The sequence below is a fragment of the Dioscorea cayenensis genome, chromosome 16, assembly GCF_009730915.1.
Source record: "Dioscorea cayenensis subsp. rotundata cultivar TDr96_F1 chromosome 16, TDr96_F1_v2_PseudoChromosome.rev07_lg8_w22 25.fasta, whole genome shotgun sequence".
NCBI classification, from domain to species: domain Eukaryota; kingdom Viridiplantae; phylum Streptophyta; class Magnoliopsida; order Dioscoreales; family Dioscoreaceae; genus Dioscorea; species Dioscorea cayenensis.
The window spans coordinates 23,337,778-23,464,203 of record NC_052486.1 but is presented as its reverse complement, the minus strand read 5'-3'; the positions used below and the strand labels follow the sequence as shown (position 1 = coordinate 23,464,203).

Genomic DNA, 126,426 nt, shown 5'->3' with positions numbered 1-126,426 from the left:
TATTTATTTATTTATTAGCAAACTTTCATTCTTTGTGTTTATTATAAGTGGAAATTACCAGCGCTTTAAGTTTGTAAAATTACAAAAACAAGATTAGTTTTGCAGATCCCAAAAACCCCCTCGTAAAAGTCTGTGTTTTTGAACACGACCTGTAGCGGATGTGAGCAGAGTGAGTTTCAAATTTTTGGACGAAAATGCCCTTGCATGAGGAGTGAGTGGGCTATGACCGTCGGCGATTTGAGGAGGAAGTGGGGGTTTTTCAGTGAGGGTATACAGAGGCAATTTATTGGGTAGTTTAATTCTTTTCTCGACTCACGTCTTGACTTTTTCCAGTTTCGAAGCTGTCTCGAAGTTATCTCTCGTGAAAGCCTCTGTAATTAGCGTTTCATCGACTTTTTCCACTTTCACGGTATCTCGAGAGAGAAGTCCCATGTGACTAGTTGGCATTCATCGATTCTGATCTAAGGTATTGAGTATGGTTTTATGTTAGCTACATTCATTCTGAAAGAAAGATTTTCGGTTTTGTTTTGTGCTCCTGTTTTTTGTTGGAAGATATTGAAGTCTGCTGAGGGATTTCTCATTTGGGGGTTTTGTTAGTCTGCGAGGGAGATTTCTCGGCTAGGGTTTTTGTTTTGTTTTGCGTTTTTCATTATGTATACACTACTCGAAAATAGTTTTTCGATTATTATGATTTAGTAGTAATATTTATAATGTACATTTCCGTTTCGTTTGATATAGTTATGCGATTTCTGAAATGAGGGTTGACGTTTAAGAAATGAGATATTCTGAGTTTAACATTTGTTGTCTACATTTTAAGTATTATCGTCTCTGTTTAACAAAAATGGGTCTCTGTTTAACATTTTATATCTACGTTTTAATAAGCGAGAGTTCTAGTTTTAAAACCTTATATTTCATAGCTAAAACTTTTGTATCGTCTGCGAGGCTTGTGATTATGGCGAGTCGACCTAGTTAATGGGCGTTGCTATTTGACACGGGTTGTGGAGACCTTAGGTGAATTGAAAGTTAACGTGACCCCTCGACATTGGGAGATTATTGAAGGACACGTTTACGCAGTTATTTGGGCTGGAAGCCGTATACCAAGAGAGGGCCCTTCTTGATTCTCTTTTTGCGAAAGATGCGATGGTGGCGACAATAAATTCGAGGATCGGGGAAAGCTGCTGAGTTTGAGACCTCGAGATGTGGCCCTCGTTCTTGGTGCGCGTTGCGATGAGCGAGCGGTGGTCTTTCGAAGAAGAAGAAAACCCGGTCGGTCGAAGGGCGGTATCTATCGAAGACCTCACGAGAGCGGAGACTCCATGAAGCACTACGGTGCGACTTGTTCGACGGAGAGGAGAAGAAGATAATTTTGTCAAACCCCCGATGGTGTACCTCGTGGGGGACGATCCTCTTCCCAAATACATCATGCTCGGTTCGAGCTGGATCGTTGATTACGTCGATGATCTACCGAGCCGTGGGAGGCGTCTGGCGTGAGGCGCGAGCTGACGCCTGCAGAGTGGCTTATGGAGGATATTCCGCGGCGGCCGCGAGTGCAAGATAGATCTGCGGGAAGAGACCAACCGCAGGGTACATTAAGGGGTTGCTCGGTCGCGCTAACGTGCTGGTTTCTGGTGGCCGGAGCGGGGAAGAAAGTCCGTTTCGGCGAGATCCCAAGGATCTTTGTGCTACGGTGAAAGCTACTAGGGAAGCAAGCGATGGTAGAAAGCGAGCTTGTCGTCGCTCGATGGAAAAGAGGTAATAAATCATGGACGATGTCTAACATAAGTCTTTAATGTTTAAACATTTTATTTAGCGTTTAACTTTAGTATTTAGCGTTTTAACTATTATTCATAACTAGTTTAAATATTTTGTTCTCCGTTTAATTATATTCTATAACGTTTAAATATATAGTTTTTATAGTTTAAAATGAATGATCTCGTTGAAATTGTTTGGTTTACATATGTTAGTTTCTGAGCTGGTTCCGCGAATCTTTGAAGAAGAAATATTTGTTAGGCGCCCTAACCGACGGATGGATGCCATTGCTCCCGAACCACTTGCTCGAGGCGGGGATGAGAGAGGCAGCCTCATCGTGCCTTGCTGGGCCTGCGTTCTCCTCACTTCCGAGCCCACCACGCGCACGCGATTCCTCGGCCGCAGGAGAAGCCTCCCCTACCCCGGCAGATTGCAACAACCCCCTACCACGACAGCGAGCGGTCCCCGACCATGGTAGCCCCTCCGTGGTGAGCGTACCCAGGTGACATTAGGGCGAAAGATGTCACCGCGACTCTTATGCAGGACGTGCGGATATTGATGATCGAGGTTTCCTCGACTTGTCGCTCGTGTGGAGGCGCTGGAAGGACGTTCATGACCGACTGCGCCAGTCCCTCGAAAGAATCAAGCACCGGGACTGACAGGCGGCGGGAATTTGGCGACGACGACATCATCGGGAAGGTCGTTCCAAAGGCGGCCACATTCGAAGAGACTTGCGAAAAAGAGGAGAACAATCGCCTCTGTCTCCATGGGGTGACGATGAAACAATATGACACCATCGGTCGATGATCATTTATCGAGTCTATCGCCGTTGATGACATGGCCATGGCCGAGTGGAGGACATCGTAGATGATGTGGTCAGTCTGCGTGATTGAGAAGGTCGTTGACTCTCTTCTCGATGAAATCGTCGACCGGGTGGAACCGCTGCCGAGATAGCGGCGTCAAAGATGGACACAATCCACGAAGGTCGAGAACAAGTTAAGGGTGTGTCTCCCAATGATCTTTCGTTGTCATGGCCACGGTTGAGAAGATCGTCGAATCCGCTTTGCGTGGCCGTGGCCGACGATCTAGCATGACCCAGCAGGGACACGATCCCACCACAACAAGAACCATGTAAGGGAAGTATCTGCGGTTGATCTGTCGCCGTCGCTCCGCGTCGAGCCGGACACAATCCCACAACAAGAACAACAATGTAAGGATGTGTCTGCAGTTGATCTTGTCGCCATCGTCCCGCGATCGAAGGAAGATCTCGATGAAGACCCCGGACCCAAAGCAGCGAGAGAGATGATCGAGGCGATCAAAAATTGGACGAGACGGCTCGGAAAGCTTTTTATTCGAAGAAGAAGAAATGGGTTGGCTTTCGAGTCGTCTTAACAAATACGAGCGAGGAGTTGATGAGGATCTTCCTCAACTGCTCTATGGACGGGTAAGTGTAACGCTTTTTATGATATTGTTTAAAGGGTTTCTTATAGTGTTTAACTATTACCTAATAGTGTTTAATACCATTATGTTATCATTTAAGTTTTTCGCCTTTACCGTTTTAATTATATATAATATCATGTAACAATTGATAATATCATTTAAATATTTACTATATGGTCTTCTAATATCTCATTATCGTTTAACCTCGAAAGACCGTCGTGTGGAAGAATGACGCCGCTGTCACCTACACGCCAGGTTATACACGCCCTGAGGGGAAGGAGATGGTCATCGATGATGTGATGGGCGCTTTTCGATGTCATAATACAAAAAGTCGCTGAGCAAAGAGCCATATCCTTACAAGAAGCGCCTCCATCATCGGACGCTATACGCTGTTTATGTCAAAGCGGGTGACGACGCACATGACACAATTATGGCTATGATCGGGGATGCATCGCAACTCGCATGAAGTTCAAATTGTCATCCTCCCGATAATCATGAATGGCCACTTCCATGTCGTCGTCACCGACAATGATAAACAAGAATACAGGGCATTATTCTTCATGTCCGGGGTACAATAAGGACGCGTTGGACATGGTAAGTTCTTTAATTATGTCCGATTAATATCCGTTTGGTATTTAAATCGGTATTCTAATCTCGACTTGCATATCTCGACGGTGAATCTATTCGACCTTTGTGTCGATATGGAGTTAAGCGAGTCGGCGGCTAACAAAGTACCCTCTCGTGCACGACCACGCAAAACCCCACGCCAAAAACAAGGAAGCGTCGATTGCTGCCGCCTACGTCATGCGGTTTATCGAGCAATTCGTGGGGTGAGAAGTTACTGACTCACCGCAGACGAGGCGTTCCTTACCTCGGATTCACGGTATGTTACCCGCGATACTTAAGGAGGGAGGCGATGGCGTCCATGATAAAGGGGTCGTCACGGCAGGGTTAAATTCATTTTTGAATAACATGTCTTGTATATCCGATCGTCAATTTTGTTTTCAAAATGTAAATCGGACAAAATTCAATTCATTGTTTTCGTGTTCGAAGAACATGACTTGTATATCTTAATGTAAATTTTGTTTGTTTTTGAATTGTAGAAGCGGGTTAAATTCCATTCGGTTTTATTTCATTGTTTTAATTTACGTTGTAATTGTGTACATTTCACTTTCATTGTTTAAATATAGTATATATCGTTTAAAACATCAGTTTTAAATATTTCAAATTACAGTGTACTCGTTTAAAAATAACACTTTCTCCTGTTTAAATAAATGCACTTATTGTTTAACTAAATATGGAAAGTTGCCCATCAATACACAATTCAATTCATTGTTTTTGTTTTCGAAGAACATGACTTGTATATCTCAATGTAAATTTTGTTTGTTTTCAATTGTAAGGCAGGTTAAATTTCATTCGGGTTTCATTTCATTGTTTAATTTACGTTGTAGTTGTGTACATTTCCGTTTCATTGTTTAAATATACCATATATCGTTTAAACATCGATGAAATATTTCAAATTACGAGTGTATCCGTTTAAAAATAACAATGTCTCCGTGTAAATACATTCAATTCGTTGTAAATACACAATGTTTCCCTGTCATCGTCGGTTTATTAACAATGCCTAGTCGGCGACAGTTTCATTGTGACCGGATCCTCTTTCGACTACAGCTCATTTGAAGATGAAGTGTACTTGACCAATCCGATGGAAATCAATTTCATTTTTCGTTCGAGAAACCGATTTATATATTTTCGGGTATGATAATGAGGGAGAACAACAAGATGTAATGCAACTCCCTTGGCATTGTCTATCGTAAAACCAAAGCGAAAAGTCCCTTCAAAAGGTTGAACATGATGTGATTTGGCGCTTTCCTTTCCCACCATTTTCGGGGCCAAAAATGGGATTTCACAACATGGGACCCATTTGAAGTGAGCAGTAGGGGGTAAAAGGGAAGTTAAACACTAACTGGAAGGGTCATCGTGGTGTGTAAAAAGTAGGAGGGGGTTTTTGGGAAGTTTTGAAAATTACGAGGGGTGAACAGTAATTTTCCGGGAAATTGCCAAAAAAACCCTTTAAGTTTGTAAAATTGCCAAAAACACCCCGTTAGTGGGTGAACAGTAATTTTCCCTTATTATAATTATATCTCTAAATTTTTTTTTTTAAACTCGGGGATGATTATGTGATCTTTTTCATATTGGGTGTATCTTATTCTTATTGTTATTATTATTATCATTATCATTATTTTGAGAATGATTTAAGTTAATGATTTAAATTAAATATTCAAAAATTTTAGGGACGTATATGCAAAAAAAAAAACCCAATTATTTAATGTTTTAATACTTAAAATGTTCAAAATTATAATAATAATAATTTATTTTGAAAAGAAGAGCACGAATCGTAAAGCACCGCACGTGTTTGAGCACCGCCAAAGCCCTATATAAATGTCTCCCCTGAAACCCTGCTTCTCATGACTCTCCAGTTCTCTCTCCCAACGCCGGCTTCCATCGGCCGGGAAACGATCGCCGACGATCGCCGGAGATGAGTCTTGATGGGATCGATGAATGGGATGAGAACTTCTTGGATGAAGCCATCCGCGTCGAGCTCGAGGCCATCTCCTCCCGTAACCTCCCGTCCTCCGATCCTCTCCGAAACCCTACCACGCCGTTTCGACCAAACCCTCAACCATTCACTTCGTTAGGTTTCGATGGCGTTGGTGAAAGTGTGGATCTATGTTTCTCGCCGCCCAGGGAGCTCTCTCAGAGGTTCGTGGAGAAACCCCAACCCAGTGTTCTGGTTGAGGATTGCGAGATCGTGGAGCATTGGGTGGGGTTGAGGAATGGCGCGTGCGATGGTGGTCGAATCAAGAAGGATGGAGAAGCCAAAGAAGTTGAGAAACTGAAGGTTAGGGTTTTGTTATATGACTTTCTATTGTTTTGTTTCTCTAGATTCTTTTGAGCAACGAGTAACGATTCCCCCTTATGGCGATGTGTATTGGGAGAGAACAAGTTCGGCAATGCGATCGCTTGTATCAATTGTAAAGTGTTATTGGTCTTGATTCTTTTTATGGGTTTTCAATAATCATTATCTTCTTGTTTTGTTGTTTGCTTGTTGTCTTGATTGGTTGAGGTTTTTTTTTCAGCTTTAGGGTTTTTGAAAGATTTGGAATCTTCTTGTTTGGTTGTTTGTCTTGATTGATTGTATTTCCTTTGAGTTTTTCAAGAATTGTCATCTTCTTTTTGGGGTCTCCCATCAATGTAGATAAGAAAGTTGGGCTCTAAATAATTCGGAGGAACTAATTGATGATAATTTCACTATTCTGTGTTCCTATATTTGATTTTCTTGATCATACGGGATTTTTGTGGCATTTACTTGTTAAACTTAGAAGTACATGATTTCATGAATAGTAGTCTTATTGTTTTCTTGAAATAGATAATCTTATGGTTATGTTTTAATACTGATTTGCAGAGAGAATTGGGGCGTCTATCCAAGCAGCTTAATCATATGGTACACATTTTTGGCCTCCCTGTTGAAACATAGTTGAATTTTCAATTTTGAATGTTTTATGATTGCCAAGTAAAAGTCGCTGATTCAATAGTTTTCGGTTTGTAGGAACATGAATGTGCAGAACTCCAGAAGGACAGATCAAAGAAGGATGAGCAACTTAAGTCTGCTTTTTCACAAATTGAGGCTAAAGATGCTGAAATCAATCGATTGAGTAAATCCAATATGTGAGCTACATGGCCTTTCTTACTCAAAATTTTTTAATTATAAGGTTGGCTTTTGTTGTTACATGTTCCTTGTCAAGGGCATTAGCTCCATGGCTTTTCAACAATCACATGCTTTTGTTTGCTGTTATATAGTAGTGCTTTAGTGGATTGTAGCATAAGTTAAGTCCTCCTCCATCAAACATAACTTGTATACAGATACCTGATACTCAAGTCTCTGTGTCTTTTATTGTGCTTATCATTTTACTTCATTTTGGTAATATGCCACAGGATAGGCAAAAGGATCATTCAGCCGTGGTTTAAACTGCATATTACAAAATTTTAGATTAATATGACTGAAATTGATCATTGTCTTTCTTTGCGTGTGTGTGTGTATAGCAAGGCAATTTCACAGGCTGAGCAGAGAAAAAATACTAGATCTTCTGTGAAGGTCAATAAAACTGTTGAGCCTACAGGAGAAGCCATTCAGGCTGATGGAACATCTTTAGTCTCTGAACTGAAGCGACGTGTGGTAATTGATGCAGGTATATGGCATGCTAATTTTTGTTTCCACCTACAGCATACAAGATGATCCGGTCCATTTACTGTGGCCTATATTGTTGGAAAGGTTTTTACACTAACAACCATGTCCTTTGAAGCATTGTGACTTCTTAATTATGGATCTAGGTGCCACTTCATAAATATGAAACTGAGTAGGAAAACTTAAGATTTTCTAGTGAGATGAAAATTCATGAAGTTGATACTTATTCATGTTTTAAGCCATGCAAATTAGATTAATGTCTTGGATTATTGATTTGGAAGCGTTTGCATGTATTGACCGGTGGAAGCAAAAAAATTTATTTGTTCTTAGGATACCTTAAACCTACTTTTATATTTGTGGTTTGCATACATTGACTGGTGGCTTCTTAATTATGGATCTAGTTGTCGTTTCCTACGTATGAAACTGAGTAGGAATGCATAAAATTTGATAATATGAGATGAAAATGCAGGAAATTGATATTTATACGTGTTATAAACTAAATGCAATATTAGATGAATTGTCTGGATTATTGATTTGTTTGTCCTTAGGATACTTGAAGCTCTCTCGCATATATGTATATGTTTATTATTTTTCTTATATTCATTGACAATTTGCTTGTGAATTTGATATTTTCTAGGTTTGACCACATCAACTGGACTCCCTTTACAGGTAGTTTTGCAGAACTGGTGTCCCCGCATTGTTTCATGTGAATTTAGAAGTTATTAATATTGTCTGACTGTGTGTGCAGGAGAATTCTTTTCATGAGAATACTGTTCAAACGAAGTCTAGTAAGGAAATAGGAGTCCAAACAGACACTGTTCAGCATTGTGGTCTTACTGCATTGAAGGATGAAAAAATTGGAGCACATGGTGTCTCTAGCAAGCTGTGTGCAATCTGGGGTACTGGAGATCCTGAAATGTCTGGACAGAGTTTGGTCTCAAAGTTGTTTATAACATGTTCGCTAGAATTTTCTGTACTCTTCAGGTGCATGAGTACAGAATCTCAAAATACTCTGGACACTCTGCCAGACAAACCTTCTTCTAATGTATTATCAAATGATGGAAAGAACTTGAATCAGCCAGCTGAGATTACCAAGGTTTCTTGCCTATATGCAGTACTAATGAAGGTGTGCCGTCTGTTTTGATTCTTTTGACATTCAGTTAATCACAACTTTTACTGATTCATAAATTTGACCACAATTCTGGTTTTGTGATCTCATGCTGTTTTTCTTCTTTATTATCTATAATGATTTCATTCTCTATCTCATGAATTGCATGGAGGAACATGGGATTTTGGATTTTCTTTCTCATTTAGTACTTTTCTTTTTTGATCTGCTGCTCTTAGAGCACCTCAATATTCATTTGTTTGGGGTTAATCAATGGAAGTTACGTGTTGAAGTTGCATTTTTCATCATTGATCTTCATTTACCAAATATGGTAGTGAACATAATCTTAAAATTTTAAATTTATTGGAAGAAAATAATTTTGGACGAGGAAATTTGTTTGACCTTTTTCTTTATATGTATCTGCAAATGTAATTACTTCCAATTATTTGATAAATGCTGTACATATAACTTATGGATTTTTTTATTTTGCAACTAACAATATTATGGGATTCCTTTTTTATATATATATATATATATATATTCACAGATTCATAAGGGCGTAGTTCAGCTGGATGCTCTAGTCAGCATTCTACTTGACCTTTGTGACCTTGAAAATGTGGGTATTGTAACTTATAATGAAATAGCTTGCTATCTTCACTTAAAAGTCTTTGTTGTTCTGTGTGGTGATATTTATAGTTTACCTGCAAGCAATGGGAAATGGATCTTACAAAGTAATAGCTTTCTGTAACTGTATTTTATGATATATCTTTCCCATGAGATGATAGTTGTATCTTGTCTCTGAGCGAGTACTTGGTATACAATTTACGAATACTTCAATTAGATTGTATTGTTTACTTTTCTCCAGCATTATATGACAAATCTTTCCAAATGATAGTTGTATCTTTGTCTCTAAGAGAGTACTTGGTATACAATCTATCAATACTTCAATCAGGCTGTATTGTTTACTTTTCTTCAGCATGATAAGTATTTTTGTATGAAAATTTTCTTTTGAAGGAAATCCAATGATCCTTAGGATGCTATTTTTTTTTTCTGTTATAATTTTTTGTGCTTTGTTGCATTAACTTGTTTGTTTATGTGCAGGCTGTTTTTGTCCATTGTTCTCTGCATATTTTGTATGTCGTTTTGCAACACGTTTTGTCCTGCAATGCCAGATATGACATAAGGTAGATATTATCAATCATGGTTCAATTTTCTGGAATATGTTTCTTATGACATCTGTACTTATTTCATGGTCATAGTTCAAGTTTCAAGGGTATGTTTATTATCACATCTGTATTTATTTCGTAGTCATAATTTAATTTTCAGTGATATGTATCATGTCTGTATTTATTTCGTAGTTTTTGCTTTTGTATGTCTTTAATCTCAGATATATTTCTCATTGGTACCAAAAACCACCCAATACCATATTAGTATACTTCATTAGGATGTGTATCAAGAAATTTAATGATATTTAGTTTGAAATCACCCTATTTATGCTTACCATACATTCATCATTTCCCTAAAATTAATCTCATGGAAAGAGATTTTGTTTTTCACTGTTCCAGTCCACATGATGTCTTCTGTGGATTTGTCATTGCCTTGGTAGCATCTCTTGTGATTATTTTGTTGTTATTCCTGGCCCTTTTTGTTTAAAAAACTATGATTTGTCTCACCAATGCCTTCATAGTTCTAAAATTGCAATTTACATTTTGGTAGATTTTTATGTGTTTTTTTTTTATTCCTCATATGCTTATATACTTAATATGATCTTTCCAGTGTACTCTGGTCAGGGACAATATCTGTATGGAACAGTGTTCCAGTAGCAGCACTCATATGGAGAAAACCATGAAGCAGAAAATTCAACTTATAAACTTTGATGAATTTGGAAGTGTGCACATTGGAAAAATGGCATCTGGAATTCCACTGCACACAGAAGATTTTGATTTGGGATATTTATGTAAGACTAGAGGTGGGACTGGGAGTCCCAATAAAGGCATGATTCTTTCTTCTGGAAAATTGGATTTCATTGTTTGAGAAAATGCAACAAATTGCTTCTGGGAAAGTAGAACAGAAAGCTCAGATTTTGGCATTTTCTATCATGAATCTTATCTGGTCTCAAAGTGAGCCTAATGTGGTGAGGGAGAAGTAAGTTATTCATGAAAATTAGCTTGTCTGGGTCATTATTTGTTCTTTGTATGATTTTTGTAATTCTAATGAGATTTTGCTTTTTGTAGGACTGGTCTATTGCCATTGTTGGAATGCATGTCACAGCTATTACAGAAGGATGCAGGCTTGCTTGTACAAATGCATGCTGTTCGTCTTCTGTTTTCTGTCTTAAACTGTACATCTTCATTCTTATCTATTTCTACCTGTAGGTAATTCCATGGGGTGGTTTAAGAAATTTACTTTGTTGTTCTTTTATATTGCAGGTCCAAAGGTATTGCTGATGTTAAATTGCGGGACTTCACAGGATATCTCAGCATTGGAGGGTGTGATTTCCTGTGTTCTTGAAGGATTGGCACGAACTTTAGTTCAAGCCAGAACTGGTCCTCAGGTTTGTCTGCTTGGAGTCCTCTGTGGTAGTTAATATGCCTGCTTTAGTATTTAGATAAATGCACCACAAAGTCCTCCATATTTCACTTGACCTAATAATCCTTTGGCGAAAACGTATATTTCAAATTCTTGTACTTTTTAATCTTTTTTAATTTAAATTTAATTATATCTTTTTTTAAATTTACTTAATTACCCTTATTTTTCTTCACCACCACCCCCTCACTCACCAGCAAACTTGCCCCTGCAACCTCATATGTGCGCTCCGGCGAGCTTACCCTAGGACCACAGGCAAGATTCCGTGTGCAAGGAATAGCTCGTCGGGGCTGGGGTGAGGTTGGGGCCAGCCGTGTTTGCCTCAGAACTGGCTTGCTGTGGCTGGGCCGAGCATGTCCCATGAGTTCACCAAACCTTGGTGAGCTTGTTGGAGGAGATGGAATATAGGGAAAGACAAAAATACAAAGGGTAAAAAAGTTAATTTTGCATGAATGAGGATGTTAAAGGTATGGATTTTAGAAGCAAGGAGCCTTTGGCCTTATTGGTTATCTTGAAATCTTCAGGGACTTGAATTCCATTGTAAATTTCCCAAGGTTATTTTCCCTAATATTTATTACACCTTATGTTTGTCTGTTTGGAATCCTGCTGTAGTTAATGTATCATTTTTTAAAAGTCATGTTTTTAAATTTATTCTATCAAATCTTCTGGGCTATACCCTACAGCGCTCCCTCTCAAACACTCCTATATTGCCTGTGGGTATCTATGTCATCTGGCTGTAGACCTTTTGGAATTCATTCTGTTTGTAATAATTTCATTCAATTCTTATTGTCTGTGTGTATATTTGGCATGCCTAGTTTACTCTAGCCATGGGATACCTGGTGCCAATAGACCTGAGCCAATGGACTTGAGGGTTATTTTCATAGATTTATTTAAATGATCAAATCTATGAAATATGGCTGATAGGGTAATCTTGTAGTGTTCTTGGGGGCAACTTCGGGTAACCCCACAACCAATTATAGCATTTGATGTTTATCTAACGTATCTTTCCCCTTGTGTTTACGGCAATTAGAGGAAACTAAGTAGTAAGGATTTGTTCCAACTTTTGGTAGGCCAAAAGGGTTGAATGTTTGGTATTAGTATGTCTCTAGTTTTTTTTGTTGGTGGTTATTGTATTTAACATGTGGATAAATAAATCTAAAAGATAAATGCGATTGAAAACGTTTGAATGAATTTTTAGATATTATTTTGAGACAGTTTTTTGCATTGGAAGATTTTAGTCTTGTTTCTTATTTATTTTGCACATGGATACATTAAAATAACATGGATGTATGTAGGATGGCAAAACTTTTGGTATATATTATTTTACTATTTCTTTGTTTTCTGGTCTCTACCCTTACTGCATCCACTTTTTAGAGAGCCTTTCCATTTTAATTCTTTTTTGCAAGTTATTGTTTGTCAACCATATGATAGAGCAGAAGGATTATTGCAGGATGTGAAATATCAGAAGCAGGTGATCATTTTGCTGGCATTCATAGCATCATCTGGCAAATCTGGTTTTGATGTCCTTATTAGTTCAGGCAGAAATAAGGGAGTGAATTTCCTTGAGTTGATAATGCAAGTATTATCATCTGGTATGAATACTGCTGAAATAGCTGATAGTGTGAACTTTGAAGACCTAGACCTCCACAAACTAAGGTAATTTTTTTTTCTTTCTATTTTGTATGGTTTTTGTGGAAGTATAAAAATTTTTCCTTTTTTGTATTTGTTTGTAGAAGTTCACTAGTGAGAGAAGCGCTTATTCTCCTGAACCGGTTGGCCTCGCACCCGGCCCTTTCCAAGTTCACATTGGAAGCTCTTACCTGCAGCAACACAGTTACTAGTTTGACAGTAGATGTTGTAACTAGGCTGTGCAGGAAAAACAAACCTGGCAGTAAGAATGCTGGTGCTGGCAGAATAACTAATTTTGCGCACACAGATGCTGAGATTATTGAGCTTGCACGGTTGTTCAGGACCAGATTTTTTGCTTTCCTCGGGTGCAACCTGATTGCCAGTGGTAAGCTTTTAACTGCCCTCTTTAATTAAGTGAAAAGATTTTGAGATTTTGGGATGATACCACAATATATGTTGTATCTGATGTGATATTGTGTACAACAGTTATGCATGGTAGGGTAGAGCATGGTTTACTTGGTTGTGGTTGTAGGAAATAACTGACCTGAAAAAATCACCCAATAAAAGCTTATATGAAAATGCCACTCACAAACCATACTAGACAATACAATAAAAACCCAGGATGAAAAGGATCTTCAAGTTTAAAAAATAAAAATGAGGATAATAGAAGTAATAATAAAATAAAGTCTAACAAAAGACCGAGCGGATTCGGATGAAAGCCTCATGTTACCTGAAAGCCTCATGGTCACCACGTCCAGATGACATTCTATGACCGACCGTTTTGGTCTGAATGGCTCAATAAATAAAATCATTTTAACAGCCCAGTAAGGGGGGCGCAGAAAGGGACATTGAGAAGACCCGTTCGCAGCCTCGCACAATGGCTCATGGGACGGTCTACTGGTGGCCAATTAACGCGGTCTCGTTACCCACGAAATCACTAAAAATTAATTTTCGATTACCTCGAATGTGGCAGAAGAAAACGGGGAAAAAAGAAACTGCGAAAATCGTTACGCAAAATAATAAATGGCGGCGCTAAAACGTAAAAAGGCGGCGCAAAACGCAAAATGACGGCGCAAAAATGAAAAAGGCGGCGATAATTTTGAAATGACGGCGCAAAACACAAAAATGGCGGCGCTAAAATAGAAAAAGACGGCGCAAAAAAACATAAGAAGACGGCGCTATAATAGCAAGTCTACTCATTTACAGATTATATTATGATGGGCTGGTGGGCCGTTGCGACCATTATTAAGGCCCATGAAGTGTGGGACCACCAAGCGGCGTGGATGAAATTTTACGTTTCTCGTTGTTTTGTTTATTCTTAAGGTGGATAATAACAGGCCATCAAGCTTCAAAGAAAGGGTTACATTACATATATAATATATATAAGGACGAAAGTTTTTATTTCGACATGGGTTTCCTTTTAATATATTTTATTCGATTGTACAATTCACTGAGTCGAAACTCCTCCTTGCTGCAAACAAAATAAATATCACGCTAGAGATTCAGTAAAGATCGAAGCCAGTGCAAAATGTATTCTACTTGGGAAGAAGTCAGCTTCGAGGAAATTTGTAAAAATTTCTTCTCACGGCATAATTAGTCAATCAATAAAGATAGACTCAAATACTCTGCAGAAACAACAGAGAACCATTATTGGATGAAAAGTAATTTCTTTCTAAAAAGCAAAGGAGAAAATTATCAAAACCTGCTTAGAAATACCTTCTAGTGATCCAATTGAAGTTTCAATTCGTTGCTTCTGAAAATGCTCCTCTGTAGACAACCAAAGACATAAGCAATTGGCAGTTTTAGGTGTGACTATAGATAGCTCCTGTGATTGATGATGATGCTTCTAGAGTTCATTTGAGCAAAAATTGCTTGTCTTGCAATTATGAAAGCGCAACAAAGACGCAAACAATTCATTCTAAGATGCGTGCCCGTCTCATAAGATGCCAACAAAACATTGTGCTTTGGTAAAAAGAAAACAAGTTGCCAGAGCGAGAACGATGACATCGACGAGGAAGCGCTATGACATGCTTTTCAAATTAACAAGAAGACCATTTCCAAAGTGTTTCCACCTTCCATGGCATATTTCAAGATGTTTCCAATGACCAACTTCAAAGGATGGTTCTAGAGTACTTTGTTTTTCTTTCACAGTAACCTCAGCCTAAGTATATACAGTGCGACGAACAAAAGCAAATTCAGCACCGAGATGTCATTTTATTTAATAATCATGCGACTAAGCGAGGTTCCAAACTCCTGAAGGCAATGATATAGTAATAGTGAAGAAAGTCAAGAATGCTGAAAGAGCAAAACTACCTTTACATACACATGTTTTCACAGGTTATTGAATTCTAACAACCATGACATTCAAGTGAAATGTGTTAAGACATTTAATTTTACATTACAGCTTGTGAAGGGGATATTTAAGTGAATAGAATTCACATAAAATCATTTTTTTAATCAATTTTTAAAATGCTTTGTAAATATGTATTCAAAAGTTTCCATTTCTAATGTGATGAAATGAGAAACAGGTGCTGACTAACATACTTACCCGCTTAGCATGCTGCAATGCGGCCATCAACATTGATTGGTGGCACTTCATTGATCAATTCCATTGTTCTGCATTTATTCAAGCAGTGATCAAAACCTTTTAGACTTAAAAAAAAACATTATGTGGCCGTATGTTTTTTGGTCACAGAATCACTCAAGGAATCATTGCACATAAATTATATGTTTCGATCATGTGCTCGAACTTAAGGACAATGACAAAACAACACTATATCAATTTTAGACAAACTGAAGATGTTGAGCAAGTAATCCTAGAACATATATCAAACTGACGTCATACTGAAATTTTATACAAAAACAAAATGTTTAACAAATAATATTTGATAACACCAGTGATATAATATAACAGAAAACACTCAGAAAGAAGCGCACTCCCAAGTAATACTATTCTTAGACGTATGGAACATTAAGTTATAACAACTTCCTGATCCCAAACCTCATCTTGTTTCTTTCACATTGCGACAAACACTACATACATACTGTCCGATGACCATAACACCCAGCCATAAACTTCCCTAAAAGTGGTCCACACAAAAATAAAAGGCAATTATGAATCTTTCATGGCGAAGAACTCTAATATTCCAACACACCCAACCTATTCCAACTGTATAAACAACAAAATCGAGAACTAAGATCCAAAATTAAAGACCCTAGAAATGAACTTCAGGGTTGTTCCACAAGAAGAGGGAGATAATGGGTTGAATTTTTCCCTTTGTATGGAAAGTTTTTATCATTATTTTCATTGTCATTATTTTTTTCTTAATTTTTTCCTAATGAAAAATTAATAACAAAATTTGCCTGAGTTTATAGCTTGCACTTTGCAAGGAATCCTCAAATGATAACAAAGGGATCATTTATCAATCATCTGGTCAATGTATTTTGCCATCCATGCCCTAGAAAATCTAAGGAGTAAAGGACTCAACAAATTGGCGTTAACAATTTGTTAACGCCAATTTGTTGAAAAGGACTCAACCGTTAGTATCTAAGATTCAAAAGCATATGACAATAACTGCATGAATCGAGAAATAGAGCAAATAGAAGACGAAACTATAACAATCGAAGAAACCCTTGAATAACACCAAGAAGGTTAGAAGAAGATCAAGAGAAAGGGATGATGATGGCTATACCTGCATCCATTTGGATGAGTGTTCATAGATGAGCTAAGATTCACGAAGTGTCTGCAACGAATCTGATACACTAAAACAACGATTTAATGCTAGAACAATAATCAATTTTCGGAAAAGATCAAACAGAGAACGAAGGTATAAAACCATAAAAACACATCTCACATCGGAGAAACCCTAAAATAAAAACCCATACAAAGATCTAAAAACCCCTAAAATAACATCAAGAACTCAAAAAGAAGAGCAAGAGAAGGGCGTTTGATGGGGGTACCTTCATCCATTTGGCAGTAGGTACCAAGATTCAACAGCATAGCAACGAATCCAACGCCCCCAGACAAGGATCTAATGCTGGAACAACCGCCAATCCATAAACAGAATAAACAAAGAACGAGGCTATCAGCGAGCTAACGATCGGAGAAACCCTAAAATATAGCATCAAGAACGCAAGAAGAAGAGCAAGACAAGGGCATTTGGTGCTGATACCTTGATATGTGCTCGCTGAAGAGGGTGTTGATGGCCCTGAGCTTGTGATCGGAGAGGCAGGGATCTAGGGTTTCCACGAGATCTGATCGCCATTATCGGCATTCCAAGCTCCGCTCCTGCTCCGACAACACTCGCAGCTGGAGAAACAAGAATGTAGTTCGCCTACCATGAATATATATATAGGCCTTATTAACGGGTCGGATCTCATAATAATTTCCAGACCCGAATCCGATAAGTTTTTCTTTATGAATTTTTGTTTTTTTAACTTTAATCAAATTAATTATGTTTATTAGTAACATCAGAGATAACATTTAACTAGTTATCTTCACTTTAAAACATTATTTTTAGTTATTTTATTTAAATAAATAAAATTAGGTGACAATGCACTGATAATTCGCATATTATTATATAAGAATACGTACTTTGATTAATTGGAATTTTTGTTGTTTTTGAGCTGAAACATGACTTAGAAATTTAGGTGAACATATATATATCTCACAAAATTCACGGTAATAATATATTTCTATAGTACACAATATCAGATATCAAATATTACCGTAAACCAAACGATCCAAAAGTGCAAACATTCATCAAGTTTTAATTTGTTATGAAAGCCCATAATACATTCAGTGTCAAAACAAATATCAATGCAAATAAATACAAGTACTAATTCAAGGGGTAAAACACAAACTTTGCTGATGATGACTAGCATAATTTGCTCTTAAGAAATATAATATACGTCTAAAATTGTGGTATCATTTAGTGTCGGTAGACAAAGCTCAAAAAATTTCTTTTAGAGCCAACCAAAAAAAGAAAGAAAGAAAATACATTAAATCATCATAAGGCCATAATAATAGACCTTATAATCATTAATAATCAATCACTCTTCATCATCAGAATTAGCAAAGGTGATTTTTGTGGATTTGGGAGCATCAGCCTTGATCTCTTTAAAATGAGATCCATATAGTTTGGATTCCTGTATGATGATATGTGAGATGTGAGGTTAATAAAAAGCAGTATTATTCATAAAAAAGAGAAGTTGATAACAGCATGACATGTGATAACATTTGAAAGTAATATGAATTCTAGTATTTTGTTCAACAGTGCTCTCACACTAGGCATATTAATAAGCTGAAGAATTATACTCAAAATTGCACCCACTTGAATTTTCATTCCAATCCAAGTCCCAAGCAAGAGCCTTGCTGCTCCCACCAAATTTGTACTCAGTGGGCCCAATGCCATTCATAAAGGACTACAAATGCATTTGGAAATCAAGACCAGCAATAATTTAGGCCTCAATAATTATTTTTAATGTGCAGTTTTCCCTTGACACTATTTTCCTACACTACAAGCATCAAACTACTCGAGTTTTGTCACCGACATAGATGATCATATTGACCAATATTGCAAAATTTATATTTGTAACAATGTATGAAGCATATAAGGCATAGAGGCAACAGCATTACCTTTTTCTTCACATGGGTTCCAAATTTAGTGAGAGCTTCTGGAACAACCTGCCCAGCTTCTCGAAGAACATTCACCAGTTCCCCCGCAAGGGCCTATATATTTCAAAAGAAAGGAAATTTAAACAGCTTACAAGGCAAAGGAGTCCAAGTATAATAGAAATAAGATACCCTGACAGCATTGCTACTTGTGCTACCTTATTTTCCTGTGTGAAGAAAGTATGTGCGACTCCTTTCTTTCCAGCACGTCCAGTCCTCCCTATTCTATGGACATAATCTTCAGTGGTTAGCGGAAAGCTATAGTTGATCACAACTTCAACATCAGGAATGTCTAATCCCCGAGAAGCTACATCAGTAGCAATCTGTAAGAGATGCAAAAGACAAAACAAACATATTGATGTTAAACTAATTCTAATTGAAGCCAACCGACATTTCTCACAATTCAGGTAATTACTGCTCTTCTGCCATTAGTAATATGAAATCAATGGAAAAGATACACATATGATTTACCATTAAAGGGCATTTCCCCTCCTTAAATAATGCCAATGCTTTAGTTCGATCATGTTGAGATTTGTCACCATGGACAGAAACAGCCTTCCAGCCTCTTTTAAGACGAGAAAACATTATTTCAAAAGATTGTTCTGATTTTCAATTAAATAAATCAATAAACTATTTGCAAATGTTAGTATATAAATGACCACTTGGTCCATTCAGTCAATGTTTATAAATAATCTAGTCTCTTGTCTCATAAAATTTAACAATTCATACCTTCGTTGGAGCATGGTCTCAACTCGAGCAGCTTCCTTCTTGTACAAGACAAAAACCAAAACTCTGTTTCTGATAAAAAGTCACAGTAATCATCATAAGTCATTAGGTAGCAGTCAATATAGCAAAGTAAAGATGGAGTGAAAAATCATATTGGTTAATTTTGTTAATTCACATTACAGAAAATACAGAATATTATGATTGAAACATATAAACAGCAAGCAGAGAAATGAAGTATATTCGTCATTCTTTTTCCTGGCAAAATCCCTTTCAGGAATCTCTCCATGCACACTTTTTCCAAGGTGAGGTGTCAGATTCAAAAACCCGATTTGCAGGTCCTACAACTATTTAGAATCTCAGACCGTAAATGCTGTTCTTCCTATTTCAACAGTGCTTTTTCACTTCCATAAAAATGGGCAGTTCTTTTCTCGCATAAAAATGGCAATTGCTATTGCACCCTAATTAAAAATCATATGTACTTATATACCCCTAATAAACTGTTATTATTTTTGGGGGTGGGCTGCAGGGTCAAGAATAAACCTGTTTCAACACAAGATTTTTAAGGTGACCTTTAACCAATGGGTCTATAAGCATAAAGAGGTATTTTGTGGGCATATAAACAAATATGACTTTTACAAGGGTGTATTAGCAACATTCCGCATTTATAGAGCCATACGAGCAATTTTATCTTTTATGGAAAAACTTGATGGTATAAGGATCCTACAGGTTTCAGAATCAAAAGGAAGCTATCCACAAAATCAGGGTTTTCATAACAATGCCCTCAAATTTAGCCACACACACACAAACACAAAAGGAGAAGGGTACCTCTGCGACTGATGGTACTTTTCTAATAATGCAACTAAGCGTGCATCTCGCGATCGATCATCCAAGACCTACACATAAGAAAGGTACATTAGAAAGCATACCTAGCTGATTTGAGGGGGGAAAAGCATACCTCAACAATCTGCATTACATCATGATTTGCTGCCAGGTCCTCCGACCCAATGACCACCTGAATTCATTGCTCAAAAATAAGCTAAAAAATGTGGATACAATAAGCTAAAAAAATGTTAATAAAATGAAAACACACCTTCACCGGATCCGGATCCATAAACTCTTGTGCTAACTGGTGAACAGCGAGAGGCCATGTTGCACTGAACATTACCATCTGACGGGCTGCACCAACAACAGATAGCATAATTCAGGCCCAACATTACCATTTATCTAACTATTTTCCACTACCATATCTAGGGTGTGAGATGAGGTTTGATGCCAGACTAATCTATTAACAATGACTTCTTAAAAAATGATTAACACAAGTATTATCTTTGCCAGAAAAATTCATCATCAAATGGCGATCATTGGCTTGAGTAAGTTAACATAGTTTAGGAGCGAACTATGAAATAAACATGATTCTCAGCAGTCACAGACCAGAGGATGTTTGACTAAGTATGGAGCGAACTTCTGGTTCAAATCCCATGTCAAGCATGCGATCGGCCTCATCAAGAACCTACAAGCCACAAATTTGATTAGCCATAGTACAACAGCTGGCATTAAGTTAAATGCCAATTATGAGAAATTCCTTGATGGCAAACATCACCCCATTCACTTACCACAAAAGACACATCTCCTAAATTGCAAATACCCATTTCAATTAGATCCTTCATTCGACCAGGGGTACCAATAACGATGTCCTGTCAAGTATTGTAAAAAGAGCTCAAAAGAATTAAATGGGAAGAGAAAATAGAAATTGCAAATATGAAATTTCCCAAAAATATAAGATCATGACATACATCACATCCTTCGAATCATGAGATATTTGATTTTTGTTGGAAATGGCAAATTTTACATATATATAAGCCTTAGGGATATAAATAAAAGAAACAGAAATTTACTCTCACGGAAGAAAATTAAAAATAATAAAAAAATACATTAAAAACAATAACCAAAGATAATATTTATTCCAAACAGAATGGCAAATCAGACATGGGCCAATACCAAAAACATATAAAGTGCAGAGGCAGCAAGTATCCTCTGATAAAACAATTAATAAAAGCTATGCATAAATGGAAGAAATCACTAGAAATGTGTAGGTTCCTTACAACTCCAGACTTTAGAGAGGAAATCTGTGGTCCTTTGGAAGTTCCACCATACAAACAAACTGTTTCAAGTCCACAAGGAGAACCCAGCATCACATAAAACATCTGCAATCTACAGCCAAATTGGAAGTTTGATGTAAGAAAAACTCAGGTGTAAGAAATTCAGATGAATTACATGCATATACATAAAGAAGTTTAAGGAAGTTTAAGGCACACAGAACAAACCAACATTCACAAGGCACATGACTAAGATTTTCAAGTTTAAACTTTTAATTTATAAAAAACTCTTGAACTGCTTATTGTAAGAAAATCTATCATAAAAGATGACAGACTTAAGATGCAGACATAAATTACTCAGAAAATAAGGCCAAGTCTAACAAATAGGACTTACTTGCTGAGCGAGTTCCCTCGTAGGTGAGAGGACAAGGCAGCGAGGAACCACCTTAGTTGATGTTTTCTTTTTCTTCTTCTGTAAGATATGCATAAGGGCTGGTACACCAAATGCCACAGTTTTACCTGAAATTTGTGAGCATACACTATGACTACCATTGGCATACACTGAAGTTTGTCAAAGAGGATAGGAAAGAAAGATGCCTGAATTGGAGCCCATTGTATAATAGCCTATTAAAACACTAACTGCTACAAGTTCTGATTTCCAGTCACAAATAACTCGCTAAAAAACAAAGACTAGATTCAAAAATCATACCATGCAAATATATACATAACTGGAACAAACAAACTAGCCATAAAAGCTAAGCTAAAAGTTTAGGAAACACATTAAAAGAAAAGGACATGAATAAAGGAATGCCAACTGGAAATCATCCACCACATGTTTTTATGGTGATGATGATACCTTCACAATGCTATCAACGATAAGCTTAGTATATCAACATTGACAAACTGGGAATGGCCATTAATGCGAACCCTCAAGTTAAAGAAGCAAACTTTGGCATGTAGTCTGAAAATCAGTACATTCCAAGCATCTTAACTGAAAGAAGTTTAAAAAAAAAAAAAACTAAATAAAATGATCAAGTACCGGAGCCAGTGGCAGCAATCCCAATGAAATCTCTGCCATCCAAGAGGAAAGGCCAAGCATGAGACTGAATCGGCGATGGCTTGCTGAAGCTTTTGCAGCAATCAAGAACCTCCGCAGGGAGCCCAGACTCCGCGAACGAATTCAAAGCCTTATACTTCGAATCCTTGGTCTTATTCCCGGTAACAACCACTCCACCCTCAACCTTCTCCCCTTCTCCCGCCTCCTTTAACTCATTCACACCATCCTTCTTCTTCTTCTTCCCCTCCTTCTCGCGTTCTTTTAAGATTTTCCCATCGGATTGCTCACTTGAATCCTTATGCTTTCGCTTCGTCTTGCTCTTGGATTTCGAATCATCCCCGTTCTCGGATTCGCAGAGGTTGTTGCCCTTGTCCTTCTTCTTCTTCTTCTTGATCTTGTTCTCTGGATCATCGAAGCCATTGACATTTGCCACTTCTAGGGCTTCTTCTCCGGCGGTGGATTCGAGCTTCCTCCCCATCTCGGCGGAAGCGAGCGAACCACGACATGGTGATCCTTTCTAGGGTTTATGAAGGGGTTTCAATTTCTAAAAAGCCATCGATGTTTGAAAAAATTACGATTTTTTTACCACGTGATATTGGTTTCCAGGCTTCAGAAATTTAGGCCCAAAAGGCCATTGTTAACAAAAACAGAATGGGCCAGACCCAATAAAGAACGAATGATAATAACTAATTGTAATAAGGGAGATGGTTCATGGAACTGATTCTGTGTGATAGTTACTATAAAACCGAGATATGATTCGACTCACTAGTTGGATTGGCTTGATTTAATAATTTATAAAGTAAAGAGCATGGATCTTTTTAAGTAATTATCAATCTATTTTTATATTATATAATAAAAACAACAAAGAATAAGCCGTGTCTTGGTTTCGTGGTAGTACCATGAAACCGAATTCACAGGATCAAAATTCTTGAAATTAAAAATAAATTATAATTATTTTTAAATTTTTTAATATATATATATATATATACATTAATATGCACATTTGTGAGAATGTGAATAATATTTGTGTGTGGGCATCTATGTGTGCATGAAATCCGCCCACATTTACTCCGCCAAGATTTGAGCGCATTCTTGCTTTCCTTAGTTAGCGGCCTAGTCATTTATATTAGCAAAACAATCTACTTCTTAACTGATTACAAAATACAAATTACAATTTTCAAAAAATAATTTAAAAAAAGACATAAAAAGTTATACAAAATTTAGTGAAAACGAAGCAACGCATGCATCCACAGGAGATACACGCCTTTTCCAGGATCAAAGAAAACGCATCTTTTGATGAAATCCTCGCCGTCAAAACAGTACTTTGAATTCAAAATAATCGCACCCGGGACATCGAATAGAGTAAACAAAGCCAAACAGAAACTCAAATTAAACATTAGTCATAGTTATCTTACACTCACCTCCCAACCATCACAACGTGGACTTGGTTCCCGTCACCACCCCAAGCAAAAACTTTTGCCTACTTAATCTCAACGTATCAATTACTAGTAACTTTGAAAAAGATGGTGAGAGTTTTCCCAAGATTGGGAAGCAGCAGCAACAACAACAACAAAGAAAACAAACAGATGGGAAGCTCCAATGTAAGTATTCCACTTCACTTTCTCTTCATTGATGAGTTATCTTATTAAAATACTAAGGTTTTAAACTAAAATAGTAGTACTAGTGTCGATGACTTCTTTTCGTATTTTTATCGATAAGGACCAAAGAGAAGCATCAGCAGCAGGCAATCCTCCTCCTGAAGGAGCTGCAATGGAGTTCAGGCCAATTGAACACCCAAGTGAACCTCCACAACATGATAAACCAATCACATGTCCTCAACCAGAACCTCCAATCTTATATGTAAGAGCTTTTGATCTTAATAATTTTGTATTTCTATTACTAAATGAGATTTCACTTACTCAGGATGGAAGAAGACTTTGGAAGAAGCTGAAGTGAATGCATTGTATTTCTTTTTCTAAGTTTTTCATTTCATGTACCTGTTGTTAGTATTCAATCAATTTAGAGTTCATTACTTATCAGAAGTTGAGTGAATTGGGAATTTTATAATCAAAACAAAATCCCCCTGGAATGGGGTTACAAGTTAAAATAAATTAAAGAAGAAAAAAACCCCATCAAAATAAAAATGAGGAGCAGATACTCACCTGCTTAGTGAACAGTTCAATAAATATTATTAGAATTCAGATATGAGGTTCAATGAGGAATATCATGCACCTTCCTCTGCATCAGCAAGCTTTCTCCTCTGCTGATGTTCTGCAACTTTGTAATCCACCACTTCTCGGAACAAACTCGGAGTGAGTTCACAGTCCTTGCTTCCGTAAACGGCAGCCTGTACACTAGCGAGCAATTTGGCGATTTCTCGGCCAGAGAAACCTTCTGTCTTAGCAGCTGCCTCCCGGATTATATCGTCTGTGACGCCTTTGATCTCTATTTTCTGCGGTTGTTGCCTGAAGAAGCTGAGAAAACCAGGTTTTCGCTCTCCTGCCCTTGCTATGTATTTGTCAAGATAGAGTTTTAGCAGTTTGAATCGCTCCTCTTCACCCGGTAGTGGGAATTCAAGTACTTCGTCAATACGGTCAGCGACAGCAGAATCGAGATCACCAGGTCTATTTGTCGCAAGAGCCAGCACAATGTCTTTTGACTGATCACCTGTGCGGAAAAGGAGAGCATTGAGAGCACTCCGTTGGGCTTCACTCATGTATGTCTTGTTGCGCCTATAAAATAAAAGATAGTTCAGTGTGGCCTCACATTTCTCACATACTATTAATGCCATGACAAATGCATCCTTGGAAATCAGTTCACTTCTAAACATAAGTGAACATCTAAAGATTCTTAACTAAGAAATTCTGAACATAGTCTACGAAATCAGATCCTGTTGGTTATAAGATATCTCAATGTTTATTTGGTATGAACAGAACACAATGATATTGCAAATCACTTGAGAATGAATAGCACTAAATATAGCAGGTTCTTAATGGCCTAGCTTTGAGAAAGTAAACTTTAAATAATAAAAGCATGAATGAAATAACTTACTCGCACAAAAAGGCATCCGCTTCATCAATGAAAAGCAACAAGCCCCGGCGAGATTTCTTAGCCCAGTCAAATAGTTGATGTATCTTGGTCACTGCCTGTGGACCTAATGGTGCAACATCCCCACCAGTCATCAGTGCGTAGTCTAGTCCCTGGAATCATAATAACAATCAGATATGATGCAATGACAGTTAGAAAGCTATTGATTAGCTGCAGTTTTCTTTAATCACATACTGATTTCCGAGCCAGTTCTCGAGCAGCCATAGTTTTTCCTGTCCCAGGAGGCCCATAGAAAAGCATGTTACGAAATGGTGCCTGATGGGCTTTTGTATTTGCAGTTGCACCAGCTAGCTGTTGAATTCTCTTTTGCAAGGATGGATTTAAAATCACATCACCAAAACCATTCCCCTTCTTCCCCAGACCATTAGTTTCGGTTTTCTTCTTAAGTACTGAACTCGTGGCACGAGATAGAAACCCTGACCATGGGTACTTTCCTCTGGATGACTCTCTGATAAGAGATGGCTGGCCTAGTATCCGGTCAACGTATCCCCAGACCACTTTAGCGCCTTCTCTGTATATAAAGGACACAGAAGATATTACATAATTGCCACAATTTACCTAGATGTCAGCAAACAAATGCAATGTACAGTAAGATAACTGTTTTTCTTATGTTTTTTTAATCATGCAAAACATTAGAGAACCATTACTCCCCTGGGAAAGAGATAAAATTTGTCCCACATGCGATATGCTCAATGGATATTTACTTTATATCACCTGTAATCAATCATGATCATCAATTAAATTTTATTTTCTTTTCAATTCTTAGAGTTCAATGTCAACAACAAGACATCTATAAACAGTCAACGATAAAAAGGATAAAAGATCCGCGTAAGTCACTGACCCACTTCTAATCAATATATGAAGTTATGCTTATCTGTACCGATCAGATGCTAAGATTTTCTGAAAAAAAAATCTATCTAACAACACTTGAATATAATTTTGGTAAATATTTGCTGTTGCGGTTCAAACCAAACTCAAAAGTACCAGCAGTAAACTAGATTGGCTAATTGATATATACTTATATATTGCAGTTAGTGATGAAACCACTAAGCATCCGTGACCGGAGACAACCTCACAACCTACCGCAATAAACTGAGCAATAATTGAATCACATAACAGATTAGTAAAATGCATGTACATCCCTACCATTATGATACTTTAATTGTTTTGTTCTCCATAATCATTCTTCCCAAGTTCAAGAACATAATCACCCAGCTATGGAAATGCACCACAATCATATATTTATGTAGTAACACTATAAATATTGCTATCTAATGCTCAATAACATATATGCACAATACAATAACACTTATAGAAGTTTTCATTTCTTAAAAAAAAAAATCCTCTTTGGTTGCCAAATCAATTGTACTTCCTTAATACTGTAATCTAAAGCTCTTAGGCTGCTGTGTGGTAATGGCCAGCACCCAAACACATTCCCAAAAGCAGACCTGATTGCCAATAGGTTAGTTAGGCATAAAAAGGTGTCTAAATAAGATCAACACTGATTTTCATTGACCTCAGAGTTGAGTGGCAACATAAGCTTCACATGCATGAAAGGAGAATGGACAAAGCATGCATGTTTTAAGTGGGTCATTGACATACATATATTCCACGTAAAGCATCCATTCAATGATAGCATGCGATAAGAAAGAAGAAATTAATAAAAAGAGTGGACAAGTGAAAGCGAGATTAATGTTCCACCACTACCTAGTAGTATAAATCCCTGCAGCGAGAGCCGTCAAACCCCCAACTGCCACAACCAACTTATTCTGATCAGTTAATATTGCTCGCAATCCCCCTGCAGTGGAGAGAACAAAAAGGCATAAGCTATCAAAATGAACCCAAATAATCGATGCATAGGAGAACTTATTGAAAGTTTCAGGTAAGACAACCAATTTCTGAACAATCAATTACAAAAGTTAACCAGTACAAATGTGTGGCATAATCTACCTCCCACATGCTCAAAAGTTGTATTTATTGCTGAAATCCATTTTTCTCTCTCTGCATTGGCACGTTCTATTAACATCCTTCTATTTACATCTTCAGCTAATTTTGCTTCATGGGCACGCCCTTCTGCTTCAGCCAAAGCCTTCACTCTAATAGTTTCACGCTCAATCTCCGCCTTTTCCCTCTCTGTCTGTCTCCGCTGAGCCTGAATCTGCTCTTCAGTAGCTCGGCGAGTTTGTTCCTGCCTGATGGCAGACTCTTCTTGCATTTTCACCAGCTCTTGATTCCTTGCTCTTTGACTTTCATGGTCTGCCTGAAAGAGGAAAATAAAAACTTATAAAACAAATTAAAGGACAACATATCTTAAAAACCAAAGTAGATCAGAGGCATGCCTGCATCCTCTTTCTGGCCAGTTCATCCTCATAGCGAGCCATTTGGGACTTAGTTTGTGCCTGTTGTTGAACGAGTTTTTTCTGCTCGTCATAAATAACACGTTGTCTCTCCTGTAAAACATTAAAACATAAACCATGTATGAGCCATATGATAGTGATGCAACTCCAAAACTATTTAAGCGATTTCCCTGGTCTTCATAATAGATAGGCGTGTTATACCCAGATCCGAGCTAGCGAATGGGCCATACCCCAAAAAAACAGAAACATGTCACGACAAGAGATCGCTGAAGATCAGTTAATTGCAGAAGATCACAAACAGCAACAATCTTGCAAGAAATATTTGCAAAGGCTTTGCCTCATATGGGGCTATTCTAAAAGAAAATTACACTCTGCCTATCATGATTAACATTTTCACTCACATCTCAAGAAACGTTCCTGAGAGCTTTGTCAGATAGAAGGATAGTTTGGAAGCAACACTACGCTCTCGATAAGAAATGTAACATTTTTTTCCCCTGAATTGTATTGATTTCAGCGCTTATAGCTTGTATTTTGCCAAATATAACCACAGATCCAACTATCACTTGAAGACGCAAAGAGCTTTTTGACAGATGCCCTAAGCTCCATTGAGACAGAAAATGCTAACAACATTCACTTAACACTAGTATTTTTTAAAGACAAGCAATCCAAATTCCATAAAGACAAGCAATCCAAACTGAAAGCTATTTCTAACTTCAATGCAACAAAATTTATCATTAAGAGAGAATTACTTGGATCTGAAAGCAGAAATGAAATCTTCAGCACTGAAATAGATTAGAATAATAAAAACATCTAGACATCCAAAATGAATTATAAAATAACAAGTTTTTTTTTAAAAAAAATAAACCTAAAACAATGAAAAACAAACTTACAGTCTCATTCTGCGATCTCATCGCCTCGAACTCAGACTTCTTAGCCGCTAACTCAGTCTGCCTGGTTTGCTCCTGCTTCATCATCAGCTCAAAAACCTACCCAAAAGAATCCAAAAACTGATCTTCAACAAAAAAAAGGCACCAAATTTAGCAATTCAAACAAAAAACCAAACCTTTTTGGCATTATGGGACTTATCAATCTCTCTCACAGCCTCAGCCCCGCGCACCAAAGCTTCAGGATCGAATCCAGCAGCAGTGGTCCTTGGATTGTCGTTTCGCACCCGAGGCGGCTCCTCCGCTTTCGGACGAGGATCTCCCGCCGGAGGTACTTCCGGAGCAGCAGCTGCTGCTGGAGAGGAAGCCGAGGAGGGTGACGAAAAGAGGGGGAAGTGGAAGGGGCCATCAGCGTAAGCACGATCCATAGCCATCACCGCAGCGGCCAGCGTCGAGGCTGCCGCCGCCGTGCAAGCCCTAGCCATGAATGCCTCGGAGAATGGATTCCGGCGGTGGCGATGAGGGTTTGTAGGGTTTTGAAGGAGGAGGGAAAGGAAGCTTTGTAGGGTTTTAGAAGCCCTTTTTATGGGGGGAAGTGGTGGGAAGTCGGTGTGGGTTTTTATTTTTTTTATATATATTTATGACGTGTAAATTTATGAACCGTTGATTTGAAATCAGAGCAGATATCATCCGTTGGATGTATCTTGGGGTTCAAGGCAGGATGTCGATGGGTAAGAGTCATTGGTTTTATAGCGGATTCGGGTTTGAGGGTAGTGGATCTGGCCGTAGATTAGCGGATGGTATATGAAACCCGATTGTTTATTGGATCGGGTATTAAGTTTGATATTTTATATATAGACTTATATATAGTTTCCACAATATATTAAAAAATATCAAAAATATGTTTGGCAAATTTATATGGATCCGGTAGTAGATTAGCGGATGTTAAGTGAAACCCGATTGTTTATTGGATTGGTTTTATAGCGGATTCGGGTTTGAGGGTAGTGGATCTGGTAGTAGATTAGCAGATGGTATATGAAACCCAATTGTTTATTGGATCGGGTATTAAGTTTTATATTTTATATATAGACTTGTATATAGTTTCCACAATATATTAAAAAATATCAAAAATATTTGCCAAGTTTATATGGGTTGTTTTACTTTCATCGTAAGTCTTGCATGGACTTATCTTAATCTGATTTAATGAAACAATGTTTTAATTATTTTAGTTAATTTTTTTTTATAACTATTTAGTGAAACTTAAACTCGATATTTTTAAACTTTCTCAATACCTTATACAGTGAGACTAATATCATTGGGCCATAAAATGTTTAACTTCAAATTGTTTTTTTTTAACAATTATATTATGATGAAAGATATTTTTTTAACAAATATAATAATGATATAAAATGTTTAATGCGCATTGCTTGTCTACACATGCTTTCATTATTAAAATTGCTCATTTGTTTTTGTCTTGATTATCTTTCAGCTGGGGAGGGTTCCAGAGTCAAATTGAAGGATTCCATCATTACTATTTACCGGAGCCTTGACTTTTTAGGTCCGCATGTTGAGGAGACAATAGGTGTTTTTGCCTTCTGATGTGTCTCAGGAGCAGCGCATGGGCTAGTTTTCAGGGAGTTTTCGGTTTGTGGGCGCCTTTGTGGTGTCGCTGGTCGGTTGTTTCTTTGCTGTCTGTGTTCCGTTTGGGTTGTTCCCATGTTTTACCACTTTTTGTGGTATGTTATTATTGTTGTTTTGTTTGTGTCTCTTCACGGAGGGTTGTGATAGTTTGTTGTTTTATTTTAATTAAAGTGGTTTATCCATCTTTTAAAAATAAAAAATAAAAAAATAAAATACAGATACATAAAGAGTTAAAGTACATTGACAAAAATATAATAGCATAAATATTTTTTTAAAGATAAAATTGGAGTCACATAATAAAAATTTCTGTAGAACATTTTCAAACATAAAAATCAAAATGTGAAAACTAATTAAATATTTCAATGAAACAAGTGAGTCACGGAGGGAGCCATAGTTTTCTTTTCATCATAGAACCAGAAAAAAAGAAAAAAAGAATAAAAAGAAAATTTTAATTTGTCAATTTAGTTTGTTCAAATGAAAGAAGGTCAAAACCAACCCACTTAAAAAGCCACCGTTTTTTCATGTTTGGTGCGCGGGTGCAGTTGGAACATCGAACTCATATTCATGGCTGACTAAATTCTAAGTTATACAGTTCTATAAAATTAAATAACAAAGTTCCATGTTATTTATTAATAATAATAATAATATTTGAATAAAAATTATTTTTCATCTTTATTTTTTCTCACTCGGAATTTTATTGAAATTTTGTTGATGTAAGATGATATATATATATGATGAAAGAGACAAATATTGTTAGTCAAAAGACATCAAAAGTGCATTAATTAGGTGATTTATAGAACTCTTGATTTTTGAAGATAAATCTTCCTATCATATACTCCTCTTTTTTTATTAATCGTGAATAACCGAATCTCAAATACCAAGAAAGTTGGTTATTTCACATAATTTAATAAAAAATTAGTTATATTTTTAAAATTATCTCTAATTTATATCTTCACATTTATCTTTTATATTATATTTCAAAAAGAGAATTGAATAGAGTGTTAAGATAACTTTATAAAAATAAATAAATATTTTTTAATGTTAAAAAATAACAAATAAAAAAAGATCGAAAAGAGTAATTATGAAGAAGAGTGAAAATGCTGTTTATACAAACTGTTCATTTTCAGAGATGAGGGAAAAAAAATGCTCCTCAAACAAGATTTTCAAAGAAAGATCACAAATATTAGAGATATGGTACGATTTTTTATTATATTATTATATCCAACGTTGCTATTTATTTTTTCAATTGAATTATATTTAATTTTACATTTGAAGTTAATTAAAGGCAATGGTTGGTGGAAGGCAGGTTGGCGGAGAAAGTTTGGTGGTGAATTCACCGGTGGTGTTCAGAGCATTCAGACTCTCTCCACCTACCATCAATGGTAAATATTATATTTAACATTGATAAGAAGCACTCTAATTTTTAAAATCTACGCCCATGTCTACTCTTATGCTCGTTTCAAGATTCCGAAATGAAAGGTAGTATTTTGTAAAATCAGGAGTGAATTCAGTGATACTGCAGTAAAATAGAGTTTTTGTTTTCACTTTTCCCAAGGGATTTTTTTGCGTAGCAGAAAGGTTGAATTTTGATGGGCCTGGCTATTTAAACGAATGGTTTCCGTGTAAAAATCTCGATCTTTGGTGTTGGAGGAGTCTAAGGCATCGAAAAATCTCAAGGTATGAGCTTTCCTTGATTCAAGATTTATGTTTTTCTTCCCCGAAACTGTGTGATCTGGTGTTGTTTGGTGTACCTCTCTGTGTCTTTGATGCAAAGTTTTATTTGGAGTAGGATCAAAAGTTTGCTTAGAATTGTTTAAACGATTGTGTTTTTCATGATAAAGTTTTGATCTTGCGTGCTTTAGGGAGCGAATTGATGAGTTAGTCCTTAAAGATCGAATTTTGGTGAAGGGATGTGTGATTCAGTAGGAATGGAATTTTTTCTTTTCTTTTTTCTGTTGATTTATCACCTTTTTCATGTTTTCAGTTGGTATTTAAGGGATCTCCTTTCTTTTGGTGTGGTTGATTCTTTTGGAATTCCTTGTGTACATGGATCTGATATAATACTTGTTTTTTTCCCCCATTGATTGCATAGAAGGGATTCAGATTTTCATTGAAGGATCAGATGCATGCTAGTTTGCTAATGCAGTCTTTGTGTATTTAGAGTTTCTGACTTTCTGATTTTCTTTTGTTCAAGGCATTTGTTTCTTCTTGTTAGGATCTGTTGAAGAAGAAAGCTACTTTTATCATGTGAAAATTGTAATTTGTCTGTTATTCCATGGATTTTGCCTCAGGTGATAGTCTTGTGAACTAGTGTGTTTGGGGGTTGTATGAAAATGAAAATTATGACTCATCACAGTTGGGCGAAAAATCTTGTGTGAATGATTTGTCTACTTCCAGAAGCAGCTTCCCCTTCCATGGATTCTGGGATGCTGCATATTACTCTTTGATCTGATGTTCACTTCTTCACTTTGCAAAGCAGGCATTCAGGATCACTAGATTGTGCTTTATACTGGCTTAATCTGTGTGATTGTTTATTTTATGTTTGAATGTTGTAAACTTCAGTTGGTGATTGCATTTTCTTTAGAAAATCCTTTTTTTAGCCTTTTTATTATTCACGGTGGTAAAACCGGCCAGCTTAGCTCTTTGTTTTTCATATTTGTGATGTTCTTATTGTTTCTCATGGACATGTGGCTTTTGTCAATAGAGCAATTGAATAAGTTTGGATCATTTTTTGGTGCTATCTGTTCTGTTCTCCTATATCATTGGTATAAAAATCTAGTTCTTCATATTCAAAAAAGTCCAGTATTCATTTGTTTAGTGTAACTATCATTCTGCATGTATCTGTGCTTCTGTCATGTTGCTATCCGGGAAATTTGCCATTAGTTCTTGCATTTTTCTTTTCAGTAGATTTGATTTGCGGACTGCATAAATTTGTACTCGAACTTGACAATTCAGTACTCATACCACAGGGGAAAAGATGGTTCTAACACGGATTGGTCTTGCTGGCCTTGCTGTCATGGGTCAAAACCTCGCACTCAACATTGCGGAGAAAGGCTTCCCGATTTCTGTGTACAACCGTACCACCTCTAAGGTCGATGAAACTGTGGAGCGTGCCAAACAAGAAGGCGATCTCCCAGTGTATGGCTTCCATGATCCGGCTGCCTTCATTAATTCAATCCAGAAGCCACGAGTTGTTATTATGCTTGTGAAGGCAGGAGCACCAGTGGACCAAACCATTCAGACACTGTCTGCTTACATGGAGAAGGGTGACTGCATTATTGACGGCGGCAATGAATGGTACGAGAACACCGAGAGGAGAGAAAAAGCAGTGACTGAACAAGGCCTTCTTTATCTTGGAATGGGAGTTTCCGGTGGTGAAGAGGGTGCACGCCACGGGCCTTCTTTGATGCCCGGAGGGTCGTTTGAGGCCTACAAGTACATTGAAGACATTCTTCTGAAGGTGGCCGCGCAGGTTCCAGACAGCGGCCCTTGTGTTACCTACATTGGCAAAGGAGGCTCAGGCAACTTTGTGAAAATGGTACACAATGGGATTGAGTACGGTGATATGCAGCTTATTGCTGAAGCTTATGATGTTTTGAAATCTGTCGGGAAGCTATCCAATGATGAGTTGCAACAAGTTTTTTCTGAGTGGAACAAAGGTGAACTTCTCAGCTTCCTGATTGAGATCACAGCAGACATTTTTGGAATCAAGGATGACAAGGGAGACGGTTACCTTGTTGACAAAGTCCTTGACAAGACTGGAATGAAAGGTACTGGCAAGTGGACTGTCCAACAAGCTGCCGATCTATCAGTGGCCGCGCCAACAATTGCAGCCTCTTTGGATTCAAGGTTCCTTAGTGGATTAAAGGAAGAAAGAGTAGAAGCTGCTAAAGTTTTCAAGGCTGGTGGTTTCAGTGACATTTTGGGCAACCAATCAGTTGACAAGGCAAAATTGATCGATGATGTTAGACAAGCTCTTTATGCATCGAAGATTTGTAGCTATGCACAAGGGATGAACTTGATAAGAGCTAAGAGCACGGAGAAAGGATGGGGTCTCAAGTTGGGTGAGCTTGCAAGGATTTGGAAAGGCGGGTGCATCATTCGCGCCATATTCTTGGATCGCATCAAGCAAGCATATGACAGGAATTCTGATCTGGCAAACCTACTTGTTGATCCAGAGTTTGCGAAAGAGATATTAGATCGTCAAGCAGCTTGGCGCAGAGTGATTTGCCTCGCCATCAACTCTGGTGTTAGTACTCCGGGGATGTCAACCAGTTTGGCTTACTTTGACACTTACAGGCGGGAAAGGCTTCCAGCGAACTTGGTTCAAGCTCAGAGGGATTACTTCGGAGCTCATACCTATGAGAGGGTCGACATGCCAGGATCGTTCCACACCGAGTGGTTCAAGATCGCCCAACAGTCGAAGATGTGATTAGTCTTTGGCAAGCTAGCAATTTTCTGTGTCAGTAACTGAGGTAATAATAAATTTCTTCTATGGAAACTTTCATAGAGTATGATTCAGCCCCATATTTGAACTTGATGGCTGGTTGAACTGGTTGAACTAGTTGAATATGTTTTTCTGTTTGGATTTGAGTGCTTCTCTAGTTTCTGTACCATGATTCTGAATTCTATATTGTTAAGAGGGAATTTTGATCTTCATTAGATCAAGTGTGTTTTTCATCATGCATTCAGCTTGCAATTGTTTTCATGAGATGGTTCAAAACAGAGGACAATTAATAGGATATGCATGTGACTAAAACTCGAAACAAAATTTTACCGCCTTTCTTCCGTATACCAAATGCAAGCTACTTAAATCATTCTGTTGAAAGGTATCAAAGGTACAAACAAAGTTTCACAATCCGAATGCCAAAAATACATCTTGGCTTGTTTATTAAGTATAATAAATGCAAGCCACATAATCACAAATTCAGTTATATAAGACAGCAATGGCGACTAGTTCATCTGATTAACTCACTTCTAAACATAAAAGTGGTGAGATTTGATTCCAGTATTACATGTCCTGCTATAGCTTTTGACCATAAAAAGATTGGTCAAGACCATTGCACAGGAATCATGTCTGGAGTTGGTCAGTATTGACATCTCGACTACCTATTAATAACAATCGACGGCAAGAAATTCTACAAATTTTCATATCAAAGATATGCCAATGGTTTAGTCAGCGGGTGTGACCGGCTCAGTGACTGCCCTGGTCTAGATCTTCTTGTGTTGGCCGAGCGTCAGAATCTGAGTTTTTCCTATGATCGTCTTCACCTGCATGTTGGTCATTATCGTCAGGTCTTGAATCTCCAGTTCCTCTTGGTTGTTCTCCGAGTTTTTCCTGCAGATTTGCAGGACGGTTTAACACGGGCAGTAACAACTGACAAGCAAAATAATCAACCAGGAAAATCTCCCACCTTTAGAGAGGCATTCTGTGCAAGTAGTTGTTCATACTCCTTCCTAATCTGGTTTACTTCTGCTCTAAGTGAATTGTTCTCGTCCTTCAATGACTCGACCCGCTGAGCTAACTCTTCACACTCGGCCTAAAGCATGAGGCGAATAATTCCTTTTTTGAGTATAAAATTATACAATAACAATATTGTAGAATGTACTGAGAATATATGCTTGATACCTGCTTGCGCAACCTGGATCGACGTGCAGATTCCCTGTTTGATTGTTTTCTCCTCTGCCTTTTAAGTTCTCTTTCATCCTGCTAGCAGGGAGGGAATGCATATAAACTTGGAACTATCAGCAAGGGCAATGATGCAGGAAAATATTCATTTAATCAGAAAGAAATTTAAAAACTTGATTTAAGTTTTAAAGAATAAAATCAAAATAATTAACATTGAGAATGAGATTAACAGGTCATTCATGATCACTAGCATTGCTTTTGGGATCTTGCCAAGTGGTTCATGATGGCACAAACTCACAGCAGATGTATGCTTTCCATAAAGACAGGTTCTCTTGCCAAGGTTGGCCAAGTTTATGGTCAGATCGGACCTTTCATAGATGTTTCAAGTAACTACCCAAATCAATATAGAAATTATTCAAATATTACTGAAAAGACAACCACAATCCTTGTGAATAAACTAACAGTCAAATATTAAGTTTGACTTGATACCAACACCACTCTGGGAGACAATTTTTCCCTATAAGACCAGCTAGGGTCCTGGTCAAATTAACAGTCACGACCTATAAATAGAGTCTAAGATGATGACACCAGGCTCCGGTCATATGACAATTTCTCAAAATGACAGACATTGACACCATCACATATATTGCCAAAGAAAGCTGTACAGCATAAAATGATAATTAAAAATAAATTACGTAATAACAGCATAAATGATGTTAAAGTAGATGAGACACATAAGCAGAAATTGAGAATTAAAGATTAGTGGCAATTTAAAGAAAAACCTGGAGCCACATCTCTGTGGGAACATTTTCACGAGATCCGACAAACCCACCCGGAACCACAGCACCTGGAACTGTGGTAGCAGGTACCTTTCCACGAATCGGAGAAATGGCCGCTGCAGGTGCACCCCAGTAATCCATTCCTATATTTAAGTTTGTAGTAGGGCCAGCAACACCTCCAGACGTACCAGCTGCTGCTGGCACGGGTATGATGGGCAGAGTCTGGTTCAAAGCAGACTGGGATGATGCACGCGAGACTCCATTCTGAGGATCTCGTGCAGCAGTGCCTTCTTGGGATGTTTCAGCTGTAAGATACCATCAAGTGTTAGGCCCGTAGCACAGATATACTAATTACCTAAAAGAAAATTACTTTTATACACACACCTTCAAAGGACTCATGCCCACCACCAGCCTTTGGTTGTGAATCCTGCACAATCAACAGTATGATCCACAACGGGTGAGTATGTGTCTAAACAACCACCTTGAAAACAATTCTTCGCTCTACAATTTTTTAAAATATTCATGATCTATGACGCAAAAGCAGGGAACTTTCTACTCTCACAACTACCAACAGACACTTCACTTAAAACAAATTCCAAGAAGCATGCTAAAGAAAGGTTTTAGTCAAATGACTGATGGGCCTATTAATAGACTGTAGGAATAACTGCAAGTTTTGTTCCCATATATCCAAGAAAGCAACAGATTTGTACCCAACGTTGTGGCGTATATCTGAAGCACCATGTGTGAAACCTATATAAACCATGTAAAATCACCAATAATTATGACACCACATTGACTGAATGCTGGCAAGAATGCAAGACTCCTATCATAATAAATAGCAAAACGTTTGGGAGATGAGTTGCATGTTAGGCAGCATGGATTTGAGAATATTAAGCATGGGCAAAAAAGGAATAACAGCTTCAACATGCTAAAGGAGTGACTTGATGAATCTTGTAAATTATGGAAATTAATGGCCAAAGCATATGCCTAAGTACTTTGTGCCCCATGCTGAAAAACTAAACAAGTGATCATTAACATCATAAAGTCACATGCCAACGGAATACGATGTCATAAAAAGAAATGAAATATAGAAACCAGTGAAGCTAGAAAGACACTTCATTCTAAAAACAGAAAGCAATCATGAATAAGACACTAGTCAGATGATATTCCCTTAATGAATTATTGTATCGATAAAATAACTTGCAGTCAGAAAAAATAAAATAAACATATAAAACCACTTGAAATGTACTCACATTCTGAGAATTAGCATCACTTCCTTCACTTGAAGCTTCACTTCCACTTTCTCCACTGCAGAACAGAGGCAAAGAAGAAACAGCACTTCCTTCAGTAACCACAAGGAACAGGCATCGATGCATTGGCAAAAGTATAATCAGAGTAATCACATTTAATATAAGTCTAAATACTCTGTACCTTTGAGAGAAAACCCCATTGGCTAATGGACCTGATGTTTTAGCTGGCTCATTGTTGTTCTTTCCAGTAATCATGTTCAAACTTCCCAAACTCCCTCTTGTTCTCTTGAGGTGGCTTTTTTCCTTACCTTCAGGTGACTTACCATCCACTTCTGCTCCACTAGTCACAGCACCCTGTGAAATAAATCACATGTTAACCTTGACTTCATTAACCATTTGCAAATCTGTAGATGACAAACACATGGGTGTGGGAACATAAACATGATAATGAAATATTTTAGCAGCAAACTCACTGAAACTTCAACGTTTCCATTTGGGGAAGGCATGGCATAAGGACTAAAGGGATGTGACCCCTGTTAATGTAATGCCAACAATAAGGTAAACTTTAATATGGAAAAAAAAAACATGGATCACATACAACTTATGAACTATGAGGCTATTCAATCAAAACTTACTGGTGGCATGGATGGATGAGCATATAAGCCTCCAGGAGGATACATGACATATGGATGTGGCGGGGTCCCATATGGAGCCATAATGTGCTGCATAGAAAACAAAATCGTTTAATAAAATGCCTGCAAACCTAAACTGCTGGCATGCCTCAATAATTCTCATCTATCATGTTCCTAATTATGAATATCCCCTCGTTTTCTCTAAATTGTTGTTTATGGAGGTGAATAAGACAAATCCCCAACCCTTTATACAAGTGAAGATATATAAAAATATTAAATTTACAACAAAAGCATGACACCAAAATACCAAGATAGAAGCAACTAGGTGCTTTCATTGATGATAAGCATCAAGCTCTAAAGCAGATTTTTGTTACACATCTGACCCATAGATGATAGCCAGCTTTACCATAAATCAGTAACCAAATCATCATTAATTAACCTTTTCTTTTTGTTTATTTTAATCATCTCCAACATCCCTGTGCTTTTAGAGATTATAATTAAAACAGTCCAGTTCTTCAGAATAGACAGACTATTGAATTGCATATAGACACAACACCAGGTTGAAATCATCAGTAACCAAGTCATGATCCCAAATGCCCATGTGTCAAATAAAACAACCTATATCTTGATTTTTGTATGGAGTCAACTATGACTTAACTTGAATGCAAAGTAGCTCTTTGTCTAGTTCTTTAAGGCGATTATAACAAAGTAGACTTTTTAATCAGATGAGGAACATGAACTACAAAAACTAGTGTCCAGAACTAAATTCATGAAGTGATACCCACAACTAAAACATCAACAGTGATACATAATTCATGACAAAAATAGTTTAAACGAATTTCTTTAAACAACAGTACAAATTTCAAATAACGATAAAAGCACCTGAGTTCCCCACATATAAGGGTGAGCTTGAGGACTCGAAGCAACCGGAGAAGGGAAGAACCCATGTGGCGGAATCGGTGAATATGCCTATCATAATCCAGCCAAAAAAATAAAATAAAATAATAATAATAATAATAATAATAATAATAATCTTCTATAGAAAAGCATTCATTTACTCAAATCATAGAATTTTCTCACAGTTCACACAAGAATTTAACTCAGATCACCTGAAATCCGGACCAATCCGGGTAGCCCGGAGGCGTGGCGCTAGAGTTGGTGGCTGCTGGCTGCTCCTGAACAAACAACCATAGCCTTTTTTTCAACTTTCATTAAACTAAAACCATCAAAACGACCAATAATCAATACCAAATCCTGCACCTGCGCTGCCGAGGTCTTGCCAGCCTTAGCTTGTGTCTCCGCATCACTGCTCCCCATGATCCAACAACTCCTCGGCCAACTACTTCCCAAATTTCCTCTTCAAGCCATAATTCATCACAATAACCCCCAAATCACGCGCTCAAATTCAAAGATCTACACTCCAAACAGCTCCAATTCGTCAACCAACCAATCAAACTCCAAACCCTAACCACACAAATTAAAAACTTTTTTTCAAAAACCAAGAAGTAAAACAGTGTGGATTAACAAAATAAAACAGCTCCTTTGTTCCAAGAAATTCAAATTCGTCAAATTTAAACGATAAACTGGATCTATAGACTAGAAAATAGATACACACTTGAGAGCGGAACGAATTCAAGATGAATCCGCGATGGAGAGTCGCGTTCAAAGCGGAAATTAGGGGTGGAAATAGAGATGAGATTGAGATCCGTGAGAACGAATGGGAGGGACGATAGAAGGGGAATAAGGGGGAAAGTTGAAATACTCGCTCATATACGGTATAAGATATTCCAGATAAGAGCCCGGGTTAAGTTAACCAGGGTTAAAACTTAACCCTTTTTGACTTGATTGCCCATCGGCGCCTATCAACCTGACACGTGTTACTTAATCAAGTAACATACTTGCCTTGAGATTCACATATATCGCGATCATCTTGTTTCTGATCTCGAGGCAAACGCACGGCCCATACTCATTAAGGACCTTGATAACTTGTAAGCGATGCTCGTCGCTACCACCGTCTCGCCGCCATGGACTCTCCGGTGTCCGACGCTGACGCCGGCGCCGGAGCCGGAGTCGGTGCCGGAAGTGAAGTGGAAGATGAGGCTCTGCTGCTGAAATCACAAGCGGAAGATCTCTACGGCGCTAAATCCTTCAAGTCCGCCCACAAGCACGCGCGGCGAGCACGCCGGCTTAAGCCGGACCTCGCCGGGATCGACGCCATGGTCGCCGCCTTGAAGACTCTCCGAGCTCCCGTCGCCGACCCTTACGCCGCCCTTCACCTCCCACCTCTCTCATCCTCGGCCACTGCCCGATCCCAGTTCGAATCTCTCTCCCTATTGTTCTCCGGTGACGCCTTCGCTGGTGCCGCAGAAGCTATGGATCGAATCTCTGCCGCTTTTGACGTTCTATCTGATCGGCCTCGCAAACGCGCGCTTGACCTCCGTCTCCGTGAAGCAATCGCAAGTGCCGCCCCGCTAGAGGAGGCGACGTTCTGGACTGCCTGCGCGGCTTGCCGCCTTCTTCACGAGTTTGATCGTCGCCATCTTGGCCAGCGCCTCTTGTGCCCCCGTTGCCTCAAGCCTTTCCTCGCCCTTGAGGTACCCCCTTCTCAATCTATATCTTCCAATACTCCAAGTTCTAACCCCGGGGTTGGAGTTCGCGCTCCCCGATCGAAATCCAGCTCCAGACCTAGAATTCCTATCAATTGGCCTGCGACCAATCTAAGAAAGCGAAAAACAAACGCTTCCAATCCTCCGAGCCCTAAAAACCCCAAGAGAAGGATCGAGAAAACGCTTGCCGAGATCCAATTGGAGCTCAGCAAAACATTAAGAAAGAAGAATGCGGAGAAGAAGAGGAAGGAGAAGGAGATGGAGAACAGCATTGTGGCAGTCAAGGAAGAAATTGAAGACGGGGACTTGAGCTTGATGGCAGTTGAGGATTCTGATTTCTATGATTTTGATAAGGACAGGAGTGAAAGATGCTTCAAAAAAGGGCAAGTTTGGGCCATCTATGATGACGATGATGGAATGCCAAGGCATTATGGATTGATTGATGAGGCTGTGAGTTCAAATCCTTTCAGAGTGAAGATGAGCTGGTTGGATGTTCAGAGTGATGGAGATGAGGCCATAATGCTGTTTGAGAAATCTGGACATCATGTTTCTTGTGGAAGGTTCAAGGTTGGGAGGAAGGTTGACATTGATTCAGTGAACATGTTCTCGCATTTGGTGGACTGTGAGCGGGCGGCCAAGGAGGTTTACAGGGTTTATCCGAGGAAGGGTTCAGTATGGGCATTGTATGGTGAGGAGAATTTGGGAAGTGAGGGAGAGAGGAGATATGACATTGTTGTATTCCTGACGAGTTATAGTGAGATGCATGGGTTGAGCATGGGGTATCTCGAGAAGGTGGAGGGATTCAAGACGATCTTCAAGAGGCGGGAGATCGGTTGCCATGCTGTGAAGTGGCTTGAGAAGGACAATGTTAGGCTGTTCTCGCATCAAATTCCCGCTCGAAAGCTTACAGATATGGAGGGAGTGGACTTGCCGGGGGAGTGTTGGGAGCTAGATCCTGCATCACTTCCCGCTGATTTGCTTCGCCTAGGTCAGTGTAGATGAACCAAGCCTGCCTTTTTTGTCCGTTGGAATGTGAAAAGAACTGTTTTTTGCAGGCTGTAGTTTAAATCTCATGATTTGTGCTTTACTTGGTTGTTCTATTAATAGACATTTGACATTATTTTCACTATTTCTACTTATTCGAGTTTTAACTTCAAGATATGTTCTTCTCTTGTTTGTTCATTTTAATTGTGTTATATCATAGCATATTGGAGATCATGTTCTGTTGTTCAGGCTATTCATCATGAAATTTATCAACATGTCATCATACCAACATTACACGTGAACATTTTTGCTAATTGTGCGGAGAGCTTATGTTTTCAGTGACCGTATTATTAAGCATATAATGGACGTTTGTTGAATGTCAGAACTTACACCAATTCCATTGACAAGCTTATTGCCGTAGTGCCTTTCCTTACTCTGTGTGCTTCATGGAATAATTCAAAGTGTTGCCTTTGGTCATGGTAACTCAGATCCCAATAAGTTTTAAGTAGTAATGTGAATTTGCTATATGTTATATGGAAGGCTTGCTACATTTGATGTGTAACTGAGCAATTCCACTTCAAGTTGGCTTTGTTATCTATTTCCTGTAACATTTTGATAAGATGTGTGTGTGTGTGTGTGTGTGTTTTTAATTCATGGTGTATAAAATTTGTAGGTTGAATTTAGCCAATGCAAGGGTTCCTCGAGTCCTTAAAATTATTTATTTCCTTAAACATCACGTCTAATAACTTGTTTGATGATGTGAGATCGTATACGAATAAATTCTTTATTTATAGCAAGAAACAAGTTTTGTTTCCATTGCTGTGAGTCTGTGGCCGATATTAGGAAAGAGCTGGCACGTTGCATGACTGCTGGTGAGTAACTGACGTTTACATCATACACATTGTCGTATTTTTGTTTTCTCAATGCATAATTATTTGTCCTTGAAATTCATTGATGCCGATCTATGTGATTGAGTAATCCATATTTAGGAAAATGCTGGCACGTGGCGTGGCAGCTGGTGAGACAAGTTGTTTTAGGAAAATGTCTGCTACTTCATATGACAGCAGGTCAGTCAGTAAATACCGTTAATTGCAGTGAGAAACAAGCTTTTTTTTTATTGTAGGTAAGGGGCTGGCATGTGGCATGGCAGCAGGTCAGTAAATATATTTACTTGACACAGATGAGGGTATCTTTTTGGTTGATAATTTCTCTTGATTTTTTTATTACAACTAAGGCTTTAAATCATGGCAAGGATGTTTATAATTGGCAGTGTTCGGCAGATAGTGCCCCTCTGTGATTGCCATCCCACAGATGGGCTGTTAGTTAGCTGTCAGTTTTATCTTCTCTTCCATGGATCAATTTGTTGCAAGACATACTTCTCCTGAATGTCCTCATGCAATTCCCAATTCCTAGATTATCAGGTTCTAATCCGTTGATTTGGTCTTTGAGTTATACTCATTTGAGAACTCAGACTTCAAAATATTTGATGAGATTTTCAATTGTGATGCTTCACCAAAATAATGTAGCATCCCTTTATTGACACAAAGGTCTGCAGATTGCCTGGATTGATTGATAGATATGTAGTTTGGTTAGACAAATATGTGCTATGATGCTCTGTGGGGTTGTGAATTGAATTTTTTTTTTGTTTTTGTTTTTCAAAGTATTGAATCTTCTGAGATTTACCTGTTTGATCAAGCCATTGATATCATCCACTGTGATTTAATTGATTTGCTGGCGCAGATCCTCACTCGAAAAGATCAATCTGACAAAGGAGGTATCCGCTCTTCTATAAGCTCAAAGGCTATTTAATGTACTGCCTATGTGGGACTAAACTTGGTTGTGGACGGGTGACAGGCTCTTCCGCCCAAATATCTTATGCTTTTGTTAGTGGTTACAGTCGAGCCACAACCAAGTTTATCCTCGCTCGCATCTTCTGCGTGTTGGTTGGTTTTTGAGCTTAGAAGAGGCAAATATCTCACCTCGATTGAGGGCCCGTGCCTCGACGATAAGTGATTGAAAAAAACTAGTGTTCTCAAATATCTGAGCTTGAATTGAACATCAATGTTTAATACAATGATATGCTTGTACGTAACTGATACCCTTCGTTCATTTTTTGAAGGATTGGGATTGTTACAACTTACAACTGTGATTGTGATCTTTTCTTGTTTTTTTTTTTGGTATTGAAGATCAAAGTTTAGGAAGTAATGGCATTGAGTTCTGATGACAAAGCAGGGTGATAGCCACTAAGACAAATGTGGCTCAAAGTTTAGCCATGTGTCCTACTTTTGCTCCTCATTCTCTACCAACCAGCATTTGAGTCATAACATCAAAGCACTTACCATTCATGCGCCCTGTTCTCATTCTTTGTCCCTTGTTTGCAAATTTGATTTCTTTCAATTGTGAACTAGTATCATGTGTCACCTACCTAAATCCCTGTCTTCTTGTTGGTCTAGTCTTTTTTATTGTTATTAGTATTATTTTAATATATTCTTCATAATTACATTTTATGAGTTTATATCAATAAACATATGTTTGAAAGGACTTTAAACTGTTTTGTAAGTACCCTAGAATGAGTACCTTAAGCTTACTTTCCAAACTAGATGGTGTGTTACCCTATAATGCTATGCCTCATGGAAAATGTTTGATTTTGATTGTCTGGTTGGAAAATTAGTTACTTTATTTTCCTTTCTCTCTTTTTTTTTTTCAATTGAAAATATGTCATTTTGTTCTTTGACTTATATATATATATATATAATATTTTAGTCCTTAAATTGCAACAAATATATCAGTTTTCAATTTTTTAACTAACTTTGCTAATTGTGTAATTTTATTCTTTTAATTAAAAGATTGCTTTGACTTTACTTCATTGGGTTGAGGGCTTTTATTATGCACATGTCAAGGGATCCGAGGGTACTCAAACACAATTCCCCACTTATAAGTTATTATGACTACGGTGTGTATTTATATATATATATATATAGGATCAATAATTTAGGTGTGTATTTATATATGTAGGATCAATAATTTATGATGTACTTAGATTTGAAATGTATGGATGTCCACAAGTCGATAATTATGATTATCATAAACAGTACCAAAACGTGTTCTATAGTATCGTAATCATAAACGATAAAAAAAATGTACAGTATTTATATAACAAACAATCATTGAATAATGATCCAATGACCGTGATTAAATGTTCCTAGAGAGAACATTAATTATGGAATGTACATAGGCTACCATTTCACACACACATATATATATATATATATATATATCATTTTAATCCCAAAAATAAATATATATTTACAAAAATATATAAAAAATTGAAAACCAAAAGCAACAATTTTGCTATAATTTAATAAACAATTATTTGCTTTCCTCTCAAATCATATATAACACAATCCCAAAATAGTAAAGGTTTATATGTTAATGTGAAGATGTGATGGTTTGTCTGCTAATTAGTACAATATGTAAATTTTATTTCACAGCTAATTATTTTTTGCCAATATATATATATATGTGATTAATAAAATTATTTATATAATTTTTATAAGAATTTAACACAATATATAACACAATACCAACCAGCGATGGTTGGTGTGTCCAGAGTATGAAAGTGTGATGGTAAGTTCGCTAATTAATAAAATTATTTTTCTATCAATATATTTATATATGATTGATAAATCTATTTATACTATTCCCATCATAACTCATAACACACATGTACTACCCTTCTTTATTATCACGTTAAATGCATAATTTTAATAAATAAAAAGAAAAATAAAAAAAAACAGATAAAATAAAAAAAATTATGAAGTATTAAAATTTAATTTAATTTTTATATTTAATATATTTTTATAACTTCTAATAAATTATACACAATTACCCATCTTATTAAATTATATTTTAAATAAAATTAATATAAATTTTTTTTTTTTTAATAGTGAAACCCAGATATATAATATATATAAAGTACAAAAAATAATATAAAAATTCCAGATAAACAATCCTACAAAAAGAGGAATTTGAACCCATGATCTATTTCTTTACACTCGGGTGTCATATCATTAGATTATTCAATGATTAACATATAATTTATAATTTTTTTTTATAAATTTTAAATTATCAATTAATTTTATCTAATTTTCTTAATCTATATAAATTAATTAAAATAAACAAATAAAAAACATCGAAAGAGTGTGTGTGTGTGTCTGTTTACCACCTTTCCGTCCAAGTGTCAAGCAGTCCTATACCTACTTCCTCTTCACACCTTCCCTTCTCTCTCTTTCTTTCTATTTATTTATTCCCAACTCCTCCTCCACCTCCATCTCATCACCATCACCACCACCACAATGATTACCATTTCCCAAGAGATTTCACCCACGGTCGTCTCCTCTCCGCCGGAAACATCACCTCCGGCGAGCTCACCTGAAACCATCATCTTCTGTTCAAGACTCCCTGACATTCCTATCCCCAACCACCTCCCTCTCCACACTTACTGTTTTGAAAACCTCTCCTCCTTCTCCGATTATCCCCTGTCTCATCTCCGGCGTCTCCGGTAAAACCTACACCTTCTCTGAAACCCACCTCATCTGCCGCAAAACCGCCGCCGCCTTCTCGAGTATTGGGATCAAACAAGGCGATGTCATTCTCATCCTCCTCCAAAACTCCCCTGAGTTTCTCTTCACTTTCATGGCTGCTTCCTTTCTCGGCGCCACCACCACCACCGCCAACCCTTTCTACACCCCTTCCGAAATCTCCAAACAATTCAATGCCTCCAACGCCAAGCTCATCGTCACTCAATCCCTCTACACCGACAAACTCCAAGATCTCAACACCACCATCATCATCACCGACGACGACAACAACAACATCAACACCAACAATCAACAATGCTTCAATTTCAATTCAATAATCCAAGACGCCGATGAGAATTCAATCCCGGAAATCACAATCAATCCAAACGACCCAGTTGCTCTACCATTCTCCTCCGGAACAACAGGGTTACCAAAAGGAGTGATCCTCACACACAAAAGTTTGATCTCAAGTGTCGCCCAGCAAGTGGATGGTGAAAACCCTAACTTCCATTTGAAGGGGAAGGAGGATGTGGTGCTGTGTGTGTTGCCAATGTTTCACATATTCTCTTTGAACTCAGTGTTGCTTTGCTCATTGAGGGCCGGAGCAGGGGTGTTAATAATGCCCAAATTTGAGATAGGATTGATGTTAGAATTGATAGAGAGGCATAGAGTGACGGTGGCGGCGGTGGTGCCGCCATTGGTGCTGGCGCTGGCGAAGAGTACGATGGTGGAGAAGTATGATTTGAGTTCAATAAGGATAGTGTTGTCCGGGGCAGCGCCGCTGGGGAAAGAACTGGAGCAGGCACTTCACCGGAGACTGCCTCATGCTGTTTTTGGCCAGGTGATGTTTATTTTCTTTGATTACTTGTGTTTGTCTTGGTTGTTAGGTTTGTTTGTTGGTGGGTGCTGGTTTTTACTTTTTACAACTTGTGTGTGTGTTTTGAATTCTTCGGTTTGGATACGTAACAAAATATATAGATATATATATATATTGTTTTTAAAATATTTTTTTTTATTAAAAAAAGAAATGTTGTGAATTATATAGGAATTATATGGTTGATTTCGTGAGCTCAGCTTGTTATTTTCTCTTTTTTTTCATTATTGTTTTTTTTTCTAGCTCTGTTTACTGTTATTCTCATTTTTGGTGAGGATACCAGCTTCTTTTATTGTTGTTTGTCAGTTCGGTTTATTTTTTTTCTGTACTTGGTTCTTTTTGTTTTTTTTTTTTTTAATAAATTTGTGATTTATTTTATTTATTTAAAAAAAATTATATGGGAAAAACCAGGTGGAGAGGATTTCGGTTTGTTGGGTTAATTAAGTTAATTTTTTTTTTAAAAAAATAATGTAGATAAGTCATAGTTGCATTAAAAAAGAGTTGAATTTTTAGTTTTTCAACTTCTCCTGTGGGACGATTCTTTTCTTTTGCAGGTGATAATTTTTATTTTTTTTTATGTGAATAAACTGTCAAGTATATATTTTATTATGAAATTTTATAAAAATTAAGTATCTTAACTGCTCAATTATTATTCTTTTAGTACAGTTCAAATTTTTGTTTATAAAAAAAACACATGTTACTACAAATATTTTTTTTTATACTTTCGAACTCTAGTCTAAAACTCACGGGCGAAAAAAATATCAAAAACCAAAATTATTATCATTATTATTATTATTATTATTATTATGTTTTGGGATATTTAGGTACAAAAGATTTTTGTTTAAATAAAAGGTGATGGATTTAGGAATTGAGATATCACTTGGTTTTTTCATGGGTTCTTGTTTTTTTTTTTTTTAATGCTTTAGTTCTTTCCACATTAGAATGAATGATTTAAATTATTTACATGCTCTTTGCCTTCGAGTGCTACATGTTTAAAATCTTTTAAATTTTTCCAATGTTGTCGGAACATGTGAACTATGTGCATTGATTTTTCTTGTTTTATTTTTTAAAAAATTTATAACCAAATATTATGAAAAAAAATTATTTTACTCTTTACAAATAGAAACAACTATTTTAGTTTATTAACATCATGTTTCATGCATAACGTGTTTGTGTCAAAACATATCAGGGTAGTTAAACCACGTTTGTACACATTTTTTATACTTTATTTGTCTAAGTTGCATATTTTTTTTTAAAAAAAATATTATTGATATTTTTTAAATATATATATATATCTAGGAGAATTATTTGTCAACAATAATATATGTATATATATATACATAAAGATCAGGATTAGTTCCATATTCTTGACCTAATTATCATCTCTATAATTCTATTTATGATTTTCAAATTTCTTTTAAAAATGTCAATAAGTTGTTACAGATCCAATAAATGTTTTCTCTGTCTATCATTCATTGCGCTATTGAAATTATTTATTCAGCCTGAAAAGTCGATGTTCTTTGCGAATTAGGTACGCAAACTCTTGAGAACCATTTAAATTTTTTCATCTATAATTATCTTTTTTATTTTTTTCCTAAAATTACATTCTGAAAATAATATATATATATATATATTTTTTTAATAGTTGCGATAGTTTATAAGTTTGTCAATTTTTTATATATATATAGCTTCAATCTTCTGTGGGCGTTCACATAAGTGAAAAGCGGGATGTACAGTGTTTTAATCTGAATCATCCAATCAATCTCAGCACAGTAATTGAAACAATCTCAGACGTTCAACCCTAAAGCTACAGTAAATTAATAAAAAATCAAACCAACCCTAATCAACCCAGTTAACCATTGATTACACCTCATTGTAGCACAGTAATAAACACTGTGCTCACCTACCACAGATGATTTATTGCCATATATATATATATATATATAATTTTTGAATGAAATGTCTGACCCTAAAAATTTAATGACAATAATGAACCAACTAACACCAGTAGTTGCCATACCAAGAACATTTAATAAAAACAGTCCTGGATGCTTTCTGGTTTCTTGGTTTCTCATGTGAATGAATTTCATTAATAAGTGTCAGGGTTGCCAACCAACCAAGCCTTTCATGAGTTACCATTAAATAAAAAAAAAACTTGGTTGTTAAACAACCGAGCTAATATCGGGTCGGGTTTAACTTTCGAGTTCTTTCAAGCTCGAATGATAATCGAGCCAAATTCGAACATCATATCATTTGTCTCATTAAAATTCACGAGCTTACTAATTAAATATTATAGTAAAAAATATTTTTAAATTTTATTTTGATTTGCATTGAATAAATTTTATTACTATATTGATTTTATATTGAGTTCGAGCTAAGCTCATTTTTATTTTATTTTTTTAAACATATGAACGATGTTTCGGTGTAGGGTTATGGTATGACAGAAGCTGGGCCAGTGTTGTCAATGTGTTCAGCTTTTGCTAAGCAACCGGTGCCGGCCAAGTCCGGCTCATGTGGCACGGTGGTGAGGAATGCTGAGTTGAAGATCATCGACCCGGAGACGGGCTTCTCTTTGGGCCGGAACAAGCCCGGTGAGATATGCATCCGTGGGCCTCAAATCATGAAAGGTGAACCGCATTCCAATCCCGGCCCATAAGCCCCATATATATACATACATATTAAATTTTATTATTTTAATAATTAAATTTATGTTTTTTTTTTAATCAAAATTTATCTGAATTTATTTGAACTAGAATTAATGAAAGAACATTGCAGGGTATTTGAATGATCCAGAGGCAACAGCATCCACTATTGATGTGGAAGGATGGTTGCACACTGGTGACATTGGTTACATTGATGATGATGATGAGGTCTTCATTGTAGATAGAGTGAAGGAACTCATCAAGTTCAAGGGTTTTCAAGTAATCCCCTCTCTCTCTCTCTCTCTCTCTCTCTCTCTCTCTCTCTCTCTCTCTCTCTCTCCATATATATATATATATATTTTAATAGAGTGGATGAACAAGTGATTTATTGAAAACATCTTTTCTTTAAAATTTAGATAATAGTTCCATATCGGTTAATTAATTAAATAGAATCAATAATATATAAACATATAAATTTGAATCTCAGGTGCCACCGGCTGAGCTCGAGGCTCTTCTAATAAGTCACCCGGCCATTGCCGATGCGGCTGTTGTACCGTAAGCAATATCTAACTATATATTTTCAATCCACGAAAGAAATACGAGAATTTTAATTATAAAATTATTATTTGAGAATGTTAATATAAATTTTTGTTTTACAAAAAAATGTTAGTCAAAAAGACGAGGTGGCCGGGGAAGTTCCGGTGGCTTTCATTGTTAGAGCTAAAGATTCCGACCTCACTGAAGAAGTTGTCAAGGAGTTCATAGCCAAACAGGTAATCTTCTAAGACTATATAATGAAGTATAAAAGCTGAATATTTTAGAACCAATAATTCTCACTGATATATTTCTACAAAAAATAATGAATTTTTTGGCTTAGAATTTATCATATGCAAGTGAAAAAGAAATATTTTCATTGAAAAGCTGAATTATTTATTTTTTTTTATTTTCTATGGATTTTTTAGGTGGTGTTTTACAAGAGATTGCAAACAGTGTATTTCATCCATGCTATCCCAAAATCTCCATCTGGGAAAATATTGAGGAAAGATTTAAGGGCTAAGTTAGCCAATTCTTCTTCCTAAATTTGGGCTTGATGTTTATCTATGTACTATGCCATCAATCCAATTGAGATTAAAATTATGTTATTGTTGTTATGAAGTTTGTTTTATGTACCAATTGGTTCAATTGAGTTAGTGTTATTATGTAATAATTTGTTTTGTTGTGTTACATTATTTCTTATTCTGCTAATAAAATTAGGGTTTAACTGAGCCAAGCCTGGCTATGAAAAACTCGGCTTGGCACTATTAAACTCGGCTCATTAAGAAAGTGCCAATATCATGCTTGAGCTTCTGTTAACTAAACTACAGTGATATATATATATATATATATATATATATATATATATATATATAAATAAATGAGGACCCATCATCTAGGGATGTAAACCGCGTTCTACAGTGTTATACAGTGATCATAAACAGTAAAAAGATGTACATTATTTATATAAACAATCAATCATTGGATGATGATCCAACGGTTTAGATTTAAAACGTCCCTAGATTTCAAATCTGGGGACTTACCTATATGATCTTTTTCCTAAATATAATAATTATTTAAATTAATATAGCTACAGTAGTTTACCACAAGTACAGTATAGTGATTTAAAAAAAAAACATTTAAATTGTTACAAATTTAAATGATCTGTGCAGTTTGAGGCTCTAGTTCGACTCGATTAATTATTCAAATTTGGAAATCAAACTCAAACTTTGATTATTTATTTTCTTAGTCAATGAGTTTTTCTCAAATTAGTAGCTAAACTTTGCTTATTTACTTGATCAACGAGTTTTTTTAAAATTAAATACTGAACAGCTCACAAGTGACTTGGTTCATTTACCGACCTAATTGAAACTATTTTGTTGTAGATTTAGCAATGCTTTAAAGAGCGATGAAATAAGAATTTCAGGCCAATATACTTTTGTAAGTCACCAGTGTTTGATCAAAAGCCGGTAAAAATCTGACCAAGAAAATAAAAAAATAAAATAAGAAACAATCACATAAAACTAATCTCATAAACACTAAGGAATTCTGCAGCAATAACTACATTGATTTGATTAAATTAAATATGAATACACGAAACATTTATATGCAATAATGTAAACAATATTATCCTTTTCAATAAACTCTTAGGCAAAGAAATAGAGAAAAACAACAACAAATTGAATGGTGAGTCCCAAAACTAAAACTTAAGATTAAACTTTCTTCTACTTTCCACATAACAAGCAGCAGCAGCAGCAGCAGCAGCAGCAGCAGCAAATTTCAGAAAGCATGCAACAAAATGAATCACTTTTTGAATCCATCTCCAAAAGAGCACAATTCAAAATCTGGAGACTCTCTTGGAATAAAATCCATGCATGCAGCAGTCAAAAAAAAGGAATGAGAATCAGGGGAATGTGAAGGAACCTCCAATCTGTGAATTTGAGCTTGGAGGATTAATGGCCACCCAGAGAAGAGATATGGTGATGGCGATGAGCCCGGACCACACAAAGACGATGGTTGGAGTCCTCCCTCGCCGTCCCATCAGACCTTTGGCGAACGGGTAAAGATGGGCAAGCACCCAGAAGCTGAAGAACACTCCGCCGATAAGCTTGCTCCATTGTGGCACCACACTGTATATTGTTCTGCTGAATCCAACAGCAATGCCAATAAGATTCACCATCATGATTGTGATTGGAGGAATCATAAGTGACGACCATTTCACGAGGTATAGGTCTGCAAACTCATCATCGGCATCGTCACCAGCTGACTTTGAAGTGAGGGTGAATGAGATTTCAATGCCAGCAATGACTTTCAGCAGACCTTGGAGCACAGCGGCAAGGTGGGCACTGGTTCCACCGATGAGCCAGAACTGTTCGTTTCGCCACCATTCTTCTAGCTCTATACCTGACCATTTCACCTCAAGCACAGCCAGCATGCAGAGTGTGATGGTGATGACGAGAAGGTATGTCAGGAAAGTCACATTGAGTGTCTGGACAATGAACTGGCCGGAGAAGAGTGAGAGTGCAGGGAGGAAACAGTAGACGATTAGGAAGATGGAGGTGAATGGGTAGATGCCAACATTAAGGTAAGCAATTCTCTGGAGGATCTTCATCTTGGTGCTGGCAAGGAGTGCGTTGTTACGGGAGAAGAAGATCTCTACTGACCCGGTTGCCCACCGAAGGACCTGGTGGAGACGGTCTGTAAGGTTGATTGGAGCAGTGCCCCGGAAAGCATCACGCTTGGTCACACAGTAAACTGACCTCCAACCTCTGTTGTGCATCCGGTAGCCAGTGACGACATCCTCAGTCACTGACCCGTAAATCCATCCAACACGCTCACCCCATTCTGTTTTATCCTCGTACCAACATGAGATGACACTTATGGCTTCAGCAACAGTGGAGGCATCGAGGAGATCACGAGGGATGGTGAGGGCACCTGGCGGGCGGCCGTTCTTCACAGCAGGGTGGTCAGCAAGAGGCCGGCCTTGGAACTCAGCCACTGGTATAGAATCAATGAGGAAGCTTGAGTTACCAAACTTCTTAGGGAATGTAGAGAGATCCATCTCCTCTTCATCAGAGTCTCCCATACGAAGAGCTCGAGTCTCCTCAGATGCAACAGATGCTCCACTCTTGCTCTTATGCTTCCTTGGGAAACAGCAGCTGCAGAAACCGGGGTGGCGCTCTTTCGAACGAGGGGGGTCAAATCCATAAAGAGCAATACGGCGAAAGAGGCAGCCTGTTCCCACATAAACTGGACCCTGTAGGCCATCAAGCGCACGCATATTCCCATCAAAGAAAACGGTGTTATGATTTGCATAACGATCTGACGGGTCAATGCCTTCAAATCGTTGAGGGAACTGCACATAACATATGCGATCACCTCCTCGGTCCATCATGAAGCACATTCCCTCACGGAGTGCCTGGGAGTTGTAGATATAGTGGTCGCAGTCCAAGTTGAGAATGAAAGGGCCATTGGACATGATGGCCGAGGCACGAACAAGGGCGTTCATGGCACCAGCCTTCTTGTTATGGTCATAGCCCGGGCGTTTCTCACGAGAGACGTAAACAAGCAAGGGGAGGCGGATGTCTACATCTGTGAAGTCAAGAGGGCTTTTATCGTCATTCTTGCCCAGTAATGGCTCATCACTTGGGGGCTTAAGCATCACCTGCACACAAGAAGAGCAAAAGGATTGAATGAGTTTCTTTCTTCTCACCTATGTATGCATGGAAGAACTGAACCAACTTTCGGTTATGAACATTTAATTCATCAAATGCATATTGTTCCAAAGAAAGTTGGATGAGGTGGTATTATAAATCAATAAGTACCTGTATTATTCCGGCGTGATCGCCCCGAGAGTGCTCTGTAGAGGAATCCATCCAAGTGCCAGGCCAATGAGTGCCATCAGCCATCCACGTTGCTTTGCGAATCTTAACAGGCTCCAGAGAATCTTCACCAGTGTTTTCCCTCTGCAACCGCATAGCCTTGATCTCCTCACGAGCATGATAGGCATCTGAACGCCGGCGAATAGAATCCGGCAACCCATTAATACGAACCTTAAATTCATCATACTCCCTCTTCACCCTTCTCCTGTCCTTCACAAAATCAGACCGTACTTTGTTCTTGTAAGGATCCCTTTTTAAGTTAAAATAGCTCTCTGGATTTCTTGGCTCAATGTCATGTTTACGACAGAAAGGGACCCAAATGTCTGCAAAGCTGGCAGCTTCGGCCATAGCTTCAAATGTAAGAAGTGCACCACCATCATCAGACACATAGCAGGACAGCTTCTCAACAGGGTAATTCGCAGCAAGGATCGATAGTATAGTGTTTGCAGTGACTAGTGGAGGCTCCTTTTCAGGGTCAGCAGTGGATACAAACACATCAACTCCAGGAAGATCAGATTTCCCGGTAGGGTTGCTAGGGCTTGGTGTCTCAAACTTCTCTTTTAGAACAGCCAGATCTGTGGAGCGGTTGACCGGGCAGAGCTTAGGGAGCTGGTCAAGAAGCCATGAAAAAGCGAACCAAAGCTCACAAACAACAGACATTCCCCAGAGCCATATGGCATCCTCATTCTTGTGCTTTACACGCCATGTGAGAAACAGACATAGAACAGCCAACCGCACAAAGATAAGGAGCCTACAAGGACAAGGCACAACTACTGTTAGAACCGAATCACACAAGGAAATTATGATTAAGATAATCAGAAATATGATTCTCGAGGTTCTAATAATTACCTTAGGGTAATAATTATGTACTCATGGAAGAAAAAAAAATCACCTTGAGCACAGAACAAAATGGGAAACAGCAAAGGAAAAATCCAACAGTAAACAAGATTTGTTATTTCCCGATTGATAATGAATGAACTTGGCATTAAAATGCAAAGAAGGATCCTTTACATAAGTGTGTGATTAGGCTTACATCTGAAGAGATAACCATGTTGTAAAAATTAAATATCCTCTAGTTGAGAAGTAATAAACATAGAATTTGATGAACTGATACAATCAAGAATAATCTAATACAAAGAGCAAAAACAACTGCAGAACATTTGAAGAACAGAGGAGATCAACTAAGACAATTGATGCACTCCAAATAAAATAAATGGAAGATCAAATATTCCACGAATGCAATCAGTTTGCTAAGCAGGAAAACCCTTTATTAGTTGGCAGAAAGGATAATTCTCTTCAGCAATGGATATTGGTAGATCTATCATCAATCAAAATGGACAAACAACAACACACTGAAACAACAAATACCAACTTATTAAACAAAACAATCAATCAAGACATATCATACACAATACTCAAGGGAGATAATTCAAAAGTAGTATAGCGAACATGCAGCATTATACCTATATGGGCTGAGGACGGCAGCAGGGATCTTCAACTTGCGGGTAAGCGGTCTCCAAGGTTTATTAGTAAGCTCAGCAGGCTGTCCATCCGAACCTCCTCCAGTGCTCCCATCACCGACATTCTCCTTTGGCCATATTGCATTCCCATATCCATAAGTCCCCTTAGTCTCAAACAACCACCTATTGTGATCAAAGTCACCGGTTTGTGTCATACTCCGAGTAAGCTGCTTGCTCGACCTCATAAGCGACAACCTCCGCTCCATCTTTGATTGTCCCTGCGCCGGAGGAGCAGGCAATGACAATGGCATCACCTCTTCAAGCTCAGTAGCCTTGTAAGGCTCCTTGCATCCAGGACAAATCCCTCCTCCAGTCTTCACAGCATCATTGAAACATTCAACACAGATCTTGAAATCACACTCGCAGGGGAGGATGTCCTGCCCACGGCCATCACTCATGACATTGGAATCACAGCCAGGGACGGCGCAAGATGAGCCCTTTGCGCCAGCCATCTGAGGATGCTGCCGCCCGGGCTCATTGTCGATCACTCGGTTCATGAGGTGAGCGCGAGTGACGCTGTTGAACCCACCGGTGAACAGGGAGCTGGAGACGTATTGCTCCTCGACCCGAGCGGAGATGGACGGATCCAAGGTGCTCGGCTGGTTGTCCGGCGTCGCCGGGATGTGGACGTGATAATTGGTGTAGTCCACGCTGCCAAGCTCGCTGTCGAGATCATCACGTGAGTAGCTGATGTACCGCCCGGAGTTCGTGCGCCGGCCGAAAGTCACCGTCGGCGGTGGAGGCATGCCGGGGGGCTTCCCTTCCGGCGGGTCGGATGCATACCGAGCCGATCGGGTGCCTCGCAGAGCTCCGCTGTTGCTCGTCATCATCTCCTTTCTTCTCAAATCCTAAAATCCACACAAAAGATCCAAACTTTTTGGTACTAGATCCAAAACAAAGATCAAAACAAGCATAAAAACCCAAAAAAACAAAAATCAAGAAAAAAAAAAGCTAAGAAACAAGAGAAATGGCAAAGATCTACTGACCTTTAAGCTACCCCGCCAATCAAATTCAAATACTTTTGCGCTTCCAGAACTATAATCTCAGATCAAAACCAGAAACTTTCCGATCTAAAATCAAACCCATTTGCTCCTCATCTTCCCAGATGTTTCACAATAACATCCCATAAACCCCATCAACCAAAAAGAACAGCAAAAAAACACCAAAAAGCTTTTTCACTCCAAACTTCTCGCTTGATCTTAGATTCAGAGAATGGAGGCCATTTCCGAAGAATAAACTAGGGTTACAGACAAAGAGAGAGAGAAATCTCAGAGAAGAAGAAGGTTTATAGGGAAGTATGGAAGCAGAGGCGTTGCTTCAAGTGTTGAACCGGAGCTGGATTTGGGCTGGAGCCGCGTGACGCGCCGAGATGGTAGGGGCGAGATTCCGGTAATACCCCTAGATTTTCGATGGAATTGCGGGGCATACTTGTCTTAAAACTATCTTATAAATTTACATGAATACCCCCACCAAAATCATTTCTATATTTGAATAATGGTATATTTATTAATTTGATATGGTTATTAATTTTAAAAATATTCAAAATAATAAACTTGTTTTGATTCCACTATAAATGGCGCTTGGAAATATTAAATACAAATTATAGATGAATATTGATATCTTAATTTGGTTTATAATGCCATTTATTATATGTTTCTTGATTTATAATTATAATAATAAATGGTTATATTATATCATTTTCATGAAACAATTGACTTGTAATTTGATATATATATAAACAATATCTAAAACTTTGAATTTGTTCTGAAAACGAGTTATTGGGGTTGTTTTATTTTTATTAGTTTTTTAAAGTATCTAATAAAAATCAGCTTCAACGATTTAAATTCATAAGTATTTTTTACTATTGCATAAATGTTTATATCAACGAATACTATTGTAAAAATTATAGAATTTTCAACCGTTGAATTTAAATCCAACGATTGAAAAAAATATTCATCAAAAATACAGGCTCATGTATATATATTTCCTTGACGTTCTATCCTTTTTATAGTGTGACAACTGACAAGGGTGTAGATATAGGCATAAACTAAAAAAATTAATAAAATAATTATTCATACAATTAGCTCAAAACAATCCACTAGTTTGAAAGTGAAAATAAACAAATAAATAATCTTTTAATTTTTCAGATGAAAAACTGGCACCCACTACACTCTTACTTGCACGAAACCTTTATTAAAAAATAATAGCATGATGATGATGATGATGAATTGATGACATCTAACTCAAAAACATTTCATAAAAGACATGTTGGTCAAAAATATAAGTTGAATGGCAGGGCCATAATAAACAGAACCAAAAGAGGGCAATTAGGTAAAAAGGGCAAAAAGGTGAGGATTGAGAGTGGGCATCGTCGTGCGGGCAACGACAATGTCTAGAGGGTACACACACGGTCTCGTTTACACACAAAAATTGATTTATTTCATATATCACCCCCGTCCTTCTCGTTGTGGGACCCACCAATCGCATGCATTGGTGCATATCTTCAAAAGCAAAACATTTTTTAAAAAAAAATGATAAATAAAGTATCAATTTCTAGATATAGATTACCTTATTTACAAATTTCCATATATATTACCTTATTTTTTTTAAGGAAAGAAATCACTCCAAACAAAAAAGAGATGGTGGTTATTGGTATAATAAACTTATGTAATGTGTTCGTATATTTATTAAAAAAAATATGTGTAAATTTTAGTTTATATAGAGTGAAAATTTAAATAAAATTAGATATTAATTTTATGTCTGTGCCCGTTTATAAGACATAATTTATTTAAATTTTTTTATTAAAAAAATTGGCGTTACCTAGAATGCAAAGATACTTTGCATTTATAAAGGGTATATATGTCAAGTTTTTTTAAGGGAATTTAGAAAATACACAAAGGAATGAGACAAGAAAGCAGAAGGAAGAACAAAAGTAGATTAATTATATTCATTCATAAAAAAGAGAAGAAAACCAGGCCCACACTTGAAACATGATTAAATAACACCTAACGTTGCCTAACATATATAACATGATCAATAGACGTGCGACTTCAATCATTCCAGCAAATAAAAGATGTTCATCCACATTACTCTCATAATAATAATAATAATAATAATAATTTCAATGTAGCAAAATGCAGAAAGATCTTGAATTGATGCAAAAGGAATGCAAAGTTGCCAATCCGGCAACCTACAAATACTTTGTCTGATTGTTTATTTATATTCTTTCCGTATCATTATAAAAAATAGAAAAACAAACATTTTGAATTAAAAATTTCATAAAAGTTCGGTTTACCATTCTTATTTTCTCAAATTTGACTTTGTTTGTGCTTTGTGGTTGATGTGCTTATTGGGGAACATTTGGTTTAAGTTTTCTAGTATTCTTCCTGGGTTTGTTTTCCATCATTAATTTGTTAAACTAAGTTTGATCAGATCTCTACCATGCATGCATGAACCGTTCATCCATATGATTTAGAACCCTTTAGAATTCACAAAAATTATGATTATCTATTTGGCGTAATCAAATGTGACAACCTAATTCTTCCAGTGTTAAAGGTTGTTAATTGCAAAGTTATAAATAAAATAGATCCAAAGTCTAAACTCATGATAAACAAAACAAAGCACAAGAGAGAATGGGTCTTTACTTACTACTGCGTGTTATATATTTCAACGCTCAAACTGGAGCCAGTTCAAGATAATGACAACCTTAATTGACGTCATATTGCTATGATTTATTCAATGAGACATACTTCTATTCTATGCATGATAATTCAGTCTGAACTTTTCTAATGGTATCCATCAAAGGTTGTTGCTCAGTTCTATGCTTTTGATATAACATCAACTTTGACACTATTTGGGATAGTTATTAGTTGATATGAGTTGACCATAGGAATTAGGATACCTATCAAACCAATCTGATTACAAAGCTTCATATAGGCAAATGGCACAACAACACATTGGCATCATGATGAACATATGAAGAATTTTCTTGCTAAAGAATAGATGTCATCATAGTCCCTCCATTCTAATCAATCTATAATTCACATATATAGTCATCCCACCAAAAAAAAAAGTTTGTAAATGATTTCAAGAAAAAACAAAAAAGATGGCATACATTAGAGAATTTGGCATTATTAATGAGAGAAAACCAAATGCTATATAGCTCAGCAAATCTAGTAGGAGTGCAATTAACATTCCAACATGATTAATATCAGGCAACAGAGATAAAGCAATGAGATTACAGTGTCAATAGGATTGATTGGCATTGAGCCTTAAGCCAATGTAAGTAAAAACTAATTAGTAAATCAAAACACATTCTCTACTAAAAATAAAATAGTTAAAATAACAGAAAAATCAAAATAAATCGACACTCGATCAACATAGAAGCCAGTAGGATGTCAACAAGGGCACACACAATGAAAGAAAAACCAGTGCTGAATAGACAAAGAACAACACAAATCAAAGATACCAAATGAATCAGGGTCCAAGTGAACTGCAAGAGGAGCAAGGTGCACAGATCAAGCATCCAAAGGTGCTAGAATTCGAGAGGGAGAAGAAGGTTTTGATGAACGGTGAACAATAATAGATAAACAAGCAAATTATCATGTAATAATACTCATAAAGACGGGGGAAAACCATTTGGTACTAATAAATTCCATGCATTTTTGTAAAGGCATAAAATGGGCTGCAAAGAGTTCCAATCGCTATACGGAATTAGAAGAAACACAACGAGGCCTGATAAGTGTGTGGGTGCCTTCCTAAGTGAAAGTGAAAGTGAAAGTGAAAGTGAAAGTAGATTATGTTACATTAAAACCTACAAACCTACACTATTGCAATGAAATTTACAAAACAAAATGAAAAATACAAGTGAAAATAGTGATGTACAATAGCTTTTTGTGGGAATTATTGATGGAGAGAACTGGAACAGCTTCAAAACGGCAAGAACCTGCTCCAGAATTGATGATATAACATCAATACAAATGAGAGCCTCTGATCAAATGATAAATTGCTGCATATTGAATTGAACCTCAAAAAAGGAAAGAAAAATGCAATAGAATGCTCTGTCGACTTGGCACTTTTTTCCGTTCTGCCACGTACAAAACTGGCGAAAGGCTGGAATCACCTGCAAGAGACGGATGAACATTTGCATAATAATGAGATGCCAACTATTAAACTGGAGTGAAACTTTGTACTCATGAAAATTGTACAGCACAATGTATGTTTATTTAAACAATAGTTTGATAAGCAGACAATATCGTACCACAATAACTACTGCAACAATATCCCCCCGTAGATATCATACAGTTTGGCTCTGAAAACCTGACAAACTACATTCCAGTATAAATTAAATTCACAAATAACAGCTTAATCAAAATATTACTTTAAATAAAAAGGGTATTAGTTTAGAAAATATTTGTTGCCGAGCAAAATTTTAATGCGCAGAACTTTCACAATGTATCATTTGCATCTTTTTATACTCAGGCCACGTAAGCACCTACTGTAAAAGAATAATTTCTAATAAACAGGAACAAGATCATTGACATTATCATCATCATAATATTGTGCTGATAATCTAATTGGAAAAGCAGATAGCAAATAAATACTACGCGCCAAACAGAGAATCTCCTTGCAGTCTAGCGTGGCTTCTAAAGTATGGGAATGGATGTGTTTTTACGCAGCTATTATCAGTGAAAAAGAAGCTGGTCAATTAATAAGAAAATATATTTTAAACAACAGAAATTGATAATATGTAACTGATCTGCAAATATAGCACTGAATCTATAATTAGCAAACACCTTATTCAAGGCTTATAAAAATTTTGCAAAGTCATTTGACCAACTGTAGCATATTTATGCAGAACCAGATGTCATTGGAAAAACTATGATTTTGAAAGTATTTTGAACTACAGAAAAACCAGGTAAATTTAAAGTGAAAAATAATAACAAAGTCTTGCACAAATCATAAAAAAACAACCTCACAAACTGAATGATCATTGAAAAGGTTGAGAAAGAGCAATCATCAAATTTGATGCATTTAGTCCTTTATGTCCATATATAGCAGATTTGAGAGTGTCATACTGCTCCAACACCGAATCATACAAAGCCTGTGAAAAAGCATCCTTGGCCTGTGAAAAACAGGTTATCACATTAGAGATAACACCTAAAATGGCTGTATAACCACTCGCAAACCTTCAAGACATATCAAAAGCTAAGATTGATCACTTATGACAAAGGGCAGATCACCAATAAGTGGACCAAAGCACTTACAAGGTCCAAGGAATTGCAACATAAGTAAATAAATGGTTTAGTAACTAAAAAGGGTGCAATATTTGAACTAAGAGTGTCAATGGCATATGGCAAAACAAGAGCAAACAGCATATGCAAAAGAAACCTTTTCAGGATTCACACAGCCAGCTGTAATTTCATTGAAGGACATTTCTGGAGCCACAGATAAACCAACCCCACCGTAAGCAATTGTTCTCCGCTCACCAATTGCCTTTTCAACCTAAGAATAGTAGACAAAGAAAACTATAAGAATCAGAAATGCTAGCACCTAATATTAATAGAGGCATGGAAGAAAGAGTAGTAAGAAACCTGACGTGGAGGTGGCATAATTTCATAACATAGCAATGCTAGGGAATATATATGCCCTGGAACACGAGAATGTTCCAGAAGTCTTCTCATATTGTCCACCGAAGAGGAATCAAAGGATGCCTAGCGCCATGCAAAACCAAAAGCAATCATATGCTAAAGAACTATAACTGCAGATGGTCAGATTTATAAATGATTTAACTAAAGGTTAATCCACTTAAACAGCCTGGCCTTCAAAAACCAGTTGTCTGTTAAAAATTGACTCAACCAAAGAGTCATCCATTAGTACCAAATCTGCCTCCATCTCAAATTAGCAGCTTTTTTTTCCAGCTTCATTGACTGCACGCACAAGCTTAATTCATAACCAGTTCTTGAAAATTTTAAAATCAAATTTTCTGGTTTAAGGGAATTTCAATTTGGTTTATCATAATTATAGCAACCATGTGCACTGAAATCAAATTGGTTGGATCTCATAATGTAATAAGGTTTGTTTTCACTATGATTGAGGCTTGTAGAGATAAAAAATTTCCCTTCGAAATTATGTTTTGCTTATTATGCTCTTTCAAAAGAAGCGAAACAAAGAACCACAAAATCCTAATTATCAAGATAGTACTGAACCTCAGTTTGTTGGTAATAAACATCTGCATATAAACAGTAGACTGTCATATTTATGGAAGAGGCCATCATATTAATAGAAGAGAGGCAATGTGAATAGCTCATTCACTGTCACGCATATAAGGTTTTTTCAGTTCCATTCTTATGATCACATGTACAATCATACACGTGCGGGTCAAATTTTGAAATCTACGGTGTCTGCATGCTATCATTAGAAGTACAAAAGACCTTATACAAGGCTTAGAGTTGCAATGATATGATAATGAACAGTAACACAATGTGCTATATCCTCGGGAAACAAAACAGGATCCAGCAATTATGACACCAATCAAAGATTTAAAGGATTTTGCTATTCTTTGTGGCAAAGGAAAGTAGTTTACAGGCAAGAAACCTTACAGGATACCACTCTCCTGTGACTGGATCAGGACGGTCCCTACCACCGCTTGGTGCAATCCATATTATATTAGATCCAGTTCTATATGCAAAGAAAATCCATGTTAGATGGAAAAAAAAGGAAAAGAAGAGATAAAGAATAAACATTAATAACAATCAAAATACAAGAAATCACCCAAAGCAAGAGTCCTGGCCTAATTAAGCTATATATTGATATATTTATGTAATAGATTTCTGGAATAGCTTTTTTGAATGATGTGGATACTAACTTTCTCTCTCCTAAATTTTCTCTCTTTCTCCAAAAACCTAAAAAACCTTGTACCTCTTCGTCCTCTTTTGGTTTAGGATTCAGAGTTTAGAGCATTTAGGGATAGAGGTTTAGGGTTTTGAGTTTAGGGTTTTGTAATGTTTGATATGGTTTAGGGTTTTATACAGTTTAGGGTTTAGGGGAGAGAATAACGTGGATGCTAACATGGATGCCAAGGAAAGCTATTCAAGAAGCCTATTACGTAAATATAGCATTACTCATTACTGGAACATTAACGAATCAGTAACATTCTAAAGGAATAAGAGTGAATATTTTTTTCTATAAGCTTTATAGAAAATTGGCATATATTAGAATATACAGTGCAAGAAAACTAAACTTAAATTTTAGGAAATTCTTCACAAAATTGCAAGCATCTACAACAACTAATGGCAATACCAATTCCAAATTGATGTTGTGATAGCAAGAAGGAAATCAATTCACAAGCACTTCAACTCAACATCAAAGTTGCAAAAGCAGCAACATGTTCAAGGTGGGCATGGACAATAACAAAGTCCGTGGCTAACTTAATGAGTTCGGTTTGGAGCATGAGAGAAACATTGTATATTGAATTGCAAAGGAAAAGAAAGAAAATGGAAAATGTCTGACATAAGGAGAGTGCATTAAACTTTGAAGGTGACGAATCATCAGGTACTAAATATTGGTTAGATGGGACAAAAGTGAAATTCAACACTTCGCCAAGTCTAAACAAATGACACCCATTTGTTTGCTATGAAAGGACACAAAGCATACCTAAGGAGCATGGCCAATTCCTTAAGGCTTTTTGTATTTGCTATTCTTTTCATCTCTGCAAGCTCGGGATCATCGAACATGTGCTTCTTTGAGTATACACACAGAAGATTCCTGGAAAAAAAAAGAATCCAATAAGAATTCGCAAAACTATTACAACCAAAGAGGGAAATGTTCTCACACAATTGACAAAGCATCAAGAGCACCTTCCCATGCTGAAAGGCTTGCAAAGTGGATCAATCAGAACTCTATCCCCAGCAACAAATATCTGGGCGCGACATATAATTTTTAGTCAAAGGCACAAAAGAAAACACAGTTAAGAGCTGTGATAAATATGGAAAAGCAAAGAGAGACAACCACCATTTTCTCTGCAAGATGTGGAAAGTTTCTTTCAAGCAACAGTGCAATGATTGCTGGATCTGCTTCTGTCTGATGGTTGGACATCAGAACAATATTATGACCCTACAAGGAAACAATATGTAAAATTAACAAAATGATAAAAAGAGACAATTATAAAAATACAAGATAATTGATATGTATGTCCCAATTTTTCTAGTGCATCAATCAGATGATTTAACTAGTTGCTCTCACAATATAGAGCCATAGTTATCGCAAAGTGAACTTCAAAAACTTCATCGAGTTTCTTGCAATAAGAACAATGTAGGTTTATATTATTGATAGGTGGTTACTATCAACACTCTAGCTCACACATATATTAACTATGGGACAAAGGATGAGATTTCATCAGCGTACAATAATACAACATAGTACCACACAACAATTCTGGTTTCAGAGGGCACAAATTTTGATCCCACCAAAACTTCATCACATACATCAAAGATATAGCTCCAGTGCAATATTGTGATCTCAAGAAATTATAAAATACACACATAATCATTGTACTTAACCACCTGCCGAAGAATCTCTTCCATGTCATAGAAAATGGAGATGTTGCCAACATATGATCTACTGAAGAAAGAAAAAAGAGACAAAAGGTTACAAGCACGTCACGGATAAAAAAAAAATTAATAAAATCTTGATGTGAAACACTATAAAGATGACACCATTGTACTATGACACTTCACTCCTATAAAGGCACTACAACTGTGACTGTGTGAGGCATAAGTGCATAAGCAATAAACAAATATAACACTGCTGATTATGTCACATGATTATACAAAGTTCAAACTGCAGTTGAAAGCCGGCTAAAGTGTTGCAAAAGACACAAGAATCAAGGGCAATAATGAGTTCAAAAGGAAAGTAGATTTTTGGACAACCTGAAGTCTACCAATGGGCGGATGTAGTTTTGCCCAAACATATAGTAGTCAAAAGGTTCTCTAATTGCTTTGTGGTAAGGAGAAAACACAAAAGGATCCTGCAATAAATATGCTGTTCTGTTATGTGCACAAATAAAAAAAAACACAAATAAGTCATAACTGCATGCTGAAAAGATCAACCAAACAGCTAATCAAGGGTAACAGCAAAACCTCCACGTCCAACAAAATACGATCAAATGCTGCAGACATGTTGGATAGGATGATCTCACTTGCTTTTGGATCTCCACTTTGTAAAACCTAACAAATTGCAAGTAAGTTCTATCAATGAGCAAGATAAGCATGCACCAATATATTCATGGATAAAAAAATGAACATTCATATGACATGAATGACATGTTCAATACATGATATACAACAAACCAAACTACTTAAGTAACCAGCCTTCACTGTAACATCAAACTAAGAAATAGGCCTGCAAGAATTTCTGATCAAATACTATAGACTTCTAGGTCCCACTTAATATAAGAAAAAATAATAACACACCACAAAGAAACCTGATACGTCATCCTTAAATCTAAAAGAAGGTTTGAAAGACACATTGGCAGACTTGCCGATATGATGACTGTTTCTGTTGATTGGAATCACTCATAAATCTTAAATCAAGACATGGTTTAAGAGCCAAAACTACCATTATGTTTAATTCCTTTATGTCTCTATCACATTATAATTTGCGGCAAATTTCAAAAGTAATAGAGAAAGAATGAAAGAGTCAATAACCTACATCCAGAAGGTCAATGCCAAGTCTGTCATCATGAAACTTATAATGAGAACATAACCATGGATACAAACCTGACAATCAAACAGAGATCTCTGAAAATTTGCATATTATTCCCAAGATAAATGATTTACCGCATTCCGGTAATTATTGTATAGCTCCTCCAGCCCAGAAGCAATATTTGAAGGAAGTCTTCCGGCTTCTGCTTCCATTCTGATACAAGCAAGCAGATCTGTGGAAAAAGATCAATAACCATAGAAGAACCAAATATGTCACATGAAGTATGACAATATTCAGAGTCATGTTCACTAAAAAAAAGAAAAAAAAGGGCAAATGTACGTTCACATACATTCATAAATTCCATGATAGTCTTCAGGGTAAACCATTTATAAAAAAAAATACTCTGTAGGAGAAATTAATCCATTTATAAAGAAATTCCAACCAAAACCAAAACGACAAAAGAAGGGAAAGGAGAATTGCAAGGAAAATTAGAAACTGACTGAAACAAGGAAAAACAAGCAAGATAGTTGTTAAATATAGTTGTTAAATAGAATAGCTATGGTCATCAAAACAACACTACCGAGAGTTTCCCTTTGAAAAAAAGTGTCTTCAACACTCAACAATTGTAGAATCTCCAAGCATCCATTCAATCCTAATTTTTAAACGACAACACTTTTAGCATGTCTTTGAATCTCAGGTAAGAAATGACTGTTATGCAAGTGTAGGATCTTTTTAACATTCATTTGATCCTAACTTATAAATGACAACACCAAGAGTTTCTCTTCAAACCAAGAGCGACATATGGCTGTTCTACAAGGATATAATCACTGAACCTTCATCAAGTCCTCATTCGCAAATGACAACACCGAAAGTTATATATTGCAGCAAGAACAGCATATGGCTGCCCTGCAAGCATATGTTCTCCAAATCTTCACCAGACCCAGCTTCGTAAAACAAAAACACCAAGAGTTTCCCATTGAAGAACAAATGACACATGGATGTTCTACAAGCTATGATCTCCAAACATGCATCCAATCTTAATTCTTGCACCCCAACTTCTTGGAGTGAAATTATCCCAACACCAGACAAATGAAACAGGCAACGCAATGGAATGGCATAGCCCAGGGATACAATGTTAAACTAGTAATCCAATTCCAATCCTATCTAACAACTCCATCATGAATGAATCAGTCCAAAGAACAGTATAAAACACAACAAGAAAACAAAGATTTTCTTCCAATCATAAACACCTAAGGAGATTCAAAGGCATTCAGAAAAGCACCACTCAAATCCATCAACTGACAAAAAAGAAGCAAATAAAGCAGGAAAACAAGAACCATTACCCAAAAGAATAACACAACCGACCTTCTTCCGCCCGAACACTGAGGAAACTTCTCGACCGAGTGAGCTCCGCCTCTTCTCCTGTATCCGAAGCAAGCACCGCCGCCCTCCTCCCCATCCGCCGGTCCTCAACCGGCTCCGCCGCCATCCAATTCCTCACACCATAGATCCCACAAAAGCAAAGCTTCCGCCCCCAAACACCTTCCCGAGATACAGAACGCCCCAAAACCCTAGCCCCAGGGAAAGAACTCGAGAAACAAGACGATGCCGAGAGCCCCAACATCCCATTCCAAGCTTGGTAGCAAACCACGAAGGAACTCATCTGAATCCCTAGAAAACGAACAGCATCAAGCTCTCAACCCTAGCTCCAGCGACGCGAACGAAGAACCCTTGATCTCACTCCTCTTCGCGTCTTCGTCCTCGAAGGAGTAGAGTGAGTTCTTGAAATTTTAGATTTTTACCGTTTCTATTTATTGGGAGGGAAAGGATGAGGCATAGGTGAACGCGCCCCCGTTTTAGTGGGCCCTGATTGAATAGAATGCTGACACGTGGAAAAACATCATTAGATACCGTGACTCTCGCTTCCAACACCTCTCACGTGCTTGATGCGTGAGGGCTTAAACTGCCATTAACCTCCTAATTATCCATGTCTTTATTCATAACTACAAATTTTACTAAATTATAACAAAATCCAAACTCTAAATCATAGAGTCATTGTAAGTGTTTCTACAGAAAAACATTTGTTCAAGAAAGAGAGGGTATTACATTAAATAATAAATTACATGTTTACTGGGTTTGAAACTAGGAATATTTCACAGGAAACATGAAGGTGATGCAGTGTTAACACACTGAATATTTAGCTTGTGTTTCTCTTGGACTGCTCCATGAGGTACCTGCTTGATAAATATGGCATTGCTTGAGTACATGACCAGAGAGATTAATTGATTGACATATTATGTGTACATGCTAGTTTACAAAATAGACTTTCCAACACATTAATCATTCAAAGGCATCTTGAATGGCAATAATTGAGTTGGAAAACCTATTTGGTAAATCTAGTCGGTAAAAATAGCATTATTCTAATTGATTAAGTTTACTTGCCTGCCTGTGTGGAATCCGGCAGCGTACCATGCATTCAGAACAACAGTGAGATCAGTCTCTGGATTTGCATTTTTCGACAGTTTACCTTCAAAGGCATCAGAAGTGTCATCTTTCTTTCCCTTCTCTTTGTCTGCAAACATTAAAAGTAAAGCATGATATGAGAATACTAATAAGATGCTTTGTGTGCAGTGTGATAACAAGAATGCTTCTGCTTTGACACTAGTTGTATTGGCATTTGCCTGCAATGTTTGGAAAGTGAAAAATGTACAAAAAACTCCAATAAATCCAAAGCAACCTCTAGTGCTGCTTGCCAAAAGACAGTCTCATCACTAGAGGCAAACTTAGATAATGTTTAATTATCAGAGGATGATTCACTGTTCACTTCCGCATAACTTTCCATTCAACCTAAATTTTCATCATGGATCAGAGATTTCTAAAGACTTGCTTCTGCAGTTAGTCATGAAAAATAGCTAGCAGAACCATAAAAACACAAGCATGAATTCAAAGATAAATCACACTCTTCCAAGCATAGATGTGATCATGCTAAGTGGTACTGACATTCATATTAAAATAATAAAATTAAAACAGCAAATGAAAGCAAGTAGGTGGATCAACAGCATCAGACAATGAAATTAGTAGGCTAAGGTGCCATGAAGTCCACATTCAAAGGCCAAGTCTATGTTTAAATCTTTCACAATGATTGTCCAGTTTTGGTTATAGCTACGCAATTGAAGAATCAAAGGCCAGGCCTGAGTCAATCCATATTCATCTGTCATGCTAGTTTATTTTACTGTTTTTACCACCCATGCAGATACTACAAAGAAGATGCATCTCTTGGGCATAAAAGATTGAGGAAAACTCTAAACCATCATACTATATTATCCTGGCGACACGAGTTGATATAAGTAATAGTTCAAATTTATTTATGTTAGAAATTAATCAGAGGGCTTTAGTAACCAGGGTATTGTTGGTAGCAGCATAAAGATTCTGTTTACCTTCAGAAACATTGAAAGCTGCAGGTGTGTTCATCGTCATAGAAGATATTGCTCTTTCAGCAGCCATCATCGCTGTTTTAACAGCAGTGTCATCTCCATTGTTTGAATGTGCCGCAGGATAAACTTGAGAGATGCAACAACAGACCAAACAGCACTATCAGTAGGGCGTGAAGCACTGGAGAGTTTTAACTTGGAAAAAACAAAGCCAATGTAGCAGTAGAAGTTAAATGGCGAGACAGAACTAGGGTCAATTAAAAAGTGTTACCTGGAAATTGATGTGGAAGAGATTTGGAGCAGCACTGCATTGATAGTGAACAGCAATAAGGGCCTCCACAAGACAGGTTATTGGTGGCACACGAAATGGGAATTATTGAAGATGCTGGGCATTGGCAAAAGCATGGGGAACATTGAGGGTAAAGTCCATTTTGAGAGATGTTGTGTGCAGATATTTGTGACATGTCACCCGTGGAAGTTTGAGCTGGAGTTTGGTGGTTCCAACAACTAGCTTGGTTAAGTTGCTGGAGCACATTCTGTCTCTGCTCCTCGAGTTCATAATACCATTTAAGTAGTTTATTATACTCCTCATTCTGCTGATCAGAGTAGCTATTGTTTTGTCCGTGTATAGAAGGGTAGCCTGTTGGATGTTGGTAAGATTCTGACGTATATGCATCTGCATCCAAATGGCATTCTTGAGTTGGTACAACATCTGAAGCTGTTCCAATGAGATCACCGGGCATACATGGCTCTGCTGTTTTCTTGGATCCACAGTTGCTACCATCCTCTGATTCACAGTTTCTTCAGGAAAAGGAGAATGAGAACAACAAAAATTAAAAAGTCTTAGTAACATTGAGAGCATAATTTTGGAAACATTATGCGCAAGAAATGTGAAACAGGATATGCCAAAAATCTCCGAGGCCAATTTTAATGGTTGCTTATGAAAATGAACACTAAGAAAGTTTGCAAAATCCTTTGCTTATAATTAGCAAACTCTATGTGAAAAGCACTGCAGAACAGACCAGACCCAGAAGGTTTTCATTAGCTTACCTTGTTACCTCCTCAGTTGGAACATGATTATCATGATTACTATCATTTGTATGTTTCTCTTCACTGGTAGAACCCCCATGATAGGTTCCACCGTGCATTGTCTAATACAAAGGCAAAAAATTAGTAGATACACAAACACAATATAGTCGAATAAAACTTGAGAGGAAAATTTAAATATGCAAAAGAAATAAATCCATTTATAAATATTTGAAGCACGTGGAGAGAACAAAATGGCATATTTAACCAATCATAAATCTCTCTGCTCGTATAGAAACTTGAAATACCTAAAAAAGCAAAATGCATCAGTTTCTTCATGGGAATAGCACGAGAAGGGATGCAAATTGCAGGGAAGATTATTGTAAGAGAAATACAATGGACTAAGCTTCAGTCATACAAAGCTGATCACAAAAATCAAAATATTAAAGAGTTAACGAGAGTCAATAAACGTGAATTTCCTTATATTTTAGAGCTCATTAAATTCTTTATCGCCACTAGAGATGCTATTCGGGTTTCACGAATTTCCTCATTGGTCGGTAATACCAAATAGATCATCCTATACTGATGAACATAAACATCACCAAGTCTCCTATACTCTCTCTCCATTGAAGTCTAATGAACTAACCTCATATATCAATACTTCAGCCCTAATCCTAGCAATAGGCATCATTCAATTTTATCATAATTAAACAATTAAATACACGAGATAAGAGAAGGAGAATACAAGATGAAAAAAATCCCTTTTTTATCATTCACGACCACCAAAACACCAGAAGAAAACACAATGAAGGCAACCTAAGTAACTCTATCACAGAATCCACTGATCAAGCAAACCAAATGAAGGAAAAAAAACAACTCAATGCCAGAGCCACGCAAGAATCGCATATTGTTCAGAGCATCAGTTAAAAAGCGATGAGAATCGAGAGAAGACGGTGAGAAACAAAGAGAGAGATAAGAATAAGGACCTTGTAGGTGGACATGGCGTTATCGAAGGCGTTGATGAGCGCGGAATCATCCCAGAGATCGGTGCCCTTCCCCATCCCCGGAGCTCGCTCTCGAGGTATTCGACGAAATGCCCGCAAGAGTTCACTGCTCGAACTACAAGACGCGCTTCTTCCTCGCTATGCCAAGCCCTTATGTATCCCACCAAACACAATTGTAATTTTTTTACTATTTAAATATATATATTAACAAAAATATATATATAACTAAATAACATAATAAATATTAAGAAGGCTATTTTTGTTAGTAATATAAAAATTTTGAAATGATACAAACTTTTGGAGTTTCAATCAACTAAGATATTTAAAGGCCATGCAATATGTTATTAACTTATTATTTATAGTTTCAAACTTAGTAATAATTGAAATAAAATTTAGTATTTTATTTTGAAATATTCTATCTTGTTATACTATTCAAAAATACCAAATATTTTTTTAATAATATTTTTTGAATAATGTTTGAAATATTAATCTTAGCGAGTTGAAACTTTAATATCATACTCTATATATAATATATATTAACAATAAGAACAAGCCACTCCATCTATAAAAAGAAAAATCCTCCACCATAATTTGTAAGGAAGTCAAACCCTGAAATTAACTAAAGAAAAAATCAAATAAAAAAACAATTTAAAGAGTGACAAGCGCTCTATACATTAAATGTGCATACCGGTAAGAATTTAATTGTCAATGTTAGAGGGCCCATATTCTTTAGGCCCATATTGTTTCAAAACATTCCTACTAAAGGTTTAGTCTGCATTCATGCATTCATGAGGAATTCATCCACTTTTATATATAAGTCTATTCATTATCCTTTAACCTCGCTTTTAGTGGTTATGCTCTCTCTACGCTGAGGGGTGTAAATTTCGGGGTTTGGATTCGAAATTAGCTTAGAAATTCGAACTCACGTAGGGCGCATAGGTGCGGACACGAATGCACCAGTTTATTGAGTGCGATCACGCCCATAGGTTTTTACCTTTTTGCCCTTTATCTTATCTTTAAAAATTTTAATTCTTTGCGCCTTTTTTTAAAGAACGGCTTCACGTTCCCGGCGTCTCTTCTCCCTCCGCGACCCTTCGAGAACCGCCTGCTTGGTGCCTCTTCGCCGTCCGCGTCTCCACCTTCCCAGCTGTTCGCTGCCATTAAAAACCCTGATCCATCCCAGATTCGATCTCTAGTTTTTTTCTTTCTTTCCTTTCACCCGAAAACTCGAGCACTCGTGATGTTCTCCGCTACGGTGTGCGAGCGAGAACTTGATCGCTGAATCTCGGAGAACAACGCCATCCGTGTTCCCTGTCGACCGCAAAAAGCGAGGCGAAATTGTTCTTAGGGGCGAGTGCTCTTCACGCGCCTCGATCCTATCGTCGTCCTCGCTTTTACGCTCCAACATTAGATCATAGATTTCCAACAGTCAATCCGCACAATCTCAGCAGCAGGATAAAATTATTATTTTTTTAGGGTTAATTATTATACAAGTTCTTATAATTATAAACTTTCTGTTTTTTTAATCATTTTAATATTTTTAGATATAATTAAATCTTCATATTTGATCGAGTTGAGTCTTTTTAGTCCACTGCAATATTTTTAGGTATAATTAAGTCTTTGCAATTTACACTTACTCATCTACACCGCAGACTAGAATGACCAAATTTAACTAAATATAAGAACTTAATTATACCTAAAAATATTACAAAAACTAAAAAGACAAAAAGTACATAATTACAAGGACATTTTTTTTTAATTTGAAGTAGTTTATCTCCTTTAAAAAAATTAAATTAAAAGGACATTTACAACAATTAAACTTTTTTTTATATTAATATATCACAAGTCATTTTAATTATTTTATAAAATATTTTAATTAAAATTAAGTAAAACAAAGTGGAAATTGCTAAAAACACCCTCAAAATTTGCAATATGCACAGATTCTCCCCTTAAATTTGGCTATCCATAAAAACCCCTTCATTTTGAATACAATGATTTTTTAAACCCCCCAAACATCTAACAGTGATTGATAGAGTTATTTTGGAATTTTATGGACGAAATTGTCCCTTGCGTGGGAAGTTATGGCAGGTGTGACAAGGTTTGACTATAATGCCCTTGGGTGCAATGAGTTTCTATTTAAAAATGAGGCTTCTATTTATAATATGAGGTATGAGGTTATGTTTAAAAAATGAGTTTCTTGTTTAAAAAATGAGTTTTATATTTTAAAAAATGAGTTTTTTGTTTAAAAAAATGAGTTTTCTGTTTAAGAAATGAGTTTTTTGTTAAAAAAAAATGAGTTTTCTGTTTAAGAAATGATGTTTCTGTTTTAAAAAAATAAGTTCTCTATTTAAAAAATGAGTTTTCTGTTTAAGAAATGAGGTTTTTGTTTAAAAACATGAGGTCTCTGTTTAAGAAATGAGTTTTTTGGGGAGTGTATTTATCATCCCCAAAAATCTCTTTATCATGCGATTGAGTCGGGCAGTGAGACAAAGCATGCGACTCACAATCACAGTCACGTTGCATGAAAAATGGGATTTCGAACCCTAGAATTTGATCTTCACTTCGATCTAGATCTCGATCTTGCCGGAGAAAAAAAGGTCGCAACCTTTCGATGCCTTCGCACGACGACGAGGAGCGTGCGGTTTTCCCTCAAGGTCGACGACGAAGAAGATGAAAGAGATGAGGTCGACGACGGGGAAGGCGATGAAGGCGAAGACAAAGACGGGCGAGATCGAACCCTCATCGGTCGCCGCTTCCTCCCTCCGTTCCTCGTCGCGACTTAGGCACCATGGATCCAAACCCCGGAATGATCCCTAACCCTAACCCTATTGCTATCCATGTTGCGGTCTCCGCGATCGAGAATGGTTCCGTTCGAGTTCGAGTCGTCTTATCCGACGTCGCCATCGAAGACCTCACACTCCGACCGCCGAGGAACGTCGCCAACCGAATCGCCAACGCCGACAAAGATTTCTCCTTTAAGACCCCACACGAGCAGGCCACCTTCGAGATCGCTCGCCAGATCTGGAGCTTAGCACTTAAGCGTTGGTGCGAGATCAGTGACGATGAGATACTCAATGTCCCTACTCAATGTCCCTACTCAATGAGGTTTCTGTTTAAAAAAATGAGGTCTCTGTTTAAAAAATAAGCTCTCTGTTTAAAAAATGAGTTCTCTGTTTATATGCTTGTTTGTCTTTGTTTAACTATCGATGTTTCTGTTTAATATATTGCGTTTGCGTTTAAAAAAGTGATTAAATATCGTTATTTCTATTTAAATATGTACGAGTGACGAAGATTAATTGGTTTTTAAGTCCAGGATTAATTTATTACGTAAATATTTATTTTTCTGTTTAAATATTAATGTTTTTGTTTAAAAAATGAGTTTTCTGTTTTAAAAAATGAGGTTTCTGTTTAAAAAAATGAGCTCTCTGTTTAAAAAATGAACTCTCTGTTTAAAAAATGAGCTCTCTGTTTAAGAAATGAGTATATGCAAAAAAGAATGCAAAAAAAAATGAAAAAAATGTATGCAAAAAGGTTTAAGGGCAATGATGAAATTTCATAATGCAGGGGGTAAAAAGGAAGTGAAACAATAAAGGAAGGGTTGTCTGAGGTATGCAAAACTCACAGGGGCTGTTTGGGAAGTTTTGAAATTATCGAGGGATAAACAGTAATTTTTCCTAAAATAAATCTTAAAAATTGCGCTTAAAAACCACGGTATCTTTGTATGCAAGCCTTGAACATCGGAGCGCCAAACTCCACGTCCGCCCGAAGAGCAGAAGCACTGGCGTCGCCGAGAGAGCTTGGAGGGAAAGGGAGGCCATCGCCATGATTCTCAATCCAAGAGAGAAATGCTTCCTTGAATTCCTCTCCCGATCAAGTACTTCCATTCCAGCTTGATCTTTGAGTAAACGGCACAGTAATCATGGATCTTGTTCTTGCTCTAATGTTTGCGTTAATGTCTACTCTGTTGTTTAGATTTCAGTTTGTGATCCAGCAGTGAGTAATGGCGACCAGGTTGCAGAGAATGATGGGATGAATCGGATCGAGCTTTTGATTGAGCAGCAGAGATTGAGGATTCAGGTTGAATTCATCGTTTTTTGTTTTATCGAAATCGATCGTTGATTTGCTTGTTTTAGATGCGGATGTCTTGAATGTTTGTGATTGAGTAGCAGTGAGCAATGGTGGAAAGGTTGCAGAGAATGATCGGCTGAATCGGATCGAGCTTTTGATTGAGCAGCAGAGATTGAGAATTCAGGTTGAATTCATCGTTGTTTGTTCATCGAAATCAATCTTTGATTTGATTGTTTTAGATGCGGATGTCTTGAATGTTTGTGATTGAGTAGCAATGATTAGTGTAGAGCAAAGAAAACAGTGAGAGAACCAACATCTACTATGAGTTTTGATGTCAATCCCTTCATCTTTGTAGAGAAATAGGATCATATAATTCCAATTGTGATTTCAATGAATTTGACTGGGCAACTGGTGAGTGCTTGATCATTTATTCTATAGTGCACTGGTTCTGATATTTTGTGAGATATATTTAGGTTGAAGTCTAATAGTGGTGATGATGACCAATGATAGATAATGGAGATGAATGGCATGCTAACAAAGAGGTCCTTTGTTCTTGTGTCCATGTGTATGAGCTATCAGAGCAATATGCAAGTTGGAGAATGATTACTCCATTAGATTTCCTTACCAACCATTTCATTTTACTACGGTGAAATTCATCACCTATTCATGCCTCAAGTGAGGAAGAGGATGGTAGTGGCCTTGGAGGTATGAATGTGTTCTCTAATTTTATATTAAATAGGAATAAAAAAAATATGTTACTAACGGATAATTGATATTAATAGTTGTTTGTTTATTAGGCTCCCCTGGGCCCTGGTTGTATGTATTTGCTAATTTTTGGTCTTCATAATTGGTTGTATTCGCAGAATGACTATGGATGAGTACCCTTCTCTTCATGCTAATGTATGTGGTTCCCTGTATGGCTGCATCTGCACAGCCATCAGCAAATTTACCTATTTCTATCATCTTAAATCGGTTTATATATATATATCATTAGCAATCTTGTCTTTATTTTTTAACATCCTCAACTTGGTTAGTTGGTTACTCTATTTTTTTAGAATACTGTAATCAAATCAACCTTCATGAAACAAAGCAAAAGCTGTTGGTTCTTGCATTCTACCTTATATCCACGTCATAGGAGCATTTAAAGTCAGCATTTGAAATGCCATGGAAGGAGCTCAAGACGCATTCTCATGGTATATATTCTCACTTTACTGACAAGCATTTGCATTGTGCATTCTCTTATTATACCTTGAATTTCATTACATGTTGTTGTTAGTATAGTAAACTGATGATTTGAAATGCCATGGAAGGAGCTCAAGTGCCTGTGCATACTGGCACAACACCCAGTCATTTGCTTTAAGATCTGTGGTGTAGTGTCTTTTTTTAATTTTAGAAATCCATACCCATATATTATGAATTTGCCCTCTTTGGTTGATTTCCAAATGTCATGATCCATGGCAAATAAAACGATTAAATATTCTTTCACAAAATTATATCTACACTGAGATTCAGGTCAATTATTTGTTTTGCTAAACAAAGCTTGGATCCAGAAATGAGGACGTCTTACTTCAATGCTCAACTAATGAAGGTAGTTTATATTGATTTATTTCTTACAGCATGTATCTGTTAAATACAGTATTATCTTGTTTTTCAACTCAGCAACTTTCTTCACTGTAAGCATTCAATATCCTGCTTCCAACATCATGTATTGGGGTACATGCTTTTCCTAAAAATTGTTTATAAATATGTAATGGCGTTGCTCTTAGTGTTCTCTGTTTGCTTGCTTCTAGTCCTATGTGAGTTTGTTTCAAGTGAAAAATCTTGTGAATTGCTCCTTGAGTCCTATTTAACTACCTATGACCACACATTGAGTTCATGCAATCAAACATAAGATTTGAACAGGATCTAAATAGAATCAAACACATTTTATTAGCCAGGCCCTTGTGGTGTTTCATCAAATGAATCTACAGATCTGGGTTTGTCTTCTTAGGCAACATTTTTTTTTCCTCTGTCACTTGATTAAATTATAATTGAGCAATAAATTTATGTAGCTTACATTTTTGTTGATGGGCAAGTGATGAGTAGCCTTTAAGATGCTTCTTTGAAGTCCTTAAGTCATAGATCATCTCATCCAAATAGAATTATTAGTTCATGTAGGGCTCCATGAAACTGAAATCAAATAACTAAATTTCAGCTTTGAATCTGTTTGAGTCAGCCAATTCTGAAATTATGTTGCTATACTTCTATTGGCGTTTTACATGCCCATATTGAACAAAAACAAATTCATGAATGTTTATGTCTCAAAATCTGGAATTTGACAGAACTCATTGGCCTATTATTAGCTTTAATTAATTATGATGAATGCCTTTTCTTTTACTGGTAGCTGTACATAAATGGTTTATTTAGATTAAAATCCTCCACAAGTTAAACTTGAAGCAGTACACGTATAGACAGGCAACCATGGAGTTACACCTGCATTATCAAATTCCAGCAAATTGAACTACTCTTTATCTTTTACACTAATTTTAATTGTCTTAGTGTTTGTATTAGAGGATTACCTAGATTTCTATTATTCTATTCCACCTTGATGAGCTGAAAGAGCAGAGGGCAGAGTGCGATTGATATCTAAAAATTGAGTGGGCTCATTATCATAATTTGATTGTCTTTGAATGTGCTCTTGGTTTTAAACTATTTTAATTATCTTACACTCTCCAACTTGTAACTGGGATTTGCTTGCCTTCGAACTTTGCAAATTACTCTGTGTACCTACTTTGCTGCAGCAGCTATGACATCGCTGTGAATTACTTGGTCCTGATTTAGCTATTTAGAAGATGATGCAGACAACAGTTGCTTTAACTAGTTTTTCCCTGACTTCTAAGTTCTCACGTTTAATATCTCTTGTCCCATATTTTGGCATGCTTTATTAGTTGAATTAGCATCATAGATTTATGAATTCTAATTTGATATCAGTAAATAGGACACAAAAATCACAAGCATCAGTTGATATACTACTACTTTTGATCCCTTTGCACAACATGAACTTTTTTATGTTGATGAACATGATTATCATTAGTGTGCATCTGTTGTATATGTTTTTTTTTTGTTTTGTTATTGTCAGTGATTGACTTCCTTTTGTTGCAGAGTTTTTCATTGCTTCTCTCAATCAGTTTTAACCAGATTTACTACTCACTTTTACTCCCAGGTTTTGACAAGCCATGCCAGGTATGAACTGTTAAACTTCTTGTCTTCTCTAATTTCTATATCTTTTATTAGTTCCTAGAATGAGAATGTGCTTTCAAAGTCATTAATAACCAGTTTAACCGACGAAATTACACGGTATTCATGGACAAAATTTCAAGTAAAATTTGGTCCTCCATCAATTGAAATTTCATATTGCATGACTCTTTAAAATAACATTTAAGATTGAGCCGTTTAAATAGAATAGCATAACCTTTGAAAGGGATCATTAAATATAAAAATCCAAGTTGAATTATGTGTGGTTTAAAAAGTCATACAAGTACTCTGTCTTTTAATGTACACATAGTTGGACAAAAGCATGGCTCTAGATGTCGGCTAGTGCTTTGTCATAACACACTCAACTCGCCCACATTCTCAATACATTCACACACGCACACACAAATAATACCAAATAAAAATAAATAAATAAAATCAGCACCCCAAACATGTTACACATTGATTCCCAAGTTATTATTACATTATTATTTCATTAAACTATGAAAAAGAAATTACCAAGAGGCAATAGGAACATTTCTATCTCCATGATTTCCATTGATATTTGCCCATTACTGTAAAGATATATAATATAAAAGATAAATAATTAGAGAAGACAAATGGCTAATAATAAGTCAATAATAAAAAAGCATATAATACTTTTAATTTCTTTTTTTTTTTAATGGCATTGTTGCGCTCTTTATTCTTTGTTTTCATATTAACATCAATGATCACATACACTTACGTCAACTAATTATTTATATGTTTTTTTGAGAAAAATAAACTAATTATCAATTTTTTTAAAAAGGTATTACCAGTTCTAATGATAATATTAGCACATAGAACGCAAAAACTTCACTAGTGACGTCATATTAAGCCAACTGAATTAGAAGTCAAGACGGTAAAAGTCAACCAGGAACAGCTTTAACTTGTGGTTCCCACATCCCTGATTTAATTTCATCCACGTGTCCATATCACAACCGCCCATTCGGTCCACTTAACAATCAACTCCCAACCAACGGTCAGATCTCTCATATCAATTGCGTTAGTTCATCCGAATGATCTAAGCCGTTCATATTGATATCCACTTCCTTACGTTTAGCGCAAGCAACGAGACGTTGATATTTCCGCCCGCCTCTTCCTCGCCGTCGCGCCTCTCCTCCTCCTCCTCTTCCTCCTCCTCCGTCTCCATCTCGAGAGAACCAGAGGGAACGAGAGAGCTAGAGAGCCTTTGATTCTTGCCAACATGAAGTGCTTCTATCTCGAGTTGCTCAGGTATTGATTCCTATTTCCTTATCCTTCTCTAATTGTTCTTTCTTTTGTGTTTTTTTTTTCCCTATGATCTCTTGGGAATAAAGTTTTATCGGTTTTAGGTCCTTGATTGGCCGGATCAAGGCTTTTTATGCTTTGATTTGTTGATTTTGTTGTAGATCTGTGGATTCTGAAGCGATTTGGGTAGAAAAGTCGTTAGAAGGAAAAAAGATTTGACTTTGTTGTTCTTTTATACCGTTCTTAAAAACTGGATTTTGGTTGTTCCTTGACATGCTTTAATTTTTCATGCTTTGATTTTGATGCTTTAATTCAGCTAGAGTTTTTAGTATTGATAGTTTAATCTGTATGTTTGATAAGATGTGGATTATGGTTTGGAATTGTTATTATTATTGAGACTATGGTCAATTGACGTATTTGTTAATTCTTTTTCATTGTTATTGGTGTTAGTCTCTGTTATAATGATTTCTGAAAAATTACCATGATTGTTCAACTCTGGCTCAGTTGTTTATGTATGTTTTCATATAAAAGAAGTGGAATCCTTTGAATTGTTAGGTCTACCACAAAGTCAACACATATTGGATTACTCTGGCTGCAGTTGCTGGTTCCTCCAACTTGGAAACCTTTTTGATTTTTGTAATTTGTTCACTTTGGTTGTTTCCTTGGTTCTGAATAGTCATATATGTGCCTTTTTTATTGTGTCCGAGCAGTTGATATTTGTTGTTGCATTTAAAGGGGAAAGATTGAGGCTTGCTTTTGATAGTATTTTGGCTGAATTTTGCATCATCTAAAATTTTACTTCTACTTGTCTATGGGTTGTGCACAATGATTCTTGTTAGAAACAAATATAACTTCTTTCACTTGATTCATTTCATTATCTGTTTTTTTTTTTTTTTAAATTATGTTTACATCATTGATTGAGTTTTCGCTGAATCTGACTATTAAGTTTATTGCTGAGAATGCCTTCCATTTGGTATGTCTTTGTGTTAAGGATATTTGATTCCATTTTATAAAAATTCATGTTTTCTATCTTCATCTACTGTGTAGCATGGCCTATATTTGCCTTTTGCCAGCATGTATTTGGTGTTCTGCCTTGTTTCGATTTCCATGAGTTGGTTTTTATGATCAAGTATTTAAGTCAAGCATCTTGTTCTTATTCAGGATTACCCAGCTCACTGACTTCATCATCATCAGCAGCATGAATTTCTTTGGGCTATACAAGGAGAAATTTGTATATTACTAATAGAACTTGTATATACTATTAGATAAATAGGCTTCGTGGAGACCGGTTTGTTGAAAAGAATTAGTTACTGGTTGAAGTTTACCTTTTTTAGCAAAAATGGAACTGAAGAACGTAAAGGTGTTGGGTAATGGAAAGAAGGCTATCACTGATGTTAATCATGCAACAATTTTTGCTGATTGCTTCACTGATGGCGATGGCGGCCCTGTGTTGGGACATCAACAACGGATTCTAGATCAATCGCCTGAAAATTGTTATAGAAATGCAGCAACTGAGGATGGGAAGGCTGGTTTCTACTGCTGTTCACAGAAACATATGCTTCAGAACTACCAGAATTTTATGAAAAGTGGCTTGCCACAGCGTGTTCTGTTTTACCAAGACGATGAGTGGAAAGATTTTCCGAGCAGCATCAATAGTTTAGTTCGTGAAGATTTCAAAAGAAAGAAGGCAGTTACTGAAGTAATTCATGAGAGCCAGCGTTTGTTGCTAAACTTTTTCAGTATGGTTTTAATAAACTTGGGAACAGGTTTTCAGAAGCCAGTTGCTTGGATCGATGAACATGGTAAATGCTTCTTTCCGGAATTGTATTCTGAATTCTGTGCACCAAATGGATGTTTTCACTCTGATAAAGGCCATGATGTTCATATGAGTTGTAGACAGAACGGGACACGCGAACCTGAGACGAAGAATGTCTTTGTGAGTGCAGCTGAAAGCTCAAACTCTGAAGTACCTGATTATGCAATTATCTCCAATGGAAATCATACCAAAGAGATATCTACTGGTTTCCAAGAAAGAGCTGAAATTTATGAAACAACAGGTGAAAATGAATTATGTCCTCTCCTAGCCACTGGACCTATCCAGGAGAAGTCAGCTAAGCCTGCTACTGTTCCAGATGTGTATAGTGCTGTACAGAATATTTTGTTGTTGGGCTTGGGCCAATATATTGCTCCAAAGGACATCGTAGGAATATTCAGAACCCCGTTATTAGATAATATAGGCCAAGTTCGCTTTAAATGTTTCCAGGAGCATGTTGATCTTACAAAAAGTCGTCGTGGCAATGCAAATGTTAGATACGCTTGGCTTGCTTCTTCCAAGGATGTTGTTGAGGATGTAATGTTGAAGGGTGTCATGCAAATAAAGATGCCTGCATGCGGACCTATGTATGGTCTTGGTGTTCATCTTGCTCCAGCTAATTGCTCTGATATCTGGTGAGCTTTTTTTCCTTTCTTATCTGACTTTCATCATGATATGTCTCCCACGTCAACCCTCAGGTAAATGATTTTATTTTTGCATATTTCATTGATATTCAATGGTCAGCTGCTTCAAACATTTTAGTATGCCTTTCACCTGGGTGACGATGATAATCTGTTAACTTCAAAATGGTTTCCTCACTGATTGTTCTTTTCAGTGCTAGTTATTCTGGGGTTGACGAAAATGGTATAGTTTATATGGTGTTATGCCGGGTTATAATGGGAAATGTGGAACTTGTTCAACTTGGATCTAAACAGTCCCAGCCCAGTAGTGGAAGTTTTGATAGTGGTGTTGATGATCTCCAAAAACCAAAGCATTATATAATATGGAATACGCATACAGATACACACATCTATCCAGAATTTGTCGTGACTTTTAAATTGCCTTCTAAAGCCAAAGGTAGTTTTCTTGATGATCGTTTGATTGGTTACTAAATTTCATGCGATGTTATTGCAAAGTGAACAATTGCAGACGTAATTATTGACTTTTTTCCTTTTCACTGTTTCTGCAGAATCTTTGGTTGGCAAAGAAAGCATGTCTAATATATCCGGAGTCACAAATTCTAGTTCTCATAGCGCATCACTGGTAAGCTGAGTTGCCAATTACATATGTGGATTGCTTTATATACTGTTTGATTTCGTATGATATGGAAGAGCACTGTCAGCATCAAGTTGTTTAGCACAGCTTTTTATTTATTTAGTGTATTATTATTATTATTATTTTATTTGCTGATTGAGATTTTATTAGCAATGGGCCAATGGTTAAGATGCACCCACAGTGAATGGTCTATTTCTTGGAACTTTTGTTCTGTGAAAATGTTGTGAATAATAGGATCATTGTAGGAAAATGCATATTCTTATCCAAGCTTTTAAAGAGAAAGTGATCATCCAAATTTATAGTTGGTGATTGTGCACTTCTGGGAGAAAATCTAGAGTTGGTTTATTTTGCAGTTTCTAATGTTGAATTATTAAATGAAGACATTACAAAGCTATCATATCACACAACAGTTGTTTTCTCCCTTTTGTAATGGAAATGCATTTTTTCATGGTCAGGATGGAATCTGTTGCCAATCACTTTCAGCTCAAACAAGGGCATTTCAGGGAAAAGTTCAGGCTTCTGAAAAGGCCACCAAAACTCCCACATCTCCTTGGATGCCTTTCTCAATGCTTTTTGCCGCAATTTCTACTAAAGTACCTTCTCAAGATATGGACTTAATTAGTACTCAGTATGAACAATTCAAGGTCTGCAATTTTGGAAGAGTCTTCATTTTCATGAATTTTTTATTTAGTGATATCTTTTCCATTAACCTTTTATTTATCCTTTGATACTTGACCTCATTCTTTTGATTTCATCAGAGGCGGAAGATAACCAGGATAGACCTTGTTAAAAAGTTGAGGCAGATTATTGGAGATAAGCTTTTGATATCCACTATAACAAGACTTCAACACAAGGTGTGATCTCTTTTCTTTATGTCTTTTGCTTCTTATTTTCGTAGGGTCCCTAGTTTCTATATTGGTGGGTATTAACCTCATTTGAATGTCTATTCACCTGAATAAATGCTAGACTAGGATTTATTCAAACTTTCTCCATTTATGGACATTGACACTCTTATTTTCTCTAGAATTTTTTTCTTAGTTATTATTATTATTTTATCTTTATAATCTTATGCTGTTATGCTACTATCTGTGTATGCTTTGCGGTCTGGTCTGCATCTGTTGTTTCTGTGTTGGAGTGTCATTTGTTTCTTTTTCATTTTTTTATGGTTTAAGATGAGTCTCTTGCCTAAATAGGGGTTTTCAAGAGCTCAACATATTGACATGTTTTTCATGCTTCTGAGTCATTTCTCCTTTTAACTTGCAGCTACCACCAATGGCAAAGAGCGAAACACCAAAACCATGGTACAAGTCTGAAGCCAAACCTTAGTTTCTAATGATAGATGTAACTGTGTGAGTTGAGCTCCTTGTAAACTTGAGCAATCATCATAGGTATTGTGATATGGGTGCATTGTGTTTTTTCCTACTCTCAGTATTGTCACTTATAATATGTAGTTCAACAAGGTGGATAAACAATGGAGCTATTCCATAAATATTATGTTTAATGTTGACTGACTTTTAATTACTTAATTTTCCGCTCTTCGTCGATAGTCTTCTTCTATATGTGCAGATGTATGCCAAGAGTTGTACATTAAGGTTGAGCAAGTCCTCAAGAAGAGTCAGGTGACATTTTTCTATAATCTATCAAATGTGGTTAATTTGAGATTGATCTTATTTTTCCTGATAGTGATGTGAGTATAGCATTGATGTTAATTGTGAACTATGTTTTGTAATCTTCACTCTGAGGTAAAGCATTCTTACTGTGTTCATTTTTTATATATAAGTTTTTTTTTAGTTGTTGGTTTGTTTTTCCTGCTTGTTTCTGTTTCCTTTCTGAGTTGCAGGTTTTGCTGATTGCAACTGAACTGGAGCACTAACTATTCAGAAGTTGAGAAAGTACTCTGCAATTCAAGAACAAAGGTTTTTTTTTTCACTCACTAAACCCTAATTTTTCTTGCAATTCTTCTACTTATAAGTATAAATCAGAGAATTCACAATTGTGAGGATACCTTCAAGAAATCAATCCAGCCATTTCAAGAGAAAAAACTATTATAATAGATTTAGATCCATCTCTGAGAATGCACACTTAAAAATACAGGGTCACATATGAAATTTAAACTTTTGGATTATGTGAGTTGGAAACTGTTGTTTATGTTCTCTTTTTTCATCAAATTTACCAATCATTTTATCATGAAACCAATTTAATTATTAAAATGACCAACAGCAGAGATCCTTGTTAACAAAATTTAACTAAATAAAAAAACCCAACAAAACATAATAATAATAATAATCTCATTAAATTTATACCACTTAGAATTTTCAACCATAGGACAAACATTCAGAGTGTTTCACAGTACAAACAGCTAACATTATGTACATACATATATATACATTAAAACTATTTTTTTTCCCAAATAATAATAATAATAATAATAATATTATTATTATTATTAATATTGTTTGTGAATGGTGGGGTTGAGATGTGAGATGAGAGAGAGAGAGAGAGAGGTGAAGTGGGGACAAACTTAACAATAGCCTTGAATGACGGGCGGGGACAGTGACCACCACGCGGACCCGGTTCGGGTCGGGTCACCATCAGGAACCCGGCCCATTTCCCGACCCCCAAAAGCCTGCCCGTTCTGCCCGCGGGCAGCCCCATCATCCAATCATATTCCACTCATTTCACCATTTTTCTATTTTATTTTATTTATTTATTTTACCTTTTTTTTTTTCTTTTGCTCTCTTTGAAATTCCCATTTTACCCTTCCTTACTCCTCGCCGGGAAGATGGTACTACTACAGAATGACAACACAATCACTGACTGACACGTGCACATGTTGATGTTGATGGACGGCCTTGATCTACTCTCATCTCTGATCTTCTCCTTCCCCCGCTGCTCACGGCTTACCGAATATTGTACCGTTTTCTCTCTCTCTCTCTCACATTTCTCTCCCGCGTTATTCTCGCGTGACTAAAATAAAATTGAAAAGTTATTTATTAAAAATTAAAATTCAAGATAAAAAAAGTAAAAACCAAAATTGTTAGATTTCTTATTAGTTGAAAATGTACATTTCTTTTGACTTTTCTGTTGCTCTTCTTATTTTCATTCTTCTCTATTTTAACAAATCAGTGGTTTATTCATTTTTATTTTTTTAAAAAAATATAAACTTTTTTCTCTAATTAATTAATTTATTAATTAATAAAATTTGTCTTAATAAGGATGAAAGCAGTTGGATTAGATTGTTCATATCCCACATGTTGAATTCTTTGAACAACATGTCAAACATTCACACAAACAAATCTTTTCAAATTCTAAAACATAGAGAGGGAATTTACTTTACATATATAATCACATGTTAAAATAAACTTACTGTTCTCATTTACTAGAGCATAGGTGGCATTGTAAACTAAAAATATCACTTTTCATTTACTAAAATATTACACATAAATAAAAGATTTACATTCTAAAAACAACTAAAAGCATGTTATTAAATTAAATAAAACTAAAATTTGAAAGTGTTAATTCCATGTGTAAATTAATAATTACCTCTTATATTTACAGAGACACACAAAGTGAGAGATGTGGTTAAAAAACAAAAAAATAAAAAAAATAAAGAAAGGTGGCAAAGTAACAGTAGTAGTATAAACTATAAAGTATAAACTATAAACTATAAACTATAAACTAAAAAGGGAGGAGGTGAGGTTGGTGAAAACAAAGGATGAGAAAGAGGAGTCAATTTCAAGGGGTCCATAGTCTGAATAGATTCTAGAGAGTCATATATAGAGAAAGAGAAAGAGAAAGAGAAAGAGAGAGAGAGAGAAACAAGAGAAGACTCACTCTATCATAGAGTAATCATTCCAAAATAATATACATAAAAACAAAGAGTCACTTCTCTCTTTCTCTTTCTCTCTCTCACTGTTTGTGTGTGTGTGTGTGTGTGTGTGTTTGTGTATGTTTGTGTGTTTTTTCAAGTCAGAAAGAAACAGAAACTCCTGTGTCTCTCTGCTCCTCCATTAAAAGCTTCACCTGCAAAAGATCCCTTTTTTCTTTCTCTCTCTCTCTCTCTCTCTCTCTCTCTCTTTTCCTTTACATTTATAAATATATATATATATATATGTATGTATGTATGTATTATCTAATTACTGTGATAAAAGTAAAGGAAAAAAAAAGGTAAGATATGAATAAATAAATGAAGAAGGATAAAGCTGAGTTTTGAATGAAAGAATGGTTAGGACTAATGAGAGAAAGAAACAAACCATTTTGTTTCTCACAGAGCTATCTCTCTCTTAGCTTCTATCTTTTGTTCTTTTTCCTTTCTGATTAAGTACTGCAAAGAGAGTCCATTATTGTGGCTACAAAGTCTTGATATTTAATCTCTGCCATGCATAAATGACAACTTTAATTATATTCCATAGTTTTTAAATGAATATAACTCCATCTTTCTTTTGCATTATTATCAGTATTATTATTGTTATTATTAGTTTGATGATTTGAAAGTTCATAGAGAATGACATGAATGAAAGTAAAAGAAAGGCTATTGTTTTAAGGCCTGAGAAAAGCACCAAGAATCCATTACCATTAAAGCAAATGAATGCTTTTAATTGTGCTTACATTACCCTACTCTCTCTCTCTCTCTCTCTCTCTCTCTCTATATATATATATATATATATATATATATTTGTATAAAAATATATATATATATAAATATATATCTTTTTCTCTTTGTTGGGAAACTAGAAAGCAAAGCCATGTGCACATGCAAGTGAACTATGGAGTTATCAGCACTGGGTATCCCTTTTGCATGCTTTTTGACAGTAAAAAACACTTTGAATCAACAAATCCATCTTCATGTGGTTTTGTAGAAGAACATATTGCCTTTGGCTCTTTCTCTTTCTCTCTTAAGCTTTGACATGTTTGCTTTTACACACACTCATGCACATTGTTCATCACTTCATCTCTTTCTTTTTTCAATGCTTCCTTTAATTTGTTTTCCTCTTTGCTGCATCAGTGCCTCCTTGTCCTCCTCTCTTTTATCATCTCTTTGTGCTATTTAATTCCATGGTGAGCATTTGATTCTCTTGATCACCATCCAATGAAAAGAGAAAAAGCCGAACAAATTAATTAAAACCCACATTGATTATTTCTATCAATGTGGAGTTCCCAAAGTGAACTCAAGATTCAGCTTCTTCGAGCTTGTTTCCGATAGGCATGACGTGTTCAATTCCGATATCAATTCATAGCTTTTCGACTCCGCATCCTTCTGCAATGATTAATTATTATCACTTAACACTTCAATTCAATGCAATGCTATATATGCTTTGTAATTTATATAATAATAATAATAATATAATTATCATACAAAATAATAGTTTGATAATTTGAAAGAATTAAGCTTAAAAGCACACCTCAAATGATGGCAAAGTCACTACTTGTTTGTCTATAAGCCAAGCTCCTCTACTGCAAAAGAAATAAACAAAGAACATGTGCTCATGCATAAGTGGAAGTCCATGCAGAACACCAACAAAAAAATAAAAAATAAAAAAGCAAAATTGAGAAAAAAGAAAGTCATCTTTCATTGTTTGGTAGCTTTATCATCTTCTGATTTTATTGAACTAAAGGGACCTTAGTCCCATGTGATAGGCCATTACTCATAAGAAGAAACACTATGAAGTTTCAGAAGCCTTTAACTTTTCCACTATAATTTTACCCCCCCTTATTTGAGGGACCCCCACTTTTCATTCAGGTTTTGTTCCTTCAAATGGTCCTCCTATTTCTTGAACTCTGAAACAAAAATAAAAAATAAAAAAAAAAAGAGAGAGAGAGAAGGTAGTACTACTGTTCCTATTGCTATTGCTATTACTATTCTTATATTGTTTTCTTATAATAATAATAAAAGAAAAGAAAACTAACAGCAGAGAGGATCATTGAAGTATGATGAAGTTTGAATGCTTACTATATCCTAGACAGATGGAACAAAGCTATGATCTCATTTGCTTTTTGTGAGCACTTGCATGGACATTGATATTGAAGGGAGAGAAGAGCAAAACACTTTATCAGCCTAAAGTGACCATCAATGCTAGAATTTGTTGCATTTCTTAATTTGCAAATGGACTCACTTTCTTCTTCTTCTTCTTCTTCTTCTTCTCCTTATATATACATATATATATATATATATATATATATATATATATATATAAGTAATAATTAAAAGCATTGTGTTATATCTATTACCTTGAAGAGTTACTCCATAAACCACCAGAAATTGTGCCATTTGGTGCATTTGATCTTCCTTGTTGCACTGATAATTCTGGTCTAGTGTTTTGATGAAGCTCAACCAAGTTATCATCGGAAACCTCCCCGGCCGATCCGTTCTCAAACCCGTCGGATTGTCCTATAACAAAAAAAAATATATATATAGTAAAACACATATTAATTTAATTTATATGAAGAAGAGTTATATTAATTATATAGGAGATGAGAATTGATGAGACAAATGAATAATAATTCTGAATTTAATTACCTGAAGATGCTGGTGGTCTATCAGTTGTCTTCACTGTCCTATACATCTGAAACAATGAGAACAGTGAAATGAGAACAAGTAACATGATTCCACAAGCAAACAATTAATAGAGAGTGGCAAATGGAAATTGAGAAATAAAGAAACCAGACCAAGTGCACGGCATTTCAACAACTTGGAATGTACCAAATGGGAGTTCATTGGCCAACATGTATATCAATTGGTCTTCCAAAAGAAAACAATGCACATATATCTAAGCATTCTTTTGTTTGTGTCTGTAATCTGTATTGCCATTGCATGGGTTTTTGTATAATTCAATAATTGGCTTCTGATTCATAGATCCAAGAGCATTTACATATAATTAAGAAATCATGATGTCTCATTCTACTAAACTTCACTCTTCACCCCACACTGCTGCTTACTTAGCTACCACAACAACAAGCTTCATTATTCCACAGAGAGATAGAGAATAGAGAAAGAGCAAGAGAAGAAATGGTATTAATGAAATCACAACCAAAATTTTTTTAAAAAATATATGTATATAAAAAAGAAGAGAAGAAAAGAGATGAGAGAGAAGAGAGAGAGAGAGAGAGAGAGTTACATTTCCCATGTTTTTCTTCAAAGAATTCAAAGGTGAGAAGAACACTAGCTAGCAAACTAACAACTCAAATCTCAAGAAAGGATGGGATTTTACATGAAGAAGCATGAAAAGAAAAAGAAGAAGCATGAAAAGAAAAGGAAAAACAAGGCTATTGATTTAGTGTGAAGAAGAATCTTTACCTGAAGATGAGATTTAACATGAGCCAAAGTCAGATCTTTCACATCCATGAGCTCAAGAACAGACTTTGGTGTAGCCCCTTTAAAAACAAAACAAAAAGGGATTCAGAAACAAATAATATATATAAATATATATATTTTGAAAAATCATGAGAAAAAGAAAATAAGAAAGTGAGGGGGATTCATACTTTCATGGCCTCCTAACAACTCAACTGCATGAACAAAACGGGCATGAAGAGTGGTAGTCCAACGCATCCTCGGCGCACGAACGCTGCGCTTGGCCGGAAACCTGGATATATATCTTGGCCTTGCAGTGCTTGAAGAAGAATCACACAAATGATATTGTTGTTGTTGTTGTTGTTGTTGTTGTTGCTGTTGTTGCTGCTGCTGCAGTTGATGATGATGGTGGTGGTGATGGAGAAAAGGAAAAGAAGAAGGGTGTTGGTAGAGAGGAATACCTCTGATGGGTCTCATGGATGAAAGGTCTGAATGGTGAAAAGGTTCAGAGTAGTATGAAGAAGGGTGGATAGTAGTGTTGGACATAGAAGAAGGAAGTGAAGGAAGTGAAGGAAGAGTAGGAACAGGATGTGGAGGAGGAGGAGGAGGAGGTGGGGGAGTGTTGTTGGACAAAGTGAGGTCAAAGATGGAGGTGGTATTAGGGTTTGAGTCATGAAGAAGAAGGGTGGTGGAGGAGGTGGTGGTGGTTGTCTTCCAAAAGCCAAAGGGCAAGTCTTCATGAGGATGGTCTCTTCTTGACCAGTTTGAGGATGGTTTGGTGCTTGGAGGACTGATCTGAAGTGAGAGGTCTGGTTGAGCAGGGAACAACTCCATTTTTGCAAACCCTAGCTAGCAAGGTTATTGTTAATGGTGGTGATGGAGGTGGAGGTGGTGATTATTATGGAGTTTATTGTTCTTGTGGTTGTAGAAAGAGAGAGAGAGAGAGAGAGAAATGTATGTATGATGTGAGAGATGAGTATGTGGGTGAGGTGGAGAAGAGTTTTAGATGGAAGGAAAAGAGTTGTATTGTGAGTTGTTGTTGTTGTTGTTGTTGTTGTTGTTGTTTGTTAGAGAAAGAGAAGGAATTGTGAGTGGTAAAAATGTTGGAGGAGGAAATAGTGGTGGGTGTGTGGGAAGTGAAAGTTGTGGGTTTCTTGCTTGTTTGAAGGGGAAGTAGGGGACTTTGGGGGAAGTTAGATAATGACACTAGCTTTACTTCCACTCTCTTACTATCTATGCATCTATCTCTCTCTAGACTCATATGGGAATATCTAGAAAGACTGATATATTTTGGTCTCTAATTGCACCACCTTAATTGCTTATTAGTCAGTTAATCAAGTTGGGACCAAGGCATATATATATATATATATATATATATATTTTTTTGGGGTGAGTATTTAATTTTTTAAAATTTAGAGATGTTTGATGGGCAGTAATAAGATCGTGATTTATCGGTTATTATTTGTAGAAGTTGTGAGTAAAGTTTATAGTTAGTTACTGTGTTATTTCACAAGTGAGATATTATTGAGCACTGTATTAGATATCATGGTACTCCCCTAGACTCTTTAGAGGACGCATCGTTATATATATATATATATATATATATATATTTGGTATAATTAATATATATATATTTGGTATAATTAAAGGGATGTTTGAATTATGTAAAAATATACTAAAAGATGTTAGACCAAGTGAGTCATTTAATTCAAGTAAATAATTTTGAGTTCGAAAAATTATGTTCGGGAAAAAAAAGCACATGTTAAAAAACTGTCTTTTAATAAAACTTCCAAAATTTGCATCACTCGGTCGGTCATTGATTAACCAAATATATATATAAGAATATAAATTTAGACTTATAATTGTAAATAAAAATTTTACTTCATCTATTAGAGTTTTAAATTTCTCTTGATCAGAATGCATTGTGTATCACATGAGCATCTTATTTTAGTTAATGAAAGATTATATATATAATTAGAGAGAGGATATGCTTTTTAATATGTTGAAGAATGGAAGTTCATATATATATATATATATATATATCTAACAAAAATTTAAAAAAAGAAAGCATATATAAATAATGCTTCCCATAAGACTAAAAATCTTCTTTTTTTGATTGTGAAAGATGGGTTGGTTGTACATGTGTTTTCCATACCATGAACCCTAAAATTCCCACACCCCTTTAGATTTGACCCCTCTTCCCAAACCCTAATTTTCTAATCCATTGCCTTTAGCCCTTTTCTCTCACATTCTCTCTCTCTCTCTCCTTTTTCCTTTTTCATTGTGCCCAAATTCTTATGTGGATGGAATGGAAAGTTAGCAGCTACCTTTTCATGTTTAGCAATAGCTGCAATACCATATATATATATATATATATATATTTTGTATAATATATATATATATATATATATTTTCAAGTTCATTTGTGATAGTGATTAGTGAGTCTTCTTAATTAGTGTTTATATTTTTCTTTACAAGTTTATCTTTATATTTCTTCTTCTTCTTTGATACTTTTTTTGGAATGTATTTTTTTAATTATTAATTTGTCACTTGCTCCCATAAAGTTTAATAAGCCTTTTATTGATGGTGTGGTGTGTCTATGAAGATCAATTTTTTGTCATCTGCCATAAAGATCTTCTCAATCTTTTTTCTATAAAAATAACAAACCTAACTTTTTCATATTATTACTTTGAGCACTTAACTTCAGCTTTTTAACACTTTGAGGGACCCTTCATCACTAAACCACATTATTAATCTTCACTTTCAAAATCAAATATATATATATATATATATACATTAATGATCAAACACAACAAACACAAACTCTTTGTTGTCAAACACTTAAATCAAACTCAACACAGTGTTTTTTCTTAGTTTGTACTTGTCCTTCAATTAAAGCATATCTCATCAAACTATAATAATTAAAACACAAAAAATTACATGCATTCTTGATGTATATAAATGAGTGAACAATCATGGTCCAATGGTAGGTGAACAAATCAATCAAAATGTTCATTGTTTTTCCAACATTACAACATCAATAATCCATATATATATATACATGTCTCTTTATCTTTACAAAGATATTCATTTAAGTAGACGGCCCAGAAGAATTGACTGGTTTATGCTGATTGATTCTGTTCGGGCTAGACTCACACCCTGGAAAGCAATCTATCTCTCCTTGGGGGGGCGCCTAACTCTCATTAATTCCGTGTTATCTTCTATTCCAGTTTACTGGATGTCAGTGTTCAAACTCCCAGCCTGGGTCGTCCATGACATTGATAAAATCAAGAGAGATTTCTTATGGAAATAGCCTGATCTTGGCCCGAAAGGGATTAGATTAATTGCATGGAAAAGGATCTGTCGCCCTCGAAACATGGGGGGCTGGGGTATCCTTGATTTACAAGAGTTCAACAAAGCTTTACTTGGGAAATGGTGGTGGAAATTCATCACCACACCAAACTCTTGTTGGTCTAAGATTATCAAAGCCAACTACTTCATTAGTGATTTCCCCGATATTCTTTACTCTCAACCCCCAAGAAACAAATCTTTCTTCTGGGCGGGAATCAGTACAATTCTACCCACTTTCCGGGCCTGTTTAACCAAGACTGTCGGTAATGGTGAAAACACTTTATTTTGGTTCGACAGATGGCTAGAGGGCCAATCTCCCAATAACCGCTGGGCATCACTATTTTTGGACTGTTCTTTTCCTTGGATTACTTTAAAACAATTTCTTCTCATACTTAACTCCCAGGGTAACCCATTTCGAACAGCCACAACTGAAGAATTCGACTTTTTATTAAATTCTTTACCAGATTGTTCAAACGATATCGAAGACTCATACTCCTGGTCTTTAGAAAAAAATGGAAATTACTCCGTCAAATCTTTCTACAACTTTTTAATCGATGGAGGTCTCCGCTCTCAACTCTACCCCAATTTCTGGAAAACCAAATCTCCTAGCAAAATCACTTTATTCTGCTGGTTTGCCTGGGATAATAAAATTCTTACTCTTAAGAACTTATTCAAAAAAAGTTGCAATTCTTTTGCCACTGACACATGTATACTTTGTCACAATAACTTAGAATCAGTGGACCACCTTTTTTTAAACTGCTACTTTTGTACTCGCATTTGGTACTTTTTCAAGTGTTTATTTGATACTGAAACTTTACCTTCCTCAGTCTCAAATATCTGGACCATTTGGATACCTTCTTTAAACCCTTCACTCAGAAACCTCTGGGACCTCTGTTCCAGATCCATTCTCTGGAATATTTGGCTGGAACGCAACAATCGTATCTTTAACCAAGATTGTGTTTCTACTTCCTCAATACTCTACAAAATAGCTAATCTGGTTCTTACTTGGATTTCAGTAGACTCGGAGTCCCACCAGCAGGAAGCCACAGAGGACATTCAAAAGATTAGGCGTTCCTTAAGCTTCCTGAGCTCCAGATCTTCCGACCACACCGGCAATATGGCGCCCAACACTAGTCAGGAGTGATCCGTATCTTCCTTTTCTGAGCAGGCCTGTGTCTCCAGACGGTTGACTTCGCCAGCTTCAGTTATTTTATCTTGTCTTTGTTTTTATCTTGCTTTCTCTGTTCACTGTTCTCCTCATCCCTAGTGAGGATTACAGTTCTTTACTTTGTTTGTTCTTTTATGTCGCTTCTGTTTTCTGTACTCTGTACTTTGCTTTTTTTTCTTTTTTTAATAAATTGTGGTTTATCCACCTTATTCATATATATATATATATATATATATTCATTTAAATGTTTGTGAGAAGATGTTGTGGTTCTATATATTCTCCTTGTCACCTTTACATAAAACATATATGTATATTGAAATTTGAAAGTATTCAATGAAGTATAGACTTGATTAATTATAAGATTAAAATTAAATAAATAAAAGATATGATAATAATTAATGAACATGGGGATCCCTAAAAGAAAGAACAAGAAAAAATATACATATAAATAAATAAGCATCATATATAAATTAATTAATTAATTAAACAACAAGATTTAATGGCAATACATTGGAAGCTCTGCATGATTGAATTGTTTAATGAGTGAAGGCACTAGACACAAACTAGAGATGAACTAGTGAACTTTTGTCCTTTGCTTGAGGACATGAATATGAGTGATAAAATAGAATAAGAGATGAGCTTAAAATGTCAACTCTTGGCATCATGTATGTATGGGGATGTGGGATTTTATGGGTTTAAGATAATGAAAGATTAATAATCATGTAGAGGTTGAAGCATATGAGAAACATAGAAAGAATTGGATGCCTCATTTAATGTTGCTTTTGTTTCCCTAGACCATGTCTTTGATGAGCCCCAAAAGGAATCTCTCACACTAAACTTTTGTTAAGATCAAGCTAAAAAGATACCATTGTCTACTTTTACTTTGACTTTTTTGAGCTTGAGTTTGACCTTAATATTGATTTTCACTATATAGATTTATTCTTTTCAGACTTATATTAACTGTGCTATATATGTACTTCAAATTTTAAATACAGTGAATGTATAAGCCATAATCTCATAATAAAATCCATAAAAACAAATAGTAGAAAATTCACTAAATCTCTTGTGTTTTTTAAAATGTATAAATTACAGCTTTGTTAAATAAAAATACAGACAGTTACAATCATAGAACTTCACAAGACCAAATTCTAGTGAAGCAAAAGAAAGAAAACCAAAGCTAATATAGCAACGAGACAACATAAAACCTCATAGTTGATCAAATATGGTTATATCTATATTTTATACCATGTATTATATATTTTTTCTTTTATAATCCCCTATATTTTCAGTTCAATATAACTGATTTATTTCTTTTTATTCTTTAAAAAATTTAAAGGATATTACACCTTTATTTATAAAGATATGTGTCATTGACTATAAATCAGATTTCACATTATTTTCTATTATTTCATTGTTATTTATGTTTTATTTATTGAAAAATTAAATTATTGATTTGCCAACGATCTTTTAGTTTATTGATGTCGCAATCAGTAATGTAAGGTATTTATGTTCTATTAAAAAGGCAAATTTAAACTTTCACTCACACATAATCAGTAGACTAGTGTGTGATATATTAACAGTATTTGTTTAAGTCTCTAACATGAGTTTTCTATTTTGCTATAAAAAAAAAAATCATTGATTGAACAAGAGTAATAATAAAAAATTGATTGTAGGCTGAAAACAAAGAAGATCTACAACCTTGAACTCTGTGACCTTAAATGCCAATGTCCCCCTTTCACCTTCTCACTTTGAAAACTACTAAGAAATTAAAAAAATTAAAATAAAAAAAGGATTCATATTCTCAAGTTTTTAATGTTATAAAAAAACACCAAATAAATTGTGGTATATATTGTTGTAAGCCTAAAGTTTGACAGGGTGATGGATGAACAGAAGATGATAAAGAAACATCAAAACAGTTTTATGACTAAAAACATTGTAAGGTTCTTTTGGTAGGCCTAAACTTTGATGGAGGCTGTCAAACCATGAGATTCTTAGGGTGCAACAAGCATAGAATATATATAATTCACTTGATAGATAACTGGTATCATTGTAAAAAAGATGCATATCACTTCAAATGCTAAGTCTAAACATATATTGGGAAAATTTATTGACCATTTTTATTCTTTTTCCTTTTTTAAATCATTTTCTTGTAAACAATTATAAACAGAAAAGTGGAGAATATTTTGGAGTTATTAGGCCAGAGAATTTGCATTGACCATATAAAAATATTTAGATAATAACATATTGATATATGTTGAGATAATAATAATAATAATAATTAGATTATTATTTTTTTTTTTTTAAAAAAAAGTGGAGAATATTTTGGAGTTAGGCAAGGGCAATTGGATTGACAAAGGCTGTAAGCTATAATGGAGAACACAAAGCTTAGGACAGATTGAATCTCCTTTTATTTTTGTCTTAGGGGGGACATGACAGGCTATCTCTGACCAGTATTCTACAAATCTATAAAAGAAAGCATGAATAAATTTAAAAGAAAAGCAAAGAAGATGGATTGCAAGATATCATCAACTTTTCTTATGAACCCTTATTTTTGGTTTTGTGGGGGTGACAACCACCACCACCACTTTAATTCATTCTCATTCTCTTCACTATCATTCATTCCATCAGCATTTATATGTACATATATATATTAAAGAGAAACATATTAAACAAAAACAATAGCAACAGAGTTTCACTTCAAGATTATGTGTCAGTGTGTAAAAAGAATTTGTATAACTGAATGTAACAGACATACAAGAAATTGATGAAACAGCAGACAACAAATGTACAAATGTGGAAGAGAAAAATTACATTGCTTTTTTTCTCTAAAAAAAGGGGAAAAAAAGAAGGAGAAATCACGGCTGAAACCGAGAAGAATTCAGTCGTGCCGGCCTCTCAATTTGAGGCCTGCACAAAGAATGAATTACTTGAATCACCTGTTCTAAAAAACTTACCCTGTTAATCGGTCATTACACGGAGTCAGGCCTTGTGTTTTTAATCAAGTAGTTAGAGGGATGCTCCAGTGTTGAGAAGAATTCCTGTTAGCTATTGTATGAGACTCTAATTTGTTCTCTGCTCAACCATTAATATAAGAAGTTAGAAAAAGGAGGGGCCTCTAACTTTCAATCTCTTTGGGCCGAGTTCAATCGATGGTGCTTCATTGATGTTTTCTGCTGTAGAAAACTGCAAATTGTCCCTAATGTGCTCCTTTGATTTTGCTTCCCGAAGCTCATCTTTTTCGAGCTTAGAATCATGTGGTTGTTTCCTGACTTTGAATGATGTTGAGGCAATCCCTCCTTCACTGAAAAAGTTCCTATTGAGATCAGGAACGCGCGCTGGTGATGAGGGATGAACACCACCACCTTCCTGGTGGAGCTTCTTCAATCGTTTGAACCCCTGGAAAAATCAATAATGTTTTAGTCCCACAGAGTCAAATAAGAAGATGTAGACCTTCACATTATATTAACGCATGCTATTATGGATTTTGGAAAAATCATGCATTATTAATTTTCCCAATCCTCAATTGATTGCTTCAGCAACCAAACATCTCATAGATTTGGTTCAACTAAAAACTAACTTTGTACTTATATCATCTTTCATTCCTATTTGGTTGCAAACATATTCAATTCAAGACCGCCACATGATTTCGCTGTCATAAGATGATGAAACTCCACAAACTCACAAACCATTTATTGCTTTCTTTTAAGTGCATGGCAAGCTAAATATGGTTTTTGAGCAGTTCTCTTCAGCAACCTCACACTGGATCAAATTTATATAGTTTCAACTCAAAAAAGGATAAGGCAAAGATAATCTCGAATACTTAAATAGACATGTACCTGTGATTCACATGGCTTCACAGGCATGACATCCCCAGTTCTCTTCTCTACATTAATAACAGACCTGCGCTTCACCCTGAATATTTCTGTGTCAGAATCATCATCAGCATCATCAACAGTGCCATTAGAGTGAGCCTGGTGGCCTGATTTGCATTTGACGAATGCAGTTGTTTCTGCAGGCCCACGTGGAGCAACTAATTCGCCTTCAGAATACTTGTTTTGGCAGAACTGAGTTTCATTAGATTTGACATTTTCCTGCATGAAAAGATGAAGACAATGCCCCTTCAAAAATAAGCCCCGGAATACTCAACCTCCAAATTTAAGGAAAACAACTCAATCAAGAACAAAAACTTACATTATCATGCAAAACGGTCCCAACTTGCCCCAGAGAAAATGATGAAGATGGTACAGGGGAGCATGTAGGTCCTTTTGTATCACATTTTATCTCACAATATGGCCGATATCCATCATCAACTGTAGACAAAAACAGTTTTGCTAGATCTGGGTCATCTTCAAGAGGCGAATGCTTTTGACCCTCCTCTACAATTTGCCTTTTATGTTCAAATTTCTTTGATGCAGCCTCCAACTCTAAAATATCCTCCCTTACAAAGATCACTTGTTTGCAGCCACAAAGGCAGCGCCTAAGCTCTGATTCTGAATCACACAAAGTAGCAGACAAGTCAATTATAGGAAATCAAGAAGGCATGCTGGGAAAAAGAATACACAATAGTTTGCATTGATACCATGACGAAGGCAAATGGGATTTGAAACACACTGGCACTTAACATATGATACATAACAGTCGCGCTGACAGAGGCTGCAGAGAATAGTCAACACTTTATTTGGAAAAGAGCACACAGAAGCTCCGGATTTCATAAGCAGCCAGCGAGCACGGTGCTGGAATCGCATTAAGCGCACAAAGGAAACCTTGATACTATGTTGGGTGGACAGGTCTTCACTCGAGGGTGGAGAAACTTCAGAATTAGGACTCAACAATCGCTTATAGAGAAGATACGCGTCCTTACAAAGAAGCTCCTCATGAGGAAGCAGTGGGGTTCTCTTAAGAAGTGCATAGCGTTGGCTAGCAACAGCACCCAGTGGAAACCAGTCCCCAATTGCAAAATTCACAGCCTCACCACAATTGAAACCTAAAATACCCACCAGAAGAATTAATGATTATTTTAAGACAGATGAGTATCATGACATGCTAAATGAAAGATGAAATAAGACGAAGGAAATATAAATAATTTTTTATGCTACATCATACCATGACTGAATCCTGAATGATATGCTCGAGGAAAGGTGATAATATACTCTCCAGGTTTTTGTACAGCCTTATACACAGGAACATTGTGCTCTAACAATATGTTTGGAGGAAACATTGTTGTCTTCCCCAAGAGTACGTCAAAAGCCGCATCAACTCCTTCAGAGGCCAAAATGCCACAGTCATAGACATGATCCCGAACAACTCTTTCAAAGTCAGGAGCTGCATGGCCCGGAATACCATACCAAGTTTTAAATGCACCACAGTGATGATAGTTTATGCTGTCATATAAGAGAGAGAAAACCTGTAAATGTTTGTGAACTTTGATTTGTATGAATTAAAAGGGATAGAACAACAATAAGACCAATAAATGTATCTAGGGAAACCTGTATAAGTAGTGGTCCTCCACATGCCATGCAAACATACTAAATAGCATTCCTATGTACAGCATGGGATCTGTTACTCCCTGCAACAAGCCAAATGAATATTTACCAGGCCAACAAGCCTTAAATTATCGCATTAAGAAGAATTTTGGTTACCGGAATTGCTGCCCCTAGATGTCGCAATATTGACTTGGGAAGACGTGAGAGTCTCTGAGCACAACAGAAAAATTGATTTTGGTAAACAAATATCAAAGATGTAAACAAGGATTATAACAGTTATGATTAACACAAAATCGGGTGATGATTGGTTAATGAAACAACATTTTATTGACTCACATGAATCTGAATGCTGAAAAAAAAAAAATACGTGTAGATGATTAAAAAGTCTGCAGCATGAGTTTTCTGTTCCATTAACCGAAGAAAAATATTTTTCATCTAGAATATTTTAAGCCTATAATCAAGAGCACATGCTCAATCTTACTGACTAGGAAATGAAACGCAGGCGTGCTACCAAGATTTATCATCAGGCAAACAAGAAAATGAAAGCAGGCAAGGAAATGTTCTTATAAAACATGGTGGCAATAACAAAAATAATTATTGTCGCACAGTAAAAGTTATGAAAATGAGTCTCCTCAAAAAACTGTTACCTTTAAGTTCCATTTACTTTTTCCAAGTTGATCACTAGGAGATGACGAGAAGGCACTGCCCTCAATGTCGCAAGCATATTCAACAAACTCCGTCTTGCCACAACCAATTTCATGCCAGAACTGTTCTTCAAGATACCTAGCCGGGAGACATCCCGCACTAGAAAATCTTCGAGAAAACACCTTGTTTGCCATCTTCTCAAAATCACGAAAGGTATACTTTCTGAAAAGATTCAAGAAAGCACATGATACACCAAATAAACATTTCATATTCAAACTTCTGCTTGAAATAGTAACACACCTTCCACTCATGAAAAACGTTGCCCTGTCATCTTCTACCCATTCAGCAAGACGGAGAGGTTGCACTCTGGTAGTAAACTTGAAGCCAAGTTTCTCCTTCATTAGAACAACACCAGCAGGTACTGAAGCACTTATGGGGGATACAACCTTGCATATGCCTGGAAAAGTAATAGAGATAAAATTACACGGTTTGGTTACAAGGAAAAAAGAAACCGCAACATTAATACATAAAGACCTATAAAAAATTACCCTCCTTTTTAGTTTCACCACAAGTATACAATAGTTGGATAATTCGCAGCAGGAGATTGACTAAATGCAAGATGAACCACATGCAAAGAAAAGAAATCAGGAAGGCAGAATACAATTAAACTAGTACCATATTTTGAAGCTACAGGAGCAATACGCTGAAGATATGTTAATGGATCCTCAAACTCATCTTTTGTTGGGCTGAATACAGGGCACTCTGGAATTTTGTCAATCCATTCTAAATTAGATGTGTCAAATTTTTCCACCTTATGCTTTAGAGGCGAATCCTTTACTAGTCCATTCCTTCTTGAAAATGCATCTGCACCTTCCCACATTCTCATTCCACATGATGCAGCTGCTTTCAAAGAATCACCTCCACTTCTAGACATCATGTTAGTAAACTCTGTCGCTTCAGGTGAAATTCCTAACTTGATCTGTTGGGATCTTTTACGTTTCAGAATTTCTAACCCATTTCTTATCTCTTCAGACAAACATACCCTCCCTTTCACCTGCATGAAACAGAGATAACAAGAGGTGAATCACACCAGTAATATTTTCCTGAAGAGATAAAATAAAATGGACAAAAGATTTAGCATAATATTGAAGTGTCTCATGTGCCATGCATGAATTTTTCATTAAACACAAAAAGCAGACTCCACATTTATTGAGTATAGCATGGTCTTGGTACTCTGGCTCTATTGAATGATTTGGATTTCGAGTGTTGCCAATAAAGAACACAAAGATTATACTTCAGCGGTAAACATTTGTTATAAATATAGAGACATGATTGAAAACCAAGGACTTGAACATGTTAAACAAATAGTTGGCTAAAGCAGACTGAGAATATCAAGCAGTCAATTTGAACCACTAGAACTCAAAGTTGTGATGAAAAGTTACATACTCCAAGCGACAAGAAACAGCTTTCAGATCATGCTCCGTTACTCACCAAACTGAAAGGGAGTTCTCAGATCCTAATGACTCAAGTCTGCAAAGCTTTTTATTTTGACAGACAACACTAACATATGTGATGAGCAGTAATGATGGCGATGGTATAAACATATAGTCCATAGATATAATGACAAACAGTTTTTGATACTACATGAATAACTCATGAGATTAGCTTCTCTAAACGGGCAAATCAAGCATGATTTATATCAATACGGAAAATCAAGATGGAAAAACAGAAGCTGATGACTGAATACTAATAGTTGTCATCATAATTGAAGAAAATGGGATATAACAAACCAATATCAGAAAATTCTTCACAGCAGAGAAGTTGTAGTGAAAACCAACAATAATTCTCAAATCAAAAAGTGCACTTTTAGCCAATCACAGTAGTAAACAAGAGTTTCATAATAATTACAAAATCAAATACGTACATACCATTTTGTAAACAAGAACACCGATAAAAACAGTACCAAAATCATCCAGATAAAAAAAACTCTGATGAAATCCGAGCAAAAAGTACATTCATCAAAACACATACAAGGATGGGCCCATCCTCATCAGATACCGCGGGAAGTCAAATTCTCTTATTGCAAAAAAGAAAAAAAAATAATAATAATAAAAAACCTTTTTATGTTCGCATAGTATCTGCCTCTAAAACTTCAAGCAAAACGAGATGAATTTTCAAGAATACGACCCAAAATAGTTCCATTGAGGGCCAAATTTGACGAAGTTCAAACCAAACAAAAAAATAAAATCACCAATTACATTTTTATTTTCTAATTTCCAGAAAAGGAAAGACTTTTTCAGCAGTTTGACCGAATCACAAACAAGGTTTGTAATGCTAAATAAGAGGAATCAAATCAAATTTGCGGAATTCCCCAATGAATCCAATAACCAAAACCCATTAAAAAAAAAAGGCAACAAAATTGCAAATAAATAAATAAATAAAAATGATGAATCGAACAGTCGCACAAGCACAAGGAAATTCCCACGAATTATAACCAATCAAAAATCCAAGACAAAAAACAAAAATCAAATGCATAATTTCCTTTTAAAAAAAACCAAAGAACCCACCATCTCATACCGATCCCAGATCCGTGACCCCTCCACCGTCCGCCAAACAACAAAATCCACACGATCCCCGTCGCCTTCCCAGAGAACCACTATCACATTACCCAAAAACCCAAGAACCGAGCCAAGATCCAAATCCTCTCTCAGACGGCAAGAATCAAGCCAAAAACAAGCAATCCCAAGCCCTTCTCCTCAAGAAACCGTGACAGCCACCAAATGAAAGGAAGGAAGTCAAGGCCACCGTGCCGGAGCGAGGTTTTCCGGCGACCAAGCGAGGGATTCCGACCAAGAGGGGGCGAAGGGTGAGGAAACGGGGAACGGAGAACGGGAAGGAGGTTGGAGAGTCTTGGAAAACGGAAAAAGGAGAAAAAGGGCGGGTATTTATTAATAGTAAATAATAAATAATATTTAATATTTAATTATTATTTATCACACACTGAAAAAAATAAATTAATTAAAAACATTCAATATAAATAAATAAATAAAAAATAGAAAGAATTAGTGGTAGTTGATGGGCAGTTCAACCCATCTCTCCCGCTCTCTCTCTCGCTGATTTACCATTTTACCCTTTTATTTTTATTGTTATTTTCCTAATTTTTTTATTTAATGCTTAGTAAATAAGGGTACTTTGGTAAAATGAAAGTAGGAACGGAAACGGGGAGGAAAGTGTGGGGACGGCGGTGCGAAGGGTGCGAATTAATCGCGAGAAATTCAAGGTCCCGCGTCACGGGGAAAGCGGTTACAACTAAGAAGCCACGTGGCGGAACGAGACAAGGTTTGGAAGATGATGAACGAATTGGAACTAGACACGTGGAGATCGATGGTTTCCTGGCCGTTGGATCGTCTGAAGAGCTACTCGAGTGACAGATCGTGATGCGCTGGCGATTTGGGCCGGCTTTTACGCGGCGCGGTGATGATCTTCACGCCGTTAGTTTGGAAACAATTTGCCGGTTTCCTACCACTTTATGGTCACTCGCGGTCAAGATATAATTCGAGTTACCAACACGACACTACAAGAACAATTTTATTTTATTTTATTTTTTGACACTGGGCGATAAGTACCCTATACCCATACCCAAGGATGTGTACGGATGTGAAGCATATAAGTTCAACAACATCATACCTTCACGTTACGGTTACGTAGATTTCAATTATAGATCTTTTTGAAATGAACATTTTATCCAAGAAACCAGTTTGATTCGTTAAAAAGAACACCATAATCAATACAATATAGTATAAATAGTTAAAGTACAATATAAGTACTTATGTTGTTCTATATTTGATTTTCAAGGGACAAATATAAAGTTTTTTTTTTTTTTTGTATTTAGAGTTTGATTTGCATAAGTACGGAACATAAAATAGTAAATTATGATAATACTTTTTTTTATTATTTTTATATTTATTTTATAAAAAAATATATAATAATATTTTATAAAAATCTTATCAAATTTTAAGAGGTTGAACAACGCAACAAGTTAAAAAATTATTTAAATATATTATATATATATATTTAAAATTATATAGTGATTTTTTTGGGTTATAAAAATTTATTAATGGGAAATAAAAATTATAATAAAAAAGGTGAAATAAAAAAGAAGGCAGTTACCGGAACAAGGGGCACGTGCTTGATTTTGGGGTCGCTTTAGCGTCCGCGGATTGAAGAGGTTGAGCTTGAACAATTACTTTTCCCAGTCAGCGATTTCAAGTCCGGGTCTCTTTCATAACCTGCGACTGCGAGCTTATCGGATCTAAACCATGGATCCGAAACTCATGTTTTTACTTTTCACGTGTTTGTTTTATTTTTTAATCTTCTGGGATAAAATGTTTTTTTTTTTACCCTCCATTTATATTTTGTAAAAACAAACAGAAAAAAAAAATGTTTTTACAGTGTTTCATGTTTGACTTACACATGGGCATTAATTAGTTTGGATGGGAAAAACATATTTTAATTCCCTTTAGTTATTATAAATGTAATTTTTTCTATTTGAATTATATATTCACAAATATTTATTGTAGTATGTTATATGTTTTTTTTTTTTTTAATGATAATTGATAAGTGCCTTTTTTATAAATATAAATAATACCGAACAAAATTGGAGTTCGGATGTACAGTATATGTAAAATACAAAAATAATATAAAAATTTCAGGTGAATATGTGAACAGTATGAAAAATAGTATTGTCGGGGAGAGATTTAAACTCATGACCTCTCCTTTACACTTTGGTGCTATTTAATGGTTGACCACTTTTTTTTTTTTGTTACAACAAGTCAATTGCCTTAATTACTGAGATATTTTATGCACATTTAATTAATTTTTTCACTATATAAACAATCATTATAAATGTGAACTTTCATTTTATAAAATTAAATTTTAAAAAAATCTTCTAATCATATAGTTTAGTGAAATTCAAGGAAAAAAAACATTATTATGATAATAATAATAATGATAATGTTAATCTTGTCCTTACTAGGATTTCTACAAATAATGCTACCTTTAATCAAAAGCAAATAAGCAAAAGGCGAACACTAAATAATACAGAGTTTAATTGAAAATTTTAAAGTTTTAGAAGCTGCTTTATAATTTTTTTAATGGGTGTGATTTATTAGCATTTAATCAATCTAAATTGGAGTTTGTTTTGGCTTGGTAATCTAGCTGAATAAGCATATCTATGGGCTCTTGTATTCTCAATTTTCCCATTAGTTTTTGTTTTCAAGAGTTTGATATGAAACTAATCCATTGTTTAAGACTTTGCATAAGTTTGAATAGAATGAAAATTTTCACACATGACACATGCATGGAAATTAATAATTATCTAATTAATTTTTTAAGGTCAGAGTTGGTTAGTAAGTTTGGGTAGGAGTGGATTAGGACTTATACATCAAACAATTATTATGGTCCAAAACATTACCATAAAATAATTATATTCCTCATATTTTTTATTTTTAATATCAAGATTTAACTAAAAAAAAAAGGCTACAATTCAGCACACTTGCTGTAAATACAACAAATCAAAAGAATAGAACAATGTCATCTAATAAATTTGAGTCATTAAAAATAAAAGCCACCTAATCAATGTTGATGCATGTCACAATATGACTTAAACTTAAATATTTATGACTTACATAACTCCAATGATTAATTCATAGTTGACTCTCCTTTTCCTATGAATATGGAACTAGTTTAAGTAAGAAGACCCTTTCAAGATAGTGAAATAAGTTCTCTGTATAACCTACAAGTGTGACTTAAGTTAACCTAGTCTATAAGAACTAATGAATATAGAAAAATATATCAATATATAAGTAATAGAAAAGGCAACAAGGGCTTCCACTTTGAAGCCATGATCTGTGAAAAGAAATAATTTATATAATTAAGCAATAATATATCTGCTTTTCTTTAAGGCCAGGCTGGCTATGAATAAACATTTGAATCAAATGATCCCTTGAATCCTGCTACTTTATTTTTTTTAGTCTATTATGTTTGAATAGTTTATTAAAATCAATTATCAATTCATATTTTAAGCATCCTTTGTGAATAATAAGCACTAATTATATAATTAATATGTCATAATGAAGATCCAAATGTCCAAATAAAATTGGATGAGATGGAAGTTAAAAAGGAATCAATTTCTTTCTGTCACACATAATGGACCACACTATAAACAGTTAGAAGACACATTGAATTAAATGTCTAGACAATCCTTGTCATCATCAAATTCAACTAAAAAATAATTTGAAAATAATAATAAAGTCCATGACTTTATCATTAGATTCCCTAAATTGAAAATTAAAAACACGTACTTGATCAAGTCTTTAAAGGAAAAAAACTACTGAAAATAACAATGAGAATCAGTAATATTTACCGACAAGCCGAAGAATTAGACCAAGATTTGAAAAAAGAATTTATTTAATTTGAAGAATCAAGACCAAGGTCCATGGTTTTCTAATAACCTTTATGCCTGAAATGGTCAAAAGAACAAAAGCAAATAGCTTTACATGTTAATCAAGGACAAAGACATGTTAAGATTGTGTTATGGTGGATGGCCACTTCTTTCCACATTGTACATTATTCATTCATATATCTATTAAAGTGTTGTTCCATGGCCAATTATATGAATGATCCACATCATCTAAGTAGAATAGTCAAAGTTCAAAGTTCAAACTCTCACTTAGTCCATGACAAAAGCATCAAGAGCCAAGTAAGAAACAACCGCCAACTTGTGTATATATTCTAGAAAGATAGAAACTTCTCTGCATGATTGTTTTGTGAAGTATAAAGGGGACATTGACATGGTCCTTTTGTATTTATTTTGGTTTTCTCTTCTTTCTTTTTTCCTACATGTTTGGTGAATGTTAGGTTAAGAATTAGAAAATAAACCATGAGTTAGGTGCAAGAAGAGGTAACTAACATATACAAGCTATTTGCTTGTATATATATATATACATTAGCAGTGTGAGATTGTACAACTATCAAACTTAAGCTAAAATTCATTAAACAATATATATATTATGAGGATTAAAATGTTTTATGTGTGTTTGGTGAATAGATAAACAGTTTCTATCACGTCTTATTCATCCACAATATATATATATAGGGAAAACATCATCTAGGGACGTCCCTAGATTTCAAATCTAGGGATGTTTTTAAATCTAAGCCGTTGGATCATCATCCGATGGTTGATTGATTATATAAACATCTGTACACTTTTTACTCGTTTCACGATCATCATGACAACACCTGTAGAACGCGGTTTCTACTGCTCATAATGATAAAGAGTCAGTCGATTTTTATCCGATGAGCTACTTATGGACGTCCCTAGATTTGAAATCCAGGGGACGTCCCTAGATGATGGGTCTATATATATATATATATATATATATATATATATATCATATATATATATATATATATTCCATTCTACAAAACAAAAACTCTATTTAAAAAATACTAAAAAATTTTAAGTGGGTTGGGCCAACTCAGTCTATGTTAAGGCCCAATTATTTGGCCCAATGTTCATGCATAGGAAGTGCTTGTATTTAGTTTGCCAATTTTTTTTAATATAGTCCTTTTTACATAATTATACAGTAACCCTTCCATGCAAATCAGACTCTAATTAGGATCTTAATTCCTTTGGTTTATTATCATGCATTATGAAAAGCTAATTATTATAAAAGCTCATGGTCCAACAAAAACAAAGAACAGAGAAAGGAAATAAGACATAGACTTCTCAACTACCTAACAATTATAATGTTCTAAGGCTACTGAAACTTTCTTCTTTTCAAAAAGTTAGTTATGGAAAGTTCATACAACTTTAGTTGGCTCATGGATCATCCACTCTTTGTATTATTCATCCATTTGAAGCCATGCATGTCCACATAATCTTGATTGAGCCTAGCCACCAAATTACTGTCTCCTAATTGTTCAACACTCCACTTGATTTAATGTGTTTAGTATTCTAAACTGTTTTCAATCACTTGAATTATCTCTTTGTTTTTTTTCTAATTAAACAGAGCATAAAAATCACAAAAAATTATTTTTATAGTATAACACATAGAAAAAGAGAGCGAATGGAATCTCTTGTCACCTTTCCATGTTGTCATGTGGTTGGTACGATGTCTGCATGCATGCATGCTGTCTCATCCCTCCCACCAATAATCTCCTGCCACGTCATAATGAAGGCCAACAAGCACATATAACTTTTCGGTTGTCTGGTCCTGCTCAAAGCCGCCATTCCAACAACATATTCCATTTATTTTATCCGAAAAAACAAAGTATTAAATCATATTTGATAATCTGATGCAAAATCTTATCATCCATTAGTAAAAAAACAATCTTAATCATCCTTATCCACTACTACCATTTATAAAATAAATAATAATAATAATAATAAAACCAATAATTATATATCAGTAGTTTTTTTTAATTTAATTTAATGCCATATCTAAAATATAGCTAAATTATTTATTGGAAATGTCTCTGCATCAAGAGGAAGTTCAACACTCAACCTCTAACACAGGTAATGATGTCTGTAGAACCACTCTTTCAATTTTTTAAACATATATTCTCAACATCAGCTACCTTTAAATGACATCTTTGTCAAAGAAAAAATAAAAATAAAAAAAAAATAAAAATTATACATATTTTTTAAATGAAGTAAAACACCAATAATTACTATAAGTAAAATAAAAAAATTCTAAAAATATCATGAGGTATTTTTGAAACCTAAGGAGTGTTAAGTAATTTCACTCCTTTAAAAAAAGCAGGTACAAAAAGACAATAAAAATTATAAATCAATCTAAAAAAGGAGATGGTCCGGCGCTAAATCAGGAACCCTAATTTCCCAAAAAAAAAAAAAATAGAAAAAAAAATTAAAATTATTTTGCATAAAACCCCCCCAAAAAAATCCTAATGATACAAACACGGGCAATTTCGTAATCTCAGATCCACATGCGAATGCGGAACGCCATGAAAAAGCAATCCAGAAACCCTACATCTTCTCCTCCTCCCCCGCTTTAAAAGGGGACGAAGACGAATCAAATCCAGAACCAAAACCAAATCAAAGCATCAACAATGGGAAATCAAGCGTACCTCGTAGCGATGGCGGTGGCGATGATGGTAATCTCATCATTTCCGGCGCCGGCGATGGGGTTCTTCAACGTGACGCCGATAGGGTTTGATGAAGGATACACGCCGCTGTTCGGGGACGGGAACTTGGTGAGATCGGAGGACGGTCGGAGCGTGAACCTCGTCCTGAATCGCTACTCCGGTGATGATCCGGCCGTGATCCTCAATTGAAGCCATTGAATTGGATTTTCTCATGGGTTTTGCGATGATGGTTCGCAGGGTCGGGATTTATATCTTCGGATTCGTATCGATACGGCCTCTTCAGCGCCTCCGTTAAACTGCCGTTTGATTACACGGCAGGCGTCGTTGTTGCCTTCTACGTGAGATAACGCCGTTAAGTTTTTATTTTTAATATTTTTTTACATAATTATGCCTATTTTGTTCATTTACTTTTTGCACTTTTTTAATTCCTAAATATGAAATTATAATTAATATGTATTTTATTTTTAATAAAATTGAATAGAAATTACAGTTAGAGACTAAATTAATTAATCAATTATTATTAAGTAAATTTTGATGACTAGTCTAAATACACAGTCTGAATTGCTTAAGTAAATGAGTCTGAATTTAAAATATTCACCAGAAAAGATTTGAGTCTGAATTAGTTTAGAGCTTGTGGACTAATATATATATAAATTATATTTTCTTAAATAATTGTGGATAAATCACAATTTTATTGAAAGATAAAAGAACAGGACAAATACTGAAAAAAAAAAAAAACAGAATAAAATAACTAAAACAGACTACTACCTCACCAGATGAGGTTTACAAAATATATAAATTAATTTAATTCTGATATTGTAATGTAAAAGAATTTAGGTACTATAAATTATGAAAAATATTAAACTTCTGATTTCTTTGGGGATGATTTTGCATAATGTAGATGTCAAATGGGGATGCATTTGAGAAGACACATGATGAACTAGATTTTGAGTTTTTAGGGAATGTCCGAGGGCAAGAATGGAAAGTGCAAACTAATGTTTATGGCAATGGAAGTACAAGCAGAGGACGTGAGGAAAGATATCTTCTCCCTTTTGATCCAACTTCTGAGTCTCATCAGTATTCCATTCTTTGGACTCCTGAAAACATTATGTAAGTCTAAATTTTACTTTAATTATATATATATAAGCCTGGGTTTCTCATTTTATCGTCAAAAAAAATATGTTTCATGTGATATAGTTTCTATATTGATGAGACGCCGATAAGAGAAGTAACACCGAGTGAGACAATGGGAGGAGACTACCCATCAAAGCCGATGTTACTCTATGCAACCATATGGGATGGTTCGGCCTGGGCCACGGCCGGAGGCCGATACAAAGTTAACTACAAGTATTCACCTTTTGTCGCCGAATTCTCCGAACTCATCCTTCATGGTTGTCAAATGCCAATTCTCCAGCAATTCTCAGCCAATTCTTTGGATGATGATAATGAAGATGGACAACATTGTGCTGAACTTGAGTCTGAGTTTGCTGGTTGCTGACTATGCTGTCATGACTCCTGAGAAGCGTCAGGCTATGAGGAAGTTTAGGGAACATTATATGACTTATTCTTATTGTTATGATGTTCTCCGGTATCCGGTGGCCTTCCCGGACTGTGACATTGTTCCGTCGGAGCAACGGAGGTTTTTGGAATCCGGTAATATTAAGTACACACCAAGAAAACATCGGAAATCAAAACGAAGAGATCCGAGTTTTGAAAATTTGGATGTTGTTGATAAAGAAGCGGATTTATGAATAATGTTATTTGTACAAATTAAGTTTATTGAATGGATTTTTCAACTCTAATGGCTGTTAAGTAAGTTGGGAGGCATATTTGTGAACTTAATTTGTACAAATAACATTGTGTTTTTAATATGTTTATGCTTTCTGGGTACATTGTTACAATAGTTCATGATTTGTGGAAGGATGGTTGTAGATTGAATTATTGGTGCATTTGTGAATTATTAAAAAAAAAGCTTGATTTTTTTATTTTAAAAAATAGATAAATTATTGATTTATTAAAAATTAGAATACAAATGGATAAGGGAAAAAAATCAACACAAACAAAACGTCTAAGAACTAAAACTACAAAACAATATAAAATTACACAATTAATCACCATAGATGAAATATATGAAAAAATTGAAAATCAAAAGAAATACAAAGCTACGGGAGACTAAAGAAATACAAAGCTACGGAAAACTGGTCAAATGATTAAAATGAAGAATTTGTTTTTGTGTTGACTTCTAAAATATATATATAAAAAAAAATCTATGGAGCTTCGAGAGCTTCATTAGTTTTTGGATGGCGTAATATTTTTGGATTTTTTTTTTTATATTCATCATTTTTTGATTTAACTTTTATCTTTTATCAATATTCGCTATTTGTATGAATCTTTACTAAAACTTATAAATTGATAAAAAAATATTATTTTCAATAAGTCAAAATAAATATTTAGACATAATTCAAACCAATTATGCATTTCACTCTCACTATTTTGCAATTAACCTAATTTTGTTTATTTAGAATTTTATGTAATAAATATTAGTGAATAAATTTCAATACAAAACATGTAATTATTTTTTTGTAATAAAGCGACAAGTGCAAGGGGGTGTGTGTATAGGCCGATAATTGATCATTCAGCTTGCACCTCCTTACTTGGTGACATATGTTTAAACAGTAAATTTGTACTTAAAACCAAGGACTATTATCACTATTGTATCTAATAAAGATTTGAACTCAATACTTTTTAAATATATCACACTCAACTTTTTATAAAGAGGGCCAATATCGTCATGATATTATGAGCTTTTTGTAAGCATTTAATTGTTTATATTACATTCACATATTATTATTAAATAAAATTGAGTAATTCCAGGAAACTACTCAAATTAAAAAATAAAAAAATAAAAAAAGAAAGGTGTTAGCTATCATAGCCTAATGCTTAGTGTTATTTTAAGAAAGAAACACACAGCACGCACCACCAACGGTCATATGACCGTTGGATCCCCACAAATTCAAATTTCTATAAACCCTTGCAAGCTCTTCACCATCCTCACAAACCCTTCTCCGTTTCTCCTTTCCTTCTAAGCAAATCCCAATTAGGATCAATGGAGACTCCATCCTCTTTGAGAAGAGTGACAAGATCTCAAACCACCAGTGCTCTTCAATCTCGTAAGCAAAAAGTTCCCACTTGTTTCTCACACTTGCATTCTCTTGCTTGCTCTCTGATTTTCTTCTTTCTTTCTTTCTTTCTGTTTTTGGATCAGAAAAGAGCAAACAAGAAGATTTGGTGGTTTCAAGATCAAGAACTGTGCTCCTGGACATCACTAATGACTCGCCAATCATCGGTTTGGCCAAGAAGACTCCGTTGTCATCGATGTCGAAGAGCTTTTCTCAGGCAAAGAAGACTCCAGGATCTGGTGAGGCATTGCTCAGAGGCCAAGTGAAGACATTGCTTCAGAAGGTGGAGGAGGAGGAGGCTGAGCTTGTGAACAAGTTATTAGATCCCAATGCTTCTCAATTGGACAAGATTTTGATAGCACCTCCTGTTGTGGTTGTAAATGGTGATCCAGAGATCAAACAGAAGGTATGATGATTTTAGTTATTTGTATCTTGTTTTCTAGTTCTCAAGATTTAATCTTTTCCCCCTTTTTGGTTTAGGTGGATGCTCTGAAATCAATTGACTGTTTGATTAATCGTGCATTACTGTTTGATTCCCCTGGGAAAAGCCGAAACTGATGATCATGTCAGGGCAAGCATTGATAAAGAAGATGGACTTGATGAAGAGGAGGAGGAGGAGTGTTTGGATGAATTGATTGATGGGTTGATGAAGATGTCAATGCAGGAGGATGAGAAGAGAGTGGCTGAGTTTGTAGGGAAGCATACGAGGTTCATATACAACAGCGATGATGAGATCGAGGGCGAGGAGGAAGTCGGCAAGATGAAGAATGTTTCGCCAAGTGTGTTGGTGTTGAAGGGTCTTCCTGTGCCTGAAGGGAAGCATCTCCGCTTCCAGGATGAAGATGAAGATGAAGATGAGGATAAAGAAGAAGACTAAATTTAGATTTGTCTTCTTTGCAATTAACAATACTCTGAGGTTGTTCATCCCTGACAACCTTCATTTGATTCAAACTTTGTTTTTCTGTGTTTAAATTTTCTCTTTTGTTTTGTCTGTTTTGGTTTAGATATTGGAATTTTGTTGGAATTGATACATCTTTTGATCTTTTATACTCAATAAAGAAGCTCAAACTTTGAGTTTATCTTTGTTTATGTTTTGCTTCCAATTCTTGAAAATTGTGGAAATTGAAAACACATTATTTGATCTTAAAACTAAACAAAGAAACTAAAAACGTTAAGTTTTCTTGCTAAATGTTGAGCCTTGGGGACTTTTTTGTAATATGAGTTGAAAAGAGGGTGCAAATTGTTTCAACTACCATAACTGTCTAACTGTTCAGTGGCGGGAAAATAACTGTAAACCAACTAATATTTACAGGTCTATATTATAAACTTCGAACTGGAATTCATTCATCTTCAATCCATCAACGCTGGTGAGTTTTTCCATCCAAATAACCTCTCATTTACCTCTCAAATTGGCTCTTTCTCTATCCTTAATTTTGATAGTTCATAGTTTCTGTTTCTCTTTCAGAAGAACCATGTTGTTTTTGTCTCCTGTGTCATCTTCAAAGCTCTTTGTTCCTGGTCTCAAACCTTTGACTACTTGCAAGAGATTTCATTGGGAAGAAGACTTTGATTTGACTATCGCCATGGAATGCCGATATCACGGTAATCTCTTTCATATTTCTTTTTTTAGTTCTTGATGTTATTCGATAACTCTTCTTTTTTTTTTTCTTCTTGATTTCTTGTCTTGATTCTAGCATCTGAACTTGTTTTTGATCATGTTTATGTATTGCTTTGATTGAAGAACTGATGAATATTAGGAATTATTTTTCGGCAGATTCATTGACAATCAAAGATCCAGAACCTGAGGTGACATTTGCAGAAGATGAGCAGAGGAATGAGAAATCTCTAAAGAAAATGAGAAGTCTTGTGAATGAGTACGAGAATAACTGGTCAAAAGTTTCAGAGGTTTCGATGTATTCATCCGCTTATGATTCAGATTTAATAATGTTCATGCAAAACTGTTGCGATGGTTATGCAGATGGTAAGCAAACTAAGTGCATGAATGTTTAGTAATTTCATTTATCATGATAAATCAAAAGTCATCAGTTTGAATAATTTGACAGCTGAATCAATTATGACTGATGAAATGCTCTGTGAGGACTCAGTTGATGACTTTTTGGAAGGTATGTGCTTTTGACATTGAAATATATTATAATCAGTGTTTTATTGTTTATGTGATTGAACAAAATACATGTTTGCTCAATTTTGATTTCAGAAATGATAATAGATGAAGACTCTGAACAAGAAGATCTTTTGTTCTTAAACACATCATAAGAACAAAGACGCTTGTAATTTCTGAATTTGTTTCTTGATTGTTTTGATTCACTCTTGTAATTGTTTCTGAAACTCAACATTTCTTGATCATGTATGACTATGAACTATATTCTCAAAATTTTCATTTCTGAAGTACATATAATGCTAGGCTTATTGTAATTTGCCAATTTAGTTCTGAAGTAGTATATCAGAAAAATTGTCATTTCTGAAGCAGTACCTTGTTAATGTTCAATCTCTACCGATTTAGTCCTAAAACTTAACATCATCTCATGATCATATTACTGTGAACTATATTGCCAAAACTTTTTCATTTCTGAAAAACCTTTAATGTTCATCCTGAAGTTCCATTCTAATGTTAATTTTCTGTGAATAATATCTCATGATCATATATATGTCTTGTGAACTACTACAAAGTCAAAATTTTCGTTTCTGATCATGAACCTTTTTCAGCAATTTCATTATGAACTCCAAAGAGAGAATTTTTTTTTTTTTGAAAAATAGACGATAAGCGCCTTATTTTTATGAATATAAAGCAGATCTTAAGCAGATGATTAGAGCACGATATACGATATATATACGAGTATGAGAATAATATATAAATCCCGAATAAACAGTGTATGAAAAGAGTACTTTTGGGGGAAAGATTTGAGCCATGGCCTCTCACTTCTGATTTGATGTCATACCAAAAAAAAAATTTTAATCTCTATCTTGAAAAAAAAAAACATAAAAATAACATCACTCTCGTTGTAAAGAACTTTCATTTCTGAAGTGTAATTTTTAATGTTCATCCTGAATTCCAAAAAAAGTAGATTTCTAATCTCAAGCAGGAATATTTTTACAGATTGAGCTGTAAATCTGCAGAAAAAGCAGAGACAAATCATAAATTAACTTTTTGAACTTCAACAGTAAATGAACAGCAACAACAACAGCAAATGCAGCATTTACTCTACCACTTCTCACCCACCAAACCTCAGTAAATGAACACCCAATAGAAACAAACAATCCAGCTACACACAAACATTGAAATTCAAAATAGATAATAACATTAAATATAAAGTTCTGACAATAAATTAATACAGCAAACTGAAAAGACATGAAATGAAAAATCCAACAAAAAAGCAAAAGAAAAAAACAACAACATAAATTTAATAAAGAAGTCAATTCCCGAACCAAAACGAACTCCATCTGGTGCGCTCTTGACTCCCCTCCAGACAAACTTTCTCTCTTCTTGATTTAATTACCAAGTTTTTAACACTTAGAAATCATCTCTCTATTTACTTAATTACTAATAATTAGAAACATTTTTTTTTATTTCCATTCCTCTTGCCAAAATGACCATAATGCCCCCACAGCATGGAGAGATGAAGAGAGAATAAAAAAAACCTCACCAAAAATACAAAATGACTAAAATGCCCTTGATAGCTCAAGGGTATTTACGTCATTTTGAAAATGCCAGTGAGGGAGGGTGGTGAGTCTTTTTCCCTCAAGGATGCCAGCTAAGGACACAAAAGAATGGGGGGATTAGTAATTTAGTACTAATACTGGTTGTGGTTGTGATCAGGCAAGGGCATTATGGTAATTTCAGGCCATGGAGAGGGTGGATTATAGAGCTAGCTAACTAATTTTCCGGCAAGGTGGCTGAAGGCTCAGCCTGAGCTTCGCCGGCACCACCGAGCGCAGAGGTGATCTGGTGCACGGCGTTGCAGAGGTGGTTGTTGATCGCCGTCACACTCGACAAGTTGAGCTTCGCCGACGGGACGGCACTAGCCAGTACTTGCAAACCAACAGTGAGAAGGCACCCGGTGTTACCGGCCATTGCTGAATTGCTCGTCGGAGGTACAGCCGGTAACATGACAAACCCCATCGGCAACAATGGAATGTACGATGGATCCTCACCGCTCATCGCCACTTGAACGGCATCCACATCGACGGTAGCATAGACGACGACACTCCCGCCGGCTTGATGTGTGCTACTCTCTTGCAGCAGTAATTCTACGTTCTGTGATGAATTGCTCGAAGCCTTTTTCATGCAAAACCATGCACGTAAACATCATAAACAAATATATATATATATATATATATATATATATATTTGAAGTAGGTTAATGTTAATGTTAATGTTATAAGAACATGAAATAATAAAAGATTAACTTACGTTTATGCGGAGAAGAGAGATGCAATTTCTTGGATGAGAGCCATTGGCAATGTGAGCAACTTCATGGAGAGTGTTACCATTAGAGAGAACATCAAGCTGAAAAATTAATGATAAATTATTAGAAGATACAATGAGATAAGTAATTAATATATTGTGTAATTAATTTTTTTGAGTTTTTAATTAAGTTTTTACCTGAGATCTTTTTTGTTCATCGGTTAAGAGATCAAAGACTTGGTCATGAGAGAAAGGAAGCCAGGTAGTGGAAACAGCACTGAGAATGACTCCATTTGGTTGTCCTGGTTCAGTGTTCTTCCTGGTTGTGACTCTAATGGTGTCATCTGATGAATCAGAGAGTGCTGTCCATGATTGAGCTCCACTTGAGCTTATGTTCCCACAGAATGTTCTTATCATCCTTTGTGATAGTTTCATCATGTTCTTCCTTGCTTCAGGAGAAGGAATCACTGCAAATATATATATATATATATATATTATATTGGTTGAGAATTAAGAGATTGAATTTTGCAAGAAGAAATTAAATGGATATATGTATATATATATACCTCCAAGATCAGAGATATTTCTAGCCATTAAGCTTGCCAGCCTTTCGCATTGTCGTTGCAAGACCGATAACCATTGAGTCGATCCGAAAGCAGCACCGCTGTTAACGAATTGTTGGAATATCTGATGCACTGGTTTGTCTTCCACCTCTCCATGTTCTACCCACATCACCTGTGTGAATATTGTAACAATAGATGATTATGAGAAATCAAGATGAATGAGAATTTTTAGGAAGATCAAGGATTGGTAATGAAGTGGTAGTATATATAGTGGTAGTACTCTTGAGTATCCATTAGGCATGTCTTGAATTACACAACCAGAAGGACGTCGTCGGTAATGGGGAATCGGTAACTGAAGATTGTTTTGAAAGCAATCGGCCGGGAAATCAACAATGGTCCAAGTGCCTTCTTCGGCATTGTGTTGGCAATACCGAAGAAAATATGTCTCACGTGTCGGTACTAATGGAGAAAGAACTTGTAGCTCTGCATACATCTGCTCATAAAATGTGAGAAATCAAGCTCATAAACTAATTGATTGAAAATTATCAAATGACAATTACCAGATGAAGTGATCCATTTCCATGGGTGCCAGAGATTCCAGGAGTTATAATCTGAATTGTTTTCGCCTTTGCAACAATTGATGGGAAGAGCTCCATCCATTTTCCCTGCAATCATATATAATAACCAAATCTATAATTCGAAACAAATTAACCCGAAGAAAAATTCGATTAAATTTTTTTTTTATGAACTTACAGCATCCAAAAAGGCATCAACCAAAGTAATACTGTTCATGATAACAAGTGCACTTCCTCTGGTTGCTTCAGTCCTGAAATCACAAGTCTGTTCATGTTTCACATCAACTGGCCATGGTAACATCTTTGCATGCTCTTCGACATCCATTACTTCGAGACCGTCACTGTGTCGGACCCATAATGGCTCATTAGTCTGGCACATTTGATAAAGATGGTCCCTTGCCGTCATTGCAAGATCGAGTGCCATTGCCTTGTCTTGGTCCATGATGATCATCCCTCCGGTGAAAGGCTGGAGGTTATCGGGCATCGAAGGGCCTGGAATTATGTCACTACAACTGCTTATAGCTGATGCTGCGACCGGCTCGTGGAAGTTCCTTGAGTAAATTCCCATGTCGAGGTCCAGCGATGGCAGAAGAAGCGGCGGAGCAGGCCCCATTGCTTGCATGCCTCTGTTACCATACCTCGACGCAATGCAGGATAAACGCTCCAGCTGAATTTAAGGAGCAGGATGAAAGTAACAGTGATAAATTAGGGTTAGGCCTTAATTAATTCAAGAATGCATATGTTCTACTTCAGTTGAGATCAAAGAACGAAAGTATAAGAAGTTAGGGCTTATGACTCCACTTTTATTAAGAATAAAGAAAGGAAGGGAAATTAGGGTTAGGGTTTCTGATGGTGTATACCTCCTCTCTTTTGAAGGATATATAGTATTCACACAAACACTCATTTTTAACTTAAGATCAAAGAAAGAGTGAAAATATAGGGTTAGGATTTCAGATGGTGTATATATATATCTTGATAGAATTCACACAAAAACTCTTTCATCACTCAAGATCAAAGTCAATAGTGAATATTTAGGGTTAGGGTTTACAAGATGTATATATACCATCATCCCCTTCAAAGCATAAAATCCTCAAAAACATGTTGATGAAAGTAAGAATGAATGAAAAATTATGTATATATATATATACTTTGCATGCACAAAATCCACACAAACACTTGTATAGTACTTGAATCAAGAGCAAAGTCAGAATTATAAGAGGAAATAATTAGGGTTAGGGTTAGGGTTTGCAAGAATGTATGTATATATATATATATATATACCTCTTCTTTAAGACGAGCATTCTCAAGTCGAAGATGTTGTTCATCAAAAGACATTTCACCGAGCATGGCCGGACCACCGCAACTGGGACATATAACATTCCTTATCGCCGCTTGAAGCCTGAAATTCTCATTCTTCAAGCTATCATTCTCCGCTCTCAGCATCACATTGTCCGCTCTATCTTGTTGTGCCTTTCAACATTCATAAAAAAACATTATTAATTAAAAACATAATGATCAACCAAACAAAATAAAAATAAATAAATAAATATAAAAGTAAACCTTAAGCTGAGTTCTTCGGTTCTGAAACCAGAACTTGACTTGCCGAGGCTTGAGTCCTAAATCTTGGCTAAGCTTCAATCTTTGCTTATCATCAGGATGAGGACACTCTTTGAACAACCTAACAAAATTTTTTTTTTTAAAAAAAATTATAAATATATTTGATGAAAATTATTAGAAAGAATTAAGAAAGAAGAAGACTAACGCTTCCATCTCTTGGATCTGACGAGCAGTGTGACGATGATAACGTTTCTTCTTAGAACCAGAAGGTTGTGTCTGTTGTTGCTGTTGCTGAGTATCTGTATCTTGTTCTTCACCACAGCTTAAACCATCTACATGTCCACTCCCAGATCCACTTTCCATCTCTTCTTCTCTTCTTCCCATCATCCCTTCCTCCTTCTGCATCATCATCATCATTCTCATTCTCATTCTTTACTCACATCATATATATATATATATATATACTTACAGGGACTAAAGGAGGGAATGCATGGAAAGGCAAGGAGGACATGAAACCGCTAGGGATGGAGGAAGAGAAGAAGGAGTCAGGGGAGACCACGGAGGGGTTGCCGGTGGCGCTGTTTCCCACCAGAGAGGATAGCACTTGGCAGTCCCCATACATCCTTTTTCCAGTACTAGCTCCTCCTCCTTCTTCACCCTTTTTACCTTCAAAACAACAACAACAAAGAAAAATTACAACAACAATCAAAATTAGAATCTGAAATCATAGAAGAAGAAAGAGTAAAGAGAAGAATACCAGAGGTGGTGGTGATGGTGGTGGTGGTCTAGGGTTTGGTGAAGGTGGAAGGGAGGGAGGGGGGGCAATAAAAGAGGAGGGAGGGGGTGGTAATTAGGAGGAGTTACCGTACGAGTTAAATGCGACCATAACTACGTGAGAAGAGAAAAAGAAGGGGCAAGAGATAGAGAAAGATAGAGGGGAAACGTATCACATGCTCCGGTGAACCAGTCAACTGACACGTGTCAGTGAGAGAGGTTGATAAGCGTTTCCACTGTGTGACCACTTAGGTCAAACACCCTTGTCTTCTTCTCTTAGCTGTCTTTTTGACTTTTTATTTTATAGGGGTTTTTTTTTTAATGTTTTGAAATGACGAGAATGGGCTTTGTGTGAGAACTGAACTATGAAGGGTAGAGTTGGGAATTTTTGGGGTTTGAGTGGACTAGAGTGTCTGTGTGAGGCTGCTCCTCCAGAAAGATAGGCATAATCCTAAAGAGTATATATCAAGAATAAAAACACATTTATATATATATAGTTTTAATTATAAAGATCTTTTTATTTATAGAAAGGTTTTCCACCAAATCATGGGAAATAATACTTGAATATTAGAATATCACTAAAGATTTATTAATTTATGTATTATATCTTCAACATTAAAGAAAAAAATAAAAAGAAGAGCATAAAAAAGTTATAAAAAGGAAATAAAAAAAAAAAAGGATGAAAGAAATGTGAATAAGAAGAAGAAGAAGAAGAAGAAGAAGAATAGGGGCAAGACCATTTAATGCAAAGGCCCATCCAACCCTCTGTTTATTTGCCTCGTAAATCGCACAACAAGTTGCATGCTGGGGAGGCAACCCTCAATAAATTGTTTTATGAAGTTTATCATATTAAAAATTGTAGAAGTTTTCCTTCATAGCCAAACAGATGAAGTATTCATAGGATACCTACAAATGTCCATATAAGCAAGAAAATAAAGTAAACAAACCAAAAATATGAATTGTTTTTTTTTAAAAAAAATAATAATAAAAAATAAAAAATAAAAAATTATTCTGACTATTGTTTGGTATTTTACAAGGTAGTAGACCCCTACACTTTTTTTTCCAAATAAACTTTTGTTAACTTTGTAGTATGACAAGATGCTGACATAGACGCTACACCTTTCCAAATAGACTTTTTACCAACGCTGGCTGGCATGGCGATCCACACGGACAGGACTGATCAGACTTGCTAGACAGAACATAAGTATATAAATTATTTATTTTAAAATATGATTTTTGTTCAAAAGATTATCAATTAACCACTTCAGTAACTCAAATAATAGGTAGAAGTTCAGATTGTATCCCAAAATTTCAACTGCAGAACTAATGAAAAACTAATAGAAAAATAGGGTATTGACCTATAATTTTCTCTGTAAATTTTCTTCAAATAAAGAAAACCTGCTTTCACTCACTGCCAGCCACTGCCTGAGATCATCCAAATTTTCAATGCATAGAAAAAGATAATGTTCTTTTTGCACAATAATAATAATAATAATAATAATAAAAAGAGTATTCCAGGACAAACATAAAACCATGTTCCTTTATGGCCCTACAAGAATGACCATTTTTCCTTTCAAATATTAAAAAGAAATTGACCACTGCCGTGCACAAACTAAAAAAATGGATTTTCTATTAGGTCATGAGCAGCCCTTAGTTAATACCAGCAGTTCTAAATTTCTAATACATGAAGTAATGGACTAGTACGGGTGGAGGCGATGACATAAAAAAGAACCAAAGAGAGAAGCACAAAAGCACCAATAAATAAATTAAGGTGAAGAAAGAAGAGTGATCCTTGTCCAGGGTATTTAAGCAGGTAGTTGGTGTCAGAGAATTAGAAAACATAAAATCACAAGTAGGCAGGAGAGTTTGTTAACAAAAAGAATATATATATATATATATATATATATATATTGTTTTAGGGTAGTGAAGATTTAGACCTATGCATTTATTTAGTTAAGAACCCTTTGCAATTTTGTAGTTCTAAACGAGATATATAACAAGTGTGCAAGGGAAAGTCCGAATAATAAATAAGGTGTGTGTGTGTGTGCATTTATAAGCCGGTATCAAGTGAAATAGATAAACACCATTCAAGCATAAGACTTCGGAAATCTTTTTTATAGAAGAGACTTATTCAAGTATAGAAGAAAGCAAGTCCCAATAATTGTTAAGAGGTCTAACCTATATTAATGAAACTTTTGTCGATGAGTCGATGACCTTATGCACTCGGTGTATGGTCCCGATCAACTTATTGCCCTGCAAGGGTACAATGGTCAAAAGTCAAAATCTCATAATCAGTCATGAGGAATAATTTGACTCTATTTCAAAGTTGGAAATGCAAAACATAAATATACATATATACATATAATAATACATTAAAAAAATACATCCACTACTAGTACATTTCATACTATTTCATACTTCCAAATATGAACAATATATTTAGTAGTCAAGACTCAAGAAAGAACTTGAGATTGCATCTTTTGAAATACTATGTCCACTGATGAGGGGTCTACATCAAAGCAGGCTTCACCCCCATACTGCACATATAAGAACTCCTTGGATGAAACCGGCCGGGGTAAGAGCTCAGACATGGAAGATAATTCCAAGTCGGAAGGTGAAGGGATGTCCCGTTTCTTCATTGGATAGTATACATCAGCCAGGAGTAGCCAAATGAGGTCAGGGTCCATGCTTGCAAGTCCTGAGAGAGCCTTCAGTGAAGCTTCTTGGAGACCCTTTGCACTGCTGAAAGAAACCCCGACAACAAGACCACTGAGCTTCTTGAGCACAGCTTCTAATGCTGAAGCACTCCTTTTATTGCCAGATATCTCGGCGATCATAATAAGGACTGCTGCTTGGATTTTTAGGCTGGATGCCTCAGCAATTGGATCTTCTGAAGTTTGAGAAGTGCTTCTGTAAGGAAGCAGTATTGGTCTCTTGTCTAGGGACGATGTGTTTTTCATTCGCAAGGGTAATGGTGATGGAGCCAACAAATTCCATATCACATGTCCATCATTGTGGAAGCGCCGAACAAAAAAGTCACCACCACTTGTTTGGATTGATCTGCTAATCACGTTCGTGCACCTCCTAATAACAGCCTGATAACAAATACAGATAACAACTCAATATTTCTAAACAGAGAAAACAAGCGTAAGCATGAGAATTCAACCTCCAAACCAACTGATTTTTTTGAGAAGCCACTCTGAAACAATTACTTTTGCCCAAAATAACAGGACTTGCTGGTAACAGTTGGTAACAGTTTTGGTTGCTCAGATGGTACTTGTAAATAAAATATAATTATAAAAAAAATTGCATCTATTGATTAGTTACCAAGAAGAGATGGACACTCACCACAGAAACTTTATTCTTAATGCAAAGAATCAGGTAAGGCCAGATTTTATTCATTGCTGGAAGTAATCTATTCTCATCAGCATCATCATCAACATCCACAGTGTCTTCCTGGCCATTTGATGCATATATTTGAATGACTTTTTCAATTGCTACTTTAGTCTCCTTCTCGTGCTTATAAGCTTCTTCTACTTTGGCAAGAGAAGAGGCCACATCCTACACATGATCCAGAATTTCTAAATTTGAGGGCATTCAAGAAACAAGTTAATGAGATACAATCGAAATAGAAGGCAGTGAACACAAGGAGCAATCAACCAAAAATAAGAAGCACATGATTTTGAAGCAACCAATAGAAAATACAACATTAAAAGTCCTATGCTTCAAGAAAATACCTTCTGTTATTCAACAAAAGCAACTAAATTTCTGGCATATTCAAAAATGCTATCAAGATGATCATGTTAAACAACAATGTAAAAATAAAAATAAATAATAATATTATTATTATTATTTAAAAAAAAGCCAAGATAGGAACTTAACAAAATAACAGGATTAGAAATAAGACTAAAACAAACTTCTGCTCTCACTAGCATCTATCATATGGAATTGATTAGCTTTCAATCTGAAACTATTTTGTGCATGTCTGGACCCATTAAGAGCAAACATTGTCTAAATACACTTGTGACTGCTAGAATCCAAATAAAAAGGTGGGGACCTAGTCAGCAATCAAGAACTCGTTGAAGAACAAGCATCTCTACATGTATCAATATAATCATACGAAGTAAATTCTACACACAAGATTCACCAGCATAGGGAGATGATAATTAAGTAACAGCAAGTTCACCATATTGGTTACGATTATGAAGAGAACTAATCCTTC

At 35.9% G+C, this 126,426-nt stretch overlaps 19 protein-coding genes across 35 annotated transcripts in view; 8 read left to right on the top strand and 11 right to left on the bottom strand.

The window, feature by feature from the left end:
• The first annotated feature begins 5,669 nt into the window (after positions 1 to 5,669).
• On the top strand, positions 5,670 to 10,600 carry LOC120279411 (protein SENSITIVE TO UV 2-like). Of its 2 annotated transcripts, none has more exons than XM_039286339.1 (9): positions 5,670 to 6,091; positions 6,656 to 6,694; positions 6,800 to 6,918; positions 7,294 to 7,439; positions 8,073 to 8,104; positions 8,184 to 8,561; positions 9,088 to 9,156; positions 9,642 to 9,724; positions 10,331 to 10,600. In XM_039286339.1, exons 1-9 carry the CDS (start codon positions 5,729 to 5,731, stop codon positions 10,572 to 10,574), a joined length of 1,473 nt encoding a protein of 490 aa, XP_039142273.1. In that variant the 5' UTR covers positions 5,670 to 5,728; the 3' UTR covers positions 10,575 to 10,600. The 2 variants fall into 2 exon arrangements, with proteins under 2 accessions (XP_039142273.1, XP_039142275.1); XM_039286341.1 differs by having other exon boundaries at positions 10,317 to 10,503.
• LOC120279412 (protein SENSITIVE TO UV 2-like) lies at positions 10,554 to 13,319 on the top strand. Of its 2 annotated transcripts, none has more exons than XM_039286342.1 (5): positions 10,554 to 10,685; positions 10,775 to 10,911; positions 10,970 to 11,094; positions 12,577 to 12,782; positions 12,860 to 13,319. In XM_039286342.1, the coding sequence occupies exons 1-5, from the start codon at positions 10,579 to 10,581 to the stop codon at positions 13,167 to 13,169; spliced, it is 885 nt and encodes a 294-aa protein (XP_039142276.1). In that variant the 5' UTR covers positions 10,554 to 10,578; the 3' UTR covers positions 13,170 to 13,319. The 2 variants fall into 2 exon arrangements, with proteins under 2 accessions (XP_039142276.1, XP_039142277.1); XM_039286343.1 differs by having other exon boundaries at positions 10,775 to 10,881; positions 12,860 to 13,316.
• A 783-nt stretch (positions 13,320 to 14,102) lies between these two features.
• Positions 14,103 to 17,074, bottom strand: LOC120279604. The gene is made up of 5 exons (XM_039286533.1): positions 16,928 to 17,074; positions 16,716 to 16,812; positions 16,448 to 16,517; positions 14,472 to 15,371; positions 14,103 to 14,380 (listed from the first exon to the last, which is right to left on the bottom strand). The coding sequence occupies exons 1-4, from the start codon at positions 17,027 to 17,029 to the stop codon at positions 15,308 to 15,310; spliced, it is 333 nt and encodes a 110-aa protein (XP_039142467.1). The 5' UTR covers positions 17,030 to 17,074; the 3' UTR covers positions 14,103 to 14,380; positions 14,472 to 15,307.
• A 446-nt stretch (positions 17,075 to 17,520) lies between these two features.
• On the bottom strand, positions 17,521 to 22,805 carry LOC120279419 (DEAD-box ATP-dependent RNA helicase 5). Its single transcript, XM_039286353.1, is given in 14 exon segments — positions 17,521 to 17,903; positions 18,394 to 18,486; positions 18,588 to 18,752; positions 18,901 to 18,994; positions 19,159 to 19,227; positions 19,981 to 20,048; positions 20,111 to 20,167; positions 20,246 to 20,331; positions 20,587 to 20,665; positions 20,769 to 20,849; positions 21,258 to 21,341; positions 21,343 to 21,366; positions 21,646 to 21,770; positions 22,291 to 22,805. Coding segments are annotated over 14 exon segments (1,617 nt in total). The 5' UTR covers positions 22,787 to 22,805; the 3' UTR covers positions 17,521 to 17,807.
• A 1,546-nt stretch (positions 22,806 to 24,351) lies between these two features.
• LOC120279018 (ATPase family AAA domain-containing protein 3-like) lies at positions 24,352 to 29,209 on the bottom strand. Its single transcript, XM_039285847.1, has 8 exons — positions 28,837 to 29,209; positions 28,664 to 28,759; positions 27,756 to 27,866; positions 27,367 to 27,676; positions 27,124 to 27,214; positions 25,591 to 25,927; positions 25,360 to 25,508; positions 24,352 to 25,040 (listed from the first exon to the last, which is right to left on the bottom strand). Exons 1-8 carry the CDS (start codon positions 29,140 to 29,142, stop codon positions 24,533 to 24,535), a joined length of 1,908 nt encoding a protein of 635 aa, XP_039141781.1. The 5' UTR covers positions 29,143 to 29,209; the 3' UTR covers positions 24,352 to 24,532.
• A 2,641-nt stretch (positions 29,210 to 31,850) lies between these two features.
• On the top strand, positions 31,851 to 34,981 carry LOC120279019 (6-phosphogluconate dehydrogenase, decarboxylating 1). Of its 2 annotated transcripts, none has more exons than XM_039285849.1 (2): positions 31,851 to 31,975; positions 33,268 to 34,981. In XM_039285849.1, the coding sequence occupies exon 2, from the start codon at positions 33,276 to 33,278 to the stop codon at positions 34,728 to 34,730; it is 1,455 nt and encodes a 484-aa protein (XP_039141783.1). In that variant the 5' UTR covers positions 31,851 to 31,975; positions 33,268 to 33,275; the 3' UTR covers positions 34,731 to 34,981. The 2 variants fall into 2 exon arrangements, with proteins under 2 accessions (XP_039141783.1, XP_039141782.1); XM_039285848.1 differs by lacking the exon at positions 31,851 to 31,975 and adding an exon at positions 32,599 to 32,777.
• A 107-nt stretch (positions 34,982 to 35,088) lies between these two features.
• LOC120279020 (bZIP transcription factor 1-B) lies at positions 35,089 to 40,362 on the bottom strand. 4 transcript variants are annotated; one of them, XM_039285850.1, is made up of 13 exons: positions 40,204 to 40,362; positions 39,849 to 40,052; positions 39,698 to 39,763; positions 39,471 to 39,557; positions 38,592 to 38,678; positions 38,430 to 38,489; positions 38,138 to 38,310; positions 37,960 to 38,014; positions 37,091 to 37,133; positions 36,710 to 37,011; positions 35,928 to 36,008; positions 35,713 to 35,838; positions 35,089 to 35,636 (listed from the first exon to the last, which is right to left on the bottom strand). In XM_039285850.1, the coding sequence occupies exons 2-13, from the start codon at positions 39,903 to 39,905 to the stop codon at positions 35,493 to 35,495; spliced, it is 1,281 nt and encodes a 426-aa protein (XP_039141784.1). In that variant the 5' UTR covers positions 39,906 to 40,052; positions 40,204 to 40,362; the 3' UTR covers positions 35,089 to 35,492. The 4 variants fall into 4 exon arrangements, with proteins under 4 accessions (XP_039141784.1, XP_039141786.1, XP_039141787.1 ...); XM_039285852.1 differs by having other exon boundaries at positions 35,928 to 36,005; XM_039285853.1 differs by having other exon boundaries at positions 39,698 to 39,757.
• Positions 40,363 to 40,528: 166 nt separating this feature from the next.
• LOC120278701 lies at positions 40,529 to 42,351 on the top strand. Its single transcript, XM_039285431.1, has one exon. The coding sequence runs from the start codon at positions 40,613 to 40,615 to the stop codon at positions 42,194 to 42,196; it is 1,584 nt and encodes a 527-aa protein (XP_039141365.1). The 5' UTR covers positions 40,529 to 40,612; the 3' UTR covers positions 42,197 to 42,351.
• Positions 42,352 to 46,485: 4,134 nt separating this feature from the next.
• LOC120278700 (probable 4-coumarate--CoA ligase 2) lies at positions 46,486 to 51,597 on the top strand. The gene is given in 7 exon segments (XM_039285430.1): positions 46,486 to 46,710; positions 46,712 to 47,599; positions 50,061 to 50,259; positions 50,408 to 50,553; positions 50,762 to 50,829; positions 50,945 to 51,047; positions 51,237 to 51,597. Coding segments are annotated over 7 exon segments (1,698 nt in total). The 5' UTR covers positions 46,486 to 46,533; the 3' UTR covers positions 51,354 to 51,597.
• Positions 51,598 to 52,354: 757 nt separating this feature from the next.
• On the bottom strand, positions 52,355 to 57,372 carry LOC120278698 (cellulose synthase-like protein D2). The gene is made up of 4 exons (XM_039285429.1): positions 57,196 to 57,372; positions 56,153 to 57,057; positions 54,633 to 55,440; positions 52,355 to 54,472 (listed from the first exon to the last, which is right to left on the bottom strand). The coding sequence occupies exons 2-4, from the start codon at positions 57,037 to 57,039 to the stop codon at positions 52,712 to 52,714; spliced, it is 3,456 nt and encodes a 1,151-aa protein (XP_039141363.1). The 5' UTR covers positions 57,040 to 57,057; positions 57,196 to 57,372; the 3' UTR covers positions 52,355 to 52,711.
• A 3,528-nt stretch (positions 57,373 to 60,900) lies between these two features.
• LOC120279256 (glycerol-3-phosphate acyltransferase ATS12, chloroplastic) lies at positions 60,901 to 68,707 on the bottom strand. 8 transcript variants are annotated; one of them, XM_039286135.1, is made up of 15 exons: positions 68,257 to 68,707; positions 67,048 to 67,126; positions 66,349 to 66,435; positions 66,139 to 66,236; positions 65,773 to 65,830; positions 65,219 to 65,323; positions 65,068 to 65,129; positions 64,865 to 64,975; positions 63,811 to 63,889; positions 62,803 to 62,922; positions 62,600 to 62,713; positions 62,183 to 62,333; positions 61,470 to 61,536; positions 61,236 to 61,331; positions 60,901 to 61,154 (listed from the first exon to the last, which is right to left on the bottom strand). In XM_039286135.1, exons 1-12 carry the CDS (start codon positions 68,574 to 68,576, stop codon positions 62,199 to 62,201), a joined length of 1,368 nt encoding a protein of 455 aa, XP_039142069.1. In that variant the 5' UTR covers positions 68,577 to 68,707; the 3' UTR covers positions 60,901 to 61,154; positions 61,236 to 61,331; positions 61,470 to 61,536; positions 62,183 to 62,198. The 8 variants fall into 8 exon arrangements, with proteins under 8 accessions (XP_039142069.1, XP_039142068.1, XP_039142070.1 ...); XM_039286134.1 differs by having other exon boundaries at positions 60,901 to 61,331; XM_039286136.1 differs by having other exon boundaries at positions 60,901 to 61,331; positions 61,470 to 61,528.
• A 181-nt stretch (positions 68,708 to 68,888) lies between these two features.
• LOC120278771 lies at positions 68,889 to 72,530 on the bottom strand. Its single transcript, XM_039285502.1, has 6 exons — positions 72,357 to 72,530; positions 71,395 to 71,495; positions 70,616 to 71,145; positions 70,351 to 70,473; positions 69,356 to 69,485; positions 68,889 to 69,147 (listed from the first exon to the last, which is right to left on the bottom strand). Exons 1-6 carry the CDS (start codon positions 72,429 to 72,431, stop codon positions 69,111 to 69,113), a joined length of 996 nt encoding a protein of 331 aa, XP_039141436.1. The 5' UTR covers positions 72,432 to 72,530; the 3' UTR covers positions 68,889 to 69,110.
• An 8,065-nt stretch (positions 72,531 to 80,595) lies between these two features.
• Positions 80,596 to 85,576, top strand: LOC120279663 (inactive poly [ADP-ribose] polymerase RCD1-like). Its single transcript, XM_039286589.1, has 7 exons — positions 80,596 to 80,948; positions 82,104 to 83,390; positions 83,591 to 83,832; positions 83,945 to 84,018; positions 84,486 to 84,674; positions 84,789 to 84,884; positions 85,294 to 85,576. The coding sequence occupies exons 2-7, from the start codon at positions 82,282 to 82,284 to the stop codon at positions 85,354 to 85,356; spliced, it is 1,773 nt and encodes a 590-aa protein (XP_039142523.1). The 5' UTR covers positions 80,596 to 80,948; positions 82,104 to 82,281; the 3' UTR covers positions 85,357 to 85,576.
• A 3,028-nt stretch (positions 85,577 to 88,604) lies between these two features.
• Positions 88,605 to 92,152, bottom strand: LOC120279576 (probable transcription factor KAN2). 2 transcript variants are annotated; one of them, XM_039286504.1, is made up of 6 exons: positions 91,510 to 92,152; positions 91,325 to 91,401; positions 90,548 to 90,593; positions 90,259 to 90,418; positions 89,433 to 89,484; positions 88,605 to 89,287 (listed from the first exon to the last, which is right to left on the bottom strand). In XM_039286504.1, exons 1-6 carry the CDS (start codon positions 92,150 to 92,152, stop codon positions 89,174 to 89,176), a joined length of 1,092 nt encoding a protein of 363 aa, XP_039142438.1. In that variant the 3' UTR covers positions 88,605 to 89,173. The 2 variants fall into 2 exon arrangements, with proteins under 2 accessions (XP_039142438.1, XP_039142439.1); XM_039286505.1 differs by lacking the exons at positions 88,605 to 89,287; positions 89,433 to 89,484 and adding an exon at positions 89,491 to 89,808.
• A 6,376-nt stretch (positions 92,153 to 98,528) lies between these two features.
• Positions 98,529 to 104,865, bottom strand: LOC120279331 (lysine-specific demethylase JMJ706-like). 2 transcript variants are annotated; one of them, XM_039286253.1, is made up of 11 exons: positions 104,533 to 104,865; positions 102,641 to 103,019; positions 102,266 to 102,422; positions 101,968 to 102,187; positions 101,477 to 101,530; positions 101,324 to 101,403; positions 100,941 to 101,218; positions 100,417 to 100,821; positions 100,029 to 100,327; positions 99,674 to 99,928; positions 98,529 to 99,233 (listed from the first exon to the last, which is right to left on the bottom strand). In XM_039286253.1, the coding sequence occupies exons 1-11, from the start codon at positions 104,533 to 104,535 to the stop codon at positions 98,934 to 98,936; spliced, it is 2,430 nt and encodes an 809-aa protein (XP_039142187.1). In that variant the 5' UTR covers positions 104,536 to 104,865; the 3' UTR covers positions 98,529 to 98,933. The 2 variants fall into 2 exon arrangements, with proteins under 2 accessions (XP_039142187.1, XP_039142186.1); XM_039286252.1 differs by lacking the exon at positions 104,533 to 104,865 and having other exon boundaries at positions 102,641 to 103,025.
• A 6,101-nt stretch (positions 104,866 to 110,966) lies between these two features.
• On the top strand, positions 110,967 to 113,038 carry LOC120278822 (probable xyloglucan endotransglucosylase/hydrolase protein 30). The gene is given in 5 exon segments (XM_039285556.1): positions 110,967 to 111,293; positions 111,371 to 111,471; positions 112,035 to 112,243; positions 112,331 to 112,613; positions 112,615 to 113,038. Coding segments are annotated over 5 exon segments (1,059 nt in total). The 5' UTR covers positions 110,967 to 111,097; the 3' UTR covers positions 112,885 to 113,038.
• Positions 113,039 to 114,184: 1,146 nt separating this feature from the next.
• On the top strand, positions 114,185 to 115,389 carry LOC120278679. The gene is made up of 3 exons (XM_039285407.1): positions 114,185 to 114,303; positions 114,399 to 114,718; positions 114,833 to 115,389. Exons 1-3 carry the CDS (start codon positions 114,240 to 114,242, stop codon positions 115,187 to 115,189), a joined length of 741 nt encoding a protein of 246 aa, XP_039141341.1. The 5' UTR covers positions 114,185 to 114,239; the 3' UTR covers positions 115,190 to 115,389.
• A 2,217-nt stretch (positions 115,390 to 117,606) lies between these two features.
• On the bottom strand, positions 117,607 to 122,226 carry LOC120279438 (homeobox-leucine zipper protein ROC3). Its single transcript, XM_039286374.1, has 12 exons — positions 122,188 to 122,226; positions 121,900 to 122,096; positions 121,636 to 121,829; positions 121,434 to 121,551; positions 121,155 to 121,343; positions 120,052 to 120,540; positions 119,859 to 119,963; positions 119,579 to 119,791; positions 119,302 to 119,470; positions 118,934 to 119,202; positions 118,742 to 118,837; positions 117,607 to 118,606 (listed from the first exon to the last, which is right to left on the bottom strand). Exons 2-12 carry the CDS (start codon positions 122,050 to 122,052, stop codon positions 118,205 to 118,207), a joined length of 2,397 nt encoding a protein of 798 aa, XP_039142308.1. The 5' UTR covers positions 122,053 to 122,096; positions 122,188 to 122,226; the 3' UTR covers positions 117,607 to 118,204.
• A 2,046-nt stretch (positions 122,227 to 124,272) lies between these two features.
• Positions 124,273 to 126,426, bottom strand: part of LOC120279058 — a 10,585-nt gene continuing 8,431 nt past the window's right edge. Inside the window, exons 16-17 of one of the 2 annotated variants that reach the window (XM_039285909.1) lie at positions 125,553 to 125,765; positions 124,273 to 125,299 (exon numbers count right to left, since the gene is read on the bottom strand). In XM_039285909.1, the coding sequence (XP_039141843.1) occupies positions 124,658 to 125,299; positions 125,553 to 125,765 (855 nt within the window). In that variant the 3' untranslated portion in view covers positions 124,273 to 124,657. The remainder of the gene's footprint in view (positions 125,300 to 125,552; positions 125,766 to 126,426) is intronic. The other variant, XM_039285910.1, reaches the window with a different exon arrangement.

Coding starts and splice junctions, on each gene's coding strand:
- LOC120279020 (XM_039285850.1), bottom strand. CDS start 39,905: ATGGGGAGCAGTGATGCGGAGACACAAGCTAAGGCTGGCAAGACCTCG. Junction 38,490..38,591: donor CTCATCCATCCATGCCACCA/GTAAGTTTTGAT, acceptor TTACATTAACAG/GGGTCACATCCCTTTAGTCC. Junction 37,134..37,959: donor GTGATGCTAATTCTCAGAAT/GTGAGTACATTT, acceptor TTGATTGTGCAG/GATTCACAACCAAAGGCTGG.
- LOC120279604 (XM_039286533.1), bottom strand. CDS start 17,029: ATGCCGATAATGGCGATCAGATCTCGTGGAAACCCTAGATCCCTGCCT. Junction 16,813..16,927: donor TTCAGCGAGCACATATCAAG/GTATCAGCACCA, acceptor TTATTCTGTTTA/TGGATTGGCGGTTGTTCCAG. Junction 16,518..16,715: donor CTACTGCCAAATGGATGAAG/GTACCCCCATCA, acceptor TCGTTGTTTTAG/TGTATCAGATTCGTTGCAGA.
- LOC120279663 (XM_039286589.1), top strand. CDS start 82,282: ATGGAACTGAAGAACGTAAAGGTGTTGGGTAATGGAAAGAAGGCTATC. Junction 83,833..83,944: donor ATTGCCTTCTAAAGCCAAAG/GTAGTTTTCTTG, acceptor CTGTTTCTGCAG/AATCTTTGGTTGGCAAAGAA. Junction 84,019..84,485: donor GTTCTCATAGCGCATCACTG/GTAAGCTGAGTT, acceptor TTTCATGGTCAG/GATGGAATCTGTTGCCAATC.
- LOC120278771 (XM_039285502.1), bottom strand. CDS start 72,431: ATGGGGAAGGGCACCGATCTCTGGGATGATTCCGCGCTCATCAACGCC. Junction 70,474..70,615: donor TCTTCCACATCAATTTCCAG/GTAACACTTTTT, acceptor GCATCTCTCAAG/TTTATCCTGCGGCACATTCA. Junction 69,486..70,350: donor AGCTTTCAATGTTTCTGAAG/GTAAACAGAATC, acceptor TAATGTTTGCAG/ACAAAGAGAAGGGAAAGAAA.
- LOC120278701 (XM_039285431.1), top strand. CDS start 40,613: ATGGACTCTCCGGTGTCCGACGCTGACGCCGGCGCCGGAGCCGGAGTC.
- LOC120279411 (XM_039286339.1), top strand. CDS start 5,729: ATGAGTCTTGATGGGATCGATGAATGGGATGAGAACTTCTTGGATGAA. Junction 6,695..6,799: donor CCAAGCAGCTTAATCATATG/GTACACATTTTT, acceptor TTCGGTTTGTAG/GAACATGAATGTGCAGAACT. Junction 8,105..8,183: donor CAACTGGACTCCCTTTACAG/GTAGTTTTGCAG, acceptor CTGTGTGTGCAG/GAGAATTCTTTTCATGAGAA.
- LOC120279331 (XM_039286252.1), bottom strand. CDS start 103,025: ATGCAGGTGAAAGGGAGGGTATGTTTGTCTGAAGAGATAAGAAATGGG. Junction 101,531..101,967: donor AAAGTAAATGGAACTTAAAG/GTAACAGTTTTT, acceptor TGTTGTGCTCAG/AGACTCTCACGTCTTCCCAA. Junction 99,929..100,028: donor GGACCGTTTTGCATGATAAT/GTAAGTTTTTGT, acceptor CTTTTCATGCAG/GAAAATGTCAAATCTAATGA.
- LOC120279256 (XM_039286134.1), bottom strand. CDS start 68,576: ATGAGTTCCTTCGTGGTTTGCTACCAAGCTTGGAATGGGATGTTGGGG. Junction 66,436..67,047: donor ACAATAATTACCGGAATGCG/GTAAATCATTTA, acceptor GCAATTTGTTAG/GTTTTACAAAGTGGAGATCC. Junction 62,714..62,802: donor TTATGCCACCTCCACGTCAG/GTTTCTTACTAC, acceptor TACTATTCTTAG/GTTGAAAAGGCAATTGGTGA.
- LOC120278679 (XM_039285407.1), top strand. CDS start 114,240: ATGGAGACTCCATCCTCTTTGAGAAGAGTGACAAGATCTCAAACCACC. Junction 114,304..114,398: donor CACCAGTGCTCTTCAATCTC/GTAAGCAAAAAG, acceptor TTTTTGGATCAG/AAAAGAGCAAACAAGAAGAT. Junction 114,719..114,832: donor ATCCAGAGATCAAACAGAAG/GTATGATGATTT, acceptor TGATTAATCGTG/CATTACTGTTTGATTCCCCT.
- LOC120279576 (XM_039286504.1), bottom strand. CDS start 92,152: ATGGAGTTGTTCCCTGCTCAACCAGACCTCTCACTTCAGATCAGTCCT. Junction 90,594..91,324: donor ATGTTAAATCTCATCTTCAG/GTAAAGATTCTT, acceptor TCATTGTTTCAG/ATGTATAGGACAGTGAAGAC. Junction 89,485..90,258: donor TTATGGAGTAACTCTTCAAG/GTAATAGATATA, acceptor TTTCTTTTGCAG/TAGAGGAGCTTGGCTTATAG.
- LOC120278698 (XM_039285429.1), bottom strand. CDS start 57,039: ATGATGACGAGCAACAGCGGAGCTCTGCGAGGCACCCGATCGGCTCGG. Junction 55,441..56,152: donor GCCGTCCTCAGCCCATATAG/GTATAATGCTGC, acceptor TTGTCCTTGTAG/GCTCCTTATCTTTGTGCGGT. Junction 54,473..54,632: donor ATCACGCCGGAATAATACAG/GTACTTATTGAT, acceptor TCTTGTGTGCAG/GTGATGCTTAAGCCCCCAAG.
- LOC120279438 (XM_039286374.1), bottom strand. CDS start 122,052: ATGTATGGGGACTGCCAAGTGCTATCCTCTCTGGTGGGAAACAGCGCC. Junction 119,964..120,051: donor TTGATGCCTTTTTGGATGCT/GTAAGTTCATAA, acceptor ATATGATTGCAG/GGAAAATGGATGGAGCTCTT. Junction 118,607..118,741: donor TCTCTCTTCTCCGCATAAAC/GTAAGTTAATCT, acceptor TGCATGAAAAAG/GCTTCGAGCAATTCATCACA.
- LOC120279018 (XM_039285847.1), bottom strand. CDS start 29,142: ATGGCTAGGGCTTGCACGGCGGCGGCAGCCTCGACGCTGGCCGCTGCG. Junction 28,760..28,836: donor AGTCCCATAATGCCAAAAAG/GTTTGGTTTTTT, acceptor TCTTTTGGGTAG/GTTTTTGAGCTGATGATGAA. Junction 25,509..25,590: donor GAGAACTGGCTCGGAAATCA/GTATGTGATTAA, acceptor TTATGATTCCAG/GGACTAGACTACGCACTGAT.
- LOC120279412 (XM_039286342.1), top strand. CDS start 10,579: ATGCAACAAATTGCTTCTGGGAAAGTAGAACAGAAAGCTCAGATTTTG. Junction 10,686..10,774: donor CCTAATGTGGTGAGGGAGAA/GTAAGTTATTCA, acceptor TGCTTTTTGTAG/GACTGGTCTATTGCCATTGT. Junction 10,912..10,969: donor ATTCTTATCTATTTCTACCT/GTAGGTAATTCC, acceptor TTTATATTGCAG/GTCCAAAGGTATTGCTGATG.
- LOC120279019 (XM_039285848.1), top strand. CDS start 32,750: ATGTTCACTTCTTCACTTTGCAAAGCAG. Junction 32,778..33,267: donor TTCTTCACTTTGCAAAGCAG/GCATTCAGGATC, acceptor CTCATACCACAG/GGGAAAAGATGGTTCTAACA.